Below are 102797 nucleotides of genomic sequence, written 5' to 3'. Positions count from 1 at the left end.
CACAGTCAAATAAATACATACACGCACACATGCATGCTGTTGCCTCTTCCTGCGAAGTCTCCCTCACCCCACAGTCATCTGTTCTCTGGAAAGGAGCACACAGTACATTTCCTGAACTTACTGGGGTTGCCACAACAGAAAGCTCCCAGGGGTTGCTCAAGTGAAAGGAGGAGGGTGGAGTTAATTCTAAGAACCCAGAATACCAGCCCTGGCATCCATCACGAGGGAGAGGCAAGGCCTCCGCACCCCCTGCTCAGCAGGGGTCAGAGCAGTGGATGAGCCAGGCCAGTCCCTGCCTCCAAGGGAGGGGGAGAGACAGTCATCATACAGACCAAAACCTAGTGAAGGTCGTCTCAGGGACTTCGCTGGTGGTCCAGTGGGTGAGACTCCACGCTTCCAATGCAGGGGGCCTGGGTTCAACCCCTGGGTGGGGAACTAGATCCCGCATGCCACGCAGCTAAGAGACTGCATGCCGCAACTAAGACCCAGCACAGTCAAAATAAATCAATTAACTAAATATTTTAAAAAAGAAGATCAGTTCAGACTGCCCTGTCCTGAGAAGATAAATCAGAGAACGGGAGTAGATAAGCAGGTGGCCGGGGAGCACCAGGCTTAGTGTGTTGAAGGGAGCCCTCAGGAAAGTGGCCCCGATTCCAAAGGCTGTAGACCCTTAAGGGGCAGGGGATGAACACGGCTCCAGGTGAAAAGCCCCAGGGCAGGTGTCAGGTGCTGGGACTCCCGGGGGCCTGGCCCAAGCCTGGAGATGAGACCAAGAGACTCACCGGGGAGTGTGTGTGGCGGGTAGGTGCCCTGCACAGTACCAGAGCTGTTTAGAAAAGCTGGTGGAGGGTTTCCCTGGTGTCCAGCGATTGAGATTCCTCCCGCCAGTGCAGGGGATGCGGGTTCCATCCCTGGTCTGGGAAGTTCCCGCGTGCCTGGGAGCAGCTACTGAAGCCCGTGAGCTCCGAGTCTGCTCTGCAACAAGAGAAGCTGCCACGATGAGAAGCCCTCACACCACAACTAGAGAAAGCCCACGCACAGCAACGAAGACCCAGGGCAGTCAAACAATTAAATAAGTAAAATTAAAAAAAAAAAAGAAACGCTGATGGATCCAGACACCTAGCAAATGCCGAAGGTCTGAGGCTATGGTCCCTGTGGGTTCCCCGGAGTGGTCCTCCCTAACAGACCGGGTCTTAGATGTGTGGTTGAATGGACTCCAGGAAGCCTCAGACCCTCACACACCAGGCAGACCTCCTGGCAGCCCAGCAGGCTTGGAGGGAGCCAGCCTACCCCCAAACAAGCCATGTAAGAGAAGCGGCTTTCAGCGCTGCAGGCAGAGATGCCGGGCCCTGAGCGATCTTCTCCCAAGAAAGAGCGACCTCAGGGTGCTGGGGGAGGAAGGAGGTCCGGCTGGCTCCCCAAGTCCCTTCCTGAAAACCCTGCTGCCCCCGACCTTGTCTCTCACATCTCTGAGGCCCTTAGGAAGACGGAATAAACTTCTCACTAAGGAGCGAAGGACGGACCCCGCTTAGGGGCGATGCTGTTATTGAGTCACAGTACACTATTTCAGTTCAGTTCAGTCGCTCAGTCGTGTCTGACTCTTTGCAACCCCATGGACTGCGGCACGCCAGGCCTCCCTGTCCATCACCAACTCCCGGAGTTTACCCAAACCCATGTCCATGGAGTCGGTGATGCCATCCAACCATCTCATCCTCTGTCGTCCCCTTCTCCTCCCGCCTTCGATCTTTCCCAGCATCAGGGTCTTTTCAAATGAGTCAGCTCTTCATATCATGTGACCAAAGTATTGGAGTTTCAGCTTCAATATCAGTCCTTCCAGTGAACACCCAGGACTGATCACCTTTAGGATGGACTGGTTGGATCTCCTTGCAGTCCAAGGGACTCTCAAGAATCTTCTCCAACACCACAGTTCAAAAGCATCAATTCCTTGGCGCTCAGCTTTCTTTATAGTCCAACTCTCACACCCATACATGACTACTGGAAAAACCATAGCCTTGACTAGACGAACCTTTGTTGACAAAGTAATGTCTCTGCTTTTGATATGCTGTCTAGGTTGGTCATAACTTTTCTTCCAAGGAGTAAGCATCTTTTAATTTCATGGCTGCAGTCACCATCTGCACTGATTTTGGAGCCCCCCCAAAATAGACACTATGTTTATGATGTCTTTTCTCCCACAGGGGCTCCTCGGAGCCTTCATGGACCCCCTATGAAAACGTTGTCTACCCCCACCACCTCCATCTGACGCAGGAGATACAGTGCGGCTCAGAGAGGAGATGGACTTGCCCAAACTCCCCAGAGGGAGGGGCAAGGATGGAGGTGGGAGGGCCTGAGCTACATCCTGCTATCAAGGGTCTTAGATGCCGAGGTAGGGCTTTACCCTGTGATAAACTGGAAACCCACGTTCATCCCAGGGACTGCTGTCCTCACACACAAATGCTGTCTCACCCGTTTCTCCCATTGATTGGCCCAGAAGGTGTATCGTATCTCCATTTGACGGTACGGGACACGGAACACTACGGAGGTGGAGATGCTGGCCCATGGCTTCAGGGCGTCTGGGCTGCGTGGTTCCAGGCCTGCCCTGGTGCCCAGCACTCCTGTGGCGGTGCCGAGAGGCAGGTGGATGGTGAGACGTGGGCTCCATGTCACTTCCACCCAGCCAGCTGTGATTTGGGGCTGTTCACTGATCCGCTGGGCCTCAGTGTCTCCCACCCGTGAAAGGGGGCTAGTTCCTGCTTCACAAGATCTGCAGACGGTGCCCAGCTCATGCCCACCTGAGGCCCCCACCCTCCTTGTGGGGCCAGGCAACAGCTTGGGGGCAGCTCCTCACTGGGCCCCGGCGCCCCCTCCCCGCCCTGGCCTGCGGCCATCAAGGCCCGCCCGAGCCACATCGTCCAGATGGTACCATAAAGCCATCCAGAACCTGGGCTGCCCAGGAACAAACAGCCCTTCCCGGCCCCTCCCAAGAGGCCCCACCCCACTGGAGCCTCAGCAGGGAGCCGCCTCGTCCCTGCTGGGGGCGAGGGCAGCCACTCGGGGCCACAGCTGCCGGCTGTTTGTTTTTCTTTTCCTGAGAATGGGCAGGGAAAGCCAACCTGGAAGACTGAGGCCAGGGCAGGCAAGTGTGAGAAGGAGGGCCCCTGAGACCGCCCCCTCCACTGTCTCCTCCGCACCCTCCTTCCTCCCTGTTCTCTGCTCCTTCTCCCCCTTCTCAAGAGAGACCCACTTCCGCTCTGCTGTGTGACCTCGGGCACGTCACTCACCTTCTCTGAGCTCTCGTTCCTCCGTTAGTGAAGCGGCCCCCTCCCTGGGCGGGTTCTGGAGGCTGAAGGATGCTTCAGGGGGCCTCTAGCGAAGGGCAGCCCTGGCCCCTCATGTGTTGCCCACGGTGTTCGGAGTCGGGGAAGGGTAAGCCTTCCCTGGATGGGCAGAGACTGGAAGCTTGGAGAGCAAAAGGTCCCAGGCCAGGCGAGGAGGGCCCCTGTCCCCTCCTTCTGGCCCCCCAGGAACGCCTCCCTTCGGCTTGATGCCCCCACAGGGTCCTGATGGACAGAGCTCAGGCCTCGGTTTTCCCATCTGTGCAATGGGTTGGTGTGGGGGTAGGGAGGTGGGCTAGGGTGGGGCCCCCAGTATCTCAAATGGACCAGGCACCTATATGGGGAGACCAGTGCCTCAACCCCGGCCCACCCTTCCCTACTCCTTGGTCGCCAGGACTCAGGCTTTCTTCTCTGAAACTTTGATCACATCCCTGCTCAGCTTCCCTCGGGCAGGAGAGTCTGTCCCGTACAGTGACATCCTCAATTACAGATCGCCTGTCCGCTATTTTTTCCTTTGTTTCACGTGTGCAGGGAGGGCTGGAGCACAGTGGTTCGCGGGCCAGGCTGCCAGGGGTCAGCCCTCACTCTGCACTTGCTGCTGTGTTACCAGGAGGTAGCGTGGCCTCCCCTCTGTCTCAGTCACCTTTTCTGTAAAATGGGCCTGATGGTAGAAGTGCCCACCTCATAGGGTCCATGTTCAGCTTGAACGTTAAACGTATAAACTGCTGGGAACCTCGAGGGTCTATGCCTGGTCTCAGGCTTAATATTCTCCTCCACCCAGTTGCAGAGGGCTCACTGATGCCTGCCACCAGCCCCTGCGTGTGCAAAGGCCGAGCCATGGGAAGTCGGCCCCAGGCATGCATGGCCACCATGCAGGTGAGTGAAGGCCTGGTGGTTGGAGGACAAGTCGGTGGTGGGCTCTGCCGGGCCCTGATCGCCTACTGTGGGAGGTGTGGAGATCTGGGCCCCTCATTCTGCCCACTCACCTCCCCTTGGTGGGGCCTTGGCTGCCCCCTTGCCGTCTTTGTATCTCGGGCTCCTCATCTGTAAGCAGGAAATAAGAACTTCCTCCCAGGGGTGTGTGGAGATGAAACGAGCCGACGTGTGTGAAGTGCCTGCCGGTCACCGTGAGTGCTGCTGAGGATGCTGACGGGGAGGAAACTCAGGGAGGGGGCCCGGGGTCCCCTCCCACAATTGCTGGGGATTGTGGGGGGGACAAGGAGGGCCCCCAGGTGGCAGTGGTGGTAAAGAACCCACCTGCCAAGGCAGGAGACATTAGAGACTTGGGTTCGATCCCTGGGTTGGGAAGATCCCCTGGAGGAGGGCATGGCTACCCACTCCAGTATTTTTACCTGGAGAATCCGGCGGACAGAGGAGCCTGGTGGGCTACGGCCCACAGGGCCCCAGAAAGTCGGACACGACTGAGTGACTTAGCACAGCACAGTGCTAGGAGGGCCCACTAGTGACTGATGGTCTAGTCCAGCCTCTCGCTTTTCAGAAGAGCAGGCTGAAGCCCAGAGAGGGAAAGGAACTTGTGGAGGTTGCACAGCAAGTCAGACAGAGGTGGGACTGCAGCCAGATCTCGAGCCCCCTGCCCCAGGCCCTTGACCCGCCCACCCTGAGGAGGACGAAGAGGGGGTCTCCAGCCTCTGCTCCCTCCGACCCCCAGGCTTCCCACCCACTCCTACCTCAAGTGCTCTAAGACGCCTGGTTAGGTAGACCCTTGCTCTAAACAGCTCTGCTACTGCCCAGCTATGGGCAGGTCGCCTCAGTTTGTTTATCTCTAAAATGGGGATAAGATGAGGACTGTGTACAAGATAGTTGTGGGTACCCATCAGGTGACCCCCTACACACACACGCACACACACGGTACTCGCCATCCCCATGTGCCAGCAAGGCTAATCCTCATCTCAGCCTGAGAGGTCTGAGTTGAGGCCCAGGGAGGTGGGTGGACTCGCCTGAGCTCACAGCGCTCGTCTGTCCTGCCGGTCACTCACGCTTCTGCTCAAGCAGGAGAGCCAAGCTCAGGGTGCCCCGGGAAAGCTCCGCACCTTCCCCCAGCTCCTCTCCACGTCTTGCCCATCCCCGCGGCCTGAGTCCCAGCCCCGTCCTCCCGCCCCTGGAATCCTTCCTGTCTGCCCGTCTGGGCGGCTGGCCGGGGTTCCCCAAGGGCTGAGTAAGAAGCGGTGAGTGAGCATGGTGGGGGGGCCGGGGGGTGGGGGGGAGCCTGGACTCAGGGTGAAGGTTCCTGTGTGACACCCGAGATGCTGGGCGAGTCCGCTTCCTGCACCTGCTGCCAATTGCGTCCAAGGCTGGGCACGGGGATCCTAGCTTCCCTGATGTGACGCAGAAGCAGCGGCTGGTGGTCAGAGGGGGCAAGGGTCACCGGTTGGGGGTAGGGCGGTTTCTGGGGGCCCCGAAGCTGCCACGCCCAGCAAAGGGTGCACGTGGCAAGATGCCCACTAAAGTGGAGGAAGGGTCTGCACAGAACAACCTCCCGGGAACTGACAGACTCTGGGACCCCTTGCCTGTCCCAGCCCATGTACAGGCAGGAGGGACCAGTGATCAGAGCTTGGCTGGCTTTGCATGCTGGCTGTTTCTTACGAGATGTGTGTCCCTGAGTTAATTAACCTCTCTGCCTCGGTTTTCTCATCTTCAAATGGAGGTGTGACACCTACCCCATACGGTTACGATGAGAATTAAGTGACACTATGTAGAAAAGGCATTGGTTCCCATTGCCTGTACCACCGAAAAGCTTCCCCAAGTGCAAAAAGTGACATTATTGTATTTGTTAGTCACAGGCACACAGACTGTGACAGACTGAATTGAAGCCACACGGCAGGCAGAGCCGAGTAGGGTCCAAGACTCCCGCCTGGTAACTTTAGCAAGAGGCAACAAAGCCCAGGGCTGTGGGTGAGGCCCTGGAGTCAGGCTTAGCCCTGCCACGCACAAGCTCTGTGACCTGAGGCAACTTCCTAAACCTCTCTGTGCCTCATGTTCTCCATCTGTAAAATGCAGATTATAATAGCGCACTGGTCCCCATAGGGTTGCTGGAAGGAGTTAATTTGTGTCAAGTGCTTGGAAGAGTGCCTTTATGGAGTACTGAGAAAATAGTTCAGATGATGCTGTGTGACCTTGCGCAAGTCCCTTTCCTCTCTGGGCCTCTTCTTCACCCCTGCAACATGAATCATTAGACAGCTCAGCCGGAGGTTCCTCCCTTCCGACTTTGACGTCCATCATTCTGGGGAGTACAGGCACGGTTCCCAGAACCCTGCTCCCGCTGTTGCGGTCCTCACACCCCTGAGGGCAGGACCCCTCTTCAGCCTGTCTCTACACTTCTCCTCTCCCCTCTTCCAGGAGAGACAAAGGCTCCAGAGGAGAGGGGCAGTGTTGGCGGTGAAGGAGCGGGGAGGCAGTCCAGGCTGGGGTGGTGGGAGGGGACAGACCCCTCCGACCAGCCCTCTGTGCGGTTCCCACTGCCCTCTGTGCCCCTCTGAGGTGGGCAGGCCCTGCTCCCCTCTGACCCGGGGGGTGCCCACAGAGGCAGGGCTGGCTTGCCCCCTCCATCAGGAGGGAGGAACCCCCGGGGAGTCCCCTCCTTGGCCTGACTCCAAGGCAGAGTCAGGCAGGCCTTGCCCAAGAATGAAGACAGCGGAGACCAGGAGCCGAGCCCCAACAGCTGGGGGGCCTCAGGCCGGGAGACCCCCGATCCTCTGAGCCTGTCTTGGGGTCTGAGTGCAGAGTGGGCCATGTCTCGGGCCCTCCTGGGCCTGGTGACACAGGGGTCACAACCCAGGGAAGTAAGAGCTCAAAATCCTCGACTGGAAGCCCTGGACCAGGAAGCAAATGCTGCTCTCCGTCAGCCCTCCCCTGACCCTCCTCCCCACACCTGTGGCAATTGTTTCCAAGAAAATCAGGCCTCAGCCAGGAGGAGGGAGCCTCCCTCCCACCCTCCCTACACCCTCTGCCCTCCCCAGGGACATTCCCAGGCCTCACTCAGCCCAGCCCATTTCCTTCCCACTCCCTGGCTGGTGCCCCCAGCTGCCCATCAGGCCATCTTTCCATCCATCCATCCCTTTATTCCCACACAGCTTTTTGCTAGACACTGTGCTCAAGGCCTAGGATGCCAAGAAAATGTGACAAAGCTTCTGTCTCTATGGACTCCCTGCTTGGGGCAGGAGACGGAGAAGCAGAAGGACTGTTTGATAAGGTGAGATTTGTGTCCCGATCCCAGGGCCCCTGACACCGGCAGGCTCGGGGAAGGCTTCCCGGGGAGCTGATGCCCGTGCTGGATTCTGTGATTCAGTATGAGGGCACGTGGAGAAGTCTGGAAGCGAGTCTGTGAGCCCCCGAGCACAGGGCCTGTTGCACTCACTGTTGGTCACGAGTGCCTGGAACAGCGTAACGTGCAAGCGGTGCTCAGTGTGTGTGTGAGTTGCTTAGTTGTGTCCGACTCTTTGCAACCCCATAGACCGCAGCCCACCAGGCCCCTCCGTCCCTGGGATTCTCCAGGCAAGAACACAGGAGTAGGTTGCCATTTCCTTCTCCAAAAGGAACTATAGAAAGAAAGAAAGTGATGTCGCTCAGTCGTGTCAGACTCTCTGCGACCCCATGGACTGCAGCCCACCAGGCTCCTCCATCCACGGAATTCTCCAGGCAAGAGTACTGGAGTGGGTTGCCATTTCCTTCTCCAGTGCTCAGTAGGTGTTGGAACAAGTCACAGTGTCTGGGGACAGAGTCCCACGGCCCTTGGAGCTGAAGCATCGTGGGCGCCAGGGGACAGGACCACGTGGCGCCTCCCGGGCCCCAGAGACCCCACGCACTTGCTTTGAGGACAGTAGGGGCCACGGGGGCCGTAAGCGGCCCAGGGACACCCGCCTCACCGCCCGTTCCCTTCCCGATCTAGTCCTCTGATCAGCCCTGTTGCAGCTGCCCTTTCCCTCAGCCAAGTCCGTATCACCTGGTGATTTGTGGAAATAAGCACATGTTAAAGCACCTACTGTGTGCCAGATGTTTTGTTGGGAGCTGGAGATGAATTGAACAGTCCCGCCCACACATTGCCCACAGTCCAGGGCTGAGACTCTTCTTATAAGCATCGCTGATTTACAGTGTTGTGTATAAGCAGAGTGATTCAGCTTTACATATATATACAGTGTTGTGTATAAGCAGAGTGATTCAGCTTTACATATATATACAGATTTGTATATATGTTCTTTTCCATATTCTTTTCCACTGGTTTATTACAGGATATTGACTATAGTCCCCTGTGCTACACAGTAGGACCTTGTTGTGTATCTGTTTTATATGTAGTAGTGTACATCTTCTAATCCCAAACTCCCAATTTGTCCCTCCCACACCCCCTTTCCTCTTTGGTTACCGGAAATTAACATAGAACTCACAGTTCTATGTCTGTGAGGCTGTTTCTGTTCCACAAATAAGGTCATTTGTTACATATTTCAGATTCTACATACATATTCTACATAAATATTATATATTTATCTCTCTCTATCTGATTTACTTCACTCCGTATGATAATCTCTAGGTCCAGCCATGTTGCTCCAAAAGGCATTATTTCATTCTTTCTATGGTGAGTAAATGGAAAAGGAAATGGCAACCCACTCCAGTATCCTTGCCTGGTGGATTCCAAGGACAGAGGAGCCTGGCGGGCTACAGTCCATGGGGTTGCAAAGAGTCAGACACGACTGAGCTCACAGGACAGGACATGGTGAGGAATATCCCACTGTGGATACACATCTTCCTTATCCATTCATCTGTCGATGCATATTTGGGTGGCTTCTGTGTCTGGGCTCTTGTAAATAGTGCTGCAATGAACATAGGGGTGCAGGTATCTTTTTGAATTAGAGTTTTCTTGGCATATATACCCAGGAGTGGGATTGTTGGGTCATATGGCAACTCTGTTCCTAGGAGAATGGGGCCTCTTAATCTGGGGTCCATGGAGGGGCTGCAGGGGGGTCTGTGAGCCCCTGGAATTGTGTGTGTTCTCAAGTAGATTCTCAAGAGTGACCAGCTTCCCACACAGGTCAAGACCCACGTGTGTATGGAAGAAGGTTGGTTCCCCAGCATTGCATCTGGACTCTGCTGAGAGAGGTCAGGCCTCAGGACCCTCCAATCTTAACCTAACCCTGACTCTGCCCAGGACCCCAAACCCTCCCAACCCTACATCCAGGAGCTGGCCATTCCTGGCAGCAGGCGAGGGCACAGCACTTCCTGCCTGGTGGTGCGGCTGCCTGGCAGGGGTGCGCCACCCACAGTCCCGGCCCCTAGAGCAGCTTCAGCCGTGTCATCTTAGGAGGGTTCTGGGAACGCTGCAGCTGCCTCTGTATCTGGGAAGTCACCGTGGGGGAGGGGCAGGACTCAGGGTCAGGGCCTGGGCAGCAGGATCTGAGGGCCAGATCCACACTTGGGGGCTCCCTGAGTGCAGCAGCTGGCAAAGGGGCATCTTTCAACGCCAAGTCCTGCCTCAGCCTCCTCCCACCCCTCCCCCTCAGCTTTCAGAAATGCTGTGTGTTTTTTTCTCCATTTCCCTTTCCCCCTTTTAGCATCTTCATTCATTCATTCACTTGTTCATTTCCTTCATTTATTCTTGGACACCCAGGAGGATCACCAGGCTCTTGTGTCACCAAGTTGGGCTGAAGGGGGCTCTTGGGGGGGCGGGGGGCGGGGAGAGGAGGCCAGCAGAGAGCATGGGTCCGGCCAGGGTCCTCCCCACGGCTCCCCCAGACGTCAGAGGTGGGGCCCTGCAGGGAGCCAGGGGCTGAGTCCACGGCTGTAATCCCCTGAGCTGAGCTACAGAACACGGCAGAGGTGGGGTGGGGGTTGTGTGGAGACTCGTCATCAGGGGCTCTGGAGCCCAGAACAGGAAGTCAACTGGAAAAATGTACCCAGTGAATCTCCAGCATCAGTGGACAGGAGGTACTGAATCTTCAGTTGTGCCTCAATTTCCTCATCTGTAAAATGGGGACACACTGGGGTCAAAGTCTAGGAGGGGGGCTTCCCTGGTGGTCCAGAGGTTAAGAATCCGCCTGTCAATGCAGGGGACATGGGTTCAGTCCCTGGTCTGGGAAGACCCCACATGACATGGGGCAACTGAACTGGTGCATCACAGCTACTGCGCCCACACCCCAGAGCCCATGCTCTGCAACAAGAGAAGCCACCGCAGTGAGCAGCCTGCATGTCCCAACTAGACAGTAGCCCCCGCTCACCACAGCTAGGGAAAGCCTGTGTGCAGCAGTGAAGACGCAGAGCAGCCAAAACTAAAATATAAAAACAAACACATAAAATTAAAAAAAAATTTTAAGTGTGGGAGGATTAATGTGAGAAATACGTGAATTAATTCAGTAGCATGGCTGGTAATAACCTTGACCCTGGGTTAGCAGTTGGGTCCCTGTGTTCATTACATGATTAATAATCGAGAGGGCCTATGGTGAGCGTGGGTCATAAACTCAGGATTGTGGTCAATCCAGTTAACAAGGGTCCTAAAAACAGCCTCTAAGTGCTTGGCATCTGCTCAGTGCTCCCTGACCCTGGCCACATCTAGACGAGAGAGACAGAGGTCCCCACGGGGAGACCCTCCCACTGTCAACGGGTCCTGGCTGTGTGACAGGCACTCGCACATTCTCTCGTTTGCTCCTTACAACATCCCTTTGAAGAAGACATTCTTGCTCCCCTTTCAGTGAGAAGAGAAACCGAGGCTGGGTGGGAAATGGACCTGCCCAAGGTCACACAGCCAGAAGCAGCAGAGCTGGGACTTAAAGTTAGTTACCAGGCCCTGCTCCTCCCAGATGCTTCTGCAGCTCCATAAAAACAGTGCCCAAGGGTCTCTGGATGCTGGGGCCCTGAGCCCCTCAACTCTGATTTCTCATCTATCTCCTTAGAGCCTGTCGGGCCTCAGCCAGGCCCCGGGATCCGCCCCTCCTGGCCGCAGGGCTCCACGGCCACTCTGCGGGTGGTCACCCACTCACCCTTCACCGCAGGAGCGTGTGTCCGGAGGGAGCGCTGAGGCTAGAAGAGGGGCTCCTCCTGGAAGGACTCACCCTCCAGGTTGGGCCATTGTGGACCTGGACATCCGGGGCCGATGGAGAACAGGGCTGGCGAGGGAGCCAGAGGACCCGGACACTGGGCTGCCGTCCCCACCACGACACCATCTACACATACCCTGCAGCCTTCCCACCGGGCCGTGCCCTGACCCTCAGCCTCAAACTCCACCTGGCGGGTGCCTGGTCTACAAAAGGCAGAGTCAGACGGCTGTCGACGTTGCACTTCCAGGCTCAGCCCACCCCCCAAACTGTCCAACAATGGCCTACTGTCCTGCCCAGGGCCCTGGCAGGGCCCCAGGCCAGGGGCCACGGGAATGCAGAGAAAGGTCCTGGCTGGGCTCGAACTCTGGCTGGCTCTGCTGCCATGGTGCTGTGTGACCTTCGGCATTTCATCACCCTCTCTGAGCCTCAGTAAAAAAGGATCTCAGAGGACTGGCTAATCTCTCCTCCTGGCTCTGCCCTTCCATGGGATTCTAACCCCAGGGAGAGAGTTGGAATCCTTCCGGTCTTGATTCAAACATCAACTTCTCAGACTTTGCCCGACCCCTCACCCCCTTCACACACACACTTAAAATTGCCCAACACTTCCCATCCTACACCCTTGCTTGTTTTTGCCCCACTGCAGGGGTCATCACCTGCGGACACACTCTCTTACCTACTTATTTGTGTTTATTTACTGTCTCCCCAGCTCCAGCGTCAGCTCCGTGGGGGAGTGAGGTTGGTGTGTCCCTTCAGCGGGCAGCAGGTGCTCAGCAAATAAACATTTGCCGAGGGTGTGACTGGGGGGTCGGCGTGTTACAGGCGCCCGCGGCTGGGGAGGGGGTGAGGGAGTGGGTGCTGCAGGTGTGGGGTGCCAGGTCAGGGCAGGATGGGAGGGGGGCACCTTTCGGCCTGGGCGGTGCCTGCGTGGCAGTGACGGGGGTGGGGGGGCTGAGTCCTTGGTGGGGGGCCGGGGGGGCCCTTCCCAGGACGTGACCCCATCCTCTCCTTTGGGCACGAGCCGCGGAAGGAAGGCAGCCTCCCGGTCCCCTCCCCCCCCCCCGCCCCCCTCGGAAAGCGCGGCCCTGATAAGGTGAGTAAATTTCAAAGGGGCTGATAGCAGGCGCGGGGCGCTGCCAGCGGCCTCCCCGACTTCCCACCCAGCCCCCAGGACGGCCTGCGAGCAAAACAGGTTCGATTGTGCTCTTATCTGGGTCTGCGGTTTGGTCTGCCCGCGGCCCCGCACTAATGGGGGAAAGGCAGCGACTCGCGGGCACGGGAGTGACGCGGGCCGCCGCCCCCACCCCCCACGACGGCGGGCCGGGCCGGGGGTGCACCCGGCGCCCCCGCGGAGCGGGCCGGGAGGGGCGACCGATGCCCGGGGGTGGGGAGGCGGCCGCCGTGGCGGGGGCGGGCCTGTCTTGGGCTCCTGGCTCCCGGCCTTCGCGCCCTCCGCCTGCCTCAGTTTCCTCTCTGCGGTTTAACCCGGCCGCGAATGGGAGATGCCTCCCGGAGCCTCCCGGGAACACTGCCGTGTGTTAAGCGCGCAGGGAGCCGGGGTAAGTGCTGGGCAGGAAGGCCTGGAAAGCGAGGAGCCCAGGCTCCCAGGCTGCCGTCTAGTCCGCCCCGGGCCTCATCCCCCTCCTCTCCCTGCCCTCTGCTCCAGCCTCCAGCTTTGCCTCCACCTGGAATGCCTACAGGTAACTCGGGGCTCACATCTTCACCGCCTTCACGTTTTTGCTCAGATCGCACCTCTCCAAGGAGGCCTGCCCTGACCACCCTGTTTCACGTTGCCCCTTGCATCCCACCCAGCACCCCCCAGGAGCTGTTTTTCATGGCCCTCATCAGCCCCTAGCAGTGCTATGTAATTCACTCCTTTGTTACTTTTCCTGTTGACCATCTGTCTTTCTCCTCTAGAATGTAAACCAACCAGAGTTCACTGCTGTATCCTGAGGAGCCCTGCTTGGCCCACAGTAGGCCTCAGCCCACGTGTGTGCAGTGAATAGATGGCAGAGATCCGGCCCAGGGCCAGGTTGTATCTTGGGTCATCACCCTGCTCTACCATGGCAGGGGCCTGGCGGGACAGAAGCAGATGCGTCATGTGTATATTTCTGTGCGCGTGTGTGTGTCTGCGTATCTGTGTCCTCTCTGACCCCCTGAGAGGCCTGCCAGTTTCCCCAGGCTTGGAGCCCATCTCTGGCAGGAAGCTCCTGAGAGCTCTGGGGTCCTGGGGTGGAGTGAGGCTTCCTCAGCTTTGTCCGAGGTGTGAACCAGTGATGGAGTGGGTGGATGAGGCTGTAGACAAGAGTATGTTGGGGGGTGAGCACCAAAGACCTTAGACACAGGGAAGACTGGTCCTTCTGCTCAGCCTCCGTTCTGGAGGGGAATGTCGGGGGAGGAGGAGGGATGGCATTGGTGAGGAAAAGCCTTTGGCATCTCTTGTCGGTTTTTCCCAGAGTGGAAAGGGTCATGCATACAGTAGGTGTTCGTGAAACCAGTGACCATAGGTGGCTAGCCTTGGGAGAGACGCTGGGGGTCACCTGGGCCCTCCGAGGCCACCAGGCCTTGAACTCCTCCAGGACAGACTGTGCCCGGCCACCCTGCCCCTCGCGCCCATACAGTGCCTGGCACAGAGTAGGTGCTCAGTGAATGCCTGCTGGCCTGCCCAGAGCACCGTGTCACGGCCCGGTTACCTTGCATGTTCCAGGTGGTGGGAATCCTAGGAGAGTGGGACCCAAGGACATGGGAGCAGCAGTCTATTGACCAACTGACCAATAGACAAAGACAGACTGCCCTTTCCACTTCCTTTCTCATTTTTTCATCACTCATCACAAGGCCCTGCCAGCAGGATCAGCAGGGCAGGTGTTATTTCCATTTCACAGGGGAAGTGATGAAGGTCCAGAGGGGGCCAGGGGCTGGCAGCGCCAAGCCAAGCCCTGGGCCCTGCCTCCCATCCATGCTCTTGACTCACTGATGGGCTTGGATGCAGGGAGGAAAGCTCCGGAGCCAGCTGCTGCAGAAATCACCATCTGTGTTGAGTCTGAGGCTGCTCCAGCTGGGCGAAGTCCCTGCCCTCAAGGAGTTAGAGTCTGGGGAAGGAAAGAAACACTGGGAAATGGAGACAAAGAATTGGGACATGTGGGGTCTGCAGGGGCTCGAGGGGACACGAGAAAACTCTCTGGAGTAGAGAGCTCTTGAGTTGGGGCTCAAAAGATGAGGATTCTTTCCACTGAAGAAGAAACTCAACTCCATTTGAATGACAGAAAAAGGACTTTCCCGGTTCACCGGGTGTTCAGAGGGCGATGGCTCCACCAGGCTCCTGCTCTGCTGTCAGAGCTCACAGCCTGAGGGGGTGACAGCTCCCCATGTACACACTCAAGCCTGAGAAACCCCAGTGGCTGGAGAGAATGTTATCTCAGTAGGTCAGAGAAAAGTTCCAGGATGGAGTGGGTGTGTGTTGGACCCCAGGTCGGCAGCGGGTGGATGTGGGAAAGGCATTGCCCGTAATGGATGGGTGGGGGAGAACAGGAGGGGGCAGATTTCACCCCCTGAGGGGCTGGCCTAAGGGGGAACTGAAGGGGAGACCAGCCTTGGGGAGCTGTGGGCAGGAGACGGAAACTCTACTAGACCGAGTGAGCCATGCCAAGGACCTGGGACTTGACCCCAAGGGAACAAGGTGGCTAGTAAGAGGGTACTATCAGGCATAAGGTGATCGAGGAAACTTCAGATATGAGCTTATATCTGATTATCATCATGACCTTGTTACAAGACATTGTAACATCTGGGCCTCAGTTTCTTCACCTGGAAATTGGGCACAGTAAGTTACCTGAAAGGGCTGCTATGGGGAATAAGATGACATGGCTTTGTGGTTGGTCATCGGCAAGGCCCCGGGAGAGGGCGTTGAGGTTTGCAGAGCACTTTCACAACTTCATCTCACCCCTCACCACAACTCTAGGCTTCCCTGGTGGCTCAGACGGTGAAGAAACCGCCTGCAGTGAGAAGACCTCGGTTCGATTCCTGCATTGGGAAGATTCCTGGAGAAGGAACCTTTTAGTTTTCTTGTCCACTCTGGTTTTCTTGCCTGGAGAATTCCATGGACAGAGAAGCCTGGCGGGCTACAGTCCATAGGGTCGCAAAGAGTTGGACATGACTTAGTGACTAACACTAATACCACAGCTCTGAGAGTGCCTCAGAGAGGGGAAGGGGGAGTTCGGTAGGTTCCGGCCAAAGTCACAAAGGTGGAAGGTGACAGAACTAGGGTGTGTATTTGGGTCAAACCCTGAGCTGGTGTTACAACACCGTGCTGGATGGATCAAGGTGCTGGTGGGGTATGTTACCCAGAGTCCCTTATTTGGCCCTCCCTTCCCCTGGAGCCCATAGGCAGGTTTGCCTCAGGTGAGCACCAAACCTGCCTTGAGCCCACCACGGACATCCTCCCACGCAGCCTCTTAGCGCTGTGGTCCGTGTGAACCTCGGCTGAGTGGATGCAGGGTCCTATCCTTGCTACTTCTTGGATCTTTCCATCCTCCAAAGGCAGCTTTGTTTCCTTATTCCAGGCCTGGGTGGGTATAATCACTGTCCATTCTCAGCACAGCTTAGCCTGGTCCATCCACGCAGGCCCACCATTCCTGGAGACACCTATGAAGTGCTCCTTTGGGCCCAAGGCAAAGCTGTACCAGCATTCAAGGAGCAGCCTTCCCAAGGTCAAGGTTTTCTGTGGTATGACCAGTTCCCTTCTCAGTGCCACCCAGTCATGAAATGTCTTCTCTGGCTGCAAGAGTATTCTGTCTTCATCTATCTTCCCATCTTCTGGTCTGTCGCATAGAATCAGGCTTGACTTTGAGTAATAAAGATGCCACCTAACAAAAATCAAAGGTCTGTTTCTCTCACAGAAGTCCTGAGACATGCAATCCAAAGCCAGTATGGAGGTTTTATGCAGTCCTCAAAGACCTAAGCTCCTTCCAGCTCACTGCTCCAGCATTTTGTTTCTATGGTCCAAAATGGCAGCCAAGATTCCAGCCATCACAGCTGCATCCCAGGCAGTAACACAGAGGAAGGATAAAGAAGAAGGAGGTAAATCATACATGCTAGTTTACTTTTTTTTCTTGATAGTTTACTTTTAAGAAAGATTCGTAGCAAGTAACACATGACACCACTACTTGGTCCCACCGTCGCATCTAGCTGCAAGGGAGTCTGAGATAGTCTTAGTTCCAGGTAGCCAGGTTCCCAGATAAAGTAGGGGTTTGTTTATTGAGGAAAAGAGAATGGATGTTGGGGGTAACTATCTATGACACCCCATCCATTCAATAAGCATTTATTGAATACTCCCTGTACTCACCCATGTTACAGTACTTATAATGTGATCAATACCTTAGTGTCTCATGAGCGATAAACTGTGCCTGGCACTTAGTAAGTGCTCAGTGGCCATTACTATTAGTGCTAATACAAACACAAGCTTCTGGGAGAATGGAGAGAAGGTCCCGCTTGGGAATGTTGGCGTTCTTTCTATTTTTCTTGGTTCTGGAAGACTGGGATGGTTGACTGTAGTCGTTTTGGAAACTCATGTTACCTCCCCAATCTCCATTCCATCCTACCTCCACCTTCTCAGGGAAATAACTCTGATAATTCCTCCTTACCAAGACACCTGTGATAGTTAACAGCTAAGCACAGGCTCTCCAGGGTGAAAAGTGCAACCATATGGTAGAGAATTTTGGCATCAGTTAAGGTGAGGGGGCAAGGTTCTGAAGGCCTTGGAATCTTCCAGAGGCCCTAGAAAAATCATACTGTAAGTTGTCACACAATTGTGTGACTGTAGTGACACAATTACTTCTGAAATGGGAACATAACAATAAATACTCTCTGAAATGCCTCCGTCTGACAGCGTGGGGGTTGCAGATGCCAGGCGCCCTTCCAAGGTGATTCAGAACAAGAGGCCCTGGAGGGCAGGGCAGCCCTCAGCCCACCTGGCAGGACGAGGAAGAAGCTGAGAGCTTGGCTGCGTGGCCTTGCTTGGTCTCCCAGAGCTGGAGGAGCCCAGGTGGGTGCTGGGGCTGGAGCTTCTGTGCTGCTGCTGGCTGACCGCCGCTCCGGGCCTGGGAAAGCGAGCTACTGGTCCTTGCTGAGAACCAAGCTATGACAGGCCTGCGCCAGGCCCTGTGGGGCAGAGCATAGGGTGGGCGGGCCTGTGAGCCTTGGGTCTCTTTCCCCAAAGCTCTCTCCACCCCTGACCTGGGGAGCCAGACAACGCCTCCTCCAGGAAGCCCTTGCTGACTTCCTTTGCCAGATGCCCACTGTCAGTGTTCTCCCACATCCCTCCACTGGGCTTTTTCTAATGCTGCCTGCTCATCTGTCCCCTGCCCTCAGCTGACCCCACTCGATATAGCCCCTGTACCTTGCATGTAAGATGAACTCGGTAACGATATATCAACTAATGAATGAGTGAGTGAGTGAGTGAATGAATGCATGAATGAGTGACTGAATGAGTTCCCAGGCTGCCAGGGGGTGGTTCCCCCAGCGAGGAGGGGGAGGCCTGCAAGGGTTAACCAGGAGCCCGTCTGTGGTCTGAGGTAAGCAGGGAGCGTATTTGTTCAGGTAAATAAGGAAGGATTACTTATAATGGGAAATCAGGCCCCAGCCAACTCTTCATCTCTTGCTGCCTAACTTCCTCCCAGCACATTCCTGCACTCCGCCCGTGTCCACACTGCCCCGCAGACCCGGTCCCCTGAGCCCACCGCGGCCTCCCTTGTAAGCCCCCCTGGCTGGGTCTCGCCACGGTGCCAGCAAGTGGCCCTGAGCTGGGGGCAGGGGGGCTCCCTACGGGGCGTGCAGCCCTGAGACCTCAGAGAGCCGCCCGTCGAGGGTGGCCAGGCCCCCGGCGGCCCACCCGAGTGCCACCTCCGCCCTCAGTCCTGCCGGCCCCTGGTACCGCCGGCGCCCCAGATGCCTGGCTGAGACCCAGCAGTGGTCCCAGCTGCCTGTGCCTCCCCCTGGCCCCCAAGGTTGGCACCACCGCGGACGACTCTTTGGGCACCAGGCAGCTAACGGGTAAGTCTGGTGGGGGGGCAGTGCCCGGCCATGGGGGCTTTCCCCTGCCAGCTCTGGGGAGGTGGGTGGTGGAGGGAACTTTCAATGCCAGGCTCCCAGGTGTTGATGACCCTGATCTGGGTCCTTCAGCCTCAGAAGCCCCCGATCCCTGTGCGTACTGCCTGCCCAGCCTGCCCCCACCCCCCGGGCTGATCCCAGGGCCCAGTTGAGCCCCCTGGCCTGGGGAGGGCGGCCTGGGGTGCCCCACGTCTGTGATGAGCCCATCTGAGCTCCGCACTGAGCCCACCCTGCCCAGCCTGCGGGGAGGCGGCTCTGCAGGTGCGGAGCCTCGGCCCGAGACCAGGCTGGTTCTGCTTGGCTAGTTAAACACAGGCAGCCTTTCCGTGGCTGCCAGCATGGCTGCTCTGCCAGGGGCAGGGTCTCTCAGAGCCTGGTCACGAGTGGGCAGGGCCCTGCTGGAGCCTGGAGGCTCCGGGTCAGGGCCAGGGTCCGGGGTTGGAGCAGGGGCTACAGTCCCAGAGCCCAGTGGCTTGGGTGGGGGGGTGGGTGTGGTGCGCACGGGAACCAGGGGATCGGAGTGATTGCCTTGAGTCCCTGGGGGGCACAGCGCCTCTGGGCACGTGGGGAAAACAGTGCGGGTGAGGGCAGGGGCCTGGAGGTGCCCCCTTCTAGGACTTGCCACGTGCCTCCAGTGGGGGGGAAGGAACTGGGTGATGGGGGTGACAGCGTGGAGGGCTGAAGGGTCTCGGTGGCTGGAGCCTGCCCTGGAGTTGGACAAGGTGTGTGTGCATGTGTGCACGCGTGCATGCGGGGTGGGAGCAGTGCCCTGAGCTAGCCCGGGGCCCCTCTCCCCTCCAGCTGGGCCCACCCAGCAGCCCGCACTCAGGCCTCAAGCGGGCTATCCCCTGCCTGACAGCCATGGCCTTTCTGCTCCTCTATAGCCAGGCCTGGGACTTGGCCTCACTTCCTGCCCCTACCTCCCCAATAAACAGCTTCATGGCCATCCCCAGGAAAGCAACCATCTCCCCAGCTGCTCGGCTGAGTAACAGAGCAAACAGGCGCTGGGGCTGCCCCAGGCCCCAGGTGGCAGGCAGGAGATTACCCATCAGACGGGGTGCCCACGCCAGGGCTCAGCTCAGCCAGCCAGTCTGCTCACCCCGGTCCAATGGGGGGAGGGCCGGAGCCAGGGACTCCCCCCCAGATGCTCAGGGCTCCCCCAAAATTCAGAATTCAGAGCTCCCGGGAGGTTGGGGTGTGGAGGAGGTGGTCTCTCATGGGGTCAGGAGCCACCTGCCCCTTTGAGAGCCTAATAGGCACCATGAGGGGCCCAGAGCTGAGAACTCAGGCCCTGCCAGACTTGGTTATTGTGTTTCTGATTATAAAATGGTTTGGCAGATGCTGTGCCACCGGGTTGCCACAAGCCGCTGGATTACGCAAAACGTCTCTTGTCAACCGAGCCTGAGGAAATAGGGTGGAACTCAGTAGGTGCTCAATCAGTGCTCAGAAAGTGTGAGCCTGGCGGTGAGTGGAGGAACCAGGAGAGCCCACTTCCTGCCACGGAGGTGGTTGCAGCCATAAAGGGAATAACCCTGCAACAGACAAGAGCACAGCTGTGTGCTGGGCGACTATGGTGCAGCCTGAGTGTAACTGGGGACAGGGCCCTCTGGCGGAGGGCAAGAAGGGGCAGGTCAGAACCCGCAAGGTGTCACCCCAGGCAAGTCCCTCTGACTCCCTGAGTTTGCAGCAGGTTAGACAAGGTGGCCTCCTCTGTGAAAGGAAGCTTCGTGGAAGAAGCAACCTGGAGCGGGGTTTTGAAGGCTGTGTAGGAGTTGGTGGAGGCAGGCTGGCTGGCGGGATTTAGCGCTTTGTGAAACTTGTGTGGTTTCCCAGTCTGGTCTCCTAGGCTGAGGTCAGGGGAAGTGGGGGCCTCTGGTTTGGGCTCCTCCTAGAGGCCAGGGAGGAGTGAGTGCAGCCAGCAGCTGCCCTGGACCCGGCTAGAGAGTAGGCTGACCTTGGGGCAAGGTTCAGGCCTCTCCCATCACCATTCTCAACTCTCCCCCAGACTCCACCCTTTGGCCCTGCCCCTCCATCCAGCATCACCACCTGCTTCTTCCTTTGTTCCCATCACTCTTCACCCTGTCCCCTTTCCCTCCTTCTTCTCCAGCCTGGTCCCCTCACCTGCCACCTTCATGCATGCCCATTGTAATTCGCAAGGAATTTCCATCCACTGTCCCCCTCAATCTCCACAACCCTTTTAAGACCTGCTCTTAACAGCCCATTCAACAGACATGCAGCTGAGTTTCTTGCCCCGCTGCCAGAGCTAGGCTTGGGGCTCCAAGCAGCGTGGGACCCTCCGCCGCCCCCACCCTGCTCCATGCTCCACCCTGCACCCCTGGCCAGGAGAGTGGCCTGTCAGGTGGAGCAACTCTTCCCAAAGCAAACTTTGCACAAGCTGAGTTGCCCTGGGCCCTTCCTGACATTTAATGCCAGGCTCCTTCCCCTGCCTCATTTGCATGTTCCCAGTCCAGGAGGTGCCCCCTGCCAGATTCTCCTCTCCCACCTCTCCGGGCCTCCAGACTCCTCCAGGTCACTCCTCCTAGGCCAGGGCCCGGAGTGGGACCCTGTGGGAGTCAGATGGGCCAGCACCCTCCCTGGACTATAGGAAGGGCTAATGAGGTCCTTCCGGGACCGCCAGAATCCAAGGGGCCCTTCCTTTTCGCTCCAGCTCTGGGATTGAGGAGAGGGGTCTGGGGGTGACCGCCTGGGTTAGGCAGGGGTGGGGCCCAGGTCTCTGCTCGCAGGGCAGCGAGTTGGCCTGAGGGCTGCTGGGACCAGTTCTTCCTGCCTCTGATGTCCAACCCAAGTCAGCCTGGCAGGCACGATGGAGGTCATGGGGTCACAGACTCCAGACAGTGTCTGGGCCAGAAGAGCTCTGGGAGCTGACTTATCTCCTGGAAGAACAAAGGAGGAGACTGAGGCCGAGGAGACCAGGGGCTGCCCAGGGCCTCAGATACAGTGGAAACAGCAGATTATGAACCCACATCTCCAGATGCTGAGGCCTCGAGTTCCTTCCAGGCCTCCCATGCCTTTGGAGAAAACTCGAATACAGGGGTGAGCTTGGGGCTGAGGGGGGTCCATGTACCTGCAGGCTTCAGGCATCCATGCCACCCAGACGCCCCAGTACGACTTCCGTGGGGCTGGCCCTGCAGGTAGCCTGAGCGAGGCAACAGGGGTGACCCTAGAAGTCGGAAGGTGCCAAGACTTCAGCAGGAAAGAGGGCGGAGCTCACCCTTGACTCCCAGTCCCCGCCCGATCACCATGGACACATGCCCCCAGGCACTCACCGCCCCTGCCTGTCAGGTGGGAATAATCCTGGCTGCCCGAGGAGACCGCGGGGGGAGCCCAAGCAGTTTATTTATTTGGCCTTCACCTTGTCGCTGGAAGGGCTGGAAGTGGAGTCAGTGAGGCGGGACGGGGGGGGGGGGCAGGAAGTGGATGCCTAATATACCCACGCGCAGGAGTGACTGGGGGGGGGGCTGCTGGTACGTACTCATGCCTTGGGCTCCTGGCTGCCCACGGGAACAGCGGGCACCGCAGAAAGCGAAGTTGCTCTTTGCGACCCCGTGGACTGCAAGCCGCCAGGCTCCTCTCTGTCCATGGGATTCTCCAGGCAAGAATACTGGAGTGGGTTGCCATCTCCTTCTCCAGGGGATCTTCCCGACCCTTCAATCGACCCCCTTCCCAATCGAACCCAGGTCTCCTGCATTGCAAGCAGATACTTTTACCATCTGAGCTGATCACAATTCCCTTATGTCCCCCGACTCTTTTTGTTTCCTGCCCCCCATCCTCCTGCTGCTTGGCCCTGACCCTACTCCCAAGTCTCCCTAGGCCTGAGGACTGGCTCCCCAAGTTAAATCTCCCCAAGTCGAAGTTTTGCTTCTGCTAGTTGCTTCCAGCTCATTCCTCTCTTTTCTTTATGTTGGCTGCGTTGTGCGGCGTGCGGTATCTTAGTTCCCTGACCGGGACTCGAACCTGTGCCCTCAGGAGTGAAAGCCTGGAATCCTAGCAACTAGATCACCAGAGAAGTCCCTGGATCTAGCTGGTTTGAAGAGCAGTCTCGGAGGGCAGGGGAGCTGCATTTTCCTAGGAGTGTAGCAGCTGTCCCAGGAGCAGTGAGGGGGCTGGACGGGGGCAGTAGGCAGGGCAGGAAGGGCCTGTCTAGGGGAGCACGAAGGCTGAGGCCAGAGGCAGGGAGGCTTCAGACCTCAGCAGCCGGGCCCTGAACACTGGCCTGGGTAGGCCCAGCTTCTCTCCAAGGTGCTGACCGACTGCCTGGGAGTTGAGGGGACAGGCCCACGTGGCCCCTGCCCACTCTGCATGGCTCCCAGGGGCTGCACCGCCGAAGCCCCCTCATTCCGACCCATTCATGTGGACCCAGAGGTTAGAATGGAGGGAGGAAAGGGCCGCCACTGGTGGGGAAACCCGAGGTGGTCTGCCCCCAGATGCTGGAGTGAGGAGACTCTGGGCCGAGTGGCAGGCCTGTCCCTCCCCTCTCCTCCTGCAGTCCTGGGCCCTGGGCAGACTAAGGTTGTGTCTTAGGATTGAGGTGGGGGCTCGAGGCATATTTACCGCCCCCACCCCACAACCCCATTGGGAGTAAGATCTGAGCAGAATGTGAGAGACAGGCTCCACCCTCATGACAGCCCAGGGCCTCAGTAAAATCCTCCTGGTGACTCCCTGGGGCTGTGGTTTTGGGAGCTGTCTGAGCATCTTTCTAACGTCCGGGTGGAGGGGCAGGAAACAGCTGCCGTAGATCTCTAACTTTGGGTCCCCCTGCCCCCTGCCCCCTCTCTGTCTTCCTGGGGGACCACAAGGTGCGGAGAGAAGGGGCCAAGGTGGTAATCCCTCTGGCTGCAGCCGCGTGAGTCTGCCCTGTCTCTGGGCCTCGGCCTCCACCAGCTGTTACCAAATTTCTTTGTCTGGAGTCAGAGCCAGTGCCTCTTGGGCAAGAGGGAACCAGGACACACTGAGCCTTAATCCAGAAAAGATCAGCTCGAGGTTTGGGAGCTGGAGGCATTGCTCAGGAGACGGGCAGCCCCTCGGGCCTGGGCTTTCGGGAGGGAGCGGGACTCGACAGAGCCCGGATTTGTCGCAGGACCCCAGGGTGCAGTGATCCAGGCACTGCTGTGTGACTACAGACACCTCCTGGCCATTCTCTGAGCCTCGTTTTCCCAGTGTCCCCATGCGGAGACCATCACCAACGAACGTACTCATGGCTGAACTGCACAGACGGGGGAGCTGAAAAGTCAGAGGAGGGAGCGGCCACGGAGGACTTTGAGCTGAACTGTGATGAGAAGGGAAGGGCATTGTGGGCAGGGGGATGATGAAAACAAGAGAAAATAGCCGTGTCACGCCCACAGCTCAGGATCTGAGGGAGAAACACCGTTCCCATCAGAGCCTGGATATGTGCTTTGCTCCAGACCCTGCCCCTAACCAGTGAATAAATCTGTTTCCCGCTCTGGGCTCTGAGCTCTAGCGCTCAGAGGTGGGCACCAGCCCCTGGGATCAGGCAGGGCAGGCGGTGGGGAGCCATGGGAGGTTCTAGAGCCCAGGGCTGCCCGATAAAAGGGTGTTGGAGGGAAATGAGCTTGACCATGCAGTGGAGTGAGCGGATAGGAGGCAGGAATGAACTCTGGAAGACCAAGCTGGCCAATCAGGAGGTGGGCAGGGCCCTGGGGAGATGGGACCAGCCAGAGCAGGAGCCTCAGAGGGCACGTGGTACAAGAGCAGAGACCACCCAAGGGGTGGGGCCCTCAGGCAAGCTGCACGGCCTCTCTGAGCCTTACTGTCCACATCCACAAAGCAGGGTGCCTGAGCCCCTATGGGTAGTCAGAGGGTAGCATGTACACATGAGGTACTCCACGTGCATTCTCTGCCCTCCCGGGTCCAGCCCTAGAGCCTGGAGAAGATGCCAGAGTTGCAGGCTGGACACACCAGCCCCTGGCTCGTTGACCAGAAAACCCAAGTCCCCTGGGCTGGGCTCAGCCTTCCACGCTGCGTCCCACCTGCAGGCCATGGGCTCTTTCCCCCTGCCGCATGGTTAATCATTAACTTCTTTTTCACCAGGGAGGTGTTGGAGCTGGGACCAAGCCTTGGTTGAGAGCAGGTTCCTTGGCATTTAGGAGCAAGGTGACGAGGGTGGGGGCTGGAATGTGGGGTGTGGAGGAGAAGGCTGGAGTTCTCTGCTGGTGAAGGATCCCTGGGCCAGGAGCTGGAAGACCTGCATCTGAGTCGTTTGTTCTCTGCACTGTCACTTCCCCGCCACAGCAGGGATGAGCACTAAGGCTCCCTCGGGAAGGGGGTGAAGGTGAGGGCCCCCGAAGTCGCTTGACCAATGTGTCAGGGATGTGTCGTCATGTCCTCGCCTGGCCGATGCTAACCCCTACGCCCTAGCCATTCATCCTCACTGACCCTTCGTGCCTCTGTGCCCCCGTCCTACCTGTGACCGAGGCCAAGCAAACAGGAGGGCCGTGAGGGAGGCAATTTCTCCTGCCTGTTGGAAGAGGTTCCGTCTCCCTGGCACATGGCCCAAGGTGTTGGCAGGGACTGTCCTAACGTGGCAGGTCGGGGAGTTCTGGGGACGTGGATGGGGCGGGGTGATGAGGGAAGGGTGGGGTTGAGGGGGCTCTCCAGGGGTGGGGCTCCGCAGGAGGTAGGGTGTGGGCACAGGCCAGGGTGGGGACCCAGGGCAGAGCGGGCTGTTGGCTCTGCCTGGGTAAATAACATGGGCTCACAGCACACACGTGTGTTTGCACAGAAGGACTTGAAATAATTCCAAGCCTGCCCTCTGTCCCCCGCAATCCTGGCCCCCCCATCCCTGCCCACCCCACCCCAACCTTTCCTTCCTTGTCACTTAAAGGAACTTGAAAGGGAGACTTGAAATGAAAGGGAACACCTTTCTTTCTTGCTGGCATTCTCTGTGCCACAGGAAGAGCAGAGCTGCCAAGTCAGGTTGGGCAGGTTGGGTACTGCACAGGGTAAGGGACAAGGGGAGCTGAAGTTCCACTTGGGCTCCACTCACCAAGCCGCACTGCTCAGAGAGGAAAGGGCATTATTTTCTGAGATGCATGCAGCTGTACTAGCTGCAGCCCTAGGTATAGAAGCCAGAACCTTCCAGATGGGGCTCTTTCTCTACCCCACCTGCACATTGCGGCTGAGCAGGTCTACAGGGCTTCTAGTAAAGCCTCCCCCTCATACTGGCCAGATGCCTTCAAAGCCAGTTCTCAAACTTGAACCCCCATCACAATCAAAGGGCCTGTTGAGACTCATTGCTGGGAATTCCCTGGCAATCCAGAGGTGAGGACTCTGAACTTCCACTGTAGCGGGTACAGGTTCAATCCCTGGTCAAGGAACTAAGTTTCCACAAGCGTGAGGTGTGGCCAGAAAAAAAGAAAAGAAATGCCTTGCTGGGCCTTCCTCCCCAACCCTGAGCTTCTGATTCAGGAGCTCTGATGTGGGCCTGAAAATTCGAGTTCCTTATGAGTGGTGCGGATGCGGGCACATTTTGAGAACACTGTATAAAGTATAAATACCCCCAAGAAAGGACACATATGAACTTGCCCTTATCAGGTTTATCTGCTCCTTTCCACCTTTGAGGATGACCCACCGTGTTACGGGGAGCATGTATTTGTTGGTCATCTCCCACATCTGTCCTGCTGTATTCTTGACTCTCAAGTCACGGAAGTATCCCAGGGACCCCAGTTCTTTGCTGTACGTACACAATGCAGGTCCCCTGCCTCACCCAAACCTCCAATATGGGGCTCAGAGGAAAGGGTCCAGGGGCAGCAGAGCCTGGGGACCGATGGGGAGGGAGGCCTCTGAGTCTTCGCATTGAGGCCAAACGGTGCCCCCTGGGTGGCCTTGGGGAGCCCGGGGGGAGTGGGCTTGCCGACGGCCTCATCTGTCCCCTTGGGCCTTGGTCTTCTCTCCAGCCCCTGCAGCCGTGAGGAAACTGGGGTGTGTAGGTCCGCAGAAACGTGCGCGTGGGCACCTCCCACCTGGGGAGCTGCGAGTTCCTCTAAGGCGTGAGGGGAGAGGAGAGGGCCCCGGGAGCTGGGAGAGGCCGTGGCAGCACCTTTCAGGGCAGGACGAGGAGGGGCGGGTAGCAGGAGCCTGGCCCTGAGTGGGGGTGTTGCTGGGTGGCCACGTCAGCATCGTTGGGCTGAGAGTTTATCCATACTCCCCGCACGACCCTGCGGGGCTTCCCTGGTGGCCCAGTGGTAAAGAATCTGCCTGCAATGCAGGAGACCAGGGTTTGATCTCTGGGTCAAGAATTCGCCAGTATTCTTGCCTAGAGAATCCCATGGACAGAGGAGCCGGGCGGGCTACGGTCCATGGGGTCACAAAAAGTCAGACTAAGCTCACAAAAGCGGCCCTGTGGGAGGGGCAGGGGGCCGCCTGCCTGACCTGGGAGGGGCTTCTCCCTGCCACACCCTCACTTGCTCCCGTCTGTCTTCACCTGGCCCATGGGAGATCATGGTGACCTTTTCCCTTCCCTACCCTCTTCAAAGGCAGAACGAAAACAAACAAGCTTTGTCCCAGCAGAAACGATTAGGAATCTGTCTGCAGTGCAGCAGACTCGGGTTCGATTCCTGGGCTGGGAAGATCCCCTGGAGAAGGAAATGGCAACCCACTCCAGTATCCTTGCCTGGAGAATCCCATGGACAGAGGAGCCTGGCGGGCTACAGTCCATGGGATTACAAAGAGTCAGACACGACTTAGCAACCAAACCACCACCACCACCACCACAGAAGGAGCTTCATCAATGGGACAGCAGTCTGGGATCTGGGTGGGGGGCCGGCCACCTTGTCCAGGCCCCAGTTTGCTCATCTGCCAAATGGAACTAATTGTGCCTTCCTTTGTGAGGACCAAATGAGATCGAGCACTTCAGGAGATTGTTTTAAACAGGTTACTTGTGTAAAAATACACTGCTCCCAGCACCCCGACTTCCCTGGGGAGCGAGGGAGACGTCTGTTTGCAGCTCTGCACGTCCCCTCCCAGCCATAGGGCCCATCTGCCCAGCCCTGTCTTAGCTGCCCAGTGACCCGGAAGCCCCGGCTCTCTCCCAGGCCCGGCCGCTGCCCACTGGGCTCCTCATCTCCATAACCAGCTTAGCGGCCCCCACGGGGACAGGGAAGCAACCGGGGCCTGACTCTCCCTCCTGTTCTGTTTCTGTAGACACAGCCGCCAGCCCGAGCAGCATGGGCAGTGCCAGCCCAGGCCTGAGCCCCGGGCCTCCCGGCCGCCTCCTGCTGCCCCCGGACAGCGCGCTGCGGACAGGCCTGGAGAAGGCGGCCGCGGGGGGCACGGGGCCCGAGCGGCGGGACTGGAGCCCCAGCCCGCCTGCCACCCCTGAGCAGGGCCTGCCCACCTTCTACCTCTCCTACTTTGACATGCTGTACCCCGAGGACAGTAGCTGGGCAGCCAAGGGCCCCGGGGCCAGCGCGCGGGAGGAGCCGCCCGAGGAGCCAGAGCAGTGCCCGGTCATCGACAGCCAAGCCCCGGGGGGCAGCCTGGACCTGGCCCCGGGTGGGCTGACCCTGGAGGAGCACTCGCTGGAGCAGGTGCAGTCCATGGTGGTGGGCGAGGTGCTCAAGGACATCGAGACGGCCTGCAAGCTGCTCAACATCACGGCAGGTGAGCCCCTCCTCTGCCAGGCCACCGGGAGGGACGAGGGTGCCGCCTGGCACACCGTGGTCACCCCCAGAGATGCTGGTGCTTCTCCACGTGCAGCCAGTCCCTAACACAGCAGCGGTGAGCCTGGGAGCCAAGGTTCTCAGCCTCTCTGCGCCCCGGCCGTGCCAGCCTGGTGTCCCCACGTGGCAGGCACTGGGTGAATGAATATGAGCTCTACCATCTGGCCCACCTCCTGCTCTCACACGTCAGTGCACAGTCCCCGGCCTGTTCTGCTCCAGACTCTCCTGCCTCTTTGCCTTCCCCACAACACTCACACCCCAGGACCTTTGCACTTGCTAGTTCCTCATCACAGAGTGCTCTTCCCTCAAATATCTACTTGGCTCACCCCTCACCTCCTTCAGGCCTTGACTCAAATGGTACCACCTCGATGAGGCCTTTCCTGACCCTTCTACTGAAACTGCTGCCCTCCTATTCCTCCAACCTGCTCTATTTCTCTCATGGCTCCTACCGTCAGATATGCTGCATGTTTATCTTGTTCCCCGACTGTCTCCCTCACTGGAAGGTACATGGCCCGAGGGCAGGGATTTTCACTTATTTCGCTCACTGCTATGTCACTAGCTCCTGCTTCCCCTGTGGCTCAGCGGTAAAGAATCTGCTTACCAATTCAGGAGACGCCAGTTCCATCCCTGGGTTGGGAAGATCCCCTGGAGGAGGGCAAGGCAACCCCACTCCAGTATTCTTGCCTGGAGAATCCCCATGGACAGAGGAGCCTGACAGGTTACAGTCCATGGGGTTGCACACACATCCCCACCTCCTGGGATGGTACCTGGTACTTAATAGATGCTCAACACAGTCACCTAATATGCCCTTATCCCTTATACGAGGGATTCAACGTGGACACAGCAGAAAGGCTCCTCTGCTCATGAAGCTGACGTTACAGTGACGAAACAGATCATAGATAAATAGATCAGTGTGTCTCTGGTCCGGTGGGGGTGAGGGCTCTGAGGAGGAGAGCCATCAGGAGGTGAGGCGCGTGTGTGTCCGGGGCCTGGAGGGTGTGGTTGCGGAGCTGATGCTGCCGGTTGAGGGGCTGCTGGGGCCCCTACCGGTCCCGCCGGCGCCTCTCCAGCTTTGGGAGCGTCTGATGCATCTCCTTGGCCTTCGAGGTGTCTGAGCCTCCCACACATGAAAGGTCCTCAGGCCCGACTCCTCCTCCCCGGAGTCATCTGGGCCCAGCCCCTGCCCCCCAATAGTCTCAGCTGGGGCCCCCCTTGAGGCAGCCCCTGCTCAGGGCCCCCTCCTCCAGTGGCCCAACCAGCCCGCACCCCGGAGGCTTTCCCACGGTGCCCCCGCTCCCGCCCCGGGCTGGGGAGGGCCCTGCCCTGTGAACAATAGGGACAGAAACAAATGGCTTTGACCCTGGGGAGGAAAATGGGTTTATTAGGTGGGGGCAGGTCGGTCTGCAGGTCACCCCCTGAGAGCCTGGCGTTCACTTGGAGGCCCCATTGTGTCCGAGACCGCAGCTGGGTTCACCCCAGGGCGGCTCCCCAGGGAGATGACTGGAGCCCAGTCAGAGACGCCCCCACCCCGCTGGCCTCGGTCCCGTTTGCACCCCCTGCCCTGCCCTTTGCCCACGGAGCACGTGTGCTGAGCGGTGCCCTGACGGCCAGCCCTTTGTCGGGTGCTGGACGCGGGGAAGGAGCCCCCTCTGTGTCTTGATTCCTCCTCGGCGGCGGGTGGGGCCAATCCCTGGTTGGGTTTTTCTCTGGTCCTTTGAGGGTTTCGGGCAGGCGAGAGGAATCTGGGAAAGGAAAAAGCTGGGGTGTCTCTGGTATCGTGTCACTGTCCCCTCCAGCGCTGGGGCTCCCCAAAGGGCCCTTTGGAGGGGCTGGGGGGGCGTGGGAGGAGCTGAGGTCCAGGTGAGATGGAGGTACAGAAGCTCCAGGCTCCCCTGCCCTGAGCCATGTTTGCTTTCGGGGCCCTGGATCCTTCCCCTCATCTCCTCTCTTCTTGGGTACCCACCTCCACAAAACCCCTCAAGCCTCTGTCTGGCCTGGAGGCCGTTCCGGGAGAACATAGATTCCCACGGGGGCTCCATCAGGGCAGAGGGGACCCCCCGGGGCAGTGCCTTCAAGCAGACTCCGGGGCTGAAAGAGTGTCTCCCGCTCAGACCCGGTGGACTGGAGCCCCGGCAACGTGCAGAAGTGGCTCCTGTGGACGGAACACCAGTACCGGCTGCCCCCCGTGGGCAAGGCCTTCCAGGAGCTGGGGGGCAAGGAGCTGTGTGCCATGTCGGAGGAGCAGTTCCGCCAGCGTTCGCCCCTTGGTGGGGACGTGCTGCACGCCCATCTGGACATCTGGAAATCAGGTCGGTGGAGCACCCCCCCGCCCCACCCCCAGGCTCCAAGCCCGGGCCCTCAGGGGAGAAGTTAGGCCAGGATGCCTGCCCGCGGGTTACGGGGGAAGCAGCCCCTTATGCCCACCTGGGTTCCGTTCTGAATCCCGGCCCCACGGACCGCTGCCTTCCTGGATCCTGGGTGAGCCCTCCAGCCCCGACCCTCTGCCTACCCTGATCAAGGCCACAGAACCTAGGACAGAGCACGTGGCAAATTAAAAGTATACGGTAGACTGTGAGGACGCAGGACGCTGGATCCTCCCAAGTCCTCCTTCCTTGTCCTTGTAAAAATGTGTTTGTTTTGTGTTGTACTTCATTAAAGCAGAAATAAGGCAATAAATGTACAGAATTTTTTTCAAAAACAAACTGTTGTGAACCACAGTATACCTTGGGGGATGCCGCTCCCACTTCCCTCCCCTGGCCCCCAGCCCCCCTCCCTTGAGGCAACCACTGTTGCCTATTTCTTGGGTACCTTGCCAAAGGAAGTCTATGCATATACAAGCAAGAGTAAGTGTGACTTCTACCCTTTCCTAACACAAGTAGGATGAGTATCACGCTGTTTTGTACTGGACAGTGTATCTTGGACCTTTGTTACCCTTCGTTGTTTGACCAGCGCACCTATTTTAATCTTTTTTTTTTTTAATTGTGTGACTACATGGCTTTTGAGATCTCAGTTCCGCAAGGGATTGAACCCAGGCCCTTGGCAGCAAAAGCGCAGAGCTCTAACCACTGGACTGCCAGGGAATTCCCTTTTTTAAAATTTATTTGTTTTTATTAATTTTTGTTTGTTGCTGTTGCCCTAGGTTGTCACTGCTGCCAGTGGGCTTTCTCTCGTTGTGGCGAGTGCGGCTACTCTTCGTTGCAGGGCACGGGCTCGAGGGCACGCAGGCTCAGTAGCTGTGATACACCAGCTTAGCTGCCCTGCGGCACGTGGGATCTTCCCAAACCAGGGATCAAACCTGTGTCGCCTGCTCCCTGAGTCGCAGCCCTGCCCCTTGGGGCCCAGGATGAATGAGGGGACAGGTCCCACCCTCATGGTCCGATCAGAGACCAGTGTCCAGCCCCCAGCCCAGGCCTCTTGCCAGGGGCTGCAAGAGCAGTGGGCAGTGCCAGGCTGAGAGCCGGGTGGTGGCGTGAGCAGAAGGTGACTGCCTCCACCTCCCACTGCTTTTTCTGGGGAGGGAGGCAGGTGGGAGCTGGAGGGGGTAGAGAGGTGCGGGGCAGCCGGAGGGCAGGGAGTGTTTTTGTTGTGCTGGGTTCTGAGCGGGATGCCGTGCAGACCTCATCACCACTCATCCGTGCAAGACCTGTGAGGGGGAGTCCCAGGCCCGTTTCACAGGTGACCAGCAGGGCTCAACATGTGCTCTCCTCTCTGAACCAGGGGCCGCACGCCGAAGGCCCCTCTCAGCTGCCAAATCCTAAACTTTCTTCCAGGAAGCAGCTCTGTAAGCAGCTTGTCTCCCAGATTGGCAGGAGGAAGAGAGCCACCGGGTTCGGGGGGTGGGCTTCTGTGACCCCACAGTTCCACCCAAATGCCCTCCTCCTCCCTTGGAGGGGCGTCTCTCTGGGGTCCCAACTTCCTCTCCTTGCCCCGCAGCTGCCTGGATGAAAGAGAGGACGTCCCCGGGGGCAATTCACTTCTGTGGTGAGTCGGGCAGGGCAGGGAGGCAGGTGGCCAGAGCTCCGGGTCTGGGGGGTGATGGGGTGGCGGCCACTGAAGACCAGGGCTCCCCGCTCACCACCACCTCCTCACCGCCCAGCCTCGACCAGCGAGGAGAGCTGGACGGATAGCGAGGTGGACTCGTCCTGCTCCGGGCAGCCCATCCACCTCTGGCAGTTTCTCAAGGAGCTGCTGCTGAAGCCGCACAGCTACGGCCGCTTCATCCGGTGGCTCAACAAGGAGAAGGGTGAGTGGTGCTGGGGGCAGGACGGGGTGGCTGCGAGGCAGGGGGTGGGAGCTGTGGTCCTGCCAGGCGCTGGGCAGGGGGCTGCAGCCGCCCCCACCTTTGCCTTGAATACCACACACGCACTCTCACTGGATCAGCCCAGGGTCTGTGCAATCTGTGTCCACACCTGTCCCCCGCCAGGCTCTGCCTGCTGAGGGTCCCCAGCGGCCACGTGCCCGGCACATAGCAGGGCCATACAACTCTGATGAGAACGGGACATAGTCTCTACATCAAAACATCAGCGCTGCACTGAGGAAGCCAGTGGTGTCCCGAGAGAAATACAGAGCAAACCACACAGGCAGTGTTAGATTTTCAAGTAGCCACAGTTTAAAATGCTTAAAAACAGGTACATTTAATTTTAATAATACGTCTATCTAATCCAATATTATACATTCTTCTAATCTCAACATATAATCGCTGCAAAATTATTAATGAGATGCTTTACTAAGTCTTTTAAATCTGGTGTGTATTTCATGCTTACACTGCATCTCAGTTCAGGCTGGCTACTTTTCAAGGACTCACAGCTACAGGTGGCTAGTGGTGACTGCCCTGGACAGCACAGGACTGGATGGTGTGCGGGTGTTGTTTTGGAAAAGGCCCAGAGCTGAGAAACCTGGGTTCTAGGTCCCATTCTGCCATTAGTAGCTATGGATACCTGGACTCCAGTCTTTGTGAAACACACTAGATTCATTCATCCAACAAACCTTCGTTGAGCACTTCCTCTGGTTCCACATTTGCTCAGCCAATGTTTATGGAGGATCATAGTGTCCCGGAACTGTGGGGAGGATTCAGCGATACCCCATCCTCTAGGGGACCTACAGTCTTGTAGGAAAACCAGCAGTGAAATGAGCTGGTGTGCGGAATGCATCTGGCTGCGATGGGACCAGCTGTACCCAGGTTGAGGAGGACCTCAGAGAGGAGCAACTCTGGGGCTGAGTGTGGAGCTCAGGAAGGAAAAGGGCTTAGGAGGGGTGGGGAAGTTTCTGCATGAGCCGTGGTGATCTCATGTGTGGATTTGAGACAGAGTGAGCCGGTCCCCCAGGGAGACCATCTCACGATAGAGGACAGGGAGATCAGGGAAGGCGGGGTGATCTGGGAAGCCTGCCTGGAGAGGGTGTGCTGACCTGGGTTTTGCCAGGTGCTTCAGACAGAGAACTGGGGATATTAGTGAGTAAAAGTCCCTTCCCCCGGGCTCTGCTCCAAGGACTTTCTGTACTCACCAAGACAGTGGTCACCACAAACCCTCTAACTGACCGGAAAAAGGGAGTCTCAGCTTCTAACGCTGGAAAACAGCCGGGCCAGGATTCCAACACAGGTGGGCTTGATTCCAAACCCACTCTTTCCACCGTCTCTTACCAGTTCATCCTGCCAGAAAGGGCTGTGTGGGGCCGAGGTGGCTGCGAATCCCACAGAGGTCTTGCAGGCTGGGGAACTGCACAGGTGACCTTGTGAAACGAGCTGTGTCCGCAGCCCGGAGCCCCCCCACGGGGCTTCAGTGCGGGGTGTTTAGGAGCTGGCGCTGGCAAGGGCCAGGCCTTCAAGGCCCCGAGTCACCCACCGCAGGCTCACCCTGCACCCAGGAGGTCTGTGAGTCCACAGTTGGATCCCCCACTTCCCGGGCCCTGTGCTACACCTCCCCACATGTTGATTTAACAGCCGTGGTAGACGGTCTTGTGGCCCCACAGCCTAGCCTGGCCCCGGGGCGACCCCGCCTCCCCTGACTCTGTGAGGCTGATCTGCTGGTCTTGGTCTCTCTCCCCCCTGCTCTGCTGGCTCTCCCCGGGCCCCCCGCTGCCCCAGGCATCTTCAAAATCGAGGACTCCGCGCAGGTGGCCCGACTGTGGGGCATCCGCAAGAACCGCCCCGCCATGAACTACGACAAGCTGAGCCGCTCCATCCGCCAGTATTACAAGAAGGGCATCATCCGCAAGCCCGACATCTCCCAGCGTCTGGTCTACCAGTTCGTGCACCCCATCTGAGCACGGACACCGGGTCCCGGGCCTGAAAGGTGCCCTCGCCAGACCTCCCTCCTGCCTGTCCTGCCTTGGCCAGGCCCAGAGCTGGGAAAGAGGGCAGTCTGCTGACATCCAGAGTTCAAGGTCAGGGAGGAGATGGCCCGCCGCTCCCCGAGATGTCAGTGAGCTCTCTGGGAAGAGAGCCCCAGGGTGGGGGGTGCTTGCCCCTCGGGCCTGACTGCTCCACGGCCAGCCCATCGGAGGATGGAGGGAGGCAGGGCTGTCCCCCCGCTCCGTTGCAGCCTCTGACCCCAGGCGCTCCGGAGCAGAGCCAACGGAACGGCAGTGACTTGGCCAAGCCACTTGCCCTCCAGTGCCCTCGGCTGCCCGTCCAGCACTGCGCCTGGCATGGTGCCAGGAGACATCTGGACCCCCGAGTTGGGAAGCCAGGGGTGCCCTGGGGACGGATAATAAAGATCCTAAGGAACTGATGTGGTCCCAGTGAGCCAGAAGCACAGCCTGGAAGCCATCCATACTCAAGTCATTGTGGTCACAGGGGCCTGGGGTGGTTAAGGGAGGCTTCCTGGGGAAGGCGGCATTGAGTGGAGCCTAACAGGAAAGGGACAGCTGATGGGTGGAAGCAGTGGGAGAAAGGCAGGGAGTCCTCAAGGCCCATGCAGGGCTGGAAGGGCCCTCGTCTCCCCTGGCCTGGTGTGGGCTGGAAGCAGAGGCTGCAAGGGCTGAGGAGGGTCTCCCACGGGACTGGAGAGGTGGTGGCATCCTTCTGTCCTCGTGTCTGTCGGGGGTCAGGACTTCCCCCTGGAGGGGCCGAGGGCTGCCCTTCCTGCGAGGGGACCCACAGCCTGGCCGCTGCTGGGCCAACCCGGGGGCTCTGGGACAGGCAGCCGTGCCGTGGGAGAGGGGGGCCTTCAGCCCTCCTCGGGGGAGCCGGCCCTGCAGTGAACGGGGGAAGAGAGGCTGGCTTGGGGGCAGTTCCTCTCTTGAGGCCTCAGGGGTACTGAAGCTGTGAGCGCTGTGAGCGGGGTGTCAGCGGTCAGAGCTCATGATGGGAGGGGGGCGGGTCTGAGTGTGGGTTTGTGAGCAGGGGGAGATGGAACCCTCTCCTGGGCAAAGGCTGTCAGCTTCTTCACACCCTGCCTCATGTTTATTCATCCAGCTTGGGTGTCCTGAGGGCCGGCTAGGTGCTTCGACTGCTTTTTTGCCGTTTGTTGTCGTTCAGACGCTCAGTTGTGTCCGACTCTTTGTGACCCCATGAACCGCAGCACACCAGGCTTCCCTGACCTCCACCATCTCCCAGAGCTTGCTCAAACTCATGTCCATTGAGTCGGTGATGCCATCCCACCATCTCATCCTCTGTCGTCCCCTTCTCCTCCTGCCTTCAATCTTCCCCAGCATCATGGTCTTTACCAATGAGTCAGCTCTTCACATCAGCTGGCCAAAGTACTGGAGCTTCAGCTTCAGCATCAGTCCTTCCAGTGAATATTCAGGGCTGATTTCCTTGAGGATGGACTGGTTGGATCTCCTTGCAGTCCAAGGGACTCTCAATAGAAACTGTGAGGTTACCCCACCCCGCAACTTTGCAGCTGAGGAAACTGAGGCTCAGAGCAGTTGAGCGCTCACTCACAGTCACACGGCCGCTCGACGGCAGAACCAGGGACTGAACCCGCAAGCACAGGGCCCTCTCTGCCCCTCCTTGCCTCCCGCCCCGCCAGCGCCCTGACCTCTGCAAGGCTTAGCTTCCCAGGAGTCAGGATGGGGAGCCAGCCCGCGGCACCCAGCCCAGTGAGGGTTAAATGCTGCCCTGCACTGCACCTTGTGCCCCCAGCAATTTTATTGTCTCCAGAAGAACGTTTACTCCTGGCAGCGAGCAAACAGCACCTTGGCATGTCAGCTGGGACTGCACCTGAGGAGGTGGGGGTGGGGGCCTGCCCCAGGCGGCTGCCTCGCTGGGCCCCTGCTGTCTGCCCACCCCTGGGGAGGGGGCGGGCTGGGACCCCGGCCAGAACCCAGGTCAGCTTTGCTGAACTGGTTTTGTCTCCAGCCTCCGCCCCCACCGGAGTCCCTGGCGCCACCTGCTCTCAGGTCCCTAGCAGGGCCTGGAGCGCCTCCGATCGCAGGCTGGGGCTGGAGGCAGGGGGGAAGGGGATCAGGGCGAGGAGTGGGGAGCTGGAGCTGCTCCAGAATGGCACCCGGTGCTGCAGGGGGGCGGGGGGGCCGCTCCCTGCTGGGTGGATCTGCCACGAGGCACAGACGTCCCTGGCAGGCACACACCCATCCGGTGACACCCGGTGTGCTGGCAGCAAGCTCCAGAAGCCTCCTCCTCCTGCACACACACTGCCTGTCAGAGCCCCATCTAGCCTAGGTCCTCCTCCCTGACCGTCTTCAGGGGAGCCCGCCTCCAGGGCTCCGCATGGAACAGGCTGTCCAAATGTGATGAGGTCAGCTTGTGCCTTTATTTGAAGAGTCCTCTGTTCAACTCAAACCAGGGGTGTGTCCCTGGAGGTGGGTCTGGGGATGAAGAATATGGGGGAGAAGCAGATAATGTCCCCAGGTCAAATGAGCATGCCCTGAGGCTGGGGAAAGCAGTGGGGGGCGACGGGCCTGTAGCGTATTTGCCTTGAATGATGGTTTTGTGTTGGGACCTTGACAGGCTGTCGGGGCCAGAAGGGCCTCAGAGAGACAGCTAACCAGATGGGGGGTAAGGCCCAGAGTGGTGACCGGGACACCGTGAACTGACGGCAGGACTGGGACTAGACCTGGGACTCCTGCCTGACCCAGAGGGGATCTGGGTGGAGTGAGGGAGGCTGAAGCAGGGGCCGGGCCTGGAGCTGAAGATGGGACAGAGTTAGGAGCCCAGAGCCCCAGTCCGGCCCCCAGAGGAGTCCCACACAGAAATGCTATCCGAGGTCAGGCAGGAAGGTGTGGCATGACCTGATATCACACCACAGGGAGCCTGGGACTGTGGACAGCCACGAGCCACAGGCCTCCAGAGTCACTTTTAGAATCTCACTTCAAAAACTGAATCTACTTGGGAGTCAAATTCACCCTTGAACCCTAAGTTTGGGACCCCAGATGCCCCAGCTCTCCTGGCCAGTGCTCATCACCAGGTGCCCAGGACCCTAAAGGCCACAGTCTTGGTGCCTCAGAGAGCGTCCGGGGTGAGCTCCTCTGCATGGACAGGCCCCGGGGCCCCCCGCCCTTGGCGGTCCCCCAGGATAGCACCCTGGGACACCGCCTCCCCAACGGACTCCAACTGTAGAGGACTCACAAGAGCCGGAGATACACACAAGAGGACACACGTCCAGCCAGGTTGACACAGTTCTGGATTTTATCCACAGTTGTACAATCACAACTTATATATATATATATCTGCATTTATACACCTTTAAATTACACAATCATGTACAAAACAGGTGCGTTGCTGAGACCACAGCACTTCTCGGAGTTTCACAAGTGTTGGACTAATGGAGTCAGGAAGCCTGGGGTGGCGGGCGGCGGGGCAGTCCTGGCTCCTCGCAGAGCCGGGCTACGGAAACGGGGCTTCACTGGGGACAGAACACAGTACTCGCCGCCGAGCCCCGAGCCCCGCGGGGCGGCCCGCGCAGCATCAAGGGGGTGGGCGGGGGGGGGGAAGGCTACAAGGGGCGGTGGGTGCGGGCACCCACGCTCGGTGTTGAGTGCCCAACGCCAGCACGTGGGGCTCAGGGGGACTTCGGGTGGGAGACCCTCCTTCCCTGGGGTCCTGAGGGGCCTGGGGATGAGAGAGAGCGGTCCCCCGTGGGCCCGTGGAGGTGGTTGCTCAGAAGGAAACAGGTTTTGAGTCTCCACCCTGGAGCCAGCAGCTGGAGTGTGGAGGGGGACGGGTCTGGGGCCCAGCTGGGGCCACAGCCCCACCCGGGTGCTGGGGAGCCGCAGGCACGGAGAGGCGAGCCCAGGCCCCAGGGTGCAAATGGGAGGGCTTCCTGCCTTTCGAGGACAGAGGCCCCCTACCCCAATTCCTGCCTGGGGGAGAAGCTGAAGAGGCTTCAGTTGGGGGGTTTGGAGGCCTGAGGGCTTCTGGAATCCTGCTTCAGGCTCTCAGGGGCCTGGGTCACACCTCAGGCTGCAGCAGACAGGGACGAGAACGGGGTGCTGGAAGGGGAAGGTCTGCAGAGCCCTGGGGTCCTCAAACCCCCAAGTCCCCTGGCCCCGAGGGAGGCCCGCCCCAGCGCCTCTGCCAGGGTCCTCTGTGCCCAAAGGACTAGATACAGGGCCTGGAGGCTGGGGTCTGGGAGCTCCTGAGTGGGCTCTGGGCAAACGCAGCAGGAAGCAAAAGAAGACCGAGGGTGGCAGAGGGGCCGGGGATCGCGCTTTCGTTACCTGGAGGCCGGGGCGGCCAAGCGCCGCCACGGCAGAGCACGCTGGGTGTCCACAGGCCCCAGGCTCAGCGGGAGCATCAGCCGTGAGCAGCGACCTCACCTGCTGCTGCAGGAAGTCTCAGGGCCTCAGAGACTCCGCTTCCCGTCGTTCCCCCGCCTGGGGGTCCTGGCCTGCCTGGGGCGGCTTCCCATTCTATGGGCGAGGCTGGTTGGGACCTGGTACGAACACCCGGTAGTCCAGCACGGCCTCCTTTCACCCACCTCAGGAGACACTGCTGCTCTCGGAAGACATTCGGCCCCCTCCTGCCCACGGGAGTCCTCTCACTGAGACCCAGGCTTGCAGAGATGGGGGCCGCCAGCGGGAGGGGCTGCGAGGGGCCAGGGCTGGAGTTGCGGGATGGATGAGGGAGAAAGACCCTGTGACGGTGCTGCTCCGGAGGCCAGGGCCCCCGCAGACCCAGGCCCTCCCCGCCGGCCACAGGCTTTCCCCGCCTGGTCCTCCACGGGTCTCCCTGGGCAGGCCAGAGCAGGGGCACGGAGGAGGAAGGAGGCTAGGCCGGTTTAGCCTGGTGGATCTAACAGTTTTCAGCGGACTTGGAGGGAGAGGAGAGAGAGAGAGAGAGAGGGTGGGAGGGCAGGCAAGATGCCCTCCTCCCTAGGAAACAGGAGGAGGCTGCTACTGTTGCTGGCTTTGCCCTGGGCTTTGGGGCCCCCTCCCCGCTGCCTGAGAGCGGTATGGGGCCTCTGCTAGTGACTGGGGTGGGTGTCTGGCTCTGAGGAAGAGATTGGGCCCAACCTGTCGACAGCTGGAAAAGGGCCCCAGTGGGGTCCTAGCCCCTCCCCTGACCCCAATCCTATTCACCCCTCCTCCTACACCAGTGACACTGTCCGCAACTCCAGCTAACCCCTCTTCTTGTCTTGAGGAGTCTAGGGACCCCGGAAACCTCTGTGGGAGAAGACGGGGGTGACCATCCCTCCTCTGGCCCTACCAGTCCTCAGGGAGGAGGCTAGGAGAAGAGTACTCCCCCAGGCAGAGTGGAAGACTAAAGGGGTGGCCCCCTTCTTGAGGGGTCTTCAGAGGGGGCCTCTGAGAGTAGGTGGTGGGAGGGGAGCAGGGTGGGGCAGGAGACAGAGGGCAAGAAAACCAGGCCGGGAGACCGGCAGCAGGCGCTGGCAGCCTGGGGTGGGGGTGGGGGTGGGGGTGGGGGCACCGAGGATGGAAGGGTCCAGGAGACACCCCTCCGGGCGCAGGAGACTCTTTGGTGGGATCTGAAGAGCAGATGTGATGACGTCACTGTCGGGCTAAGTCCTAAACCCTCACCTGCCCTGGGGCCATCACCCCAAGTCCCACCACCCTGGCCTCCAGGCGACCCTGCAAATGCTCCGTCTCTTTATATTTTTTGTTTTGTTCTGTTTTGACTTTTAAAAAAATAAAAGCTTGATCGGAAAATATGTCTGGAACTCTATGGTGGGGAGTGGGTGCGGGGGCGGGAGGCTGCAGGGAGGGGGGCGGCGGGTGAGGAGCTGGGGGGGCAGGGCCGCTAGACGGCCTCCACGTAGTTGGCGGGGTAGAGGCCCAGCTGCCCGCTGTCCAGCCGCCCGCGGCACCAACCCTGCTCGTCCTCCTCGCCCAGCTTGGTGAGCTCGTCTCCTAGGGAGGGAGAGGACACAGAGGAGCTGATTGACCGGAGCCGGAGAGGGACCGTCTCCCCCACCTGCCCACCTGCCGCGGAAGCCCTCTGATTAGGCTGGGCCCACCCCAACGCCCCCTCCCCGCATTGTTGCCCGAGCGCCCGCCCCGGGGACCAGCCCCACCCGCACCTCGACACCCACGTGCGGCCCAGCCACCAGCTAACCTGGGTCTCAGCTCCACCAGGGAGGCCCAGGCTGCGCCTCCTGCTTCATTTCCCTGGTTCGATCCCTCCCCCTGCCCTCCCCACCCAGTCCGCGTTCCAGCCCTCCCCCACCCTCTTCTGAGGTCCAGATCCCACCCCTTGCCATCCTTAGAGCCCGCCCCGGCTCGCCAGTCCAGGTCTTGTCCTGGGGCACGGGTCACCCCCAGGTCTCGGCTCTGCACATGGGGCACGCCTAGGTCCTGTCCCCGGGGCACGGGTCACCTCCAGGTCTCGGCCCCGCCCACCGGGCACGCCCCCTCACCGGCCTTGAAGCTGAGCTCGTCCTGCTCCTGGCCGTCGTAGTCGTAGAGCGCCCGCACACGCACTCCCTTGGCATCCTCGTCGAAGGGGTTGGAGCCTCCGTTGGCCTCATTGCCCCCAAACGGGTTCCCGCTCTCATCGTCCGACCACTCGGTGGCGTAAGTCTGGCCCCTGTCGTAGCTGCTAACACTGAGGCGCAGGAGAGGCCCCGGCCTGAGCGGCCCCTCACCTGGTCCCCAGGGCTGCCCCCTCCCAACCAGGGCCTGACCCCAAATCCCGCGGAGCAGGCCTTGTAAGAGGGAGCCCTCACTGACGGTTCTTTAAACACACGGGAAGCAGGACTATTAGCATCACTCAGCCCTTGAGTGAGGGGGTGCTTAAGGAGACCCCAGAGAACATCTGACCCCCCATCTGAGAGGGGCAGTACAACCCAGTGACTAACAGTGAGGATTCTAGTAGGAGGAGCATCATGTTGTTAATTAATGTGCCACACAATAAATCAACACTGCTGTATGTTAGCCATGAATGTTAAGACAGTAAATCCTGAGCTCTCACCACCAGGAAAACAATTTTCTAATTTCTCAACCTTGAATCTACAGGAGATGATGGATGTTTTACTCAATTTATGGTGGTAATCATTCCTGTCTATAAGTCATGACGTCTAGAAGTCACATCATTATTCTGTACACCTTAAACTTAGTGCCATATGTCAATCATATCTCATTAAAACTAGAAGAAAAAAAAAGAAAGAGATGAGCCCAAGCTCATTTTTAGTCACTAAGTCATGCCCAACTCTTTTGCGACACCATGTACTATAGCCCACCAGCTTCCTCTGTCCATGGGATTTCCCAGGCAAGAATACTGGAGTGGGTTGCCATTTCCTTCTCCAGGGGATCTTCCCCACCCAGGGACTGAACCTGAGGCTCCTGCATTGGCAGGTGGGTTCTTTACCACTGAGCCACCAGAGAAGCCCTATATCTATATGTATGTGTTTAATGAGTGAGGATTCTGGAGCCAGACCTCTTGGGCAACATATCTTGGCTCTGAGGCTTACTAAACCAGCTGTGTGACCTTGGGCAAGTCACTTACCCTCTCCGGGTATCGGTTTTTCTATTTGTAAAATGGGAATATTGACATACTCAGAGTGCTGGGAGTCTTCAATGAGATAATTTACGGAAAATGCTTAGCACAGCGCCTCACACACGGTAGGTGCTCTCACAGACTGGCTACCACTATCTCTGAGAGGAGCACTAGGTTGTCCTGATTTAAACCATTTCTTGTCTGCTAAGGTAAAACTCAGTGGCCCCCATGTGGGGGCCCCCCAGGCGGCTCCGTAGGAGGCACTCACCTGCCACGGTCCCCAGCCTGAGACGTGGACTCCACCACGCCAGCAGCATTGGTCAGCGCTGCCCCCTCTGCCTTCTTAGGCTGTTTTTCCTTCTTGGCGGCGGTGTGAGGGAGGTCTGGGTTCCACTCCTGGGGGGCACCAGGGGAGCAGTCAGGCTGGGGGGCTGCCCCCTGAGGCTCCTTCCAGCGGTTTAGGATCCCTCTACCCCATCCCCACACATCCTCACCTCAAACTGGGGCCAGTTCATGGGCATGCCAGGGCCGCTGGTGCTGCGGAACCATCTGAGGTCATCCTGGGCATCAGCCCCCCGGATGGCCTGCTCCAGCTCCCGGTACACTTGGACGTAGCTGTGCATGGGGGAGACGGGGCGGTTCAGGGCAAGATGCACCCCAGCTTTGGTGAGGACCGAAGCCCGTCCAGAGGACCAGGGTGCTGGCAGCCAGGAATCAGGTGGCTTTCGAAGTGCAATCTCTGAGTGGGCAGCTCCAGGCATGCCCTGTGGGCACTCTTCTCCATCCCCATCTTAGTCGCTCACCCATCCATCCAAGCACCTGTCCTGAGGATCTGGCGTGCGTCAGCGCTCACCCAGGCAGCCACCGGCCCCTGCGGCCCTGCCCTCCCCTTCCTGCCACTGGAACGAGGGCTGGGAAGCCCTGCTGCCCCCGCTCCCGCCCCGCCACCCCCAGCTACCTGCTGCTCTCGGCCAGGTTGAGATGACGTTTGATGTCCAGCAGCACCTCCTTGAGGAAGACCAGCCGCTTTTCCTCGAACTGCTGGCACTGCTCAAACACTTGCTCCATGCCCTCCATGTACTGGGGCGTGGTCTTGCCCACGTCGTCCAGCACCTTCTCATACTTCTCCTGCGTCTACGGGCACCAGGGCAAAGCGGGAGTGAGGCCCAGGCCTGCAGCTCCCCGCCCCGCCGCCACCCCCTCCACGGGGCCCCGAGACCCCGGGCTGGCCAGCACCTTCTGCACATCCTGCTTGCACTTGTCCACTTTGTCCTGCAGCTTCTTCTGCTGCTCGGAGGTGACTGACTGCTCCGTCTTGCTGTTCATCTCCCGGGTCACGGCCAGCTTCTCCTCTTTGCAGGCCAGATGGTAGGCCTTCTTGGCTGCCTCTAGCTGTGGGGAGGGAGGTGAGGGGGCAGGGCGCCTACTCGCATGCAGGAGCCAACGAGATCACTGTCCACACGTCCCTCCTGCCCGCTCCGCCGGGAGCTGTGTGTGTATATACCCTTAAAAGGCAGAAGCGGTGCAGGCCCCGGCTCCAGGTATCAGGGGGCAGTGCCCACCCACCTGCGCATATGACCCTGCACTGCTGGGCCCATCTGTGCATGCATCCTCCTGGCAGGCAGTGCTGCTCCCCATGGGCACAATCCCGGGGGGCAGTGCGGTGCCCGCAGCATCTGCAGACGCCCTCTCTTGGCTCAGTCTGCCCCCCCAGAGCCCTGCCGCCCGGCCTCGCCCCCTCCGTGGCAGCCGCCTGCCCACCAGGCACCTCCTTCATCTTCTTGGCCCAGGGCTTCTGGGCCTTGCGGAAGCCGTCCTCAGCCTCCTTGGTCTCCTTGAAGCCGCCCATGATCTGCTTGTGGTAGGCATCCTTCTGCCAGTTCTTGACCTTCTCCAGGTCCTCGTTCAGCAGGCTGTTCTTCACCTCCTGGTGCAGCTCGCTCACCTTGTCGGCCTCCGTCATTATGGCACCCCAGGCCCGCTCCAAGCTGCCATACTGTGGGCCTGGGGAAACGGCCGGGGGGCCACCAGGTCCTCATCACCCCCTGCCCAGAGGCCCCCCTTCATGCCTCCTTTCTCTGAGGCTTTCCCCACACTTCCCATGGCAGCAGGAACGCCCTCCTCTGCTCTCCCGATAGTTTTATCCATCCTCCAGAACAGCCCAAGAACAGCCACCACCTCCAGGAAGCCTTCTCTGAATACTCTATCCTCACATAGCTCCGCTAGTAGCCCTCATGAATTCTTCTTATATGTAGGTAGCATCTGCCTCTGGGCCTGCTCCCTGTCTCCCCCATTAGCTTGTGAGGCCCACGGGGGACAACCTGGACCCCATGAGTTCTCACAGGCCAGCTCTTGGTGCTCTAGGAATGTAGACGGAAATGTAAAAGTGAAGAATGAACTGGTGACGTAACAGGAAGCCACTGGACCCAGACAACCCACCGGATCTGGACCAGGGCAAACAACAGCTACCATAACATTTGTATGTGGGCCACATTAAACGCCCTGAATTTGACAGTTGAGCTATGATTACATAAACAAATGTCCTTATTCTTCAGCAATACGGTGAAGGATTTAGGGTGAAGGGGCATGTCTCCAACTTAAATGGCTCAGAAAAGACATGCCTATAAATAGAGAGGGTGTGAGAAAACAAACCTGATAAAATATGAGCTGGTGAGTCTGGGTGAAAGGTAGGTAATTCTCTGTACTATTCTAGAAGTTTTTCCCTAAGCTTAAATTATTGCAAAATAAAAAGTTTTGTAAATTCCCTAGTGGCCTCGTGATTAGGATTCCAGGCTTTCACTGCCCGGTGGACCTGGGGTTCAATCCCTGATCAAGGAACTGAGATCCTGCAAGCCCCGTGGCGCAACCAAAAAAAAAAAAGAAAAGAAAAGTCTTCCCCCCCTCCCCAATCCAATCCAAAATTGCAGAAAGTGGAGTTGACCAGGGACAGGGAGGCCTGGGTAGTTTGGGAGGGGAAGAGTGCGCGGGAAGGGCCGGCGCCTGCAAAGACCCAGTGATGGGAGGTTGCAGGAGCATCCAGGGGCTCGGTGCTCCCGGAACTGGGCAGTGGAGGGCTGGTTAGCGCCTGGGTGTGCGCCCGGGCCGGGCACGGAGGGGAGAGGGGGCACCTTTCTCGAGGAGCTGGCGCCAGCGCTTGGCCCAGTCGGTGAGCTGCTGCGCGTAGGCTTTCTCGATCTTGGCGCGCTCCTGCACGCAGCTCATCAGGTCGTTGCACAGCCGGTGCCCGTCATCGATGCGCTTCACCGTCCGCTTGTAGTTCCCCACCTGGCGGCGGAGCAGCGAGCACGACTCCCGCGGGCCCCCCGCACCCCCCGCCCGGCCGCCCGCCCTCCCTGGCCGTCGCGTCCTGCAGGAGGCGCCCCGCCAGGCCTCCCGGGCCGCCCCGCTCTAACGCTCTGGGGGTCCGAGCCCTCCCGCTTTGGGAGGCTCGGACACCCCGCCTCACACCCTACCGTCTGGACGCTCTCCGTCCCGCTTTAAACAGAATTTCCTGGCTGTCACCAAGTGCAGAAGAATATTTATAATTTGGACTTGGACTCAGATGAATTATTCATTCTGTTCTTGCCGTGCTAAATCTATTATATTTATATAGAGTCATATAAGCGTTGAGTTGAGCTGCAGCTTCTTGACATAATATTATGTTTTGTAGACATCTCATTAAACACTTATTAATTTAGGTTTGGCAGTTTGCGGCACTTAGGGGTTTGGAAGCCAATGGAAAATGCCTTTCTGGGTCTCAGATATTTGGGGAGGCTCCAGCAATGCTGGCTTGGCTCCGCCTCTTGGTTGCGGGGTCCCCAGGGCACGTTGGCACCAGTGCCCCGCCCCTTGCCCATGGCACAGAGTTGGGGGGGCACAGCTGTGAAACCCCAGGAAGCTGTAAAGTGCAGCACTTGCCCTTGTGAACTCCTTGCAAACAGCAGTCTGAGCCAGGGCCCCCAGGGCAGGGTCAGGAGGGCCCTGCTCCACACTGAATTCTACAGGGTCTCTGCAGGGTCAGCGGTGGTCTGTAGGAACTACTTCATGGCAACCACCGCCTGCTGAACATGGAGGGCTCCCGAGGGGCCCCAAGGGCTGAGGGGCAAGGGCTGAGGTCGTGGGTGGCTGGGAGCCTGGTCTCCACGCAGCCAGGCTGCCGGGTGCCTGGGACCCGTGGAGCACCTAAGACTCACCTCCCAGAAGCTGTCAGTGGTCTCCTCCGGAGCTAGCGAGGCCTCGTCGTAAGAGCCAGACATGGTGCGGCAGTGGTGCGGTGGACAGGTGGGCAGTGGCGGTCAGCACGCGGGCTGCTCACGCGCTAGGAGGGCAGGAGAGAGACCCCTGGAGATGAGGGGAGCGTCCCAGGTGCCCCATTCCAGGCCCAGGGCCCTAATGGGCTACGGGACTCCACAGGCGTGAGCCTTGAGTTGTCTGGGGGCTTCCTGTCTACAGACCGGCTCCTCATCCCCAGGGTAACCCTAATATCCACCCTGTGGCACCCCTCGTGCCCACCCCGCAGCTGTTCCTCCACGAGCCCTTCACTCCATATCCTTCCCATCCTCCCCTTCCCCCAAGTCTGTCCTCCAGATCCAGTGTGGGCACCTCCTCTAAGAAGACTGCCTCCTCTCCCCACCAGAACCATGCTGTCTCCAGATGGTTTTATGCTCCTGGACTCTTAGAGATAAAACCTCGGGCCACATAATTGCATATTTACTTTATATAAATCTGCGGTTTGCTTCATAGACACACACAGCCCCTCAAAGGCAGAAACCACATCTACTTTTGTGCATGTCCTACACCCCCTCCCCAGGACCGGACACCCTGTTAGGGCCCCCTGGGGCTCAAATGAACCCCAGAAGGCTTCTCAATCTTCCCCCTTGGCACTGCCCACCTGTCACAGCTGAATCCTTGCACCAGGCCCAACAGACCCACCTCAGCTCCTCCTCCCCGCCCTGCCTCGCCATCCCCAATCAATGCAGAACCCCTGGTCTCAAGCCCCTAGAATCTCCCTGAAGCCCCACCCGGCGCCTGGACCCAAGCCCGTCGGGAAGCTGGCAGGAGGCCACCTCCCGCCTCGTGCCCAGGCTCAGCGCCTCCTCAGTCCTCTGAGCTGCGGAGCTCCTGGAAATGCCCTTCTGGCTGCCCTGGTGCACAGTCTCAAAGCCTCTACTAGCCACTTACGTGTCTGCTGAGAGTCCTGGACACGGGGCTTCGGGCCCACAGGTCAGGCCACTGCAATCTGTGCAGACACTGGGGTGGCTCCGTGTGCCCTGGATCTGTCGGCAGGCATCACGGCTCTCCAATCTAGGCCGTGTGTTGCCCCCAGGCTGGGCCAGGCGCTGCCCGACTCCCACCCCCACCCAGACCTCACTGCCAGCTCTAACAAGCATGGCTCAGTAGTCAGGAGACAGAACACAGAGAGCCAGGGTCTTCAAAGGGGCAGTGAGTCCAGGACGGGCCTGACCCTGAAATGGAGCAGGACCCTCTGATCCTTGACCCCCATGTCTTCAGCCTGCCTTCTGTCTGTGGAAAAACTTCAGTCAACGAATCAGTTTAATCAGAGAAACGAGAAAATGCAGAACCAAGACTGAAAGTCTACAAGACTAAACAAGTCCAACAAGACTAAATAATAATCGTTTAGGCTTTAAGCAAAGTCAAAATCATATAGCTCCCCCTCAAGGGCTATAGATAACACTCTGAGCCATATCCTGTGAGCTGTCTTATAGACACTCACTGCAGCCATGACCTAAGCTGCCGCAATTCCAAGAGCTGGCCTCGAAGAAATGGGAATAACCTGACCCTGGTACTGAAGATTAATTGTACTTAAAACAATCAAGATGACAGTGATCAGACCACCACATGACCAACTTCAAGATGACTGTCAGAGCTGCCTGTGTTGTTTCTGCAAGCAGCCCCCTCCTTGCACCTATAAAAGCTCTTCCCCACTGATTGTCAGGGAGTAAGGAGTCAGCCTTTGGATAGGAGTCTGCCCTCCCTGCCAGTCTGCCGGCTCTGAAATACAGCAACCTTTCCTTTCCACCAACCTTGCCTCTTTCCTGTCTTTAGAGCAGCAAGCAGCCAGACCCCTACGTTTGACAACAGTTTTTGGCACCCACTGCGGGGCTGCTGCACTCACAGTGCCTGGCTCCCGGGGGGTCCTCCCACGACCACATGCTGGGGCGGCTGTGAGGAGCCCGCTGCTTGTGGTCAGCTGGCCCCAGGAGGTGGGTTTGGGGGGACATTCCTAGCAGCTGCTGAAACCATTTGTTTCGGGGATCTGCCCTATTTCTCCCCTGCTCGGCATAACTGGCTGCCAATGTACGTTTTTCCTTGGTGGAACGGAAACAGGCATCTAGACCCGCTGACAGGCTCCAAGACTGAGTAAGTCCACCAGTATGCACCCAGGCAAACTTCTCTTTTCAGCTCGAAGTGCTATTTGGACATTTTGCCAATTGGTTCTGACATGTGTCTGAAGCTGAGGACAATTTGTGTTGGGAAAGTATTTATTTGGGACTCCATGCCATCCTCTTGGAAGATTTGTGAAGTTCTGGTGTGTGAGTGCATATTCCATGTGTGTGAACAGAAAAGTTTTAGCAATGAGGTCACTAAAAGAAAAAGGTAACTTTTTTTGTTCATTTTAATTTGTATTTTTAGGAAAAAGATAAATTATTTGGCCACACCGTGTGGCATGTGGGATCCCAGTTCCCCAGTGAGGAATCAAACCTGTACCCCTGTAGTGGAAGCACAGAATCTCAACCACTGGACCACCAGTAAAGTCTCAGAATCGTTCAAGAGATGGGAATACCAGACCACCTTACCTGCCTCCTGTGAAACCTGTATGCAGGTCAAGAAGCAACAGTTAGAAATGGACATGCAACAACAGACTGGTTCCAATTTGGAAAAGGAGCACATCAAGGCTGTATATTGTCACCCTGCTTATTTAGCTTATATGCAGAGTACATCATGAGAAGTGCCAGGCTGGATGAAGCACAAGCTGGAATCAAGATTGCCGTGAGAAATATTAATAATCTCAGACACGCAGATGACACCACCCTTATGGCAGAAAGCGAAGAACTAAAGAGCCTCTTGATGAAAGTGAAAGAGGAGAGTGAAAAAGTTGGCTTAAAACTCAACATTCAGAAAACGAAGATCATGGCATCCAGTCCCATTACTTCATGGCAAATAGATGGGGAAAAAATGGAAACAGTGGCAGACTTTATTTTCTTGGGCTCCAAAATCACTGCAGATGGTGACTGCAGCCATGAAATTAAAAGACGCTTCATAAAAGAAAAGCTATGACCAACCTAGACAGCATATTAAAAAGCAGAGACATTACTTTGCTGACAAAGGTCCCTCTAATCAAAGCTATGATTTTTCTAGTAGTCATGTATGGATGTGAGAGTTGGACCATAAAGAAAGCTGAGTGCTGAAGATTTGGTGCTTTTGAACTGTGGTGTTGGAGAAGACTCTTGAGAGTCCCTTTGACTGCAAGGAGATCAAACCCATCAATCCTAAAGGAAATCAGTCCTGAATATTCATTGGAAGTATGGATGCTGAAGCCAAAACTCCAATACTTTGGCCACCTGATGTGAAGAACTGACTCCTTGGAAAAGACCCTGATGCTGGGAAAGAATGAGGAGGGAGGAGAAGGGGATGACAGAGGATGAGATGGTTGGATGGCATCACTGACTCGATGGACATGAGTTTGAGCAGGATCTGGGAGCTGGTGATGGACAGGGAGGCCTGGCGTGCTGCAGTCCATGGGGTCGCAAACAGTGAGACTGAGAGTCAGACTGAGAGACTGAACTGAACTGAAAGTCTCAAAGCTAATTTTTTAAACAATATATGACAATAGTATTCTTTAGACTCTGGAGAAAATTGGTTGAGATGAAACTCTTCTGAAATTCCAAAAGAATTTTGAAATTCTTCTTGTTCTTTTTGCATATGTAGTTAGAAAAAGCTAGCTTGGTAAAATACTGTTTTCAGAATTCTGACAAAATTCTGAGAGAACAAAAATACGCCTGGGAGAAAACTTGAAGTTAACTCTCATCATGTCCTTGAAATACAAACAAAGTCCACTTTGCCTGAGACTTCAGCCTTGGGTTAATTAGCAGAACTTCAAAAGATGTTGGGTTTATTAAACATGCATCTTGTACCATATTAAAGAGAAATTAGGTTATGAGAAAAATGTAAGTTGTTAGAGGTTATGGAATATGTTCTTAAGTTTGCCAATCAGTAAATGCTGGCCTAACAGTTCAATTACTTGTTTCTTGGCTTTGTTAAATTTTTTATGGGTTAAAAATTGAAATATGTGATGAAAGCTACTAAAAATGAAGCATTTCAGTCTGTAAAGCAAATAGGATATCTGTTGTCAATGAGAAAAAGTATAAAGAATGCAGATATTTTTGTTGAAGAAAAAATTATGATAATAGTTTTGTCCTAGAGCTAGTTGTTTTCAGATGGAGAAAAATAAGGGATGAATCATATGGATACAAAAAGTGATGAAAGATTTGCAGAAAAAAGTGGAGGGGGGACTCTGAGAAAAGAATTTTGTATGCTGTCAGGAGTGATTTAAGATTAGATTGGATTTAAATGAATCTTTGTTATTAATAGTAAGCTGGTATAAGACTAGAATTTGGTTTTTGTTCTCCCCCAAAGTTTCCTAGAATATCGAGCTGCTTTGGATAACAGACTTCAAGTTTCTTTCTCGAGCTAACTTTGCGTATTCCAAAGGGCTCCCAGACACTCAGAAGAAATAGTGAAGTAACTAGGATTTGTCTTGCTTAGTTGCTCAGTCAGGTTCAATTCTTTGCAACCCCATAGACTGTAGCCCACTAGGCTCCTCTGTCCATGGGATTTTTCAGACAAGAACCCAAGAATGTCCATGGGTTGCCATTTCCTCCTCCAGGGGATCTTCCTGACCCAGGGATCGAATCCATGTCTCCTGCGTCTTCTGCACTGCATGTTCTTTACCTGCTGAGCTATCAGGGAAGCTCTAACTAGGATTATTTGGTAAGTTAAATAATATGGACAACATTTAATAACTCTCAGATCCTACTGCTGAACTAGGTAAGAAATTTAAAGAATTCTAATGGAAAGCTGGGATTCCCGGATGGCTCAGTGGTAAAGAATCCGCCTGCCAATGCAGGAGACACAGGTTCAATCCCTGGGTCAGGAAGATTCCCTGGAGTAGGAAATGGCAAATCACCCCAGTATTCTTGCTGGGACAGAAGACAGAGGAGACTGGAGGGCTACAGTCTGTGGGGTTGCAGAGAGTCGGACACTACTGAGCACGCACAATGGAAAGTTATTGTTTTGCTTCAAACCATATTTTTGACCCCAATGCTTAGGATGGAAAGAATTTTCTAGTGAAGTTATCATAGAGTACAATTATTTATGATGTGTATCACTGCTGGCTTTAAGTTCAAACTACCACATAATCACACTCATTTCACATGCTAGCAAAGTAAAGCTCAAAATCCTTCAAGCTAGATTTCAACAGTATGTGAACCAAGAACTTCCATATGTTCAACCTAGATTTAGAAAAGGCAGAACCAGAAATCAAATTGCCAACATCCACTATATAATAGGAAAAGCTAGAGAATTCCATAAAAACATCTACTTCTACCTCACTGACTATGCTAAAGCCTTTGACTGTGTAGAATCACAACAAACTGTGGAAAATTCTTAGAGATGGGAATACCAGACCACCTTACCTGACTCCTGTGAAACCTGTATGCAGGTCAAAAAGCAACAGTTAGAAATGGACATGGAACAATGGACTGGTTCCAAATGGGGAAAGGAATACATCAAAGCTATATATTGTCACTCTGCTTATTTAACTTATATGCAGAGTACATGATGAGAAATGCCGGACTGGATGAAGCACAAGCTGGAATCAAGATTGCCGGGAGAAATATCAATAACCTCAGATATGCAGATGACACTACCCTAATGGCAGAAAGCGAAGAGGAATTAAAGGGCCTCTTGATGAAGGTGAAAGAGGAGAGTGAAAAAGCTGGCTTGAAACTCAACATTCGAAAACAGAAGATCATGGCATTTGATCCCATCACTTCGTGGCAAATAGATGGGGAAACAATGGAAACAGTGAGACACTTTATTTTTCGGGGCTTCAAAATCACTGCAGATGGTGACTGCAGCCATTAAATTAAAAGACACTTGCTCCTTGGAAGAAAAGCCATCACAAACCTAGACAGTGTATTAAAAAGCAGAGATATCACCTTGCCTACGAAGGTCCATCTAGTCAAAGCTATGATTTTTCCAGTAGTCATGTACAGATGTGAGAGTTGGACAATAAAAAAGACTGAGTGCTGAAGAACTGATGCCTTCAAACGGTGGTGCAGAAGACTCTCGAGAGTCCCTTGGATGCAAGGAGATCAAACCAATCAATCCTAAAGAAAATCAACCCTGAATATTTATTGGAAGGGCTGATATTGAAGCTGAAGCTTCAGTACTTTGGCCACCTGATATGAAAAGCCGACTCACTGGAAAAGACCCTGATGCTGGGAAAGATTTTTGAAGGCAGGAGGAGAAGGAGATGACAGAGGATGAGATGGTTGGATGGCATTATTGACTCAATGGACATGAGTCTGAGCAAACTCCAGGAGATGGTGAGGGACGGAGGCCTGGCATACTGCAGTTCATGGGGTTGCAAAGAGTCAGACATGACTGAGTGACTGAACAACAAAAAAAAACTAAAAGCATATGTACAATGCTTGTGTTACAATTGAGTATTAGTGCTAAAATGGATAGCCTATCAAATGTTTCCCCGTGAGAACACCTCTGTTCTTGTTTGTTGGATCTGATTAGTTTCCCCTATCATGGAAAACTAGGCCAATAAACAAAAAATAGGCCTAGCACCGAGGGACCTGAAAGGAGCCAGTGCAGGCAACTGAGCAACAGCTGGCAATGCTGGAAAAATATATTGATTATCAGTGCTTTCTATGGAAAGATTTGTCATTAAAGGGGGAAACATACATTGTATGTCTTGCAAACAAACACTGTATATATGTTTGATATACAAACAAACATTGTATATCTGCTTTAACCACTAAGGGGGAAACAACACATTCAAAGAATAATACAAGATGCATTTTGATTATTATCCTCATTGTAATATGTCTACTGATTTTCAAATGTTTGTCCAGGTATTATGACCAAGTAATCAAAGAGAGAGGTAATGTTTTCACAATACAAAATGTTGATGCTAAGTTTGGAAGTTGAGATTATTTCCAACTTTGTGTCCATTCCCAAAATTATGGAAGACTGTGCCTCACTATGCCACTCCAATACTCTTACCTGGAAAATCCCATGGACGGAGGAGCCTGGTGGGCTACAGTCCATGGGGTCGCTAAGAGCCAGACAGGACTGAGTGACTTCACTTTCACTTTTCACTTTCATGCATTGGAGAAGGAAATGGCAACTCACTCCAGTATTCTTGCCTGGAGAATCCCAGGGATGGAGGAGCCTGGTGGGCTGCCGTCTATGGGGTCGCACAGAGTCAGACACGAGTGAAGTGACTAAGCAAGCCCCTGGAGAAGGGAATGGCTACCACTTCAGTATTCTTGCCTGGAGAATCCCAGGGACAGAGGAGCCTGGCAGGCTACAGTCCATGGGATCTCAGAGTCGGACATGATGGAGCGACTAATGCTTTTACTTTCACAATGCCCCACTTCAGTAGAAAGTCTCCATAGCAGATGTTGGACCATTCCCTCAAAGCTTTGGGGAAAACTGGAACAGAAATGGAACTAAAACAGGGTTCCTCTACCAAGTCTGTGATTAACCTCTTTGTCCAGAACTTTATTCTCTTCTTCTGTACCTGTCCCTCCTCAAGACTGAGGAGTATCAAGGAAAAGGGGGTACTGAAATGGAGCAGAAACCTGTGGTCTTTGTCCCTCATGTCCTCAGCCTGCCTTTTGTCTTCGGAAAAACTTCCAATGAGTAAGTTTAATCAGAGAAATAAATGAGAAAATGCAGAAACAACGGAAAACAGTCAACAAGACTAAATAATAATGGTTAAGTCATTAAACATAGTCAAGGACCATTAGTTCCTCCTCAAGGACTATAGATAATATTCTGAGCCGTATCCTGTGAGCTGTCTTATAGACGCTTACAAATAAAACCCCCACCAGGTGGGAGAAGTTAACTACATGGTGACTGACTATAGCCATGACAAGCTGCCACAGTTCCAAGAGCTGGCCTCAAAGAGAGGGGAACAAACTGATGCTGGAACTAAAGATGAACTGTGCTTAAAACGATCAAGATGCTCTATGTCAAAAAACAAACAACCCAGTCAAACAATGGGCAGAAGATTAAAATAGATATTTCTCCGAAGAAGGCATACACATGGCCAAAAAGAACACAAAAAGATGGTCTACATCACTAATTATCAGACAAATGCAAACCAAAACCACAATGAGGCGTCATCTCATACCGGCCAGAATGACATCATCGGAAAGTCTACAAACAATAAATGCTGGAGAGGGTGTGGAGAAAAGGGAACCCTCCTACACTGCTGCTGGGAATTGATACAACCACTAAAGAGTGTGGAGGGTCCTTAAAAAAGCTAAAAACAGAACTACCATATGGCCCAGAAATCCCACTCCTGGGCATATATCCAAAGAAAACCATACTTCAGACAGATACACGCACCCCTGTGTATCTGTATCACAGCACAACGTACAGTAGTCAGGACATGTAAGCAAACTGAATGTCCATCAACAGGTGAATGGATAAAGAAGACGTGGTCCATATATACAGTGGAATACTACTCAGCCATAAAAAGAATGAAATAATGCCATTTGCAGCAATATGGATAGACCCAGAGATTTTCTTACTATGTAAAATATATAACTCATATGTGGGATCTAATTTTTAAAAAACGATACACATGAACTTATTTATAAAACAGAAGCATACTCACAGACTTCTAAAATAAACTGAAGGTTAACAAAGGGGTAACATGAGAGGGAAGGATAAATTAGGAGCTTGGGATTAACATACACACACTACTATACATAAAATAGACAACCAGATTCTGGCAGTCCAGGGGTTAAGAATCCACTTGCCAATGCAGGGGACACAGATTGGAACCCTGGTCCGGGATGACCCCACACGCTGTGTAGCAACAGAGTCTGTGTGCCAGAACTGTGGAGCCCGTGTGCCCTAGAGCCTGAACGCTGCAAGGAGGGTCGTGCCCGCTCGCCACGACTAGAGAAAAGCCCGCCTGCAGCAATGAAGACCCAGAACAGCCAACAAGTAAAACAGAATCAAATTTTTAAAAAATAAAATAAAAAATCATTATTTAAAAAAAAACAACCAACAAGGACCTACCATAGAGCATAGGAAACTATACTCAACATTCTGTAATATGAGTGAAGAATCTGAAACAGAATAAATATATGTATAACTGGAGCACTGTGTTGCACACCTAAAGCTTGCACAACACGACAGTAAATCAACTATACTCCAACAGAAAATCAAAAAAATTTTAAAAAACCAAGATGACGCTGATTAGACCACCGAACGACCAGTTTCAAGATGACTGTCAGAGCGGACTGCACTGTTTCTGTGTGTAGTCCCCTCCCTCCGTCTATAAAAGCTCTTGCCCCCCTGATTGTCGGTGGCGGGGAGTCGGCCTTTGGACAAGCGTCTGCCCTCCCATCAAGGTTGCCAGCCTCCAAAATAAAGCAAACCTTCGGCCAACCTTGCCTCTTTAGTGGCTTTAGAGTGGCAAGCAGCTGGACCCCCCCCCTTTTGGTAACAACCATATTAGCAGCTGTGAACCTCGAGCCGGGCACACCTCCGACACTAGGAGCCTTGGCCAGTGAGGACGCGGGCAGCGCGGGCAGGGAGAGGCCAGTCTCTACAGGCTTCAGCGCTGGGTGGCCCTCCCCTTCCGGGGCCTCAGCCTCCCCATCTGTCCAGAGCTGGGTGCTCTTTTCCCAGTAACCACCCAGTACTGCCTCCCCACTCCTCGCAGGCACTAAATATATCTTGTTCCTCTCACCTTGGCAAAGCCTCAGACACACTTTCCCACACTCATGCACAGCAGTGGTGGGTGGGCGGGAAGGCAGCTGAATTCATCAAGGGAGAAAGAAATGAGTCTGAATTTTTTTCTTCTTAATTTGGCACTTTTCAGTTAGAAAGCAATACTTGCTTCGTAAAGAACATTTTGAATTTAGGTTTGGAGCAGTAAAGGGCAGGGATGTTTAATGAAGGACCCCCAAGGGGGTAGGTAAATAAGTATCCTGGGGTCAGAGCCCACCCAGAACCCTTGGAGTCAGCAGCTGGAGGTGGGGGCAGGGACATCCCCATCACAGGAGCGGTTGGACCCACCCCTGGTGGTGGGGAAGGGATTCAATACAACCTTGTTGGAGGGAAATGCACCACCCCTGGGAATTTTACCTTCCAGCTAGCTAGGTGACCTGATGCCACTCAATTTTGTTTACTGCAGCCCTGCTTATAGGAACCAAAGGCTGGAAACAACGCAAATGCCTGGCCACAGGGGACCGGTTAAGTAAATCACGACGCAGGCCTGCAACAGAATGCTCTGGTGTTGAATGGAAGGAACCCTCCAAGCTATGTCACTAAAGCGAAACGAGCCTGGTTCGGCACCGTGCGCCTGGATGCTTCCATTTCTATGGGGGGAAATACAGGAGCAGAGAGTATTTTTGGAAAGCTGAGTAATGGTGGTTGCCTTCGGGGAACTGGGTGGCTGGGGGATGGGAGTGGGCATTTTCACCATGGGTCTTCTTGTGCCTTTTAGGTTTTGCCTTGCATAAACTGCATGTTCTTTTTAAAAAGCCTCCAGCCTTGCAAGGGAGGTGCAGACATAGAGAACAGACGTGTGGACGCAGGAGGGGAAGGAGAGGGTGAGACGAACGGAGAGTAGCATGGAAACATACACTACAAACGTAAAACAGACAGCCAGTGAGAATGTGCCGTATGACTCAAGGAGCTCTGTGACAACCTAGAGGGGCGGGATGGGTGGGAGGGAGGTCCAGGAGGGAGGGGACATATATATATACCTATGGTCGATTCATGTTGATGTATGGCAAAAAACCAACACAGTATTGTAAAGCAATTATCCTGCAATTAAAAAAAAAAAAAAAGCCTCCAGGCTCCAGGTGTTGGAGGAGCGCTGAGTAAGCTGGAAGCCAAGACGAGGTTGTACTTGAAGTGTGGAGGGAGGGGACAGCAGTCAAGACTTGGCAAGTCAGGCTAGGAGGGAATGAATGAGAGCAAAGGCCACTCTCCACCCTGTCCAATCCAGGGAGGGTGGAACTGGCTGTGGTCCCACCCTGGATGCAGGCAGGGTCTCCTGGCTCCCGGCTGAGGCAGAATGTGCAGTGGAAATAGCTCTAGCCTTGGGATTCCTGCTCTGCCACCAAGATGCTGTGTGATGCCGGGCAATTCACATGGCCTTGCTGGGCCTTGCTGTCAAATGTGAGTGATGCAACCAGACTGAAGGATTAGATGAGACAGAGGAGAGGACCCAGCCCACTCTCACCCTGGGACGGACGCGCAGAGGTGGCCCAGGAGGCCAGGCAGGCAGCATCGGGATGGGGAAGTGGGAGGAGGCATGGGAGCCTCCAGCACCGCGTGGCCAGACACACCACCCCAACTCACCCCTGCCTCCTCCAAATGGCCTCATGCCCCCACTCAGGGTGCAGGCGGGCGGCCTCACTCTGGCAAATGCCGGGGCCTCCCTGAACGGCGGTCAGGGGCTGCCGTCACGGAGCGTGGCTTCTCTCAGGTCAGGAAGCCAGTGTGGCCAGAATCTGCTGCTCCCAGTGGGTGAGCCCCATCCGCGCTCAGCGCTCCTCAGCCCATCAAACGGGCACAGCGCCCATCTGACCTTCCTCGATGTGGCTGTAAAGCTGTGAGGCCCAGAAAGCCCTTTATCCCTAATGACAACAGTTGGCATTTGTGGAGCGCAGACTTGGGGCCAAGGCCTGTTCGCACGTCTTGACGGCTCTAACCCCCACCGCAGCCCTGGAAGGCGGGGGCCGTCGTCACCCCCACAGTGCAGATGAGCACCCAGGGGCTGAGACCTGACTCAAGGAGACTACCAGCTCTCACTACGGATTTGTCACCTCTGTTGCTGGAATGGGGGTGGGGGTCCCTTTTCAGGGTGGACCCTCTCTATCTGCATTGCAGGAGACCCGGGTTTGAATCCTGGGTCAAGAAGATCCCCCGGAGAAGGGCATGGCAAACCACTCCAGGATTCTTGCCTGGAGAATCCCATGGACAGAGGAGCCTGGCAGGCTGTGATCCACGGGGTCACAAAGAGTCGGACATGACTGAGCAGCTAACACCAACACTAACCTCTCTGTGGAGTCACGGGAGGTGCCAGGCCTTTCCGGCCCACAAGGATGGTGCAGCCCTTGGCATAGGTGTGGCATCAGCGGTGCGGGGCTCTGGCCCCAGCTTGACTGCTGACCAATCAGATCTAAGCCAGCTTGCCCCATGGGGGTCCCAGTTTTCTAACTCGTATGATGAGAAAACAATACCTGAGCCTTCAAAGATCTAATAATAAAAGGGTAGTAAGCTCTTTTTGAAAAACACAGACCCCTCCGAAAATCTGAAGTTTCAATGCTGGCCTTGACCTTGCCTTTAGAGAGAAAGGAGCCCCAGCGTGAAAGGTGTCCCCCCTCAGGCCCCAAGCCCACTGCTAGCTGCCTTTAAAAGACCTTGAGGGCAGAGGCTGTGGTCACGTTCCCTCAACCCCTGACCTGGAGAAGGGACAGAAGAGTTAGGAACATGAGCCTCAGGGGTGGAACGGGGAGGGCAGGCCCGGTGTGGACGGCACGGTGTGGGCTTGCACGGCTTTAGCCACTAAAAACCACAGGCCTCGGAGTCATCCAGCTCCGCTTTCTCCTCCCACCCTCTACCCAGCCCATCAGCAGGTCCCGAGCTTTACCCTCAGCCACGCTGGCCCCAGCGCCCCCACCTCCCCACAGTAGCCTGGTCCTCCTGTCTCTGACCTTGTTTGTCTCTCCCCAACCCTGGTCTGTTCCCCAGGCAGCAGCCAGGAGGAAAGTGGTAAAAGCTAAATCTGACTCTTCCAGCACACTACTCACATTCCTCCCATGGCTCCCCATTTCTGCTGAGGAGTCCAGTTCCTTGCCAGGAGGCCCTGCATGACCTGCTGGCCCTCCCCTCGCCCCTCTGGCCTCACCTCCTACCATTCTTTATCTCCTCCAGCTCCACTGACTTCCTTGCTGTTCTAACCCCAGGGCCTTTGCACCTGCTAGGAATGGTTCCCCACCCCCCACCCCCAGATTTCCAGTTCTGCTCCAATGTCCTGACCTCCCCCCATTTCAACTCTCAACTCTTTTTCCGCCCCAGCTCTCCTCCTTTCTCCCTTTCCTCCTCACTTTTGCAATCTGCATAACACTTGTCACCATGCGACAGTCTCTCAACACAGTAGTCATCATGCTTGCTGTCTTCCTCTCCCACTTAAAACATCAACTCTGTAAGCCTAGCGATTTTGTCTGACTCTCTGCTTATTTTATCAACATCCAGAGCAGTGCCTGGCACATAGTAAGTGCACAAGACTTATTTATTGAATGAATGAAAAAAATGTCAACCTTTTGGAACATTCATTCAGTAAATAGCAGAAACACTGAATTCTGTACTCTAGAGTCAAACACAGTCACCTGCACAGTCGATGTCCAATAAATGCTGATAAAGACAGAACCAAGAGCCAGCATCCCAGAAGAGTGGGGATCCCAGATTCCTCCTGTCCTCTGTCTCTGGGCCCCTTCCTCTCCTCCTGGTCAACCCTCAGGGTCCAGTTCCACGGTCTCTTCCTCCATGACTCCCCGTGATGTTTCTGCCCTTGGGGAGGTGCCCTCCCTCCTCAGGGACCCGAAGTACAGACAAAATAGGTGTCAACAGCCTCGGCCTGTCACCCCCCTGCTTCACTCTCCCTTCACATCAACCACAACCATTTCTGAGTACCCACTGTGTGCCAGTCTCTTCATACACTCTATTTCTAATCCTCATAACAACCCATTAAATATATAAATGAATCATAACAACCCCAAAATATACACAATGGAATATTACTCAGTTATGAAAAAGGATGCATTTGAGTCAGTTCTAATGAGGTGGACGAAACCGGAGCCTATTATACAGAGTGAAGTAAGTCAGAGAAACACAGTATAAATAGAGTATATTAACACATATATATGGAATTTAGAAAGATGGTAACAACGACCCTATATTCAAGACAGCAAAAGAGACACCATTTTAAAGAACAGACTTTTAGACTCTGTGGGAGAAGGCGAGGGTGTGACGAGATGAGAGAATAGCAGTGAAACATGTATATCACCGTATGTAAAACAGATGACCAGTACAAGTTCAATGCATGAAGCAGGACACTCAAAGCCGGTGCTCTGGGGTGACCCAGAGGAGTGGGGTGGGGAGGGAGGTGGGAGGGGCGTTCAGGATGGGGGGCACATGTACACCCATGGCTGGTTCATGTCGAAGTATGGAAAAACCACCACAATAATGTAAAGTTAACTAGCCTCCAATTAAAGTAAATAAATAAACTTTAAAAAAACCACATTGAAATAGGTGGTGACTTCTCTGCCTTCTCTGAGACTCAAACACGTTAAATAACATGTCCAAGGTCACACAGCAGGGGGGAGGCAGGGTCAGAGGCAGACCCAGGGGTGAGTCCCTCCCCTGCTCCGGTGCCCAGAGTCATTCCACGGGTGTCACCCTAGCCCTCCTGGCCGAAAGGACCAGCTCAGCTCAAACCTGGACGGGGCCCCGGGAAGCCAGAGCTGCGTGCCCTCACCCAGGGCGGGCCTCAGCTTCCACAAACGTTCCCACAGCTCCCCAATCCTCAGGTCACCCAGACATGAACGAGTTCACTGTGCCTGGCCTGGGGCCACACAAGGACCCTCACAAGCCCCTGCTGGGGCTTCCGAGGCAGCAGGAAGGGTCCAGGTCAGCTGGAACACGCTGTCCTCTCGGCCCTCCCTGTGACACACACCGCCAAGCTGACTCCGGGTTCTGTTCACACCTTCCCTGCGGCCTGGGGTGCATGCCATCCTCCTTCCCACGGATCGCCTCTCCGCAAAACTGCCCTGCTTCCCTTCGAGGGCCAGCTCAGTGCCCCCAAGACGCCCACTTCACCCCACACCCTGGTGCAGCTCCTCAGCACGCCCGCCTTCAACCACGCCTCGCTGTCTCAGGAGGCAGCCTGCTCTCCCCCAGGTCAGCCCTAAGAGCAGCCGGTTACGGCCCTGCCGTGGGGCCGGACAGGGCAACCAGGTTCGAATCCCAGCTTTGCCACTTTACGGGTGGTGTGACTTTGGCAAATGGCTTAAATGCTCTGTGCCTCAGTTTCCTTATCTGCAGAATAGAGGTGATGCTACCCCCAACCCCACGGAGTTGGTGTGAGTTCACCGTTATTATTACCGTGGGTATTATTACACACACTCCCCAGAGCTTCAGAGCTTTCAAAACAGGAGGCTGTCTGGGTGATCTCCCTGGTGTTAGTCCTGCAGCTGTGTCCGACTTTTTGTGATTTCATGAACTGTAGCCCGCCAGGCTCCTCTGTCCATGGAATTCTCCAGGCCAGAATATTGGAGTGGGTTGCCTTTCCCTTCTCCAAGCGATCCTCCCCACCCAGGGACAGAACCCGAGTCTCCTGCATTGCAGGCAGATTCTTTACCCTCTGAGCCACCAAGGAAGCATCTCCCTGGATGCCCTCACATCTCCTTCTCCCCTCTATGGACCAACATTCCCGCAGATGTTTGCTAAGGACCGAACCGTGTCCCCTCAAGTTTATACAGTGATGCTCTATCCCCGCGAAGTGACTGCATTTGGAGACAGGCTTTCAGGAGGTGATTAAAGTTAAATGAGTTCACAGGGTGAGGTCCAATCCAACAGGATCAGCGTCCATGTTAAGAGGAGGAAGGGAGGGACGCGCCTTCTCCCCAGGCTCCAGCAGATGGGGGCGCCGGGTGAGGACACAGCAGGGCCGCTGTCGACAAGCCCGGAAGACGGGTCTCACCAGGGCCCCAACAGGCCCTCGATGTCGGACTCCCAGCCTCCACACTGTGAGAAATCAGTGTCTGCTGTTTAAACCGCCCAATCTGTGGCGATCTGTTACAGCACCCCAGCTAGGACCGCTTTCCATGAGATGGCTGGGCTTCATCTAGAACCCCAGGTCTCCAGGTACCCTGGAAAGAGAAAGTCCCAGACCTGGCTTCATCTTGCCTTCTTCTCATTGGATCTAAAAACCAGACTACCCAATCTCCATCTCCTGTGAGGTGGGTGACCCGGACAGTCCCCAGAGGCCCTGCCTCCAGAAACTATAAACCCCAAGGCGGGGAGGCAGCAAAGGGATGGAAGCAAATGGGGAGATTGAGCAAGGCAGACCTCCGAGAGACACAGAGCTAAAGGAAATGGGTGGGCCCATCCCAGGAGGAAAGGGTGGAAGGGACCCTCCCCTCCCCTCCTCCCAGCCGCTCCTCAGACCCCAGACTTCAGCTCCTCACCCTCCCCAGCCTTTCCCCTCTTCCTCCAGCTCCACCAGGCCCCAGGCCCTCCCTTCTGCTCTGCGCTACCCCGCTCCCAGGCCAAGCGGGTGGGGTGACATCTCATTAGGCCCACCCACCTCTAGGGAGCCTGGAAGCCCGTTCTGGGTGCTGCAGGCTGAGCAGGGAAGGAGACCAGGCTTCCCCCACGGGGCCTACACTGCAGCGCAAGCAGGAAACCAAGCAGTGGATAATATCACTCATTAGATGATAAACGTTAACAACAGCTAAAGAAAATCAAGCCGGGAAGAGGGAAGTTGGGGCAGCCTCAGGTAACGACCAGCTGACCTGGTGGACACACACCCCGGCTCCCCACCTTCCTGGGGGCTCATCTGGGGCGTGTCCTACACTGCTTCTCTGAGGGGCCCGCTGGATGGAGACGCCGCTGCCCACAGCGGGAACCTGCTTAATCAAGAACGCTTCCTGCCTCACCTCCACACGCTCAGTGTTTCCAGGGACCACCTCCCAGTGACCCACTCTAACCACAGCCCCGTCTCAGGCTCCACAGACGGGGTGGGAGCTGGTGGAAAGACAGGGCCCTGTCCTCTCTGCTGTGGGTGCGTCTCCTCGAGACCACTCATCCCACAGGCGGATGCTCTGTCCTGACAAGGTGTGTCCTGTCCCGAGCCCTCTGCATCTCCAGTCTGGAGGGGCAGGAACCAGGTCTGCCCGCCCTGGGGGCGATGCTCCTGGGGCGTGCACCGCAGGTTTTCCCGAAGGCACAGAACTCTGAGCAGGGAGGAGGGGCCCCCCCCACCCCGAGCAGCACTCACTCTCTGCCCCTTCCTGGCTGAGGAGACCTCTGGGGCCACGGCTAGGCAGAGAAAGGCAAGAAGCACGCACTCGGTCTTTGAAGGACATCTTGTCCCACTAGATGCCCTGGGGCAACTGCACAGTCCGGGGTTGGCGGGGAGAGTGGGCACTGCATCCCTTCCCTTGTGAGGCTGAAACCCACCTGCCCGTTACCCTGCAGAGGCAGGGGCGGGCAGCCACTGAGCCAGACACTCCTGGCTTTAATTGCAGCCCTGATCCTTCCAGTGCAGCTCCGTGCTACAGTGTGAACAAGCCAGAAAGCTCTCTACCTCGAGGAGCTGACACTCTAAAGGGCTGGCAAGACAAGAAACTGGCCAAAAAAGTAAATGATCAAGTGTGTTAGAAGGTGACAAAGGCTCTGGGGAAGAACAGGGAAGCGGGGGGAACAGGGAGGGATGGTGGGGGCTGAGGAGTGGTTTTGTTTTACACAGGCTGGTCGGAGAAGGCCGTTCTCAGAAGGTGGGATTTGAGCAGAGTCCTGAAGGAGGTAAGGAAGGGCGCCATGCAGATATCTGGAGGAAGAGTGTTCAGGCCACGGGAACAGCCGGTGCAAAGGCCCTGGGGTGAAGCCCAGCTGCCAGGGTTGAGGAACAAGGGGGCCGCGTGGCTGGAGCAGGGGGAGTGAGGGGGAAGGCTGAAGTCAGGGAGGCTGACTGGGAGGTGATGCAGACACATGGTGGCTTGTAGGTCAGAGGGAGGCCTGTGACTCCCCCCTCCCCCGGCATCGAGTGAGACAGGAGCCATTGCAGGGTGTGAGAAGAGGTGGGGTGTGACCTGACTTAGGTTTCAAAAGATCCCTGGCTGCTGGGGGAGGTGAGGGGGAGCATGTATTACAGGGGGCACCTACTGGCAGGCAGCTGCAGCCCCCCCACCCTCCCCCCTAAGTGAGGGAAGATGGCGACTCGGAGCAAGGCGCTAATGCCGGAAGCTGGTGAGAGGTGCTTGGAGTTGGAAGATAGTGACTTTGGGGCCAAGAGGATTTGCTGATGGTTTGGATGTGAAAGCGAGGAGTCCAGGTGGTGCTGGGGTTTGGGCCTGAGCGCCTGACAGGGGGGTGCTGCTTCCCGAGATGAGGAGTACAGCAGAAGGACCAATTTAAGGAAGCCTGGAGCTCAGCTTTGGAGCCCTGAGAGACAAGTGGAGATGCTGCTTCCTCTCCCCAGACCTCCTACACCAGGGGCACGCGGGGAGGGCCAGCCCAGGCCAAACTGCTCTAGTCCTGGGGCCTCTGATGCTCCTGCAGCCGCCCTTCAGCTCCAGCCGATGCAGGGAAGGCTGCGGGGGGTGGGGCGCAGGTGCCCTGGGCTGTGAGCCCACTGGTGGGGCTTCCGTTCTGGTGCAATGACTGCCCCAGAGTCTGGGGGTAACAGAGGAGACAGAGCGAGCAAACGCAGAGCCCAGGACGCGTGGGACGGAGAAAATGGTGGAGAGGGGGACTGTGGCCTAGAGAAGGCCAAACAGGAGCAGGAGTTCTGGGGAAGGGTCTGCTCTTTCCAGCTTCTGCCAAAAGAGTCTGCCCTCCAGGCCTCACTGGCCCCTGTCCTAGTGGGGATGGGATGGACGCTGGTCGGAAGGAGAGTGCCAGGACTCGGAGACAAGGGGGCGGTGCACACCGGTTACTGGGTTGCTGGCTTCTGAGCAAATCTGCACCTCCCCACCCAGTTCCTGCCACCCCCAGGCCCACCTTCTCACCTGGGCCCTTAACCTCGAAGTAGGAGACCTCCGTACCTATATTCAGCAAGTGCAACTACGGCTTGCAGAAATGAATGAACGGAGCTACGTCAGCTTCTCAGCACGCATCCCCTGACCCCATCACCTCGGCCCTATACCAGGGCCCCCGAGTGCCCAGGGAAGGGGGAGCTCCAGTGTGGTGCCGAGACCCAGCCAAGGAGCCAGCCCAGCTCTCAGGGGCTGCTGGGGATGGAGGGCAGGTGGGAGAATGGGGCAGACCCTTCGGGTCCTAAGCCCCCTGGGCAGGCTGGAGGTTGACACACCACCCCCTGTCCCCCTGGGCTGGGATCTCCCCCCACGCTGGCCGAGGCCCTTCAGCTGTGGCCCAGGGGCCCCCGGGCCGGTGCTCTGCGCCCACTGCTCTGCCACAGGCCCTCATGCCCGCTCTGTGCCCACAGCCAGGCAGTGCTGCCCAGCTCCTCCCCAGGCCCGGCCCCACCCCCTCCCGGGCAGCAGCACAGTCTCCTCTGCAGTGCCCTAGCTCCCCCAGCAGCGTCTGAGTCCATCCCGGGGGCCACGCTGCAGAGGGACAGAGAGGGGGAGGGAGGGCCTTGGGCACCCCACCCCATCAGGGCGGGCCCCCACCCAGCATGGAGACCCTGGGCTTGCGAATGGGCCAGGTGGGACAGGGCCCTTTGGGAGATCTGGGGGAACTGGGTCGACCGGGAGAGCAAGGAGGGGAAGGGCCAGAGCCTGGGGGAGAAGAGAGAGGTCTCCTCCCTGACCCGGGGTCTAAGCCCAGGCCCTGAGACCACAGGGGGGGCCAAGCTGGTGTGGGGGTAGGAGGTGGGCCTGCTGGTTCCCGATGGCCAGGGCCTGGGACTGCCCCTAGCGGGGGTGGGGGACATCCTCCCCCCCCCATCCCCACTGCCACCCCCCTCAGCCTGGGGAGCAGCAGTACCACGGGCTCCTGGAAGCTCTGGCCCCTGGGGCCCACTCTGCGAGGGAAGGGGCACTTCTCTGGTAAGGACCTGTGGCAGGGGTGCAGAAAGGGACGGAAGCGCAGAGGGCCAGTAACGGGGACAGTCCTGATGGGGAGGACCCAGCTTCTGCAGAGGGCCTCTGGGGACGCAGGCTGCGTCCCACCAGGCCCATTGGTCCCAGGGCTTGCTGCCGGGTCCTGCCGGTAGGAAGGCAGGAGCGGACGCCGGCCGCAGTCTCCGGACAGCCTCTTCCGGCTGTCCCCACCGAGATGCCTACCTGGGCCCGTCTGGGCACCAAGCCCCGGGCACGGAGGCGCGCGCGGCCCCCGCTGGGCCAGGCCGGGGCCGAGGGGCCGGCTGCCCTCCTCCTGCTCCGTGGCGGCGGGCGGGGAGAGGGCCTGGCGCCCGGGCCGGGGGCTCTGTCCTTCTGGGTTCCCTCCACCACTCGCTCGCGAACGCAGCGGCTCCAGGGCTGCAGACGCCGGCTCCCCGCCCGCCGCCCGCCGCCCGCCGCCCGCCGCCCGCCGCCGCCTCCTCCCCGTCCCTCCTCCCGACCCGCCTCCTTCTCCCGCCGCCCACCTCCGTCTGCTCGTTTCCATGGCAACTGGGCAATGCTGGCTCAGACAGCCTCCCTCCCGCGGACACCAGGGGACGCCCGCCTCCCGCGCGGTGCCCGCACCTCCAGGCGGGCACGCGCACGCTTCACCTTCCCGGGCTCCGGCAGCCACGCCCCACGGCGGGGCGGGGCAGGGGTCCCCAAGACCCTGCCTCCCAAAATGCCTTCAAGAATTTGGAAGTTGCATCTTTCCACATGCTTCCCTCAGGTCCTTAAAATGTTACCATGTGTCGCTCTGCAAAACATTTCTACTTGCTTAATCACTTATCATTCAGTCACTCCTCAATTTCAGACTTGATTTTTCTGGGTCAGGCCAAGTGTGAGATGCTCCTCTACGATCTCATTCCAAGAGATTCCATACCCATTTTACAGATTGGAAACTGAGGCCCATAGTAGTAAAACAACCTGTCTGGGCATCCAAGGCTCCTGGGCTCCTTATTGGCAGCGAGGCCTTGTGATTCTAATTCTGGTGTTGCTCCCAAGGCCAGAGCTGTCCCACACACCCCACAGCAAACATGTACTCCACATGTATGACCCATCCACACCAATACTTGTCCATGCACATGTGCATGCCAATGACATATTTACACATACAAACACTCATTATATGTATTTGCACATGTGCATTTCCACAAGTCTGTGTACTTACCTATATGTGTACAGATAACACACACATACATATAACTGTAACACTAATATCAATGTACACCTATCTTTGACATGTGTACACCCATCTACATGAATCCGGAACACAGAATGCACAAACTCTTCCCCCACAAAATCGCAGCTGTACACACAAGTCCCCAACCTTGGCCTCGTGGGAGGGGATTGGTGACACAAATGAGTGTCCCAACCAGGGGACTGAACAATGAGCTCCTTCCTAGGAGGCTCTGTCTGCTCCTCTGGACACTAATCTGCCTGTGGTCTCTCAGTCTGCTGCTGGGGGGCCTGGAGGGGACTGTGGGAGGGTGGGGAGACGGGTCCGCCTCCCCCACTCCCTCTCCCTCATTCTGAAAGTCCTCTGTCTGGTCCAGACTAGATCCCATCTACAGCCCCTCAGCCTAGGCAGCTCACAGATACCCCCCACCCCCTAGTTGCTGTCCAGTCCTGGTACCTGGAATTAAGACAGGATTGAACAAAATAGACCCCCTTCCCCAAAAAGAATCCCAGACTTCAGAGAGCCCTGCCACCAACCAAGAAGGATAGATAACATCCAGTGGGGGCCAGGGGAGGGGGTCTTTAGGCCAAGAAGGGTCTTTAGGTCAGTGTTCCCTACGGGATGCGCTACCCTCAGCCCAGGACAGCCTCAGAAAGACCTCAGGCAGGGTCACTGAAGGCCCTGTGCCCCAGGGCAATACTCAGGGATCCCGCACAGCCCAGAGAGGGCACATGCAATCAGAAAGAAGCGGAGGCCCATCAAAAATTAAGCCAATGCCCATCAGCAGATGAATGGATAAGGAAGCTGTGGTACATATACACCATGGAATATTACTCAGCCGTCAAAAAGAATTCATTTGAATCAGTCCTAATGAGATGGATGAAACTGGAGCCCCTTATACAGAGTGAAGTAAGCCAGAAAGATAAAGAACATTACAGCATACTAACACATATATATGGAATTTAGAAAGATGGTAACGATAACCCTATATGCAAAACAGAAAAAGAGACACAGAAATACAGAACAGACTTTTGAACTCTGTGGGAGAAGGTGAGGGTGGGATGTTTCAAAAGAACAGCATGTATACTATCTATGGTGAAACAGATCACCAGCCCAGGTGGGATGCATGAGACAAGTGCTCGGGCCTGGTGCACTGGGAAGACCCAGAGGAATCGGGTGGAGAGGGAGGTGGGAGGGGGGATCGGGATGGGGAATAAGTGTAAATCTATGGCTGATTCATATCAATGTATGACAAAACCCACTGAAATGTTGTGAAGTAATTAGCCTCCAACTAATAAAAAAAATTAAAAAAAAAAAAAAATTAAGCCAAAAAGTGCCTGTTAATACAGTGACAGCCTCTTCCACAGTTCATCCCATCTACAACCCTCTCGGTCATAAGACTGCTGCCAACTAAACCAAGACATGCTATTAATAAAGAGCGTATGAAGCATTCTAATATCAGTGATGTCAAATGTGAGGGGGAAATCATCTTGGAACAGATGAAATGGGGCACTTCATTCATTCACCGGATATTGACTAGGCACCCACTATGTGCCTGGGGTTCTACATGCTGGGATGCGGGCCACCAGCAAAACAAAGTCTCTGCCCTCAGGGGTGACGGGCTAGTGGATTTACTGGACCCTTGTTCTCTTGCAGCATCTCTGTGAGGCTCCAGGACTGATGAGGAAAGAGGCTCTGAGTGGTTAAGCAATTTCCCCAAGAGGACAAAGGCAGAAAATGCCTGGGCTGGGATTTGAACTCCCTGCCTGCCAAGCTTATTCCATGGGTTCCATTAGGAAAGATCTGATTGGGCAACATGGTGACAGCCACCCATTTTCTAAAAGGATGCTTCTCATCCTTAGATCAAGGCAGGACAGGGTCACATGTACTTGAAGTCAAATAGTGGGCATGAGTGAGGATCCCCCCAAACGACCTCAGAGGTGACTTCCAGCCTGGCCTCCTTGGTCCAGAAGCCTGATGTTGTGTGTCCCCAAACCTGGAGGTCCTCAACAGTTAGTGAGGTCCACACCCAGGCCAAGAGTGTGGGGATGCCTGGTGCCTGAGAGCAGAGGCTCCCAGGAGAGCTAGGGGGCAGGGAGGGATTGAGTTCCCAGGAGGCCCTGTAAGCAAAGCCCCCGGCCCGCCTGCCAGCCCCCAGGCTCGGATCATCTTTCTCCTAAACAGCCAACTCCATCCAGGGATATCAAAGACAGCCGCCCCCCCACCCACCTCCATCAGCCTGATCCAGCCCCATCTGCTGTTGGGAGGGTCCCCAAGAGAGGTTCATGAGGGAAGAAGACAACAAGATTGGACAGACTTAGTTTCTGTCAAAGTTGACATTGATAAGACACCCCCTAAACCAGCAAAAATACCGGTAACAGGTTACACCTGTCAGCCTGTGCCCTTCAAAACTACTCCATCTTTATCTCCTACCTTCCTCGTCTCCTTCTTCCCATGTGGACCCCCATTCAGGGGAAAATCGTCCTCTGCCAACTTTTTTGTCTTTTGGTGTTTTTTTTTTTTTTTGGCCTGTGGGATCTTAGTTCCCCAACCAGGGATCGAATCTGAACTCCCTGCAGTAGAAGAATGGAGTCTTAACACCTGGACTGCTGGGGAAGTCTCCTCTGCCAGTTCTGTGGCAACTTTCCTCTGCATGTTACTTGAGCTAGAAAAACATCAAGGAGTTGCCATCTGCAACTTGTAGGCCCCAGACAGGCCCAGGGACACTCCCTAATCCACACACACACACACACACACACACCCCCTGTGCCCGACCTCCTGGACCTTAATCGTGTTCCAGTCCCACAGGTTGGATCAGTCTACAAATAAGGAGGGGGCCTCGCCCAGGCCACAGGGCAGCTGCTCTCGTGGCCCCCAGAGAAGCCAATCCCTTTTGTCACTGCCTCCTTCCCCAACCCAAAGAGCATCATGGTCCCTATCCCCCACCCCAGCCCGGCAGTAATCCTCCGCGTTCCCCAGTGCTGCGCAAACACAATCAGGGCTTATTAACTGCTGCTTTGCATCTCATTTGCATAATTCCCCACGACTGTCAAAGTACCAGAATCCTCCCCAGGCCCCTGCCCATGACAGGTGGGGCTGGCCAGCAACGGAGACATAACCTGGACAAGGCTCTGCTGAGGGTCAGTGGAGGGGACCAAACAAGGGGGAATGGAGAGGATCAGAGGGAGAAATTCAACAGCTGCTTCAAGGTTCAGACCCTGAAAGCCCCCAGAGGAGGGGCAGTTGAAACTTACTGAGAGTGTGCTAAGGCCAGGCACCGTGCACCGTGATTTACACACATCACCACTTGCTTTCCACAACGAACAGGTGTGGAAACCAGTTTAGAGCAGTAACGGCCTCACTATTCAAAGTCTGGGTCTCAGAACCCACAGCCTGGGCATCCCCTGGGAGCTGGGACGACAGCCAGCATCTCGGGTCCCAACCCAGACCTCCAGATCAGAGTCTGCCTTGTCACAAGATCCCAGGAGATTAGAGTCGTGGGGACTTGCCCTGTGATGGAGCCTGAAGATCACGCTGGTGTCAGAACTGAGGCGTCCGCCCAGATCCCGTCTTAGTGTCTTTAATATGTTTAACAAACATTTCCTGAGCACCTACTACATACAGCACAGAACCACGGGATAACCCCGTGGATGTTTCATGCCAGAGTGGGAGACGCACAATAAATACAGTAAGAGCTCAAGTGGCTCTGGGTACCATCAAGAAAAGTAATGTGGGTAAAGGAATAGAGGATGAGTGGGGACCATTTCAGAATCCTTTTTTTGTAATACTTGACTTTTAATTTTTTTATCTTTTAATTTTTTATTTTTTGGCCATGCCATATGGCATATGGGGTCTTCGTTCCCTGACCAGGGCTCAAACCCATGCCCTCTGCCGTGGAAGAGTGGAGTCTTAACCACTGGACCACCAGGGAAGTCCCTAGAATCCCTCTTTGAAAAGGTAACATCTGGACAGAGACCTGTATAAAAGGGAAAGGGGGGTATGTGATGATTTGGGGGAAGAGTGTCTCTGGCAGAGGGAACAACACGGGCACATTGTCCTGAAGTGGGAGTGAGCTCGGCACAGTGAATGGATGGGTGGACGGGTGGGAGGGCAGGGGCAGGAAAGAGAACATGGTCCACAAGGCCCATGGTGAGGATGGATCTGGATTTTATTCTAAGCAAGAGAGGAAGCCACTGGTAAAGCAAGGGTGGGGAAGAGATCCCATTAATGTTTTCAGAAGATCACTGTGGCTTTGATGTGGAAAACTGACTAGAAGGAGGCAACAGCTGAAATGAAGAGACCAGTTGAGAAGCTTTTGCAATATTTATTCCCAACAGAAATGAGTGTTTGTGGCCACTGAAACCTACGACCAAGAGCACTTGTAGCAGCGTTGCTCATAATAGCTCCAAACTGGAAGCAACCCAGATGCCCATCCACAGAGGGACTGATCAATAAATCATGGGGTTATTGCATGCAGTTGAGATCATTTGCTTTTTCACTGCTGTCTAGGACTCCACAGTGCAAATTCTACTGTGCGGTTTGCTCGCACAGTTGAATATTATACAGCAATGAAAAACATCCAGCTACACACAATTACATGAAAAACATCTCAAGACATTATGATGAGCAAGAGAAGCCAAACTTTACAGAGCATACTAAACGGATTCTATTTATATGAAGCTCAAGAACAGGCAAATCTGGATTTCTGGTTCCTGGCAAGATGGAGTAAATGTGCTTGTCCCTCCAAAGTCCAGCTAAAAGTCCTGGACATAAACAAATATAAGACGACTCTAAAAGGGGAGAAAAGATGACCGGCTGACTACTAGAGACCTCAGAACCCAAAGAATGACAGGGCAAAGAGTTCTCTGGGTTTTCTTTTCACCTGATATACCCCAGGTGTGTGGCTGGAGAAGTCAGCAACCCAGAAAGACCAACGACTATGAACAATGACAGCTCTTAAAAAAGCCTCTTCTCTTTAGCCAAAGGACTAGAGGAGGTGCAGTTTAGCAAGATAAAAACTTTTAAAACAAGAAATGCCCTACTGTAGCCAAACACCGTGGGAAAAAACTGCAGCCCTAGCCCTTCCCACCCCCCATGAGCAGGGGTCAAGTGGGGAGCCTTGCCTGGCAGTAACCAGCACCCCAGCCCCTGACAGGCTGGGGTCCGGGACCCTTTGCTGCAGCGCTGCAGTGTTTGCACCTGGACACACCTCTCCTTGGGCGACAAAATACAATGAAACTGTATGGGACTTGGGGCAAATTCTGGGCCCAAAAGATACAAAGAGACCAAAAACCCACCTGTGACTTTTGAAGAGCCTGAAGCAAAAACAGGGTGTTGGGAGCAAAAGCAGTTACTATGCATGCTCCCTGCACACACTACCACCTAAGGGTGGGCAAAACACCTAAGTGACCCCTCTGGCCAGACCCCTGGACACACCCCCACCCTCACCCCACATAAGGAACAAGCTCGCCGCCCTCAGGAAGCAAACAAGCGAGGAACCTGCTGTTTGTTCTTGCTGCCCCTCTCTGCTGCAGCAGAGGTCCCCATGAAAGCCTTGTCTGAATTTCTTGTCTGGTCGCTCGTCAATTTCCATTGGTTGGGGAAGGGCAAGAACCCTGGTCATTAACACCCCACCACCAGGGTGTGGGTTGGCTGGGTTCTGCTGGGTGGTTCATTTCCATATGCCTCAGCTGGGGCTGGAATGTCCAAAGCAGCTTCTTCATTCACAGGACTGGGATGCTGGGGTGGCTGGCAGCTGGCTGAGTACCTGTCCCTCCCCCTCGCCCCCTCCCCTCCCTGCCCTTATCCCCACGTGGTCTCTCCAGCCGAGTACCTGGCCCTACTTAATGTGGTAGCTCAGGGTTCCAAGAGCATACAGTCCAAAAGGACAAGTTCCAATGTGCGTGTGTGTCGTGTCCGACTCTTTGTGACCCCATGGACTGTAGCCCGCCAGGCTCCCCTGTCCATGGAACTTTCCAGGCAAGAATGCTGGAATGAGTTGCTGTTTCCTACCCCAGGGAATATTCCCCACCCAGGGATCGAACCCGAGTCTCTTGCATCTCCTGCACTGGCAGGTGGATTCTTTACCACTGAGCCACCTGGGAAGTCCTCCAAGGTGTGAGCATTTAGCTCTCAAGCCTCTGCTTCCATCCTGCTGGCCAACATCTCACTGGCCAAAGCAAGTCAATGGCCAAGCCCAGGGCCCATGCAAGGAGGCTGACGAGGGTTACACCAGGGTGTGAGTAACAAGAGCTGGGGTTTCCAGATGGGGGTAGGGAGCACCAGGGCACCAGGATAGGTCTATGATGGGACCCAAGACTTCGCATTTTTTTTTATGACCTTCTTTCCAGGTAGTTCCCCACTGTGATACAATCAGCCCAGGGAGCACACCTGGAGCACTTCTCCTAGCCCGTAATACCTACTCTATGACACTGTGATCAAAGAGGCTGTTAATCTCCCTAATGTCTGCGCAGCCATCAAAGGGAATGCCACACAGTCACAATCACTGTTCGGGGGCAGACAGCCCAGGGCAGACACACACACACACTGGGCCACAGGAAGGCTGCTCAGACACTGGCCTCTCTCCCATCAATCTGAAGCTCCAGCTTTTAGTCCTAACTTGGCCCCATTCCACCTGGGTCTCCCTTCTCTCCTTCAAAGTGAGGGTGCTGGACTATATTAGCAACATCTAACCTCTACACCACTCCGGGACCTTTTACGTATTTTTTGACCAAGGAAATCCCCGTTTTAGAAAGATTTTTATCTATCAAACAGACTGCACATGTTTTTCAATTGGAAAACAAATTTACTTTTTACTCAATTATCAGGTCGAGTTCCTGACGGGCGTGGTATAATCAACAATTCCATGCTAAACTGAGAAAATTCTCACCAGAAGCAAAGAGCTCTGAAGTACTGGATGGGCTGGGTTGCCTCAGCTGGGAAATGCTCAACAAGGTGACAGGTTTTTGCAACATTTAAAACACTGGAGCCTCAGGAGTTCCCTGACGGTTTAGTAGCTAGGACTCCGCGCTTTCACTGGCAAGGGCCCGGGTTCAATCCCAAGTTGAGGGAACTAAGACCCCACAAGACTCACTGCAAGGACAAAAAAAAAACAAACCCAAAATAACCAAGCCTCAGGACTTCCCTTGTGGTCCAGCGGTTAAGAATCCGCCTTCCAATGAAGGGGACGTGGGTCCCATCCCTGGTCAGGAAAGTAGAGCCCGCGTGCCGCAGGGTAACTAGGCCCACATGTGGCAACAAGAGAAAGCTCGAACACCACCATGAAGACCCAGCACAGCCAAGATGATAATAACTTTTTTAAAAAGAATTATGTTTAAAAAAAATAACCAAGCCTCTCTCTGGAACCTGGGGCTGGGGGGCGGAGTGCCAGCTGAGATGGGCTGGATGGGAGCCCTCTAAGTACGAACCCGTCCAACTCCAAGCAAGCTGTATGCTCAGTACCTCTTGGAGCCGCCACGAGCCAGCACACTGCTGAGCACCATGGGGACAGCTCAGGGCATCTAAGGTAACACGGCTCATGACAGTGGTCACTGGTGCCATTTGACTATTCAAATTTAAGTTAAATGGAATGAAATACATTTGAAAATACTATTCCTAAAGCAACAACAAAAAAATAATTCCTTAGCTGTACCAGCCACATCTCATGTGTTCAACAGCCGCATGTGGCTAACAGCTACCGCCTTAGTGCAGAAACTGATCACTTGCACCATTACAGAAAATTCAGACAGAGCTAGAAGGTCTGATTCATACAAAATCAGGGGTGTCCGGTGTCACACACTTGATTGAGGCCCCCCCAAAAGGAATTCTCTACACATTACAGTCTAGTTGCTCCCCTGCTCCTATGACACAATGGGGCTGCATTTCTCCGACAGAAAAAAATAAAATTGGCTCCAAAGTACTGCAAAAATCACACTCAGGGATGCAGCCAACCTTTAAAATCATGTGCTACGTTTAGAGAGAGATGATTAATCTCCTGACAAAACTGCATTACCAATAATATTTGGAGTAAACCACCAAGCATGATCCCTGTCAACATCCCTCCACCAGGATTCTCTACCTCCCCCCAAAAAAAGGAAGGGAAGGAGGGGCTGGGTGTTTGCTCACCCTGACATATGGAAACCTCTTTGACCCTGCCAGCCCCATACTTGGCATTCTGTAGTATCTCTCTATTTCTAAAGATCGAGCCTCTCCACAAGGGGGTAGGGTGGGAAAGATGCAGGGGATGTCTGATTTATTGTGAAAGTAATTTCCAGGAGCAGACACTGTTGGTTGTCTAACTAACAGCCATTCTTCTTTGGCTCATGCTGACCAGAGTCCTGATTACATAACAAGTGACTCAGAAGAAATGATGATCGGCCCAAGGCAGGGGCCCTCAACTTCAACACTATTGACATTTGGGGCTGGATCATTCTTTGCTGGGAGCTGTCATATACATTGTAGATGCTGGGTAACATCCCTGGCCTCCACCCACTAGACATAAGTAGCGTCTACACTCCCCCCACCCCACCCCCGGCCATTATAACCACCAAAAACCTCTACAGACATTGCTGAATGCCCTCTGGGAAGCAAAATCAACCCAGACTGAGAACCACTGGTCCAAGATATAAACTCTAAGCCAGTGGTTCTCAGTCTTGAACATTCATCAGAATCACCTGAAAGACTCATTAAAACACACATTGCTGGGCCTCACCCCCAGAGTTTCTTTCTGATTCATTATGTCCGTGGTGGGGCTCAAGAATGTGCCTTTCTATTGAGTGCTGAGGTGAGACTGATGCCCTTGGTCTAGGGACCCCACTTGAACAACCACTGGTCTGGGACTTCCCTGGTGGTCCAGTAGTTAAAGACTTCACTTTCCAATGCTGGCAGTGTGGGTTCAATCCCTTGTCAGGAAGCTAAAATCCCACATGCCTTGTGGCCGAAAAACCAAAACATAAGACAGAAGTAATACTGTAACAGATCCCAACAAGACTTTAAAAATGGCCCACATGAAAAAAAAAAAAACTTTAAAGGTAAAATAACTCCCCACTTCCCGCTTTCCCTCCAGACCCTGGCCACCACCATTCCACCTTCTACATCTATCAATTTGCCTAGTCTAGGCACCTTGTATTAAGTGGAATCTCCAATGCTCGTCCATTTGTGCCTAGCTTCTTTCACTCAGCATGATTTCCATGTTCATCCATGATGCAGCATGTATGAGAATTTCATCCTGTTTTTTGTTTGTAGGGCTATGCTGGGTCTTTGTTGAAAGCTCAGGCTTCCGTAGTTGCGGAGAGCAGGGGCTCCTCTTTGCTGCGGTGCGCAGGCCTCTCACTGCGGTGGCTTCTCGTTGCGGAGCACGGGCTCTAGGAGCATGGGCTTTGGTAGTTGCAGCAGGTGGGCTCAGTAGTTGGGGCACATGGGCTTAGTTTCCCCGAGGCATGTGGAATCTTCCCCGATCAGGGATCAAACCCATGTCCCCTTGCATCGGCAGGCAGATTCTCATCCACTGTACCACCAAGGAAGTCCTTCATTCCTTTCTAAGGCTGAATAATTTCTTGTCACATGGATTTACCACACTTTGTCTATCCATTCATCCATCAATGGACACTTGGGTTGTTCCCACCTTTTGGCTGTGGTTAATAATGCTGCTATGAACACTGGTGTTTCAGTATCTGTTTCAGCCCCTGCTTTCAATTCTTTTGAGTAGAGACCTAGAAGTGGGAATTTTTTTTATTATATTTTGTGTTTAATTTTTGATGAACCATCAAATTGTTTTCCACAGCAGCTGTACCATTTTATATTCCCATCAACAATGCAGAAGGGTTCCAATTTCTCCACATCCTCACCAACACTTGTTATTTTCTGCTTTTTTTGATAATGGCCATCCTAATGGGTATGAAATGATATCTCATTGTAGTTTTGATTTGCATTTCCCTAATGATTAATTGGGGAATTACTGAACATCTTTTCATGTGCTTATTAGCCATCTGTATATCTCCTTTAGAGAAATGTCTATTCAAGCCCTTTGCTTATTTTTTAAATTGGTTGTTTGGTTCTTTATTGTTGAGTTGTAGGAGTTCTTCATACATTCTGAATATTAATCCCTGATCAGATATATCATTTGCAAATATTTTCTCTCCTGCTGTATGTTGTCTTTTCACTCTCTTGATAGAGTTTTAAATTTTGATGAAGTCCAATTTGTGTATTACCACCCTGGTAGCTTAGCTAGTAAAGAAACTGCCTGCAATGCAGGAGACCCGGCTTTGATTCCTGGATTGGAAAGAGCCTCTGGAGAAGGAAATGGCAACCCACTCCAGTCTTGCCTAGAGAATCCCATGGACAATCCATGGGGTTGCAAAGATTGGACTGAGCGACTAACACTTTCACTTTATGTATTTATTTTTTCTTTGGTTGCCTGTGTTTTTGGTATCATATCCAAGCAATCACTGCCAAATCCCATGTCATGAAGACTTCCCCCTACATTTTCTTTCAAGACTTTTATCACTTTAGTTCTTACATTTATGCCTTTGATCCATTTTTGTACATGGTGTAAGGTAAGGGTCCAACTTTATTCTTTTGCACGTGATGTCCAACTTTCTTACCTAGGACACTTTTAAAACTCGTCAAGTCCAGCCTCACCCTAGACTCTGTGGTAGGGTCCAGGCATCAGCAATCCCAAGGTCCTCAGGTGGTGCCCAAGGGCATCCCAGGCTGACAGCCATGGTCCTAAGGCTGAGAGCTCCTTAGTCCTTCTTAGTCCCAGGTCATCTCGTATTGGTCTTTCTTCCCACTTTCTAGCACAAGGCATGGCCCATGAGGTATTCAACGGGGTTTATGCTGGGCCTGGTATGGGAGATCATAGCCTTGGAACTTTTCAGACACATGGGTTCCATTCCCAGGGCTGTGACAGGTACATCTGAGGAGATGAAGCAGAATCAGCCGGAGGCTCAGCCTCAGGGAGCGTGGGTGGCCTTGGGAGAGGTTACAGAGTCTGATAGTAACTGACTGCTGGACGATGCGGGACAGGCCGTCCAGGCTACGAAATCAGAGAAGTCTGGCTGCTGTGGGGTGGGCTGTTGGGGACAGGGCTGGGAGGGCCCAGGAGGAAAGGGTGCTCGGAGGAGGAAAAGCCTGAGTGGAGGTGCAGAGGTGAGCACACACGGAGCAAATGGGGGAGCCTCGCTGGAGAAGCCTCCCAAGGAGCATAGAAGGAGCACCCTTAGGGGAATTCCCTGGTGGTCCAGTGGTTAGGACTCCACACTTTCAGTGCCAAGGGCACAGGTTCAGTCCCTGGTCAGGGAACTAAGAGTCTGCAAGCTATATGGTGTGGCATCAAAAATTTAAAAAAATAACAAAGAAAAAGTTTTTGAAAAGCAGTAAGCTTAGCAGCTGCGGAAGATAGAAGGCAGAAGGAGAAGGGGATGACAGAGGATGAGATGGTTCAATGGCATCACCGACTAGATGGACACGAGTTTGAACAAGCTCCAGGAAATGGTGAAGGACAGGAAAGCCTAGCATGATGCAGTCCATGGGGTCACTAAGAATCAGACATGACTGAGTGACTGAACAACAAAAAGGCTTAGCAGAAGCCTATGGCTATTAAAAACACGTGTCTGCTTTCCATTACGTTTACTCATCTTAAACTGGGGATGAGGGCAGCAGCGACCTCACAGGGCAGCTGAGGGGGAAAGAAAGTCCCTGGAACCATACCAGACACAGAGGAAGCACTCGGTTATGTCAGAATCCATTGCCACAATAGTCTTTAATCTCAAAAATAACACTAAGAGACATCTACCATTACCTCCATTTTTTTTTTTTAAAGAGGAAAACTGGGGGTCAGAGGAGTGAAGTGAGCAGTCCAATGTCACACAGCAGGAATGAGCCACGATTCAAACTCCAAAGCCCATGCACAAATCTTCCATAAACCTAGGGGTTTTGGCCAAAGGCTAGATTCCTGGGATCCAGATCTAAGAGGGCCTCCCAAGGCCATTGTGCCTGGCCCAACTCCTTTGTTCTGCAGAGAAAGACAACCAGAGCAGGGAGGTGACAGCACAAAGCCCCACGGCATGTCAGGGCAGAGGGGTCTGGCTGATAAACCGATGGGCAGAACGGGTCGCAGAGGCCTACAGCAGTCACTGCTCAGCAGGTCAACGAGTTCTGCGTGCCCGTTCCCAGCCAGCTCAGCGGGAGAGCGCCGGGGAGCTGGAGCACCAGCCGGGGGTGGATGGGGGAGGCTGCCACCTCCTGCCTCTCCCCTCGGGCTGGCAGAGATCACCCGAGTGGCTCTCAGCCCCCAACCCCCTCAGTGCGGGCCCAGAGCCCAGAAACCCCCTGACAGGCCCCCACTGCAGCCTCGTACCCACCACAGAGAGGAAACCGGGCAATTATAGATGACCTTTGCAGGGAGCAGAATGCAAACTGGAATCCATTTGCCTGAGCAGTCTTCATCATTACCACAGCAATTATTCACAAGCCTTTGTGAGCAAGGCTTCAGCACAGGTACTGAGCCCCCAACATGCTCTGGCCCCTGGCATCCCCCTCCCAGGCTGTCCTTTGTCCCACGGCATAATCTCCTGCATCTGCATAACCTGCTGCCTCTCCACTCTCCAGTTACAACCGCAGAGTGGGCGAGCTGTCAATCATTGACCCAGGTTTGGGAAACGTTAAGGGGTACAGTAAAGAATTCCTGAATATTTCCTGTTCATTCCCTCATTGCCAACTTTTCCAACAACTAACAGCTCCTCCCCCCACCCCCACATCTAAATAACCACTGGAAGAGTTAAGGGATGAGATGTGAGTCATTCACACTTTAGTATAAATATGTTTACTCAACCAGCTTTCTGCCTGATGCCTAGCTGAGATCCTGCCCATTTCGGGGTTGGGTGGGAATTAGGAGTGTTGATAGAAGAGGAAAGAAAAGAGAGCAGGAAGAGGGAGGGGGAAGAGGTGCTCCCGAGAGAGGTGTTAAGAGTAAGGGACTGTGAAATAGCCAAATGGCTTGAATGGTACATCTCATAACAAGAACTGGAGAGAGGCTTGAACTTGTAGTAACTAACACGCATACCAGAATCCAGACAGTAATGAACCAGTGTTTGCCCGAGTTCCATGGGACGTATCAAGCACAGCAGAGAGACCTGCCTATACAGCCCTCAGCTGGGTATCGGTCTGAATCCTCACTACTCAAAGTGTGGTCCATGGACCAGTAGCACTGGCATAACTGGGAGTTGATGAGAAATGCAGAATTTGGGCCCATAAGGCTTCTTAACTCAGAATCTTCAAGCAAGGTCCCCAGAAGACTGCTGAGCCCATCAAGGTTGGAAAAGTTAGGCCCAGAGAGTCCCTGGAATACCTGCTTCTAAGAGTACTTTGATGGACAGCAGGCTGGGGGCCGGGGTGCTGAGGTGCTGGTCCTGAGGTGCTTTCTAAAGGAAGGGAGGAGCCACAGGCCAATGAAACTAAAGTAAACTGGGGGCCCTGGACTTGGAATCCACCACTGGGTTCATGGTCACTTTGCACTAACTTGCTGCATGACTTGGAACAAGTGACTGGCCTTGATTTCCCCTTCTGTCCTGGGGAGCTGATACTATGTTCTCTTGCTGTCTTTGGGGGCAGCAGTGAAGCCCAGAGGAGTTCAGATGAGAAGAATTTTGGAAACCGTGAAACACTGGACAGGGTGCATCCCTGCGGCTGCTTCCAGCTGTCCTCGTAAGATTCGCAGAAGGTGGCCTCGTGGGCAGCAAAATGAACCTGTTTCCTTCCACAGGCCTTTGGAGCTGGTCTCTCATGCTGAAAGGAAATGGCTAAACCAAGTCACATGAGGATGTTACTGTCTGATAACCTTCCAATGTATCCACCAGGATTTGGTTTTGGCAAAGACCCTTGGAAATGGATATCAGGTACAGTCAAGCAGGGGTGATCCCAGGACTCCCCAAATCTCACATCTACCCACATACCATGGAGCAGCGGTTTCCCACCCTGACTGCACAAAAGAATCACTGATGTTTCTGGTAAAGCTATGAATTTATATTGCCATAAAATACTTCCATAAAAACAACACTATGTTCATTTGAAAAAAATAAAACAACAACAAAAGACTATATACCTAGGCAAGGAACAAGATTTTAAAAATAAAAAAGTCTGAGAAAGGAAAAAAGAAAAAAAGAATCACTGATGCCTGGACCACCAGAATGGCTAAAATAAAAGGAAAGACAATATCAAGTGTTGCTGAGGCTGCAGAGCAACCAGAACTCTGGAACACTGCTGGTGGGACTATAAAAAGTGCAGCCACTTTGGGAAACTATTTGGCAATAGCTACTAAAGTTCACCAACCCTGCCACTCTCAAGTGGACCCCCAACAGTAAGGAGTGCTCACGGCCACCAAACGGCATGTACATAAGGGGCTTCCCTGGGGGTCCAGGGATTAAGACTCAGTACTTCCACTGCAAGAGAGGGAGCGCTGGTTCGTTAGATCCAAAAAAAAAATAAAACGGGGGGAGGCATGTACATGAATGCACAAGGCAGTGGGATTCACACTAGCCCCCAGACAACCCAAATGTCCACCAGTACGTGAAAAACTAAATAAATCGTGTGCTGGGCTGTGTGCTACACAACCCAGAAGCCCTGCCTCAAGACAAAGGTGTGCCCAAGCTGTGGGGAATATTTACTGCTGACAAGTCTGAGTCCATCCCCAAGGACTGTCCTCTACCTCACAGCCCCCTCGCAGGGGAAGCTCACATCCAATAACTGGTTCATACAGGCCTGGATCCCTGGATCTTTAATGCAGGACAACCCTGACATGCCATCTCAGCCTTAGCACTCCTCAGGGGATCAAGTGAAGCCGGTGTTAAAAGTGCACTGTCAGGGACTTCCTTGGCGGTCCCGTGGTTAAGATTCCACACTTTCAATGCAAGGGGCATGGGTTCAAACCCTGATTGGGGGAACTAAGACCCCAAGTGGTAAGACCAAAAAATAAATAAAGGAAAAACCTAGGAGCACTTAAAAAAGAAAAAGTGCACCATCGATTCAACCCCTCCTTCTCCCTGCCCTGTTCTGCTTCCCTCACCTCATACAAGGAGAACAAGACCCTGAGACCTTCCTGCACAAAAACCATTTCAGAGCCTGTCACCCCAGGAACCCATCCTGAATCAGCAACAGGAGCGGCTCTCTCAGAAGCAGCCCCTGAGCCCGGGGATCGAGCTGGGTCACCCACTGCGGGCCGGCAGTGAGGACCACAGCTGGGGCAGCACTGGCCACCGGCTAGCACAAGCAGTGAAGGTGCGAACCCCTTTCCAGGTTGGACGGGCGGGGAGCACACTGCGGGGCTGGGCAGTCTCTCCAGAGTTTGAGACTTGCGGGAGAGGGGTGGTGATTAATGATAAAGCCCACGGAATGGGCCGGCACTGGAGAAAGACGATTCTAAAAGGCTGAGAATGATTAATCACTAATTTAAGGCCAAGTGTGGAAGCCAAGGGCCTCCTTAGCTGCATATAAATCCTCCTCTCCTGCAGCTGGAGGGGAGGGGAAAGCTAAGGAGCCGGCGCGGAGCTGAATTATAAGCAGGGCAGAATGTCAGGGAAGGCGGAAGTCTCAGCCCAGGATGAGTCTTCAGCACCAAGGTCAGGTCCTGCTCTTTCCTTGAGCAGTGACCCCTCGGAGTGCAGAATGCGCCGTGCTGGAGGATGACGCTGGGATCCTGCCTTAGAGCTAGCTTGTTCCTCTCCTGACCACCGGAGCAATAGCTAAGATAAGTCACACCTCAGAGGGCTGCCGGAAGGAGCCCGGTGCTGGCAGAACCAGGAGAACACAGCAGATGCCATTTTGGGGGGGGGTGGGGGCGGGGCGTAGAGTCCGATAAGGGAGAGTTAATTCCACACACACACACTGACAAGGACCCCGAAAGATGGTACCGGCATGGTGCTTGGAGAAAGCGGTATCACAGGCAACTCCCTGGTGGTCCAGTCGTTAGGACTCGGAGCTTTCACTGCCAGGGGCCCCAGGTTCAATCCCTGGTCAGGGAACTAAGATTCCAGAAGCTGCATGGCTCAGCCAAAAGAAAGTGATATCCTGGCACAAGAAGTAGAAATGCCCGGGCTGCAGGCAGTGGAAGAGAAGTCAAAAGGCTTAGAGAGGGGAGCACATCGGGTGAATACGGCTGGAGAACCCACCAGGTGTCCGTCTTCCGCAGGACAGCCTGACGGAATCTCTGTTTGCCAAAGCTGTAGGAACGTGCTGGCCACGGCAGCCTGACAAGCTCAGGGGTGTGTCCTCTGAGGACCTGAGACTAGGAGCCGCCGGGACAGAACTGGGTACCCTGACGCAGTGAAGGTGAGAGGGTTCCCAAATAAGAGGCCAGGTGATAGCACTGACTGGTCAGAACAAGGTGGGTGCTGTTATCACAGCTCTTGGGCAGGTCAGAGGGCAGCTGGGAGGGCCTGACCCGCAGAGCTTTGGAAATGGGAGATGGTTAGCAGAACCAGGTGCCTCAAGGGGCAGCCAGGACATGGCCCACTCTCTGTAACCAAAAGAAACTAAGGTGTGATGACCCCCAGGTTGCACCCCAATAAAACGTCATGATCTCTTGCCCAGTTTCCAGACTTGAGCAAGGTTTCAGGTCCAGCTGATGGAAGGAGAGGCCAGGTGCCTGGGAGCAAGTGCCCTGCGGCCCCAGAACAAGTATATACGGTAATGCTCCCACCAGACCCTCCCCAGAGGAGCTGACACAGCCATTCATCAGGGAAAGAGAACTGGGCAAAGAGGAATCCACAAATACCCAGGCATCTCAAGGACTATGAGACACAGGGGCCCCGACAGTCATCACAGCCCCCCCGTTAGAATAGGACCATATGGGAACCACGAGATAAATGGATTCCTGGCCCAGGTCTGGCTCCCAGGGTGTCCCGTGGGTCCACGTCTGTATGACGTGGGGGCAGTTACCTCCCTGTCTGGCTGGTGTGTGCCCTGCAGGTGAAAGGCTGCCCTGGGCGAGGAGGCCAGGGGAGCAGAACATAGACACATCCTGAGATCCAGGCTGCCCTGTGAACACCCAGAGTGTCCTCGGAATCCACCAGACCCCGCTCGAAATCCCAGTCACTTGCCCCTCGGCGGCAGGTGAGAGTTGGGCCCATTTCCTCATCTGCTCCACACAGAATGGCAGCGAAGAGCAGGGCTTCACTCGCTCTGTTGATGATGCTGAGAAAACAGGAGCCTAAAGAGACGGGTCCACCCGGCCCCACGCCTGCCTGCTCCCCACCCCCAGGCTCCACTTCCCTCCCACTGGCACCAGCTCCTGCCCCCCAGCTCCCCAACTGCATCACCCCAACAAACAGTTCTCTCCCTCCCCCACGTGACCCGGTTTTCCCTCCATATGGGACCTTTCCCATATGGAGAAAGGGCACTGTTTCTGTCACTAAAAAAAAAAGAAAGTCCCATGCTGCATGCATGCTGCCCCCAGCTCCTGCCTGCTTGGCTTCTCCCTGGCTTGTCGAGGACACCCACTGCCTCCTGAAGCCCTCCAATCCAGCCTCCCCCGTCCAAAGCCCCCAGTCCCCGCCCCCTCCTCAGCCGCCTGTCGTCAGCCCTGACACACGTGGCCCCCAGCTTCTCTGACACCACGCACCCCCCGCCCCCGCCATCACTGCTTGGTCTCTCCAAGCAAGAGAGAGAGAGGCAGCTGGGGGGCTGCCTGCACCCCCAGCCCAGCCTGGGGTCCCTCCTCTTCCCAACCTACGCCTACTCTCAAGGGGCATTCATCCAGCCTGTGGCTTTAACACCTCCCTCCAGTTTCAGCCCCAGCTCTGCCACTGAATTCTAGCCTGTAAACCCAACCACCTCCTGAACGGCTCCCCCGTTTGGATGTTAAACAGGTAGGTAGACATGTCCCAGCAGAACTCTTGATTGCTCTGCTCTCTTCTCCATCTCAGAAAAGGACACCTCTGTTCACCCACATGCTCCAACCAAAGTCCTACATTCCTCTCCTTCCCTCACCCCCAAATCCCACTGGTTCTCCCCTCACCAGACCCAGAATCCAGCCACCCTGCACCCCTGCCGTGGGCGGTGGGTCCACACCATAGTCTGTCTCACCTGGAAGACGTGTCGTTTCCTATAAGGTCTCCCTGCTTCCATCCTTGCCCCTTCAGTCCGCTTGCCTGACACTCATCTTAAAATATAATTTTGATGTGTCCCACCCCTGCTGAAACCCCCTAGGGACTCATGTTTCACTGAGAACAAGCTGCCCGGGACCTCCAGGCCTACAGGCCAACATGGAGGGTTCCACCCCGTCTGTCTGTCTTTACCGCCAACCTCTTCCCCCACCCCTCGCTCCCCTCCTGCCAGTTTGTCCTTGCTGCGTCCCTGACACAAATTAGGCTCTTGGCTGCCTCAGGGCCTTTGCGTCTGCTGCTGGACAGCTCTTCCCGCGATGTCCACAGGCTGGTTTCCTGCCTCATTTAGGTCTCTGATCAATGTCCCTGACCCCCGCCTCATCTAAAACCTAGCCATCACTCCCTAGTCCCTACCCCTGTTCCACTTTTCCACTGTAACACTTATCACTCCCTGATGTTACTTTTTTTTTTTTAATTTATTTATTTGGCTGTGTAGGGTCTTACACATGGGCTCTTTTGTTGCTCCTCATAGTATGTGGACTTCCTTGCTCTGGGGCATGTAGGATCTTACTTCCCCAACCAGGGATTGAACCCACATCCTCTGCATTGCAAGGCAGATTCTTAACCACTAGACCACCAGGGAAGTCCCCTGATGTTACTTTTTTAAATTAACAGACTATTTTTTCGGAGCAGTTTCAGGTTCGGGAAGAACTCAGCAGAAAATAGAATTCCCACACAGCACCCTTCCCCTCTGACACACACACATATACTGCCCCACCCTCAACATCCCTCATCAGCGTGGTTCATTTGGTGCAATCAATGAATCAACACTGACACACATTATCATCAACCAAAATCCATCACTTACACCAGGGTTCCCTCTTGTTGTGCAGTCTATGGATTTTGGCAAATGTATAATGGCACGTAGTAACTACCACTTTAAGCGCATATAGAATAGTTTCATTGCCCTAAAAATCCCTGTGCTCCATTTATTCGTCCTTTTCTCTCTCCAAACCCCTGGCAACCATGATCTTTTTATTGTCTCTGTAGTTCTGCCTTCTCCAGAATGTCATATAGTTGCAACCACATCGTAAGTAGCCTGTTCAGATTGGCTTCTTTCATTTAGTAATATGTCTTTGAAGTTTCCTCCATGTCTTTCATGGTTTGATAGCTCATTTCTTTTCACCATGGAATAACATTCCATTGTCTGGGTGAACCACAGTTTGTTTATTCATTCACCTGTTGCAGGTCATCCTGGTTGCTTCTAGGTTTTGGCAATTAAATTCCTTAATGTTCACAATACACAGTAGCAAGCTAAAGGCACGGATGAATCCTGCAATAAAGGAAAAACTCTTTCCCTTGGTTGAATTTGCTTTTCCCCAAATTGAGGCTTTCAAACTGTGGTGTTGGAGAAAACCCTTGAGAGTCCCTTGGACTGCAAGGAGATCAAACCAGTCAATCCTAAAGGAAATCAATCCTGAATATGCATTGGCAGGACTGATGCTGAAGCTCCAAAACTTTGGCCACCTGATGTGAACAGCTGACTCATTGGAAAAGACCCCGATGAAGGCAGGAGGAGAAGGAGATGACAGAGGACGAGATGGTTTGATGGCATTGTCAACTCAATGGACATGAGTTTGAGCAAACTCCGAGAGATAGAATGTGAAGGACAGGGAAGCCTGACGTGCTGTCTATGGGGTCCAAAGAGTTGGACACGACTGAGCGACTGAACAACAATAACGTGTCCAAGTGCAGCTTCCCGCCTCCTGGAGCTCACCCCAGAGGGACCCTCTGGGCTGGGGCAGCCAGGAAGGGTTTCCTTGAAGGAGAGGAACTGGGAGCAACGAAACAGTGGGAGGTACCCAGGCAAAGCGAACAGTTGAGTTTGGGGGCTGGAGGATGTGGACTGAGCTGGAATGAAGACCCCAAGAGAAGCTATGGGAACTAAACCGGGGCCCTGACTCTGGGCCCCACAGCCGCACAGCAGCCGGTATCCCTGGGCAGGCCAGCTCCCTCTTCTGTGTCTCAGGACCACTGGGAGACGAGGCCCTATCCCCTAGAGCTGCTGAGGCTGTAAGTGGGGCCTTAGCTTGGTTTCTAGAACTCAAACAGCCTAATGCTTCCAACACCCAGAATGAGTCTCTAAAGACCATTCCCTATTCAATGGGTCCACAGGGAAAAGACAACCCATAGAAATGGGGAAAAAAATATTTGCAAATCATCTATACAATGAGGGTCCAGTATCTGAATACATAAAGAACTCTAAAAACTCAACAATAAAAAGGAAGTTTACCCAATTTAAAAATGGGCAAGGGTATGAAAAGACATTTCTCCAAAGAAGATACGAAAGTCCAATAAGCACAGGAAAAGATGCTCAGTATTATCAGTCATTAGAGAATGTAAATCAGGCCCACATTAAGGTGTTACTTCCCATGCACTAGGGTGGCTATGATTTAAAAAAAAAAAGGACAATAACAAGTGTTGGTGAAAATGAAGAGTAACTGGAACTTTCAAACGTTGCAAGGAGGGAATGTATATGTCTAGAAACAGTCTGGCAATTCCTCAAAAAGTTAAATATAGAGTTACCATATGATCCAACAATTCCATTCCTAAGTATATATCCAAGAAAAATGAGAACATCTCTACATAAAAGCTTGTACATAAATGCTCATAGAAGCATTATTAATAATAACCAAACAGTGAAAACAACTTAAATATCCATCAATGACTGAATGTATAAACAAAAAGTGTAATCCACACAATGTGATATTATGCAGTCACAAAAAGGAATAGAGTACTGTTCAGTTCAGTCACTCAGTCATGTCCAACTCTTTGCAACCCCATGGACTGCAGCACACCAGGCCTCCCTGTCCATCACAAACTCCCGGAGTTGACTCAAACTCATGTCCGTTGAGTTGGTGATGCCATCCAACCATCTCATCCTCTGTCATACCCTTCTCCTCCTGCCCTCAATCCCTCCCAGCATCAGGGTCTTTTTCAGTGAGTCAACTCTTCACATCAGGTGGCCAAAGTATTGGAGTTTCAGCTTCAGCATCAGTCCTTCCAATGAACACCCAGGACTGATCTCCTTTAGGATGGACTGGTTGGATCTCCTTGCAGTCCAAGGGACTCTCAAGAGTCTTCTCCAACACCACAGTTCAAAAGCATCAAATTCTTTGGCGCTCAGCTTTCTTTATAGTCCAACTCTCACATCCATACATGACCATATATACTGTTACACGCTACATATAACATGGATGAACCTTATAAACATTGTGCTAAGTTAAAGGAGCCAGACACAAAAGATATAATTCATTTATATGAAATATCCAGAATAGGCAAATTGATAGAGACAGAGAACAGATGGGTGGTTGCCAGTAGCTTGAGGAAGCAGGAATTGAGCAGTGACTGCTAATAGGTTTCTTTTCCGAGAGAAGATGTTCTGGAGTTAGACAGTGGTGGTGATTGTGATAGTGGTGATTAGAAGCAGTTATTCACAACTTTGTGAATGTGCTAAAAGCTGCTGAATTATACATTTTAAGAAGGTGAAAATTATGGTGGATGAATTATATCTCAAATTTGTAAATGTATATCTGTGTATTGGGTTGGCCAAAAAGTTCCTTCAGGTTCTTCTGTAAGATGTTACGGAAAAACTTGAATGAGTTTTTTGGCCAACCCAATTTAATTGTATGTATATCTCCACATATAATGTGTTTTCCGGCTCCTCAGAGATGCAGTCAGTCATTTCGCCAGATCGCTGAGCCCCACCCCACGCCTCCTTGGACCCCTTGACTGCCCCACCCACAGGCTGCATCGCTCAGCTGAGCTGGGAGACCTGTGTTCCCAGCAGCGGCCGGGAGGCAGGAGAGCCCTGAGAGCCGAGGCCGTCCCACCTCTGCTGCAAGTTAACGCCAGCTTTCCATCACATTTTTCTCCCCGACCAGATGGTGAGTTTTCTAATTTGATCATTTTGTTTGCCAGACTTTTATAAAGAAAATTTCCTCTTCACCTATTCTGTTATTCTGAAATCTGGCATATATAGTAGGATAAAGGCTTGATTCCTTCCCTTGATCATTTTTCTAGAGAAATGAGTTGGTGCTCTAGCAACCTCCACAGGTGACCAATGAGTATTTTTTCTAGTTTTAAAGTATCTAAGTATATAAAATAGGTTATGCATTTTAACAAATTAATATAAAACCAACAGTTCAGTTCAGTCACTCAGTCGTGTCTGACTCTTTGCGACCCCATGTAGGCACGCCAGGCCTCCCTGTCCATCACCAACTCCCAGAGTTTACTCAAACTCATGTCCATTGAGTTGGTGATGCCATCCAACCATCTCATCCTCTGTCGTCCCCTTCTCCTCCTGCCTTCAATCTTTCCCAGCATCAGGGTCTTTTCAAATGAGTCAGTTCTTCACATCAGATGGCCAAAGTATTGGAGTTTCAGCTTCAGTATCAGTCCTTCCAGTGAATATTCAGGATTGATTTCCTTTAGGATGGACTGGTTAAATCTCCTTGCTGTCCAAGAGTGTTCCCAACACCACAGTTCAAAAGCATCAAATTCTTTGGTGCTCAGCTTTCTTTACAGTCCAACTCTCACATCCATTCACGACTGCTGGAAAAACCATAGCTTTGACTAGACGGGCCTTTGTTGGCAAAGTAATGTCTCTGCTTTTTAATATGCTGTCTACGTTGGTCATAACTTTATAGAAGAAAAGTTATAAAGCCAACAGCCACCATTAATATAAAGTCACCACCATCTAGGTCAAAAATAGAGAATTGCCAGGGCTCCAAAAGACCCCCATGGACACTTCCCTACCACAAGCCCTTCTTGTGGGTTTGTGGGAGAGGGACCAACCATTCTAAATAGCTGGGGTTATTAGCTGCTTAGTTTTGGGTTTGACCACAAAGTATGCATCCAAAACCAAATAGTTCTGTCTCTTCTTGAATTTTAATTAATGGAATGATGTATTATTTTATGCCTGTCTTTTTTGTTTTGTTTGCAAAATCAGCGTTTTCTTTTCACCATGCAATTAGGTTATTCTTTGCAGCAGTAGTCCTTTAGTTTTTTTAATCTTTGCACAGTGTTCTGATATGTGAATATATCGTGATTTACTTATCCAGTTTACAGTTTGCAGACATCAATGTTGTTTTCTTGTGAAAAATGATGCTTGGGACATTCTCATCCATGTCTTGGGATAAATGATCCCAGGGTGTATTCCCAGGAGCAGAACTGCTGGATCACCGGGAATGTTTACTAGCATTACTAGATAATGCAGCTCACAAGCAGTGCGGGCAGGAGCCCAGGCTCCACGTTCTTGCAGATAGTTGGTTATTAGCAGACTTTTCTGTTGTTCGGAGTTTGTATTTTTTTTTTTAACGTTTTGACCATCATTATGGGTTTTTATATATTTGATGAGTCCCAGTCATTCTCAGTGATGCTCAGATTGTCCTCTCTTTGGCCAGTGGGAACCTCTTGAAGTTGACTCCGGCATCATTCATACGGTTTTGGAAGTGTCCTTGCTTCCTGGAATGATGTTTCCCGGCTCCTCAGAGCTGCAATCTGTCATTTCTCCAAAGAGCTAGAGGAGCAGGGGGCAGGCAACTCAGATCTCTGGAGCTGATGCAGGCTGGGGTGCTCACTCCCAGTCTACTGTTCCAGGGCAGTCTAGGGGGGGTCCCTCCCCACCCTTACCCTCCTCAGGTGGAAATGTTGTGACTTGATTTCTCCCTGCTGGGCTTGTCTTGGCCCTGTGCGGGGAAGCGTGAGGAGGGAAGGAAGCCCGCTCTGATCTGCCCTCCGCCCCCCACTCTTTCAGGGGCGCCTGAGCCAGCTTTGCAGCTTACTAGGCCAGCTGGTGTGAGGGTGGAGGGGCCCCCAATGCCCAGGCCCAGCTGGGGCTGCCAGAAGGTCCCACCCGGCCAGCTGGGGCCAGTGAGAAAAGTGGTGGGAAGGGGTGCAGAGGCAGGGATCCTGGCCCCTGGAGGGTGCGGAGGCCTCCCATCAGAAGCGCCCCACCTGGGACAGGGCCAAGTGGGGCAGGCGAGACGGCAGCCGGTCACCCAACACCCGGTGAGTAGGCGGCAGCGGCAGCCTGGCGTCCGATGGAGCTGCTGATAGAGGCGACACCAGATACCCTGCAGCGGGGGGCCGGGCAGGGGAGGCAGAAGCGGAGAGAGCCGTGCTCAGGGGTGGTTTGCATCCCAGATCATGGAAGGACCTGGGCTTGGAGCCTTAGGGCCCTCTGCAGCCTCAGCTTGCCCATCCAAAAATGGGGTGCTGGGAAGGTGAAGCGAGCTCATCAACACAACGAGCCTGGCATGGTGCCAGCACATAGTAAGTTCTCAACGAACATCACATGCTCTCATTACCAAAGTCGGGGCTGCTGAGGGCTCAGAAGTGGTCAGCAGGGTGGGGGGTCAGCTAAATGCAGGGAGAGGCACAGAGCAAAACCTCCACGGGGCAAGGACGGGGTGGGTTTCATTCACCACTGAATGGTCGGTGCCCCGTTCAACCTGGGCACACAGCACTCAATATATACTTGTCGAATGAATACATGAGAGTAAAACAGTGACCCAGTAGCCACTAAGACACTTAACTCATCAGGGGATCCCAAGTAAGAATCCAAAATCGAATCCCAGGTCTACTCCGATGGCTGTGCAACCCCAGGCAAGTCATCCCCACCCCAACCTCAGCTTCCTTATTTATCAAAACAGCAGTAATGGTAACTAATAAATACCTTCCTCATCAGCTTATGGCAGGGCTCAAAGCAGAAACTGGATGTGAAGGTGAAGGTGGTGCTGTCAGAACCCTTCATCAGACAGGGTACCCATCCCGAGCCAGACGCCCCCGTCTCTTGAGAGTTGTTTCTATTTTTTATTGTAGTTGATTTACAATGTTAAGTTTCAGGTGTACGGCACAGGGTTTCAGTATTTTCACAATTTACACTCCGCTAAAAGACATATCAAGATAATGGCTGTAATTCCCTGTGCTACATACTATATCCTCGTTGCTTATCTATTTTATACATAGCAACCTTTCTCTCTTAACCCCGTGCCTCTCTTGCCCCTCCCCTGTCCCACACAAACTCGCACGCACACATACACTCACACTAGTTTGGTAACCGCTAGTTTGTCCTCTATATCTGTGAGTCTGCTTCTGTTTTCCTTATACGTTTGTCTGTTTTCCACATATAAGTGATTTTATACAGTATTTGTCTTTCTGACTTTATTTCACAAACCATAATGTTCTCTAGGTTCATCCACGTGGCTGCAAATGGCAGAATTTCATTCTCTGCTGTGGTTGAGTAATATTCCAGTGTGTCTGTGTGTGAGTATGTGTGCATACGTGTGTGTTGACATACCACATCTTCTTCAGCCATCTGTTGGTGGGCACCAGGGTGGCCTCCACATTTTGGCTATGGTGAGTAATGCTGCTATGACACTGGGGTGCATGTGGCTTTTTGAATTGGTGTTTGGACCGCAGCTTTAGGTGGGCAGCCTCAGCTAGGGGTGTCTTGGGGGTCACGCTCTCCCCTAGGCCTGAGAAGAGGCTCCAAAGGCCTGGCCCCTTGCTCCCACTCCAGGGTTCCCTACAGGACCGGAGCTGGACTCAGCTGGAAGCACCTTTCCCCGGCTCCTTCCCGACCCCATCAGATGCTCTTTCTCTCTCCCTCCCTCCTATGCGCATGCCTGCAGGAAACCACGGTCCAGGAATCTCCATCTTAGGTACGGCTTCAAGGGACTCTGACCTAAGACAGGAAGAATGTTATAAACTCCGAAGAGCCACACGCAAGTACAGGGTTGTTTTGCTTTCCAGAAAATGCTGGAAGGAGACGAGCTGACAGGCAGGGAATCTAAGTGGCAGAGGAGGTCTGCTCCTTGGGCAGAGTCGCGCTGCCCTGCTCTCAGGGAACTCAAAGACAGATAGGGGAGACAGCCCAGAAACAACGAGACAAATATGAGGGATGCCTGAGTGCTATGAAGGAAAACAGAGAAGGTTGGCGGTGGAGAAGGACAGGGGCTGTCTTAGATGTGGTGCTCTGGGAAGGCCTCTCTGAGGAGGTGATGTGGGCAGAGATGTGAACATCATGAGACATGTGGACCTCTGCGGCCAGGCACGGGGAAGGGCAGTGCAAAGGCCCTGAGGCAGGAGGATATCTGATATGCCTGGGAAATGGCCAGGAGCCCAGCGAAGAGGGGAAGGCATGAGATGAGGTCAGCAGGACCTGACAGCCAAATCACACAGGGCCTTGTAAACAGGACTTTTTACAGGACTTGAGATTTTATTCCAAGTAAGAGGGAGCCATTAAAGTTTTGAGCAGAGGAGGAAGATGATCTCATTTAGGTTTTAAAAGGATATCGTTGGCTGCTGGGGCAAGGGGGACGCGGGGAGACCAGGAAGAGGCTGCTGCAGTAATCCGGGAGAGCGATGGAGGGGCTCAGAGATGGGGCAGCAGTGTAGGTGGTGAGAAGTCGTGGGACTCTGGGGATCTTGACGACAGAGCCTGGTGACTGCATGAGGAGGGGTCAGAAGATGAACTCAACTACCAAGTTACAGAGGGGACTGAGGAACATGTTAAGCTACACCACAGGGATGCAATCCACAAAATCCACACTGCAGGAAATCCTACAAGACAAATAACCCGGATTCTCCAACAGGTAAATTGCCAAGGACAAAGAAAAAGATAGAGGGGGGAAGTATGGATTAAAAGAGACTAAGACTTATCAATCAATCACAATGTGTGTGGATCTTATTTGGATCTTGAGTCAAATTAGATGTGAAAAAAAAAAAAAAAGACATCTGTGACAACCAGGAATGTGAATGCTGAGTGGACATTTGATGATATAAAGAAAATGATTTCTTCATAAGTGTGATGATGGTATTATGATTATGTTAGGAAAAATCCTGATCTTTTAGAGACACATCTTGATATATTTGTGATGAAACCATGCCTGGGATTTGCTTGAATTATTATGGGGGAGAGGGGTATAGAACTGAAACATGAGTTTGGCCATGAGTTGACAGCATTTGAAGCTGAATGCTATGGACAATGATGGTTCATTATACTATTCTACTTTTGTAAATGCTTATATTTTTCCATGATAAAAAGTTTAAAAAGAAAAGGGAGGAAAATCAAGTCCAAGGGGAGGCGCTGAATGGCATAAGGCTCCTCCATACGTGTCAGACCTGAACCTCAGCAGGGGCGTCCCAAAGCCCAGCCCTTGGCCCTGCCCCACTTCGGCTGCCTTTCTGCTCTGGAGGTCAGTCAAGGCTGGACCCAGGCAGGCGAGGGATAGAATGTGTGGCCCAGAGAAAGCCCAGGTGGGACAGAGTCGGGCTGGGGCGGCTGGGCCCAGGAGACCCTCTGAGGAACAGGGAGAGCACTGGGCCACCTGTCCCAGCCAGTTCCATGAGGCCGGTCATCTAAACAGTCCAGCAGCTGGATCTCCTACCAGTCTCACCTCCTGCTTCTTCGTCTGGGTTCCTGAACTGATTTCCTCCCCTGCCCCTGTGCCCACCTCTCTGAATCTCCCATCCTTTCCTTCCAGGTCTGCTTCTACAGAAGACCATCCACAATCACCCCCAGCCTTTGGGAGCACACCTGCGAAGGACTCTCTTCACTGGGAGGAAGGGTCATCTCCTCTGCATCCAGACCGCACAGACGTGAATCCTGCCTCCGCCACTCACTTGCCAGGGTGACCTCAGGCAAGTCACTTGACCTCAGTTTCCACATCTGTAAAATGGGATAACCTCATAATGTTACTGAGAAGACTAAATGAGTTGATAAATGGGATAAATAGAACAGCACCTGGCCTATGCCAGAGGATCTCAGACCCCCTCAGGACCCCTGGCACTGCTGTCCAGGGCCTGCCTCACTTCTCTGTGCCCTCCTGACACCACAGTTACCTCCTCTCCCATCCCAGCAAGTTTCTTTTTTTTTAATTTCCGTTTTTTATTTATTTCTGTCACACTGCATAGCATGCGGATCTTAGTTCCCCAACCAGGGATCAAACCTGTGCCCTTGCAATGAGTGGAAGCACACACTCTCAACCATTGGACAACCAGTGAAGTGCCTAGCAGGTTTAGTCCACCCCAGGATTGGGAGGAGGAAGGAGAGGAGACAACAAACTCATGAAGAGACCAGTTAGAAACCAGTCACACATGAAAGCAACTTAGATGTCCATTGACAGGTGAGTGGGTAAAGAAGTTGTGATACATATATACAATGGAATATTACTCAGCTATAAAAAGGAATGCATTTGAGTCAATTCTAATGAGGTGGGTGAACCTAGAGCCTATTACATGGTAAGTCAGAAAGAGAAAAACAAATGTTGTATATTAACACATATATATGGAATCTAGAAAGCTGATACTGAAGAACCTATTTGCCGGGCAGCAATAGAGGCGCAGACAGAGAGAACAGGCCTGTGGCCACAGTGGGGGAAGGAGAGGGTGGGACAAATGGAGAGAGGAGCATGGAAACATATACGTTACCACATGGAAAACAGACAGCAGTGAGACTATGCTGCATGACCAGGGAACTCAAGCCAGTGCTTATAACAACCTAGAGGGGCGGGAAGAGGTGGGCAGTGGAAGGGAGGGTCAAGAGGGAGGGGACACATGTATGCCTACGGTGATTCTTGTTGATGTATGGCAGAAACCAACACAACGTTGTAAAGCAATTATCTTTCAATTAAAAATTAAAAAAAAAAAAAGCCAGTTACAAATAAAAACTCTTCAAACCAAAAGTAAGCAGCATCTGATTCCAATGGCATCGAATCTGCATTGGAGGGGAGTACAATTTAAATGCTCATTTTTTTGAGACTTCTAAGAACAACCCCAGGTATCATGAAGTGGAGTTTATGTTTTGTAAACTATGTTTTGTACGAGTAATGACAATTGTGGTATAAATGCGAAGAGCACAGGGTGCTAAAAAGCAAACATTGCCCCTCCTGCCTGGCACCTGACCTCCCAGTACTTGCCCAAGAGATAAACCATCAGATGTGCAGCTTTGGGGACATTTTTATACAAATGTGCACACAAGATACATATGTATATTTTTATTTATTTCTGGCTGAGCTGCATGGCTTTGGGGATCATCTAAAGGTGCCCCCCAGCAGTGGAAGTGATGAGTCCTAACCACTGGACCATCAGCAAAGTCCCCCTATGCATTTTTTGAATGGATCATACTACACATGTTGATCCACAAAGTCATTTTGTTTGACTTGCCAGTACAGTCAGTGGAAGTGATGAGTCCTAACCACTGGACCATCAGCAAAGTCCCCCTATGCATTTTTTGAATGGATCATACTACACATGTTGATCCACAAAGTCATTTTGTTTGACTTGCCAGTACAGTCTGGCCATCTTTCCACCCTAATATTAAGCTCTGCCCAGTTCTCTTCTCTGGTTTTCAGCAGCTAAAACAGTGCCCGGCACACAGAAGACATTCAGTGCACATTCACTGACCAAATGAAAGAACGAACAGCTACCTAAAATCACAGCATCTCATCAGGTCCTAATTATGTCATCAGCCCTCCTGATGGACATTTAGCTTTGCCACATGGACCATTCCACCCGGCTCTGCATGCCTAGAGGGCACCTATAGGAGGAGCCCTGGGGCATGGAACCACCCCATTAAAACCTCACGCGTGTATTCTATTGTACAAACAGTTTCTTGAATCACAGTATATTTCAACAACAGTTTCTGAAACATAGCAAGCTCTCAGCAAGTACTTGCTACTATTATTTGTAAACATACAAATATTTCCATATTTCCTAATTTATACCTTCTCCGTCCTAGAACTGTTTATTTGCACTTCTCTTCTTTTTTAACTTGCTGCGGTGGGCCTTAGATGTGCCATGCGAGATCTTTCATTGCAGTGCTCGGACCCTCTCGTGACACGTGGGCTCAGGAGTTAAGGCATGTGTGTTCAGTTGCCCTGCTGCATGGAGGGTCTTAGTTCCCTGACCAGTTCCCGGCACTGCAAGACGGATTCCTCAGCACGGGGCCACCAGGAAAGTCTCTCTCTTCTTATTTTAATGTAAAAAATTCTAGAACCATGTGTATTTGAAAGAATAAATGCTGGCTTTAAAAAAAAAACGTGCAGCTATTGCCAAAAGAGGTCGAGCCAACCTCAGCTGATGGGAGAGTTCCAGCTTCCCACACCCTCTGCCACCTAAGAGCTTTCTTACGATGAAGACTTTTATTTCTCAAATGGATTATTCTTCTTTAGCGACTCCACCTTTGATCATCAAACCTCCTGAATAAATAATAGGATGGATCATTTTATTTCTAACAGCACGAGGGAACCAAAACTCACAAATGGAGAATTACTTTCTAGACAGCGAACAGAAACAAATGCAAAAATTTTTTCAACGGACATCTTAATTTTTTCAAACTGTCAACTTCAAACAAGTGTCCCTCAATACAAAACAAGAGAAAACTAGGAGCCCTAAGCGCCCTCCCCGCCTCTCTCCCCTCCTCTCCCCCCACATCTCAGCCCAGTCCAGGGGACCCAGATTTAACAAATGAAAATACAGGACACTGAGTTAAATCTGATGTTCAGACAAACAACGTACAAAATTTTTAGTAAAAGTATGTCCCATGCAATATTTGGGACATACATATACCAAAAAACAAACCAACCAAAGCCTACCAATGTGTTGTTTCATCTGAAAGTCAGATTTAACTGGGCGTCCTAGGGTTTATCTGGCAAGCAGACCATCGCCCCCACCCAGTGTCTAAAGATCAAGTGACTTTTAAACAGGAGCCAAGACCCTCTTTGTCCTCCCAGTCTTTGGTCAACCTACCCCAAGCTCGAGGTCTGAAGGCATGCACCCCACCCTCACAGAAATGCTCCCCACCCAGAGACGCCCCACCAGCTTCCCTGGGATTGGAGTCTCTGTCCCCTCAGAGCATCTGGGGTCACATTCCTGATGGTCTTCTCCCTTCAGCCCGTCTCCCACCTGCTCACCCATCCTTTCTGTTGACTGGCAGTCCCTTCGGGATGGTGCCTGCTTCGGAGCCGCCTGCCCAAGGGCACGTCCTGGGCCATACCCAGTGTCAGAGGGACGCAGAGGTCCTCAGGCCCAGCTATTCCACTGCACCTCTGATGGGCCCCTCCAGCTCCAGAGAGCCCGAGCAGTTGTGGGCGGGGGGGGGGGGGCTCTCTGCTGGGCCTGCACCAGAGCTCCACTTTTAAGTCTATTTTTCATTTATTTATTGTGGCTGTGCCACACAGCATGCAGGATTCATCTTAGTTCCCGGACCAGGGATCGAACCCGTGCCCCCTGCAGTGGATGCAGGGAGTCCCAACCACTGGACCACCGGGGAATTCCCAGGGTTCCGCTTCTCCCTCCACTCACCCTGCTCCCCTCCCCTGCTGTGCACAGGCCGATTGTTCCCCTCCAGCCCCCCCCAGACCCATCCCCTACCTCCCCGCCCTGGTCCACAGGCCCCTGATCGGAAACCAGCCACTAAGTGTCCACAGTGGCTCGGTCTGGGGCTGGCTAATATTTTTTTTTTTAATTTGGGCTTTCCAGTACATTCTAGATTTTTCCACACAGGTACATATTACTTCAGCAATACAATAATAAAAATAATAATAGAAGTTTTTTCTTAAGAAAAATGTAAAACCAACCCAGCAGCCCTCCTCCTCTCTGACCTGCCCACTCCTCCCCACTCCCTCCCACCTGCTTCCCCAGGGAGGACTCCCCCCAAATCAGCGAACTCCCACCCCAAATGCCTCCCCAGTCCTGCCAGACCCACAGGTGGTTTCACTTCTCCACCGAAGGCTTTCCACAACCAGCTCGTCCTTGCTGGGGGGCTATATGCAAATTCTGGAGGAGTTCTTAGCGCTGGTTGGGAGGAGGAGGCTAAGTCCTGAGATTGGAGAGAAAGTGTAAGAGGGGAACCAGCATTTGCTAACTCCGCTGGGGTCCTCTGCGCTGGGGGCCAAGGGAACAGGACGCAGACCCTGCCTCCGAGGGCTCCACAGCTGGTGGGGTGGGGGCAATGGAAAGTCAGAGAGGACAGTGTGTGAGGTGAAGTGGGCCAGGTGTGGGAGGAGGAATTTGTGGAAGCTTCTGGAAGAAGGAAAAGTCTCAGCAGATCCCGAGGGTGAGAAGGAGCGGGTAGGGAGGAGGGAGGGGAGCCTGGCTCGAGGCAGGGGATCAGTCTTTGCAAAGGCCTGCAGGTGAGAGGAGGGTGGTTTATTTGAGGAACTGAAAGCAGTTCAGAGCAGCTGGAGGGCAGAGGAGGCGGTGAGGAGGGAGAGGAAGCCCAGGTTTGGGGAGGGCAGCGGGGCCACGTGAGGGAGACTGCGCTCTGTCCTCAAAGAAATGGGGAGCCGCCGAAGGACGCAGAGTAGGGGAGGGACAGACTAGGGTGGGCATCCTATAAAGATCTCCGCCTGCCACACAGCAGGAGCTCAAGGAGTTTTCATCCTGAGCCTCTGAAACCATCACAGTCCCACCTAATCAAGCACACACTATCTGCCACGTGGGGACTTGAGCCACGGAGTACCTAAAACCTGTGTCTCCATGGAGACGAGCCCCCAGGCCCGAGGCTCCCAGCCCTCCTGCTCTAGCGTTAAGGAATATGCTACCTTAGGGAATAATGGACTCTGGAGCTCGGTTCAAATCCGAGCTCCTCCGGTTTCAAACCGTGTAACCTTGGACAGATGACCTCTCGGTGCCTCAGTCTCCTCATGTGTAAAATGGGGATAATAATGGTATCCAATTGGGCTGAAGTGAAGATTGAGTGACTCAATACTGAAAAAGTGGCTGCCTCCTGGCTCCTGGCAGATGCTGCGCACTGTTGGTTTCTACTGTTTTTCCTGCAGCCCTCCCCTGGGCCAACCACTTGCAGACACTAACCAAACCATCCTCCATATCCTCCCCCAGCCTGAAGCATCACACCCTTCCTTTCTCCTTCGCTGGGGGTGGGACAGAGCCAGACGGGATTTAGGACAGCCCACTGACCTGGGCCTGGGGCCTCGCCCCAGCTCCCTCGAGTGCAGTGGACAGAACACTGGACCTGGAGCCAGGAACTGTGTCCCAGGCTGGGCTCTGCCGCTGACCCTCAGACTCTTCCTCTGTGAGATGAGGACAAGGACATCTTACTGCTGTCTTATCAGCAGGGCTGTCAAAGGAGCAATGAGGGCTGGAGATGACCTGAGAATGTCCATGTCACAGGCACGGCCTGTGGCTGGGCCAGAACTCTTGCTGGCAGCCTCCTCTTCTGGCCTACAGTGGCTCCTCCACGTAAGATCTGTTCAGAGCTCACTGTGAGGACCCCAGAGGCTGAGGATGGCCTGCCTCGGGCCTTCCCAGATGCGCTGATGCTGACCAGGACCCTCCTAAGGGCTGGGGCAGAGACAGAGAGCCTGGTATGGGCTCAGCACCCTGGGAGGCAAGTACCAACCCAAAGGCCTGAGGCAAGTCAGACCTTCACCAGGGCCTTCCAGCAAGCCTGGACCAGCCAGGGACTCAAGCCTGGGGCCCAAAAGACCCCCTAGAGCCATTAGGACCCCAGTGTCTATCTCTAAATGCCACAGCTGCTCATCACCTCTAGACCAAGGAAGGGCAGGAATGGGAGAGTCTGTTTTCAGTAGCTCTTTGGTCCTGGGGGATGGGAGGAGAGCCCAAGATGGGTCTCACCCCCCTCCTTCAGGGTGCCAGCTATTTCTCAGAGTTCAAGTGGATTCATTCACTCATTCCACGAACATGTACTTGGTGCCAGACCCGGGTCAGGTGCAGGGGCGATGACAGATGAATCATACAGACTCCTGTGCTAAAGCACTTCCAGTCTATGGGCCACGGGCAAGGCATTACCAACCAAGGCACAAGGAGGCTAGGCTGGAGAAGGCAGGGCAGGCGGCATGGACCTCACCTGGGGTAGCAGGAAGCTACCCAGAGGGAGGCTCGTCAGTGGCTTATGGACCTGTGATGGGAATGCCGGGAGGGTGAGGGATAGAACCTTCAAGACCATTGACAGACAGTTCCGTTTGCACCCCCGCCAGGCCAGAGCCAGGACAACGTGAGTTATTTATGGTTGTGCCCAGAGAAAAGCGGCCACATGTGTCACTGCACGTGGGGTGCAGAGCTGGGCAGTAGAGGGTGGGGGGCCGCTGGGGCTTGAAGCTGGGTCCGGGCAAGCTCTGTGGTTTGCCACTGTGTCCCTCACACCCTGATGACCTTTTAAGCTTTTCAAGGCCTCCCATAAGAGAAAACTAAGGAGGAGAGAGAATTCAAACGGGCAGCAAGTGGCCTGGGAGGGGTGGGGAAGAGAGCAGGGCCAGACAGACCTTGGCCTCTGCGGTCTGTGCGGGCCATTTATCCTCACCTTCTCCCCCTCTCCCCCCTCCCATCTCAGCAGTGGGGGAAAAGGGCAGACAAGCCAGAAGAAAATATTTTTCTCTGTAAACCGGACAGGACCTAGGGTGGGCATCAGCTGCTGGATTTCTCCCCAGCCCACTCTGGACCACAAACAGCCTACGCACCAAGCCGGCACCAGCCTACCCACCCTGTTGGGACCGGAACAAGCCAGGCCAGAGCCTCGGATGGGACCCGGGGCCTGGGTCCCACCTTCCCAAGGCACCTATTTCCTGCGTTTCCTCCCCAACCCCCCGTTCCCGGGTGAAGGCCTCCGCCAGGTCCGTCTCCCAGGGGGCCCAGCTCAGGGACATCGTGACACTGCCCCGGTGATGCTCAAGAACCCCGGCGCTTGCAAAGCACCCGCAGTCGCGCGCTCACCTCTCTGCAGGTAGCTCTCCGATCCTCCCCCCTGTCCGCCCCTGCGCCCGCCGCCAGCACGTATCCCTAGACTGGAGCGCTCCCTCCCTACCCCCGTATCCAAGGGCCAGACCCCCTACCTGGGGGCAGGCGCGCCCGGCACCATCGGCGGCGCCGCGGGGCCAAGCGGGCGTCTGGGGGACCCGGCCTCAAGCCCGGTCGACTTCCCGGGGGGCAAGAGAGGCTGCGCCACCGCGTCCCTCCGGACCTCGCCCGGGGCTGCGGGAAGGAGGAAGGTCAGAGCCGAGGAGGAGGGGAGGCGGCGGGCGGAGGCGCGCAGATGGGCGCAGATTAGCGAGGCATTTTTAGCGAGCCAATGGCGGCGCGGCGCCGGGCGGAGCGCTGGCTGCGCAGGTGGAGACGCCGCGCTGCTGAGGCGGCAGCTGCCGGCTTAGGAGGTGCCGGGGGGGGGGTGGGGGGGGGTGGGCAGCACCCCCAGCGCCCTGCTCCTCCTCCCAGGGGGTGCTCCGTGGCGCCCGGCCGAGGGGCTCTGTCTGCGGCGGGCGGGCGCCGAGAGGGCGCGGAGAGCGTCTCCCGTGCGCCCCCCGCCCCGGCCC

General features: G+C 54.5%; 2 protein-coding genes across 5 annotated transcripts; one reads left to right on the top strand and one right to left on the bottom strand.

The window, feature by feature from the left end:
* The first annotated feature begins 15396 nt into the window (after positions 1 to 15396).
* Positions 15397 to 34895, top strand: SPDEF (SAM pointed domain containing ETS transcription factor). Of its 2 annotated transcripts, XM_043450667.1 has the most exons (7): positions 15397 to 16441; positions 17250 to 18412; positions 27650 to 28108; positions 30279 to 30476; positions 32101 to 32148; positions 32264 to 32410; positions 34250 to 34895. In XM_043450667.1, exons 3-7 carry the CDS (start codon positions 27673 to 27675, stop codon positions 34426 to 34428), a joined length of 1008 nt encoding a protein of 335 aa, XP_043306602.1. In that variant the 5' UTR covers positions 15397 to 16441; positions 17250 to 18412; positions 27650 to 27672; the 3' UTR covers positions 34429 to 34895. The 2 variants fall into 2 exon arrangements, with proteins under 2 accessions (XP_043306602.1, XP_043306603.1); XM_043450668.1 differs by lacking the exons at positions 15397 to 16441; positions 17250 to 18412 and adding an exon at positions 25125 to 26182.
* A 2836-nt stretch (positions 34896 to 37731) lies between these two features.
* Positions 37732 to 102542, bottom strand: PACSIN1 (protein kinase C and casein kinase substrate in neurons 1). 3 transcript variants are annotated; one of them, XM_043450550.1, is made up of 10 exons: positions 102321 to 102542; positions 46213 to 46337; positions 45148 to 45304; positions 43788 to 44023; positions 43256 to 43411; positions 42978 to 43153; positions 42514 to 42634; positions 42288 to 42415; positions 40941 to 41128; positions 37732 to 40434 (listed from the first exon to the last, which is right to left on the bottom strand). In XM_043450550.1, exons 2-10 carry the CDS (start codon positions 46273 to 46275, stop codon positions 40325 to 40327), a joined length of 1335 nt encoding a protein of 444 aa, XP_043306485.1. In that variant the 5' UTR covers positions 46276 to 46337; positions 102321 to 102542; the 3' UTR covers positions 37732 to 40324. The 3 variants fall into 3 exon arrangements, with proteins under 3 accessions (XP_043306485.1, XP_043306487.1, XP_043306486.1); XM_043450552.1 differs by lacking the exon at positions 102321 to 102542 and adding an exon at positions 66648 to 66670; XM_043450551.1 differs by lacking the exon at positions 102321 to 102542 and adding an exon at positions 66346 to 66592.
* Between the last annotated feature and the right edge of the window lie 255 nt (positions 102543 to 102797).

The sequence above is a fragment of the Cervus canadensis genome, chromosome 28 (assembly GCF_019320065.1).
Source record: "Cervus canadensis isolate Bull #8, Minnesota chromosome 28, ASM1932006v1, whole genome shotgun sequence".
Classification (NCBI taxonomy): domain Eukaryota; kingdom Metazoa; phylum Chordata; class Mammalia; order Artiodactyla; family Cervidae; genus Cervus; species Cervus canadensis.
Note: the sequence above shows the minus strand (reverse complement) of the source record. Positions and strands in the feature narration are given on the sequence as shown.

Excerpts from the sequence above, each read along its gene's own strand:
- SPDEF (XM_043450667.1), top strand. The coding sequence starts at position 27,673 with ATGGGCAGTGCCAGCCCAGGCCTGAGCCCCGGGCCTCCCGGCCGCCTC. Across the intron at positions 32,149-32,263 it reads GGGGGCAATTCACTTCTGTG|CCTCGACCAGCGAGGAGAGC; the intron begins GTGAGTCGGGCA and ends CTCACCGCCCAG. Across the intron at positions 32,411-34,249 it reads GTGGCTCAACAAGGAGAAGG|GCATCTTCAAAATCGAGGAC; the intron begins GTGAGTGGTGCT and ends CCGCTGCCCCAG.
- PACSIN1 (XM_043450550.1), bottom strand. The coding sequence starts at position 46,275 with ATGTCTGGCTCTTACGACGAGGCCTCGCTAGCTCCGGAGGAGACCACT. Across the intron at positions 45,305-46,212 it reads CCACTGACAGCTTCTGGGAG|GTGGGGAACTACAAGCGGAC; the intron begins GTGAGTCTTAGG and ends CTCCGCCGCCAG. Across the intron at positions 44,024-45,147 it reads GCGCCAGCTCCTCGAGAAAG|GCCCACAGTATGGCAGCTTG; the intron begins GTGCCCCCTCTC and ends CCGTTTCCCCAG.